Source organism: Felis catus, chromosome B3, assembly GCF_018350175.1.
Source record: "Felis catus isolate Fca126 chromosome B3, F.catus_Fca126_mat1.0, whole genome shotgun sequence".
Classification (NCBI taxonomy): Eukaryota; Metazoa; Chordata; class Mammalia; order Carnivora; family Felidae; genus Felis; species Felis catus.
The window spans coordinates 136,689,449-136,829,926 of NC_058373.1; the positions used below are offsets into that span (position 1 = coordinate 136,689,449).

Below are 140,478 nucleotides of genomic sequence, written 5' to 3' on the forward strand. Positions count from 1 at the left end.
AAAGTGACCAGTTTTCCCAAGTCGTCATACCAGTGACAAATCCCCATTCCTGTCAGCCATGTAGAAGAATCCCAGTTGCAGGGCACCTGGGTGGCTCAGTCGGTTAAGCGTCCGACTTCGGCTCGGGTCTTGATCTCGCGGTGCGTGAGTTCGAGCCCCGCGTCGGGCTGTGTGCTGACAGCTCGGAGCCTGGAGCCTGCTTCAGATTCCGTGTCTCCCTCTCTCTCTGCCCCTCCCCCACCCACACTCTATCTCTCTCTCAAAAATAAAAGGAATTCAAAAACAAGAATCCCAGGTGTGCTAGCTTTTCTCATATCAGCCATTCTGATAGGTTTCAGCGGTATCTTGTTTCAGTATTAATTGGCATGTCCCGGATGACAAACGACATCGAGTGTTGGAGAATCCCTGGCCTCAGTGATCTCTGAGGCCTCCACCTTTGTATAAGACCCCAGAGGTGGTCCTGTGGAACAGTCCTCCAGGGAGCATTTTCATGGAGACGTGGGTAACAGAGGGACCGATAGATGCTGAGGCAGAAAGCGAACAACTGGTCGACCTGCAGAGAGGCAGGAGGAAGGATGTGACCACCAAGGAAAAGCCCCAAGGCTCACACTTGGCACCAGGGAGGTTCTATTTTCTGATCCTAAATAGAACCTTCCCTCCCTCCCTCTCTAGTCCCTCATCCCGCTTCATTTTTCTCTATAACACTTATCACCCCCCTTACCAATTACGTATTTATGTCATTTGTTTATTGCCTACCTCTCCCACCTAGAACAGTCTTTCTGTTCCCTGCTGCGTGTCAGTGCCTACAACAGTGCCTGGGACGTAGTAAGTGCTCACTAAGTAACTGTTGAATGTATATGCTACCAGGCAAGCCACACAGCTCCCAGGTCGGAACTGGGGAGGTCTGAAGCCTTGTCTGTCAACCTCAGCCTGACCTTGGCCACCCGCCCACCCTCACACGCACACCCACACACACCACACCTGGCTTCTCCCTTCCAGATTCCCTTCTTGTTTATTTTAGTCTCAATTCCCATAATTAAACGTGTGTGTGTGTGTGTGTGCATGCGCGTATATGATGCAGGGGCAGTTCATAGAGCCCCACACCTAGCAGGGCCCAGAGAGGATGCCAAGAGCAGCACATTTTCCTAGGACAGCGATGCCTCTTCCAGGAAGGAGAGAAAGAGGCGGAGAGTGGAGGTAGGAAGAGCCAGCTAAGCGGAGAGGAGGGAGCTGGGATGTGGGTCAGTGCCGAGTCCTGAGAGGCTCTGACCCAGCACTGGAATATCACCCTCTAAAATAAGCACCCCTGCGGGCTTGGTGTCCTGGCCCCCGGCCCTGGCTGCCTCTTGATAGCAGTTTATTTTGGTTTCAAGAGATGAAGAACAGAGAAGAGTCTGATCCTTACCCTGGATGGGAGGTAGGGGGCGGACAGAGGGCACATGGTAGGGGGTTGAGGTGGCCAAGTCCTGAGAGGGAGGAAGACGCATCCATGGAAGGGAAGGAGGGGACTGAAGAGAAGACAGAGCCAAATCCCCTAATCTCTCCCTTTCTTTAAAATGGGCACTGTGTCCTCTGGCGTGCGGCCAACAGTACTTTCCTCTGGAACAATCTGGAACCCCTCAGCTCGGGGGTGGGGGCATGGCAAACTCCAGGGAGAGAAGACAGAAAATCTTCTCGTTTCTAGAGCACAGAGTCGGGGTATAGCCCTCACCCTTCAGACGGGACAAAGGGGCAGGACGGCTTCATGTTCTATCAATACCCTACATGTGGGGGCGACACCCACAAGGATGAGGGCCCCTAGGGACGGGCGAGGGGCTGTCTGGTCCAGCCCTGTTCTCTCCAATGCCAGCACATGTACGTAAGGGGACGAACCGTGGGCTCTTACAAGGGTTTCCATCAAAACGAGCAAATCTGGGGGCGCCCGGGTGGCTCAATCGGTTGAGTGTCCGACTTTGGCTCAGGTCACGATCTCGAGGTTCGTGAGTTCCAGCCCCGCATCGGGCTCTGTGCTGACAGCTCAGAGCCTGGAGCCTGCTTCCGATTCTGTGTCTCCCTCTCTCCACTCCTCCCCTGTTCATGCTCTCTCTCCCTGTCTCTCTCTCAAAGAAAAAACATTAAAAAAAATTTTTTTTTAAATAAGCAAAACTGAGGTACAAGCTCAATCGTGGGACGTGATGCTCTTGAAGCCGGTTGGGGCCTTCCAGAGCCGTAACTGACCCTTCAGACAAGAGTGGCCCGGGCAGACCAATAAGACAGAAAGAAACGGCAGAGCCACTAGCCACCCCGCTCCCCACAAACTGCTGACTGTCCTCGGCTGGCAGTGTGAGCTACCCCTGCCCAGGGGTACAGAGTGAGGCCATCTGGCGTCCCTCCTGGCTCTCGGCTGTTGGGGAAGGACCCATGTGCGGGAGAGATCCTGGTGTCCAGGCCCATCTGCCTGAGGTTCCGACTTTCTCCAGGGAACGTCTTGCCCCCGGAGGGTGTCCTGGGCCTGGTGGGGACCTGGCTGGGACATGCTTGGCTAGCCCTGTGCAGATGGTGTCTTCCTTGTTGGGAGATGCCACCCACATGCAATCCCAGTTGGCACCGTGTCGTCTTATTTCCAGCACGGGCTCCGGCGTCTGATAATCCCGGCCTGTTCCTCACTCGCAGCGGGACCCTGGCCGTCGCCCTGCACCTCACTGACTCTGTCTCATCTTCTGAGACATGAGCCATCTTCCCAGGGCTGCTAGGGGGTTAGATGGGATCCCAGGGCTGAAAGAGCCCACCCAGGGAGACACTCATCCTTGGGACTTCTTCCTCCCCACCCGGGAGGGAGGAAGGTGCATCTATAGAAAGGGAGGGAGGGGATCACCTGCCACCTGCAGGGAGGTGGCAGGAGGGAAAGGCATCTCCCAGGGGTCAGGCAAGCTCAGGTGGCCGGTGGGGCTTCGGCTGGTCCATCCTGGAGGCTGCTGACCCGATCAGCTGGTCAGGTCACTTGACTTACCATGCCTGGGTCACCCTTCAAAACTCAGAAACAAAGCTAAACCCAACTTAGCTGCTGGGAACATGTTTTCCATGCACATGAATGTGTCCATGGCAGGCCTGGGAGCTTTCTATTGCCTCTTGGCAGGAGAGAAAGGCCTCCCGCAACAAGACCACCATGTAGACCCTCCCACCCATCTTTCCTTCCCAGGGATGAGCCCCTGGTTGTGCCGGATGCTGGACAGCCTGCCGGGTGCAGCAGCTCCTGGCTGGCCCCTCACCATCTACGCAGAGCGAGGGCCACGTTGCGGCCCATCCCCCCATCACTGCGGTGACAAGGAGAAGGCAGATACCTCTCGCATGCACTCCCTGGTCCCGCCAGTGTGGACGCGGAGCTCACAGGGAGCGCGGTGGCTGCCCCAGGCGTGCAGCTGTTACCAATTTGGCAGGCGAAGGGCAGTGGACCGCTCCCAGGCTTCGGCTTTCACCTCGGCCTTGCTCCTTGGGGAATCCAAAGTGGCCGGTGAGGTGACATCACAGAGGTGTCGGCCAGCCCCGCCGCTCTGGGGTCGGCCCCGGGCTTGCCCTGATAAGGAGGGCCTGGGTTCTGGGTGTGATGGGGCAGGGCCGGGGGCAGACCTGGCATCCCGTTGCATGGTGAACTCCGCGACGGTGACACGTCCTCCCACTAGCCCGTGTCCCACGCAGAACTGAGAGAAAAGAATGTTGGAACTGGAAGGCCCTAGGAGTTCATCCGCCCCAGCACCCTTTTTCTGAGGGAAGGGAAACCGAGCTGGACAGCGAGAGGAGTTGTCAAGGCTTTGCAGAGGCCACAGCTTCCAGAAACTCCTTCCCTGCTTCTCTGCGGCTCCCTCCCAAGCTTACGGTGTGATCTTAGCGGTTGATCGTCACATCGTGCTGCAGACCCTACCACCCAAGTTGTTGGGCAAAGCGGCAGGAATCCCACCACACAGGAAGACGGGCTGGACTTCCTCGTGAGCACATTTACGATGCCTGTTACCCCTGCAGACTCCCAGAGATGCTCCGGTGGGGAGGATGTGGTTTACAATAGACCACAAGCCCCACTGAGCAGCCAGAGGCTTCAAGTATAAGCAGTTTTGGTGTCAATGTCAATGTCATTGTGCCTCATTGTTCCCCCTCCCGAAGGTCAGGTTGGGGCCACTTCCTACAGAGCCCAGTGGCTAAAAGTCCAGACTCTGGAGTCACCGGCCAGCTCCACCGCCACTTGCTAGCTGGGTGACCTTGGACAGCTCACTTTACCTCTCTGAGCCTTGGCTTCCTGCTATATAAAATTGAAAGAAAAATGATCGTACCCATAGCTCATAAGAAAATGTATTTATCTTCCTTAGAATAAAGCCTTATAAATGTTGGTGGTTTTTATTAGCTTAAACTTCCTGATAGAGACGGAGGGGATGGGGGGTGGCTGGAAACAGTGGTTCTTAACTGAGGACAATTTCCTCCCGGGGACGTTTGACAATTCCTGGAGACATTTTTGGTGGCCACAACTGAAGGGGGGTTGCTACTGGCATCTAGCGGGTAGAGGGCAGGGATGCTTCTAAACATCCTACAACGCACAGAACAGCCTCCCCAGTATGGAATTCACCGTCCAAATGTCCACAGTGCTGTGGGCCAGTGTGAATAGAATGAGGTCTGCACTGAGTGGATGAGGGGAAGGGGCAGGGGTCTCTCCTTTGCTCCTTGGGGGGCGGCTTTGGATTTCAGGAATAGCTGCCATCAGGAGGGCCGGGTGTTTGGATTTCAAATGCCCTTGACTATTATAGGCATGGCTCATTGAATGTGCTCGTAAACCAGCCCTGAAGGTCACTGCAGAGGGAAACGCCGTCAGGTTCGAGCAGGGAACAAAGAACGGCCTTGGTGATCATTATGCAGTTTGGGGTTTCTCCATTTAGCAGGAAAGGGGGGGGACCCTAGGTGGGTCTCAGCCCTGCCGCGGCCGGGCTCCTACTGGCGGCTGGTGCATGTGGACACGTGCACACAAGCACACTATGCACACGGAGCTCACACTCTTCAAGGGAAGACAAGAGGTGCATTTGATCCACAAGCTGGCGCGACAGCTGGCGAATGAGCTAGTCTTATAAAAATATTAAATCAGTGTTGAAGTCTCTTGTTTTTTAAAAATACGGCTCTCCGTGTCTTTCTCGGTGCGTGTGTGCGTGCACAGGTGGGGTGAAAGGCAGCTGACACATTGACAAGAGCTCGGACCTAGCCACCAGGGTGCTGGGTCTCGGCCCCTCTGGAAAGTTCTATGTGACTCTAGACAAATCGTTCCCCTCTCTGGGGCCCTAAATGGAGAAAGGGCAGTGTTCGGAATACAGGGCCCTCCGAACTCTGAGTGTGAAACCGGAACGAGCAGTTATAAGTCAGTGCGTCCGTGTGTCTTTGTTCTCTGGGATCAAGAATTCTACGCGTAAATCAGTAGGACTGGAATTCAAATCAAGCCTACCTACGTATTTTCAAAACAGAAATTAAAAAATGGGATACAGATGATTTTGGAAGAGTCTGTGAATCGTGGGATTGGGCCCCTCATCACACGTAATTTCAAAAATAATGGCTGCTGGCCAGAACTCAGTTAACGTGCACAAGACACTCTCTCTCACATGTGCACACCCACGGCCTTGTACGTGCCCCACGGGGGCTGGCCCCCCGGAAGCCCCCGGGGACCCCTGGCACGAGCCTGACACGGGGAAGAAGGGCGTGTGATGTCTCACACCATTCTGGGGGAAAGATGTGACCGTCTCCTTTTCACAGCTGAGGAAGTAGATCAGAGACTTTGAGATTCATGTCCAAGTTCAGTTAGTACAGGGTTCGGATTTTTAAGATTCCTTTCTCTTTCTCTGTTCTTCCTCTTTCTCCCTTACTTCCCAGTTTTCCGGGGGCCACAGCAGACAGCCAGCGGCAGCTGTAAACTGCACTGTCATAGCTCCTGGCCTGGTCCCCGAGGAGCATGTGACCCGGGCACGCACCCACGCCTGCCACAGCCAGAGTTCTGCTCAGGGGGTGGACGCCGGGCCCGCTGCAAGGTCCTGCCAGCCTCCGGGCTCCTGGGATGGGAGCCGACTTTTCTGTTGCCTCAGGGCCTGTTTTGTAGCCCCTTCTGGCTGGCCAGCTGGTCCCTCAGTCCTTGCCCTCCCCTCAGGGGCCCCGGGCCTATGTTGAACAGCAGCGCCTGGCCGACAGGATCAGGTGTCTGTTGTGCTACACGTCCCGGGAGAGAGAGGCTTGGGGCCTAAAGATCATCTGTGGGCTACAGTGCCCAGCGGCCTTTCTGACCCGGGGCAGTCGGTGCCTGTCTGGCTGAGGGCTGCTGCCTCCCCCGGGGCGGGGGGTAAACGGGGGGGGGGGGGGGAGGCAGATCCGGGGAGAATGTAAAGAGGCCGTGTGGCCCGGTGGTCTTGATGGGGCCTCTGAGGCCTCTGAGCCCAGCCCCGCACACCTTCCTCGCCCCCCTTCTCCCTCGGTGCCCCCACCCTCTCTGCACCTGTCCGCACAGGCGTGCCCTTGGACCCTCTTGCACTTGGAATTCCCATTCCCTCCTGCCGTCAGGCGGGTTCTGCGGAGCAGTGGTGTGGGGCTGAGTGGCTGGATCTCCGGTGGCCCGCTGAGTGCCCCCTCTCTGCGCAGGCCCTTCTCACCTGTCGGTCAGGAGTCATAACTGGCACCTTCCTCATGGGGCGGCTTGGGGTGACCCGAGTAACACGCCAAGACAGTCTGAGTCAGTGGCTGCCTGAGACAAGTGTTCAATAAATGTAACTATTACTATTTCTATCCTCAAGACAGAAATTAAATGCCAGGAGCCCTACTAAGAGCCAGAAGCAGTGTCAGCTGCTGAGATATACCAGAGCTACCTGTCAGGAGGCACAGCCTCAAAGAGAAGGAGGGAGATGGAGGGGGGGGGGCAAGGAAGGGGGAGGGGTGGGGACAAGGAGGAGGGGCAGGAGAAGGGCTGGAGCAGAGAGGGGAGGAGGAAGGAAGGGTGGATTCAGGGAGGAGGGGTGGGGCAGAGAGGGGGATAGAAGGAGGGTTGGGTGCAGGAGGAGGGGTGGAAGAAGGGATGGGGTTAGGAAGGAGGGATGGGTTCAGGGAGGAGGAGTGAGAGGAGAGGTGGGAGGGGTGGGGTGGAAGGAGGGGTGGGTACAGGGAGGAGGGGTAAGAGGAGGGTCTGGGCAGGGAGGAGGGGTGGGGCAGAGGGAGGGTGGAAAGAGGGGGGGCAGAGAGGGGTAGAAAGGGAGGAGGGGTGGGTCAGGGAGGAGGAGTAGGGGAGGGTTGGGCCAGGGAGGAGGAGTGGGGGCAAGGAGAAGGGCAGGGAGGAGCGGGTAGGGGAGGCCTTCCAACGAAGGAGATGCCTGCCACCCTGAGTCTTGGCAGACGAAGCTTGTCTGGTGCACAGGTGGGTGCAGGGCACCCTAGGCAGAGGGTACGGCACGAGCCAAAGTTTGCGGCTCGGAGGGCTGTGGCCAGCTTGGCAAGGCCAGGAGATGGGCGTGGTCAGAGTAGGCTCTGGGGAGGGGCAAACGTGCAGGGCTGGATCTGGAGAGCTTTGTAAGGCCTGCTAAGGGCTTGGACTGTATGGGGGGGTGAGACGAGGGGGGAGTGGTGGTTTGGGGGGGCTGGCCTACAAAGAACAGCCCTTAGGTGCCGGATCCATATATCAGGCCGAGGCGAACTTTCCAGGTTGTAGCCTTGCTTTTCAGTCAGTGCCCCCCGTGTTGCTTAAAGCCTGTGGCCGTGGCACCTTGTGTTTGTTGCCACGGGCTCCAGAGTTCTGGAGGCCGGGAAGACGGAGATCAAAGTGTCGGCTGACCCGGTGTCTGCGAGGGTCCCCCACCCCTGCCTTGTAGATGGCTGGCTTTGAGTTTTATCCTCCAGGGGCAAGAGCAGGGTAGAGAGGTTTTTAAGCAGTTCAGAATTCCTATCTTTTCTTTCATTTCTACAGCCTAGTGCAAGACACAGGGGATCAGGATGGATGGGGTGGGGGCGGGGGGGGTGACGAGGAAGGAGAGAGGGGGAGGGAGACAGAGAGAAAGAGAGCTGGGGGTGGGGGAGGGGGAGACAGCTCTTTGTCAGGAAATACTTGGATGAAAGTGTAGGGTGGACTTGACTCCCACCTCCTCAGGGAGACAGGGTGATGAATTTGGGCCAGGGAGGAGGGCAGAGGGAGCAGGGGGTGTGGAGGACAGGCCGGGCTCCTGGATGGTGGCTGCTATAGGCCCCAAGTCTGCCGGGGGAGGGGCAGGTCTGGGTGGAGACAGCAGGGGGCTCATGGGCCCCAGGAATCGGTAGAAATCTTAGGGGAGGGTTTGGATGCAAGAGTCCAGAGAACCTGATGAGCTTGGAGTCAGTCACAGCCATGCCGTGAGGGTGAGAGGCACCCCCACCCCCGTGGACATCTGGCCACCTGTGCGTGGCCTCCACTCTGAGCCTCTTGCTGGGCTCTTAACAGAGCTTCCTAAAGGAGGATTGGGGGCCCGGGTGTGGTATCTGTGACTGCCCCTGTCCGTCTTGGCAAGGAGTGTCCTCTTTTAAGTACCACCGAGGGGACAGAGCCCAAGGGAGATTAAGAAACCCTAGTTTCCTTTTCTGGACAGAGCTGGCTTCCTCATTTGCTGTCAGGTCCCCGCTCTGTCCTTCTGTGCCCAGCTCTGTGCCCGGCAGGCTGACGGAGCATTGTCCAAGCGTCCTTGCCTTGTGGCTTTTGACTGGGTCCACCAATGGGAGGTCAGGTGGGCAGGACAAGAGGAAAAGGAGGCTATTTATTTCTCTGGCTTCTCCTCTGCTTTCCACCAGGGCTCTGACAGGGTTCCATCCTCCAAGGCTGCAGCGCCTGTTGACAGGCTAGACTCCGGATGCCTCCCTCTGTCTTGGTGCCCTTGACCCTGCCCACACCTCTACCAATTCATTACTTCTCTTTATTATTTACTTTATGCGTGTGCCTGCTGCTGGGTTTTGCAGTTGGGGTCGTCAGATAAAACAGAAGGGGCCCAGTTCCATCTGAATTTCAGATAAGCAACGATACTCATAGTGTAAGTATGTCCTAAATATTGCATGGGACATACTTACCCTAAACAATTCCTTGCTTGTTTATCTGAAATTTATATTGAACTATATATACATTCTTTTTCTTTCCGAATCTGACAATTGTACTTGTAGGGTCCCTGACTAATACACTAACATGTCCCTAACGGGTCATGGGGCATTTCATGCCACGCAGAGACGGGACTAAGGGCTGCTTCCTTCTCAAGTTGGGACAGTGGGAGGCTGCCCTGGGGACCAGAATGGAGCCTAACGAGACTGGCCCAGACATCACCCCACTTGCTGGCAACGGCCCCTAAAATGCCCCCGGGACGATGGACAGAGGCATTCCGGCCCCTTTCTCCCATGAGCAGGTCCTGGCCATTAGCAGTGACGTGGCCAAATTCTCAGCAACTTTGAGGTCACAGAGCCTTGAGGGTGTTGGCAACCAGGACAAGGACATTTGGAGAGAGAGGGCATTAGAAAGATCTGGAGTCCTTCTGTGAGCTATAAACCGGGTTTGGGGTCAGATTGAATGCCCTTTCTATCACGACCCAATCCTGTGATTCTGGGCCTCAGTTTCCTCATCCATAGCATGGATTCCTATGGGACAGGCTGCAGGGAGATTAAGGACTGCTCAGGGCACTCAGACAGTAAGCAATCAGCACTCATTTGAGGCCTGCCCACCTCCTGAGGCCCAGCCTCTAGTCCTCTGAATTAGTAAATATTTGCTGCCTTAACAAATCCCAAAACATACAATGGCTCAAACACAATAGTGTATTCCTCACTCTTGAAAATCCCCACACAGCTGTCATTCTTCCTGGGCAAATGGCTCTCCACCCAGAGGTGATTCGGGGGCCCAGGCTGCATCTGTGGGTGGCTCCGCCATCGCCATCGGGGCCACCGGGGTCATGTGCGCTGAGGTGCAAGCACAAAGACCGTGAAAGATGACACATGGAACATTCTACCAGTCGGGCCCGCCAGTGGTAGACGCTCCTCACGTTATATTGGCCAGCGCTTGGTCCCCTGGCCGCTTGTCCCTTCACACAGGCTGGGAAATGTTTTCTGGCCCCGTTCCCGGGAAGAAGGGGAAACAGGTCCTGTGGCAGCCAGCAGCCCCGGCCACACTTCCTTGCCCCTGGAAACGACTTGAGTGACAACACCCGGGAGGGGTTGCGAGGAGGCCCCAGGAGAAGGTAGCTCCAAAGAAATGAGGCTGTGAGTCTTGGTGTGGGTTCCCCCGGGGAACAGGCAAGAATTTGAGTGAATGCAGGAAGGGATCCCACAAAACGTGGCGGGGGCAGGTAGGGAAGTGAAATAGAAGAGGGAAGTCAGCTAAGAGAGGGCGCGCTCTCGGGCCAGTGAGCCCTGTGGGCAGCCGAAGCTCAAAGCCGGCCGGGGACTGGAACGCCAGTGTGGGACGAGCCTCGGAGTCATCCTGTTACAGGAGGGGGACGTCAGTCAGTGGTTGAGGGCTGCTCCTGGGAGGCTGATGATTCCCTGGCACTTATGTGGCCTCTAATGCGGCAAAGGATGCTTGAGTGAGATATGCAGGTGCTACCAGGTGGAAGCCTGAAGGCGTGGACCAGGGGGTCCGGGCGGGGGGTCCCGGGCGGGGCATCCACAGTGTCTGCTACACGCAGCAAGTTTGCGAGGGACACTCGATTTCCTATCAAATGGCCCCTTGAAGCGACAGGGCAGGGGTCAGCTCCCAACCTGCAGTCAATGTCCATCACCTGCGCCCTGGTCCGACGGCTCCCAGAAGCGGGGTCAGAGAGCCTGGAGGCAGCTGTGTGGCCAAGGGGTGAGCACTTGACTCGGAGTCCACTGACCCAGTTTGGAGCCCAGGTCTGTCGCTTCCTGGCTCGAGACTTTGGGCAAGTATGTCATCTCTTCTAAGCCCGGTCCATGCTCTGTTCACTTAACGACACTCACTGGGGGCCCACTGAACATGTGGCCATGACCGTCCTGGGCCCTGAGGATACAGCCAAGAACACGGGCAGCCCAGCCCTCCGGGACTCACAGGCGCTTACAGCGCTGTGCCGTGGCCGTCCTCCAGGAAAACAGGCGGGGTGAGGGTCTGAAAAGCAGAGTACTCGCAATCCATTCTTGGAGGGCAAGTTCTGTTCTTTTGCAACAGTATTTACGAAGCGTCTCCCCAGACTCTTTGCCTGCTCCTGGAAGGTGTTCATTCCAGCCAGGTCCCTAGGCTGGAGGCGCCCACAGGGTCCACCTGTAAAATGGGTGTGCTCACTGCCCCTCTGCTGACATTCTGGAGAGGGGAGAGAGCAGAATGTGTGTGCATATTGCAGGGTCTGGTGCAAAATGAAAATGCAACGCCCTTGTTCAGAGATGGTCAAGAGTCTCAAGGCAGCAATGGCAGAGCATGAAACTAAGTATTTCTGAGTCTGGGACCCCATGTGCCTGCACCTCCGTGAAATCTTGCTGCAAACAAAAGATTTTCTAAAGTGGGAAGCCCGTAGGAAGGGTGGTGATTAACCGAGGACAGCAGGAGTCTGAATATGAGCACACGGGGAAAAGGCACCCACTCTGAGTCCAAGCCCCATCCTCTGGCCAGAGACACTGAGTCAGAGCGTCCGTCCTCACAAAGGGCCAACTGGTCCTCTGACCTTGGCCAAGGCCCAGCCACCCTGTTCCCAGGTCAGAGGGGTTGGCAGCCTCAGGACGCAGGACTGGAGGCACAGACTGTCCGAGAATTGCAGGCTGCGTTTGGTGATACACAAGGACACCCGGGACTGGGGAAGCCTGTCTGGGCCTAGGTACCAGCTGCCCGGCTCCACACCGCCCCTGCTCAGGGAAAATGCTGCTCGGAGTGTGGCACTCCTATGCATCCAGAAGCTATTGGTGCCCCCAGCGTGCTCAGCAGGGTTCACGGATGGCCCTCCTAGAAAGCCCTCATGATTTCACCTGGAAACACTCTCCTGGCTTTGGGATACTTAGAATGGCAAGGTCAAATGATGGCATTGAAACACACATTGACCTTGCTCCTCATCCCTGGGAGGTCCTTAAGACCCCCACAGTCTAGCCCCAGATTCTTAGCCTGTCTCTTAAGGTGTTTCCTGTTCCAGTCTAGACGCTCCGTAGTTCAGAAGTCTGGGTTCTCCGAGTCTCCGAAGGCTGAAATCAAGGCCCGGGATCTTCTCTGGAGCCTCTGAGGAAGAATCTGTTTTCAGACTTGTTCACGTTGCTGGTGGAGTCAGTTCCTTGCAGCCGCAGGACTGAGGTCCTCACTTTCTCGTTGCCTGTTGGCCGGGGACCCTTCTGGGCTCCCAGGTCTTTGCTCCATGATCCCTGCATCTCAGCCAGTGAGAACCTCCCTCGCTTTGAATCTCTCTCCCACGGCAAATCTCTCGGGACCGGGATGCACCTGCTGGACCGGCCAGAGAAGTTTTCCAGGGCTCCTGTGATTAGACCGGACCCTCCAGGGGTCTCAGGGCCACTGATCAGAGCCTTAGTTACATTTGCAAATTCTCAGGAGGGCCTGCCCATCCTAGTCACAGTCTCAGGCGCTGGGCTGTGGGGCCAGGGCAGATCTGGTTCCCCCTCCAGCCCTGCCCCCTCTCCCCCTGGCTTTCAGGATGCTGCACTGTTCTGGTCCTCCTCCTCCTCCCTTGCTGCTACTCCCCGGTTAGCGCCCCACTGTCACCGCTTTTATGACCATCAAGACTCCCTTTAAAAAACAATACTAAAAGGAGGGCTGGGTCCAGGCCACCCAGGGAGCTGGCAGAAGCCACCCCAGCTGGGGACACTCAGTACCCCCCCCCCCAGTACAAGGCAGTTTGTGTCCCAGAGGCTTAGGGCCTCGACCTCCAAGCTCAGCAAATGGAGTGACTGCCCAGGGTCAGGTAGTCCCCTGGGGGGGGGACGGGGGGCAGGGAGAGAGGTGCTTGGGAAAGTGCTGAGTCCACGGGGAGAGTCAGCTCTGACGGCTGCGTGTAAAGATGGGGTGGATGACCCAAACAGGCTGGCCCTTTTTCCAGCTCGGCTGGAGAGCGTTCAAGAGAGGGGCCTGGGCTTCACTGGAAATGGCTGTGGACCCGAAAGTTGCAGACGCTGGATCCGGGAGTGGCCAGGCACCAGGCAGGGTAATAGTAATCATAGTGGCTGGTTCCGGAGCACTTTCCCTGTGCCAGGTGCTAAGTCTAAGTGTTTAGCAGCTGACTTAGAGCCCATGAGTACTTAATGAGGTAGGTACTATTGCTGGCCCCATTTTACAGAGGAAGAAACTGAGGCTCAGTGAAGTTAAGGGACTCATTCGAGGCCAGACATCACATCCGCCTTTAGTGTTCCTGCTGTGCCGAAATAGGCTCAATCAATCAACGTGGTGGAATAGCAAGAGACTCCGGGGGCAGCGGGGCGGGGGGGGGGGGGGTGGTGTAACGTGGTTGAGCCAGGACCAAAGGAAGGACACCATGGGAGACATATTTGGGCAGATGTCAGCCGTGGTTCAGAGGTGGACAAGCCCACCTTGGGAGGGCATGAGCTGCCTGTCGTTGAATACATGCAAGCGAAGAGGCCATTCTCATTCTCTGAGGCTCTGCTAATAACAGACACTGTACTGAGCGCCTTATACTTACTTAGTCGTCTTTAGACCCTAGTAGCTGCATCGCGTAGGTACTGCTGTCCCCATTTGCAGATGAGGAAACTGAGGGTCAAAGACACTAAGAGACTCCTTGACGGTTCTGCAGAAGGTTAGTGGGGAGGTGTAGCTCAGACCCAAAGTTGTGTATCTCCAAAGCTCTGCTTGTACCCACACATCTCCTGAGCACCTGCTGCTCTATTCTGGACACTGAGACTCTAGCAGGGACAATTTCATACCAGTCCTGGCCTTCCTGGAGATCACACTCCAGGGAGATAGTCCAGAGTAATGAGAACACTAAAATAGAACGCAACAAGAGTGAGGCGAGACCAAAGGTAAGCGGGGTCTGGGCTGTTCGACATGGTCAGGGAAGGTCACTCTGAGATGGTGGCATCTGAGCTAGACCTGAAAGGCAAAAAGGAGAAGGCATTAGGAAGAACTAGGAGAACAAGGCTCTGAGCAGAGGGAACTATAGGTGCAAAGGCCCTGGGGTAGGTCAGGGGGGGAGAATAAGACCAATGTGGAAGGAATGGCCTGATTCCTGAAGGAAACTTCAGGACTTTTGCAAGCAGGGCAGTAACCCATTGGTAGCTGGAAATCAGCCACGGTGAGAATATACGCACCATGGAAATTGGCAAAGGCCACAAACCCTGGCTTTGCCTCCTGGGTGACGGGCCGTCAAACATTTACCTGCCTAAGCACCAGTTTTAGGCAGAGAGATGGGAGGTTAGGTTTGCTTTTGAAGGAGAGCCCTCTGCTGGGTGGAGATGGCCAGTGGGGAAGGCCGTGGTGTTGGGTTTGGACCAGGGTGGCCCCGTGGATGGATTCGGGCGATTTTGGAGGCGGGACCAAGAAGCCTTGCTGACGGGACCATCATTACTGAAGCTCAGAGCAAGGGAGATGACGTGGCCAATGTCACACCCACCAGGGACAGGGAGGAGGTGTGATCTGAGCCCAAGTCTGTGGGCCCCTACACCCATTCTGTCCCCTACCCTTCAGTGTTTTCCACTGAGTTGCCATGAAGTCTTGCTGGGGACCGAGAAGAGCTAGTTAATGACGTCCCTAGCTGCCATGCTTGCCTTGCTTGCACCCGCCCACCCCCTACACACACACCCAGGCCTCACCACACTCCACCCCTTCCCCGAAGCCACCTTTGACAGTCAGCCCCAGCAACAAGGCTGTTAGCTGTTAGGAAAGGGTCCTGTGCCAGGGATCACGACCATTGTCACCTGGAGGGAGTAGAAAGGGAGTGACAGGAATCAAAACTAAGGCTGACTGGGGCGCCTGGGTGGCTCAGTCACTTAAGCGTCCGACTTTGGCTCAGGTCATGATCTCACGGTTCGTGGGTTCGAGCCCCGTATCGGGCTCTGCGCTGACGATGCGGAGCCTGCTTGGAATTCTCTCTCTCTTCCTTTCTCTCTGCCCCTCCCCGAATCACACACACACACTCTCTCTCTCTCTCTCAAAATAAATAGATAACTTTCAAGACAAAATCTAAGTCTGATTGAACACCTACTATGTGCCAAGCACAGCGTTGCGTGCTGCTCTCAGAGTTATGATTGTGGAAGTTTCTCTGCATCTCTGCCCCTAAAGTAAGGCCTAAAAATATCATTCGTATCCTCCTAGACTCTCTCCTATGCGCACACACACAAACACATACACGCACACAGATTTTTTTTGACAAACATGAGATGATGCTCGGTGTGGATTATGGCACCTAGTTCTAGGTTTCCGGGTGATGGCGGGGGGGTCCGGAGCCGACGACCAAGAAGGAATCCTTGAAGATGTCTTTGGTGCAAAAAGGTGATTTTATTAAAGCACGGGGACAGGACCCCGTGGGCAGGAAGAGCTGCCCTGGGGTTGAAAGAGTGGCTCCTTATACTCTATGGAGTTGGGGAGGCAAAGTCAAATGCGAGGCCCCCCGGAGGGACTTGGATGTGCTAAAGAGGACTCCAAAAATACTCAAGATACTCGACCGAGGATCTGCTATTGTTTTCCCTCTCGCAAGGCCTTCACATTAGGAGGGTAGAGGGTTCCTGGAGAACGTTACACTCTGGATTCGCCTCAAGTATCTGTCAATGGGCTGCAGGTCAGGAGGAAATTTCATTTTACGGGCCATTTCCTTCTGCCTCCGTTCCCCACATCACTATGGAGGGGCGATGCTGCGAGTCTCTAGGTTTCTGGGGATTCGGCGATGGGTAACACAGCCATTTTCTTGTCATTCACTAAGATATTTGCAAACCGAGGGGGACCCATGTCCCGTAGGACTGTGATCTCTATCCGCTGGCCATGTGTTCCCTTTCCTTTCCTTTGTCCTTGAGGAGCCAGAAGTGCCTGAGGAATGTCACACGCAGCCCGCCTGGGGGGGGGTGGGGGCGGGGCCGCTTGCTGGCACTTTGTCCCCAGCTCGGCCCCGAGCTCCCTCATCACCGTTATCACCTCCACTTCACATTTCAAACCTGAGGCTCAGAGAGGTTGTGTACTTGCCCTGAGGTCACACAGGTGGTAGCCCTCCTGAGCACCGCCCAGCCCTGTGGCTGGGGAAGGGCTGGCCGTGGGGCTTGGGGACATTTGGGGCCACAGGGCAGGCAGGGCTGGAAATCTGGGCAGGAGGCCTGATCTGACCGTCCCTTTTGCTGTTCTGGGAGACTCAAGCCCTGGGGTCAAATTCCAGCCCCAGGAGCGCTTGTTAAGACTTCAACGGTGCGGTTCTATGGCCATTTAATTGTGTCTCTGCCCTTGAAACGCACCCCCTAGGCCCCAAGGTTCCCAGCTGTCTGTAACACACAGCCCGGTCTTGGATCTTCCTCCCCCACAGCCCAGGAGGTAGAGGAGGTCTAGGGGGTCTGGGACCTGGCCCCTCACCAGCTGTGTCCCCTTGATAGCTCCAGCCTTTCGTGGCCTTGGTCTCCTTTTCTCCTCTAAAGTTCCCCACAGCCCAGGATTCTTCCCCTACTCAGGGAAGGCTGGGGTCTGCAGCCTGCTGGGTGTGGGTAGGGATGGGAAGAGGAGAGAAAGAGCCAGAACCCAGAAGAGATTCTGAGGCAGGCATTTGGGAGCAGGAGGTTGGGAGGGGGAGGAGGGGAGGGAGCAGGGCAGGTGGAGTTTGGAAGGGAGTGGGGTAGAGTTAAATAATGGGTCCTGGGGCCACCCGGGCGGCTCAGTCGGTAAGCATCCGACTTCGGCTCAGGTCATGATCTCGCGGTCTGTGAGTTCGAGCCCCGCGTCGGGCTCTGTGCTGACAGCTCAGAGCCGGGAGCCTGCTTCAGATTCTGCGTCTCCCTCTCTCTGTGCCCCTCCCCGACTCATGCTCTGTCTCTCTCTGTCTCTCAAAAATAAATATACATTAAAAAAAATAATAATAATAATACTAGGTTCCGGAATCACTCTCTAGATGTGAGTCCAAATCCCTGCGCAGGACCTATGCCCGGGGCCTGCTCTCAGAAGAGCACATGGTTGGTTTTATGTTCTACCATTGCCGTCTTGAAAAAGTTCTTATTTATTTACTTATTTTGAAAATTTGTTTTCATATTTATTTTTGAGCAAGTGAGAGAGAGAGAGAGTGCCCGTGAGCCGGGGAGGGGCAGAGAGAGGGGGACGGAGAATCCGAAGCGGGCTCCGCGCTGGCAGCCGAGAGCCCGATGTGGGGCTCGAACTCGCGATCCTCGAGATCATTGACCTGAGCCGAACATAGATGCCGAACCAACGGAGCCACCAGGGCGCCCCCAAATTCTTAATTTGTTAAATAAGGGGCCCGGCATTTTCAGGTCGCACTGGGCTCCACGAGTTAAGCAGTCAGCCGTGCTGCCGGCTATTAGCTGTGCGCCTTGGCAAGTTCCTTTGCCTCATAAACCCTAAGTTTTCTCCTCTGCAAAACGGAACCATGCTTCCACTACCTCGGAGGGTCTTTTCGAGAAGTAGATGAGAGATTCCAGGCAAAGCGCCAGGCGGAGGTCAATCCATAAGAGTTGTCAATCCCTGGTAATTTCGGCAGCGTCGCTCTTTAGGGCCTCACAGGGAGACGTATTTCCAGAGCAGCCCGTCTGTCCCCCAGCCTTGTGTGGGTGCAGGACACTTGAGACCCAAACTAGAATCCTCTCTGGGAAGCAAACTGTTCCCCCGTCCCCACACCCCCCTGCCTGCGGCCATACTGGGTCAAGTGGTTCAGGGCCCCAAATGACCAAGAGATGGGATCCTAGGGTTTGGGAGATTGGAGAAAGATGAGGTCTAGGGAGGCCTGCTCCCGGATCTGCTGAAGCCCAGGAGAGGGGCAGTCGTCTGCCCTGCACGTGTGAAGGCCCCACGCCCACAGGCCTAACAGGGTCTCCCCCGGGAGCAGCCCTCCCTCACCCTATGACCCAGCTTGTGGCGTCCCCACTGGATCGGTTCCCAAGTCCCAGCAACTCAACCTCCGAGACTTTCTGAAGTCCCAGCTTCCTAGATTAACAGCTCAGCTCCTCAATTTCCCAACAGTGAGGCCTTGGGTGTGTGTCTCTCTCTGCCTCGGTTTCCCCCCAGCGAAAGGACAGCTCTGACCTCGTGGCGCGCCACGTGACGTTACGCCCTGCTTGGAAAGCGCTTAGAAGTGTCCTGACAAATGTTAGACGCTAGGACTGCCCGCCTCCCTGCCTCACCTCTGCTCTGAGCCCAAGAGCATGCTCCAAAATGCCAGTCTGACCATGCCACTCCTTCCGCTGGGTCCCTCCAGCTGCCTGTTGTCTTCGGGATAAAGCCCAGACTCGCCGGACTCCCCTGAGCCTCCGTGTGCTGAGCACCTGCTAAGCATCCATTTCCGGGTCTCCCGCCAAAGGCCTGGGATTTGCTCTGGGAAACTTCCAGCCCCCAGTGCAGTTCCTACGATGTGACTGTCAGTCAAGCCAAGGGGCGGGCACATGACCAGGCTTGGCCAATTGGGTGCCCTCTCTAAGGACCTGTTTCTTGGGGATCTTGGGAATCGAGGGGTAGGAGAGGGTCCATTTGGGGGGATGTCCCCCCTGAGCTCCTGCTGCCTGGATCTCCAGGGTTGCCATGGGCCCCCACACTCTCCGAGCCTGGGTTTTAGCTCTTCTGCTGATGTTGCGGCCTCCCTCGCACCTTCCACTGATGCCCCCTTTGCCCGAGCAGACTACTGGTTTATGTCGCAGGCAACAGAGAGCCTGGCACGGACACTCTGGCTCCTGCTGACGGCTCCTCCGGCCGCAGCCACACCGCTCTCACCCTGACCTTCGCCTTCTGCTTTTAAGGATCTGCCTCTAGTTCTCACAGACCTGGATGCTATTTCCTGCCTCTGAACCTTCGTCCCGGCTGTTCCTTCTGCCAAGAATATGTTCCCACCTTACTTTCCCTGGCTCGTCCTTATCCTCAAGAACCACCTCAGTCGACTCTGGGAGACTCCTCCAGCCCTGCTCCCCACCTCCACCCTCAGGCCGGCTCTGACTCTCTGAGCAACCTCAGACCCCAGACCCCAGACCTCTGAACGTCTGCACCTGGTGCAGACCTCTGAACCTGGTGCACAAGGCCAGCACCAGGCCCCGCTCTCCGTCTTTCCTTAGCCTGTGCTCCTCAGGTGTTTGAGGGGCTCTAGAACCATGGAGGTCAGACAGAGACAGCTCTCTTGAGTCCTGCTCAGGGACTCCTGGGCCGGCAGGGACTCAATCCACTGCCCTCTGATGTGTGGGCCCTTGCGTAGGCCCCACTTCCTGCCCCTGCCCCCTCACCAGAGGCCCCAGCCCCTGCCCCGGGCTCCCCCAGCCACCTTTCCCCTCACTGTGGTCCCTCCCTCTCCCCAGCACTCTCGCCAGGGCTATCCAGGCTGCCCTCCGTGAGACCCTGGCTCTGAGCAAATGGGGCTTTGCTGGGGAGGCCTGGACAGTTAGTAGGGCACCAGGCCCGGCTCCCCCAAATGCCACAGGCCCAGCAGCTTCAACAGCAGGCAGCAGGGCCAAGCCATAAGGCAGGGGCTGGTCCCAGGTTGAGGACCTGAGGCCCCCTCCAGCATGCCCCCTCCCCTATCCTGGGCCAGGTGTGGTTCTGAGCCAGGGGCAGGGCTGAGTCGTTATGGGTTGCTCAGTGCCCCAGCTGGGGAACTGCACAGCCTGCAGCCATGCAAAGTCAGGGAGAAGGAGGTAACAGGGAGAGTCCTGGGGCACGCCAGTGGGATCTGGGGAGCCCGCGGAGTGGGGACATTAAAAATGACCTCTACCTTGCCTATAGTCGACCAGCCTGAAAGGACAAAAACAGCCCAAGTCTCCCTGGGGTCACTGATGCCTCTCCCCCTTCTCCTTGGGACCTGAACCAGGGAGGCAGGGGTAAGGCCACGGAGAATGAAGCCTGCCACCCACGGGTGGATCCTGCAGTGGACATGTCATAAGGACAGAAGCCAACATTATGATGTCACAGCCCCGCTGTGGCTCTGTGCCCTTGGAGCTGTGAGTGAGTCAACCGGACCCCCTCCTCCTTCCCCAGGCTCACGTCTGATGCTCAGGGCTGGAAAGGCTGACCATGTAGCCCCTCACCTTCTCTCCCTGCTCCACGCACGTGCTGTGGCTGGTCCAGCAGATGGCCAATGAATGGCAGGCTTAGGGAGACTTCCTTCTCCTTTGGGTCATAACTGGGAACCGGGCTTAGGCAAATGGTCCGGGAGCTCTTTGCAAGGCTGTGTGGAAACTACCTGTTACCTAGGCCACCTCCCCAGCCTGACTACGGGCTCACTGATCTGTCCCAGCCCCCACTGTCCTTTGATAAGCTCCTATCCGCTCACAGTGATGTCACTGAATGCATAAAGGGGTGGAGGGTGGGTGGGCAGGGTAGGTGACAAAGGTGTCCCCTCCCCATGCGGGCTGCTTTCTGAACCAGCCCCCAGCCCTGACCCTGGAACTCTCTTGTTGGGAACCAGCACCTGTTGGAAGGCCCGGGTATCTTGGTGAATTTGGGACGTGACGATGATGGGACCGATCCCAGTTATGGGGTGGTAAGGCCAATAATGCCACTATAGAAAGGCAAACCTGGCCCTTCCAGGGCTGGGGGTGCAGCTCAAAGACCCCAAACATCGGCTTTAATGAGCTCAAGTCCATATCCAGTCCTGCCGTGTGTTCCTGGGCAGGTCACAGGCCCCCTCGGAGCCTCTGTCTCCTTTTCTAGGAAGCGGGAATGTACCCTGGCTTTTGAGGACCGTCGGGAAGGTCGGAGAGAAAGCTTCTGTCCTCCTTGTTGCCATTGCTGTCCATCCTCTTCCCACCTGGCCCACGTGGCCCTCGTCCTCTAGCACAGCCGGGGCAGCGAGGGGCAACGCTGGTGGCCAGGGACACAGGCCAGTGTGACTGTCGACAAGGACAGGGCCCTGCAGGTGCTGTTACAGTAACTCTGCCAGCCCCCGGCCAAGTACAAGTTGACCCAGGCCACGCTGGACCCCTGCCCCAGACCCAGCGCCACCCGTGGTGGGCTAAGTGGCCAGGACTGAGCGAACGTTGAAAGGGCCATCAGGGAAGGGACAAGGACACCTGGAAGAAAATGGGGAGGGGCGGCCCCAGTGAGGGCGGTGGGGGACCTTGGGCCATCCCACGCCCTCTGCAGGCTTTGTCTCCTGTCAGAGGCAGGGCTGTGGGTGGCCGTCCCCTGCACCTGTCAGCTCAACCCAAGTCAACTCGCAAGGCGACCCTGGGTCCTCTCCCCTCAGGCAGCCCTCCGGTTTCAGCCTGCCCTTAAAAGCCTGAATTAGATGCAAAAGGCTGTGTCTGTGAGCAATTTTATGGAGAAAAGGTCCAACCCTTCCATCAGATTCTAGAATGGCTTCCCGACCCCACTGCGGTTTAGCCCCATGGTGCGCAGGGCCCACATGGTGTTTGTGGGGAAAGACAGTTTTCCCTGCATTTTCCAGGACTGTATGGATGACAAGATGGGGCACGAGAGGCAGAGAGGCCTGCCTTGGGTCACTCAGCAATCACTCAGAGATCCTACCACAGCCCCTGGGGGCTCAGCCAGCTGACCGGAGAGGGGAGGGGGCCCGCTCTGCCTCTGCCCTTGACCCCTGACCTTGACGGGGCGCAGAGCAGGAGCCTTACTGGAGACCCATCTTGCTCAGGGGCTCGCCTAAGAGACAAGCGTGGTTGGGCAGCAGTAAGCGGTCATCTCCCCTCTCGGGGTGCTGGGGCCCCCGGCCTCGGACTAAGCGCTCGCCATGTGCTGGGCACCCCAGGCGTAATCCCAGGGAGGGGCTCTCACTACTGTCGCTACAGATGGGCTGTCCAAGCACAGAAGTGAAGCTCCTGGCCAGGTCACCAGCTGGTAGGGGGGGGCTCAGGCTACCTCTAGGAGAGGCTCTGTAGACCCCCCCACCCCCCACCAGACAGACTGGACTCCACTCTCCCCCGTGCCTGACCACGGCAGTTCTTTGAACCGTTGCGGCTCAGTTAGCTCATCAGGAAATGGGGTGGAGATGAGGGGTAGAGGGGGGGGACTGGCCAGGGCAAGTCTGAGCAGGAGATCCAGGGAAAGCCTTGCAAGAGGTCATGACCTGGGAGCCTCCAAACAAGGCCCTGGTGCCTGGCTCTTCCTGTCACTGAAATGTCCCTGCGGGCAGAGGAAGCTGATGAGCGAGGTGGAGACGCACAGACTTTTTTGAAGACTCTCTGACTGAGGTCCTTGAGAAGATCCCCAAGGGTTATGTATGGAGCTTCCCCTCCGAGGCCGCCTCCCAGCCTTGGGGCCAGGACACCGTGTGAGCCTTGAACTCCACCTGCAGCATGAGGACCCGCAAAGGTCGAGGCCACAGGGGTTCAAAAGGGCACAGGTGCCCAGCGAGCCTGCCTGGTGAACCCCGGTGAGGCCACTGTGGCCTGTGGCAAGTTCTCGAGGTCCTGGTTTCTTTATCTGTACAAGGGGAGCCGCACGGGTCACGCGAATGGAGGAAGTCACCCTTCAGAAGCCCCGGCATTCAGCTGACGCCTGGTAAATGTTAGCTATTATCGCTACTATTTCGTGGGTCTTTGGTTTTGTTTCATGTGTCGCTATGACCGACGACAACGACACAGACACCGGAAATGGGCTTTGCGTTTTGTTTCATCCTCATTCAACCCAGAGCCCACTGCCATCCGGGCCAGAAGCTTGTTAGGAAAGGGAAGGGGACACAAGCAGGTATTTTTCTCATCGTCATTATCTCAACATTACACCAATAAAAACAACTATTGCCGTTTATTAACTACTTACTCTGTGCCAAGCTCTTTAGTGAATCTTTTTTTACCCCTCTGCGTGAGCTTCTGTTACCCAGGCCCAGAGACGTTAAGGAACTTGCCCCAAATGCCCAGCCAGGAAATTCTGGGGCCGGGTCTCAGATTCTGGTCTGACTTCAGAGCCACTGCACTAAGCGCTGTGGAGCTGTGAGAGCCCCTCCCAAAACTCTGCCCCGGAGGTCAGGGCAGGCTTCGCGGAGGAGGTGGCCTCTCATTGGGCTCAAATGAGCTCAGCGAGGGGGAAGAGCATGGCAGGCAGGGGGAACAGCCGCAGCCCTGCATGACGGGTTTGGGGATGGTGAGTTCCAGTATGCTGGAGCACCAGGACCTGGTTCGGGGAGTTGCTGGGAGATGGCACCAGAAAGTTGAGCAGCACCAAAGAGCTTCGAGCACCAAGCCAAGGAGGGGTGAGCGCTCCAGGTCAGCATGGGGCTTGACCAGACCCGGCACCCAGAGCTGCTTCTAAAGCAGCCTCCTGGTTTGGAGTCTTCCTAACTCAGCAATTCAACCCTGCTCACCCCATCCGGCATGGGTTACCACCAAAGCCGGGGACCCTATCACTCAGGACAGCAACAATTCCTATCCCCTTCTTGTGGGCTCCCCCAGTCAGCACTTTTTCCTGGGGGACAGTCTCCTGTCTCACCGGGCAGTCTGGATCCGGAATCCGGGTTCGTGGCCGCTAGGCGGTCCTTCTAATGTTGCCGCTTCTCTTGAAGGGGCAGGAGGCGGGCGATGAGGCCGGACAGTTGCTGGGCCAGTCCTGCCATCTGGGAGTAAGCCCTGCGTGGCTTGTCTGGCACCTGTCAACTTTGGGACTTCAGCTGGGATTTCGGGACCTCGGCAGAAGTCCCATCTGCCTCATTAGCATCACCACTGCAGGGGGCAGGTGGGGGCTGGGCTCTCTGTGCCCACCCACCCCTCCGCGGCACCGTCTCCACAGGCCACAGTGAAGGGGAGGGGCCGGAGGAGGCCCTCGTGGAGACCGTGGTGGAGCACTACGGGAAGCTCTTCACCATCAACCAGGACATCCAGAAGCATCTGGAGGCCTTCTCCAAGAGGAACCAGGTCGTCCACCAGAGCCTGGGGTCTCTAGAGGAGAGTCATAGGGCTCTTACCCCGGTAACAGCTATCTGAAGCCTGGCCCTTTGCCTTTAGCCCATAAAACCGGGGCCATAGGGGTCTCCTCTGCACCTGCGAGGAAGTCTCGGAGCATTGGTGGGCTGCTGAGAGGGTCTGGGTGAGGCTGTCACTCCAGAGCCTTGTTCTGTCTCCCTTTCCGTCCCCTTTCTCCAGGCTGACCCCTGACAGTGCTTATGCTTAAACGTGTTCTTGGGGGTAGAAAAGCCACGAATTCTAGATTCAAACAGACTGGGTGCGGATCCCAGTTCAGTCTTTGACTAGCTGAGTAAGTGTGTACCTGTCTGAGCCTCAGTTTCTTTATCTGTCAGATGGCAATGCAAACTAGCTAGGAGGTTGTCCTGAGGCACGGGACACAGACGGTGCCCAAGTTCGTGCCCCAAGAAGTCACCTGTCTCTCCTTTCTGGTTCATCTTATAATAAATAGAACTTTTGCCAGGAGGGCCGGCCATTCCAGAAGAAACTGCGCCAGGCAAAGGCGTGGCATGATGAATTTGCATGCTGAAGCTGGGGCCTGGGGACTTGGAGGGGAAGGGGACACGGAGAGGAGGGCTGAGGGAGGGTTGGTTTGCAGCGAGCCTCTGCCCCCTAGTGGCAGCACTGAAAACCTACACCATTTGGCACCTTTTCGCCTCCAGAGAACCGGACCCTTTATGGGCAGCCTGGCAAGGTGAGGGCGCTTTACCTGCTGTATCTCATTTAAATCTCACCCCAGCGCCTGGAGGTAAGTGCTTTCATTCCTAGCGCTGAGACAAGGGGAGGTGAGTAAGGCTGAGCGTTCAAGTGCTGGGTTGGATCTCATCTTTCTTTAAAATGTTGTTCATCATGGATTAAAAAAATGTTTTTTAATGTTTATTTATTGTTAGGGGGGAGGGGCAGAGAGAGAGGGAGACACAGAATCCGAAGCAGGCTCCAGGCTCCGAGCTGGCAGCACAGAGCCCGATGCGGGGCTCGAACTGGTGGACTGTGAGGTCATGACCTGAGCCGAAGTCGGACACTTAACCGACTGGGCCACCCGGGCGCCCCTTCATTTTGATTTTTAAACAACAAGTGAATTAAAATGTTCTTCACTGTAATTTATCTTAATTAATTAAGCATAAGCTGAGTTTTTCGATGCCACCTTGAATTTTGCAACTTAGACCGAGGTGGGCTTTTCTTCCCACTTTCCAGAGGAGGAGAGGAAGACTCAGAGAAGTGAGGACACCTGTGTAGGTCCAGGGCCGAGCCCGCATCCCATGGGGCCTTGCGGGGGGGGGGGGGGTGTGTGGCCGGCACTACATCCACCAGAGCAGGCTGGGCTTCAGGAAGCTTTCGCCGGCCTTGCTCCACGGTGCCCTCCTAGCAGCCTCGGAGCCCAGAAGGGCACAGACTCTTGGGTCTGGTTATGGGAGGAAGCGAGCGTTAAGCCCCGGTCAGCCTGGATGTGCTCTTTTGGGCATTTCCTGGTACCTTGAACAGCCAGACCACCCAGGACTTCCCCTTCCTCCCTCCCTCCATCAGGCTCAGATCTCCCTGGGCAGTGAGCTCCTCCGGACCAGGCCCAGGGCAGATGCCCCAGGAGGGTTTGCGGCAGCCAGGTGACCCAGCCCCTCCCACCGCAGAGCCTCAAGATTCCGCTGTGTCAGCTGCAAAAGAGGTGTCGCTGCAAGCAGGAACAGTGGTGACAGTTGGAACACCATGTTGCCTACCAGAGAGACGTGGACAGCTGTGATGTGAGCCCACTCTGTGGGATGGGGGTGGGGGCAGGGCTGGGGGCTGCTGTCTCCTCAATAAGCATCACCCCCTCCCCAACACCGCCACACACACCCCTGCTTACCTCACCCTGGTGACTGTCCGCTTTCAAAGGGCTTCTCTAAGATGGGGCAGAGGTTACTTTACAGATGGGAAAACTGAGATCACAGATAGGTAAGGGCCAAGCTCTACCAAGAACCAGTACCCGGGCTTGGCATGGGCTGGGTGCTTACCTGATCCTCCGATAATGCTTGTAGGTAATAACAGAACGATGGCTTTTAAGTGAGATCGTCAGTAATTCCTAGGACTGTCTGATGGTAGGCAGGTAGTACTTGGCACAAGGCCTTGCCCGGGACAGGCCCTCCTAAATGCTGCTTGGTTCTTACCTCTATCAGTTTCACAGATGAGAAGAGTGATTATTCGGAAAGAGTAAGCCATGCCCGAAATCTGTGACCAGAGGCCAGGATTTCTGGACTTAAGTTCTCGAGCTCCTGCTTACTGGCCTTTGGAATGGGGACTGGTTACCCTCCGGCCCCTGGGTCCTCCCTAAAATCAGAGCCTGTACCCTTCCAGCCTCAGGGGCTGCTGGGAAGACACCAGGACCAAGGCCTGGGGCACACTGCACCTGGACTGAGTGTGGTCAGCGAATCCAGGGCCTTCTCGGGCCCCATGGGATCCCGGAAGACGCAATGGTTGGGATCTACAGGTGGCTGACCTCCAGCCAAGGGGCTTAGAGGGGGAGTGGACTGGCCACTGTTTACAGAGCCCCTTCTGGGTCTTTCTCTTCAAGGTGGGAAGCAAGGCTGTCACCGCTGACCACAGCCCCAGAGACCTGAAGCCCAGGACTCCGGGGCTGCCCAGAGTGAGGAGCTCTGGGTTCCTCCAGCCCCCTTCCCAGCCCCTGCTCCAGGTGTGGACCGTGGGGGTCTCTGGCCAGGAGGACCCTCTGGGAAGTTAGTTCAGTGTCTCTCATGGCAGGGGAGGACACTCGGGCCCTGCAGTGGGAGGGACTCATCCAAGGCCCTTTGGGAGTGGACCAGGGAGCACAGACCAGGATGAGAAGGTGGCTTCTCTGGTCTGAGTGAGCTGGGGAAGGGGAATGGTGGGAGAGGATTGGGACCTCTTCCTCCTCCTCCCCCTCCTTCTCCTTCTCCCCCTCCTTCTCCCCCTCCCTCTCCTCACCCCCTCCTTCTCCTCCTCCCCCTCCTTCTCCTTCTCCTCCTGCAGGAAGAGCTTCTCAACTACATGTATGTGGCCATCAACAACATGATCCAGCAGTGTTCGCCCTCCGCCCACAGCGTGCCCAAGAGCAGGGACCTCTTCTCCAAGCTCGACCTGATTCAGGTGAGACCTCCCTGCCACCCCAGGCAGGCAATCTCAGCCTGTTCAGGGCCTCCGCTCATGGTGCATTCACGTTTAGCCCCCGTGAGTCCGTCCCTCCGTGGCTACACGCGCTCCTGGGGCAGTAGGTCCTGGTGTCTCTATTGTCACTCAAGAAACTTGTGATGAGTTCCCGTTAGGTATAGGATCAGAGGCAGGTGCAAAGGAACTCCTGTCCTGCCCGGTCTTTCTCTGTGCATGTCACACACACACACACACACACACACACACACACACACTGTACACACTCACACATTCACACGTGCTCTCTACACACCTAACAATACACGTGAAATATACACAGACACGCCTGCAAACAAACACACCCAAGATGCACACAGGTGTGGCCACACATTTACACTCACGTGTGCACTCTGGGAGGGCGCATTTCAGTGACTGAGGGAGCCTCTGTGCAGGGTCTTCAGTTTCCACTTTGGACTCTCGGTCAGGACCCCCCTGAGCCTCCCCTTGTCACCGCCCCCCCCCAGGACCCCCCCCCCCACCATCTGTCATTCACTGAAGTTGCACTAGCCGGGAACATGTCAGACCGGCTTCTACTGACCACAGAGCGCGTCTTTTTCTTCTTTTTAATAATAGCTTCGTTGGGATATGATTCACATACCATAACATTTACCCTTTTAAAGCGCACCCTTCAGTGTTTCTAATTCAGCCAGAATTATGCAACCATCACTACTCTCCAGAACATTGCATCACCCCCACAAGATACATTTTGCATCTGGTTTCTCGCACTTGACGTTTTCAAGGTTGATCTACGTCATATAGTGTGAATCAAGACTTCGTTCCTTTTTAGGACTGGATAATATCCCATTGCGTGGGGACACACCACATTTTCTTTATCCATCAGTGATGGCCGTTTGGGTTGTTTCCGCTTTTTGGCCGTTGTGGCCAATACCGCTGTGGGCCTTCACGTACACGTGTTTGGGTGGACATACGTTTTCGGTTATCTTGGCGACATACCTAGGTGTGGAGTTGCTGAACCATATGGCAACTCTGTATTTAAATCTTGTGCAAATATTATCATCAGCTGCAAACTGTTTGCCCAAAGTGTCAGTGATTTTAGAATCCTGTGACCGATGTGTGTGTGAGGGTCCGTTTTCTCCGCATCCTGTCCACACCTGGAATTGTCTGTCTTTCGTAATGCAGCCATCCCGGTGGGTGTGAAGTCCTAGCTCGTCGTGGTTTTGCTCTGCGTTTCCCTGGTGACAGTAGCATTGAGCGTCTCTTTGGTGCTCATTGCTGATTCGTGTCTCTTCTTTGAAGAAATGTCTATTCAGATCCTTGGCCGATTTTTAAATCAGATTATTTGGGTGGTTTTTTTTTTTTTTTTTTTTTTTTTGCATTCTAAGATATATTCTAGATACAAGTCCCTTACCAAATATACAATTTTCAAATATTTCCTCTCATTCTGTGGGTTGTGTTTTTCATTGGATGGTGTGCTGTGACGCACAAAGGCTTTTAATTTTGATGAAATCCAAGTGAGCTACTTTTTCCCCCTTGGGTTACTTGCCTTTAGGCATCACATCTAAGAAACTATCACAAGGGGCGCCTGAGTGGCTCAGTCGGTCAAGCGTCCGACTTCAGCTCAGGTTGCGATCTTGCGGTCCGTGAGTTCGAGCCCCGCGTCGGGCTCTGGGCTGATGGCTCAGAGCTCAGAGCCTGGAGCCTGCTTCCGATTCTGTGTCTCCCTCTCTCTCTGCTCCTCCCCCGTTCATGCTCTGTCTCTCTCTCTCTCTGTCTCAAAAATAAATAAACATTAAAAAAAAAAAGAAACTATCACAAAAACTGTAATCCAAAGTCATGAAGATTTGTACCTAAATTTCCTTATAAGAAATTTATAGTTTTTGCTCTAATATGTAGGTTTATGATCCATTTTCAGTTAAAACGTTTGTATATGGTATAAGAGTCCAATTTCACTCTTTTGCATAAACATATTCAGTTGTCCTGATAACATTTGTTGGAAAAAAACCAAAACTACCCTCCCCTGTTGCATTGGCCTCTCCTCTCTCTTGTCAAAACTCTACTGACCGTGAACGTGAAGGTTAATTTCTGGACTCTCAATTCTATTCCGTTGGTCTAGATGTCTACCCAATGCCAATACCGCACTATCTTGATGACTATAGCTTTGTCGTCAGTCGTGAAATCGGGAGCTCTGAGTCCTCCAACTTTGTCCTTTTCTGAGGTGGTTTGATTCTTCCAGCAGGGCATGGTGGCGTCACGAGTGGAAGCTCAGTGGCCGGGTGGGTTTCAGGAATGGTGTGATCCGAGGCTCCCTGGCTCATCAAAGATTCATCCTTTCCACACACTGCTGGCTGCCGTCTTCAATACTGGCTTCATTCTAGGTCACAACTCGCTCTCCGTACTTGAGGCAGGCTCAGTGGAGACGTTCGAAACACAGGATGCTTGGTTCCTCTAGAACCCGGAATGCCCGCCCCGCCCCGCCCCAGGGTTGCCATAGCAACAGCCAACAGTCAGCAAGCCTGCGCCTCCGTTGAGAAGGACTCCTCACAAGCACTTCACACGTATCAGGGCTGCTCAGCGGCCCAGCTCCAGGGACACCATTCACCACGTTGGCTTCCCCTGGGGCAAAACTCATGTTATGCATATTCACATTGTGATATGAGCGATGTCGTTTTCAATAAGGGCACGTTTGTCTACATACTCACAGTACATTAATTTCATCTTCTTCCGAAGAAAAAGGAAGAAATTACACGGTGATGTCAAGGGGTCCCGTGGGTCTCCTGCAACAATCACTCAACCGAGACGTATTGAGTCGCCCACATGTGCTCAGCGTTGTGCTAAGAGTTGGAGGTAGAAGGTCCTTCAGGAACGAATGCCTCTAAGAGAGGGAGGCTGGGGGCAGTCAGGGTGGGCTTCTTGGAGGAAGCGGTGAAAAGAGGCAAGCGACCGCATCAGGAAGCCACACAAGTACTTGGACTCAGTCATCTAGCTTTGCTACCACTGGGCTGTGCAGCTTCAGGCAAGTCACTTAACCTCTCTGAGCCTCAGTTTGGTCATTTGCCAACCGTCACCTATAGCACATCCTTGGCAGGGCGCTTGTGAGAGTTAAAGGAAGTGTAGGTAACCTTTGATGGTGCTTTGGTCCCTGGGAAGTGGTGTCAAAGCACCTTCAGGCGACGGAGATTTCTTTTTCCTCCCAGGAATTTATGTTGGACAGTGAGATTTATATCACTGCGCGTGGAACCCGGAGTGTGCTGGTCAGCGGACAGTGACAAGAGTGAGGGCCTCAGAAGATACCCCAGGTCCTTCAGGAAATGCCCAAGGGACCGAGATTCGATCCCCCAAACGCCCTTTCCCAGCACCCAGACTTCAGCGCGCTCCAGCACGTACACACCAGGCCGGCGACCAAGCCAGCCCTGCCAGCATCAGGACCATTTCCTTAGCCCCTCGGCCTCCTTTTGTCACCACAGTGCCCCCAAGTGGGTGGGAGCCAGCCTGTTCCCCGCACTGGGGGATTGGCAGGCAACAAGGCTGCGGACCGGACCGGGGAAGAGAGAGAGGGAGTTCGCCGGGTGGGAGGCAGCGGGAGGTCAGGGGGGGACCTGCCAGGCTGGACTTGCACCTGGGAGCCAGGGCCGCACTGTCAAGGTCGTCGGTGGGTTTGTCTAAGAAGAGCTCTGGATAGGTGGCTAGCTTTTAGGAATATGCGCGTCACAGAAACTCCCGCAAAGAGCCCCTCAGGGCCTAGGAGGCGTGAGAGCTGCCTTGCCCACTGCAGACCGGGGAGCCCGGCAGGCTGGGGGTCCTGAATTTGTTCATCGGGGGCGTCAGTGCCCTCTGCGTTTCCCGAGGGTCCCGGAGCTGCCCGGAGTGGATGCTGCTCTCGGGGAGAGCTTGGCAAGGCAGAACCCCTCCCTCTCCAGCCTGCCTGGAAAGCTGGGTGAGAGGGCATCTAAGGGAGTCCCCCTCCCCCTCCCCAGCCGGATGTCCTTAGGCTGGGGGTGGAAGAGCTTGGTCTGGATGAAAGCACTGGTTTGACACCCTCCCGGTGACCGCCGCCTGGAAAGGATTCACGTCTGGAGGCCGGCCTGCCTCGGCTTTTTGGTGTGGATAAAAGTCGCAAGTTGAGAGCAACTGACCAGCTGCGAACCAGCGAGTTAACTGTCAAAGAAGACTTTCAGAAAAGATGCTGCTATTCGGTCCACAAACGCCGAGGGTCGTCATTTTCCAGGTGCTGTTGGGAGAGGGGCCAGGCGGCTCAGAGGGAGGGACGGTAGGAGCAGGAGTAGGACTTAGCTGCGGAATTAGCGAGAGGAGCTACGTACAGTGAGGCTGAGTGTGGTCTGGTCTTCTGAGCAGCTTGAAGGGGAACCAAGGGGAGACCATTGTTTCAAGTTCTGGTCTCACAGGCCTTTGGAGCAAAGAGGACGTCTCAGGCAGGCTGGAGTCAGATTCCAGAAGGCGGAGGTCATGGTGGGGGGCGGGGCTCAGAAAGTGAAGGGATCACGAGGGGAGGGGTCTCCAGTCTGGCTGGAGCCGGAAGAACCTGATGGGCGGTCTGAGAAGGTGGACTGCGGAACCATCGTGGGGTCCACAGGCCCAGCTACGAGGTTTGGACGTCGGTCCAGAGGCCGCACGTGGGGGTGGCTTGGTCTTGGGCGGCTACACCAGAAGACCACAGACTGGGGGCTTAAACAACGGACATTTATCTCTCGTACTTACGGAGACCGGAGGCCCCAGATCAAAGCACTGGTGGAATAGCAGTCTGGCGGGGGTCTGCGTCCTGCTTCATAGACGGCCCTCTTCTCGTTGTGTCCTCACAGGGTGAAAGGGGCAAAGCAGCTCTATGGGGGTCTCTCTCATAAGGGCACAAATCCCATTCCTGGGGGCGCCACCCTCATGATCTAACACCTCCTAACACACTGGAGACTGGAATGTGACCATGTGAATTTGGGGTGAGGGGACGCAAGCGTTCAGTCCCTTGAAGGGAGCCTCCCACATTCCTGCCTTCCTCTATTCTCCCTCTCCCCGCAACATCTGCTTTCCAGAGACACCTAGAGTATCCCGTCCATCTCCCTGTAACGTGGGCACATGCTGGGCCAACGATTCTTGGACGCGAACGTTTTGTCCGGAAGACATGTGACCACACAGAGTGTGTCCCCGCTCCCGGAGCTTCTGATTCAACAATCTGGGGTCTTAGAGGCCTTAGAATTTGCATTTTTTTTTTTTTACATTTATTTATTTTGAGAGAGAGAGGGAGGGAGAGAATCCCAAGCAGTCTCTGCACTGTCAGTGCAGAGCCCGACGTGGGGCTTGAACCCACGACTGTGAGATCATGACCTGAGCCGAAATCAAGAGTCAGATGCTTAACCGACTGAGCCACCCAGGCGCCCCTAGAATTTGCAGTTCTAGCATGTTCTCACGAGGTGCTGATGCTGGAGGTCCCAGGACCACACCTTGAGAACCGCTGCTTTAGAATTATGGCAAATCCTAACTGCCTAAGCTGGTTCTGCTCCTCCTTGAGCACAACCCCCTCCCCCCCCATGCCTGGGTCTCAGCATCCCGCCTGCGTGATGGGCCTGGACCTGGCAGCCTGGGAGGGCCGTCCCCACCCTGTCTAACCTCCCAGAAGGTACCGGACATACACTCGCTTCTAGGCCCGGGGCACGGTCCTGTGGCTTCCTGGCTTTGCCTGTGAGGGCTCTGAGGAGTGCTTCCTTCTTCCTGTCCCCTGCCATCCGCATGCTGTGCACCGGTTGTGACTGTGTAGGTCTGGTTCAGATGTTTTGTCACACGCCTCGGGGAGGAGGACGATCAGAGCAGATGCCTGGGGTGACAGTGGCCCGGCCATCAATCTACATTTGCAACGGGCAGCTGAGTCTTTTAGGAGCTCCCAGCCTCCACGGCGAGGGGCTTGGCTCATGAAAGAGACAGATGGGGCCCAGGGCTTAGCCGTGCTGCTGCGGGCATGTACCCGAACGCTGGGGTTCAGTCCTTTCTGGACTTTTATGTCCGACAGAAGCTCTCTCCGCCCAGACCCTGTCCCTTTAAGGTACGTTTTCTTGGGTTCCCTGTCAGCTGGAGAAAGGCCTTCAAGTGCATTTGGAGAAAAAAAAAAAAAAAAGCAGTAGTTCAGGTACCTTAGGAGATGTCACTTCATCTGACCTCCCATTCAGACCCCGAGACCCCAAGACACCAGTTGGTCCGGGGCTTGGACATTTTGTGAGACTGAGAGCTCATTACCTGTCAATGAATTCCAGCTTTAAGTAACTTCAAGTGTGAGAAGATTCTTCCCGCAGACCATCCTGGGAGAGCTGGATTGTTAGCAAGTGGCTGGTGCTGGGAAAAAAAAATGGTGGGAAAATCAAATTATGTCCTCTTTTTAGACCACAGACACCAAGGTATACCAGTTCCTTTGAGTGGTTGTTTTCCCACTCTCGTGTTCATTAAAACCACCGTGACATTTGCTAACCACGGAGACATCTAGAGATTGTTCTTGAAGATGCTGGTTCTGACGTGGGGCCCGGAAATCTGGATTTTTAACAAGCTCCTGGGTGGTTCAGATGAGATGGTTCTCCCATCGTAGGGAGAGAAATACTGGGTATCTAAATGCCAAAAAAAAGGAAATCTGGTCTGTGTTGACCTGCTCTTCAGCTGGGAAGCATGAAAGACACAGAAGTGATACCTGAAAATAACTTGATCACATAAAAATTAAAAACGCGGGGCGCCTGAGTGGTTGAGCGTCCGACTTCGGCTCAGGTCATGATCTCACACTCTGTGAGTTCGAGCCCCGCGTCCGGCTCTGTGCTGACAGCTCAGAGCCTGGAGCCTGCTTTGAGTTCTGTGTCTCCCTCTCTCTCTGCCCCTCCCCTGCTCATGCTCTGTGTCTCTCTGTCTCTCGATAATAAATGAACGTTAAAAAAAAAATTAAAACGCATCTACCTCAGGACGCATCCAAATATCTAAAGACAATAAACTAGAGGGAAATGATGACAAATTTGGAAAAGGATCAGTGTTTTAAAGAGCTCTCACAAAGTAGAACAGACAATTGTTCATATTCAGAAAAAAGCAAAATAAATAAAAATGGCTATACACATGAAAAATATTTCACCTTACAAAAAATAGAATTAAACAATGTAACTTCTGTCCATAAGAAGATTCAAACTAATAATACACTAACGCTTGTAAGACAGGCTGTCTAACAGTGTGATACTGTTTGCATATATTTTCTAGAGAGCAACTTGATTAGAGGTCTCAAGAGGCTTAAGAAAATGTTTACGTCCTTTGGCTCAATAATTCCAAGCCGAGAAATTAAGCTAAAAAAACCAGAGCTATTTGCTTCCAAAATGACAGCCCAACTCAACTTGGCTTCAGCCAAAAAGAGAATGCATTGGCTTATAAAAACGAGAAGGTCAGGGACAGCTTCGGGCAGAGCTTGATCAGGAGCTCAGTGTCAACCCAGTCTCTCTCTCTGGGCTTTGCTCTTCTGCATCTTGGCTTCGTTCTCCAGTTCCATGTAAACAACCTCAGCCCTGCATCCTCCAAAGCTGAAGTCAGAGCAAGAAAGAGAGAATGTCCCTTTGTGGTAAGTCTCAGGGTTCACTCTGATTGACTCACCTTGGGTCAGATGCCTCTCTTTAATCCCTGACTGGCCAAGCCTGGGTCAAATTTTTGAGTTTAGGAGAGGTGGAATATCTTTTATGGCTAGAGTCATTCCCCTGGAGCCAGTGGCGGATGCCACATGAACTACGTGGGCTGAAAGAAGGGGACGTGTGGTTCCCCCAAAGGGGAACCAGGCTACCGTTATCGCGGGGAGGCGGGACCTGATGCTGCTCCGGCAAACCCCAGAAGTGCCCGTCACAGATGCCAGCAGAGTGTTTAAGATGCCACCACATCGTTATTTAGAGTAGCCAAACTTCAAGCAACCTAAGTATCTCGGAGGAAGAGTTTAATAAATAATGCCCCAACTTTAGGATCTGATGATTCTGCAGCCATTAGATTACATGTTTTCAAAAACAGTGTTAGGAAAAATATAGGACGTAAAGTTAAGTGGAAAAAGGGATTCAAAAAATAGAATATAAGCCCCATTTGATAAAATTTATATATGCAAAAGAATGGAAGGATATACACTACATTAGTGCTTCTAAGTGGGAGGCCCCTGACCCTCAGGGTGTTAATTTCCACCTCGTGCAGCAGATTGAATTGGGTCGTGAAATAGATAGGGGTCCCAAAGTGTCCTCTCTCCCGGGGTTGTGTCTACTTCCTTGGGCTTGCCGGAGGCTCATGGTGGGCAGAACACTCCTCTCCACCTCTTGGCCGGGCGGGCCACGTGACTTGCTTTGGCCAATAGGATATTAGTGAACTGGGACACAATCAGAGGCTTAAAACATGATCGTGCCGTGGGGCTTGGGGTTTAGCACTGGTAAACTCTGCCATGGAGAGAGGTGTGCCTCTGGGAGCCCCTTGATTCCAGAGGGACGAGAGCCACGTGGAGCAGACATGGACCCAACATGCAGTTTGGATCCACGAAAATTGTCCAATCCTCAGCCAACCCTGACTGAGAAACAAATGTTTATAATTGCAAGCCAGTGAAGCTGAGGTCGTGGGTTACACAGTATTATAGTGGTGGCTGCTGGATACACACACTCCCTCAGATTCCCTACTGGCTCCAACCCAAGGATCCCCGGTGTGGGGGCGGCCGGTCTACCTGCTGGCCGTGAATTGGGCGCCTGAGGGACGCTGGGATGTACAGAGGTGGCTTAGAGCTCTGCTCTGCCACAGTAACCATGGTTAGCTTTGGATCGTAGGACTCTAATCTTCCATTTTCCTCTTTATACTTTTGTAGATTTTCCGGAGTTGCTGCAAAGAGCGTGGTTCACTTTTATAACCAGAAAAAGAAAGCTTTGCTGAAGAATTGGAGAGATTAATTGGAAACGAACTCCTCTTGGCATCTCACGAATCCTCCCTTCGGTGTCCCTGAGGAAGAGGCTCGCTGTCCACTCATTCACCTGCAGGACCATCTTCAAGATGGAGGACAGGGTTCTTGGCTTCTGAATATTGTTTTCCTTCAAGTTCGGTGACTCTGGCTCCACTCCGAATTGGTCCCCATCGGCCTCTAGCCTCAAAACGTGGTGTCTTAAGCCGAGTTCCCTTGTCCAGCTAAGGAAGTTGGCCAGACGGGGATGACAGGAGACACCTGGAAGAGGCTGCCTTGCCGTGGCCCCAGCTGCAAAGGCACAGGGCACTCCGGCCATCACTCCCAGCCCCTCACCTGAGGAGCCATGCCCTGCCCAGCCCCGCTCTTGGCCTGGAAACAGCCGGTCTACTTCGAGGCTTGTGCTCCAAGGCTGTAAGTGCCGGCCAAGCCACCTGGCCCCAGCATGTGCCCCAGTGTCATTACTAGGCGTCTCCAGAAGACACTGCGTTGTTTCCATGTCCCTTGGTGCTGAGGCTCGTTTGTCCCTGGCTGCCGGCTGCTTGGGTTCTCTGCACGGTTCAGTGCTGTGGGGGACGCTGCATTCAGAGTCCAGACAGTGTGAGCCCTGGGTCCCCAGCTGCCCTCCAGCACTGTGCAGGGGGGGGATATGAGGGCCCGAGCTGCGTCTCCTCGGCTCCTCCCCCTCCATGCCCAGGCGGGCCTGGTGCAAACCAGGTGTTCAGTGTTGCACAGGAGGGGGTGGGTGTGAATCCAGAGAGGCTCCTGATGGTCTCTGCACAGTGAGAACTTCCTGATGCGGCCCCAGAACTTACAGGCCACTGTACCTCACCCGAGTCACCCCTACAGCCCATGAGCTGGAAAGCATTGGTTTTCTGGGTCCATCTTACGGAAAGTTCGGGAGCTGTAGCTCTGTGGTTATGTGGCTCGCCCAAGGTCCACACAGCGCTTAGCGGTTGGAGCTGGGACGTTAGCTCTGGCCCTTCGGCTCCAGATGGAACGACTGTCATTTTGGAAACACAAAGAACACGAAGAACGAGAGCCAACACGCACCGGATGCTTGCTGTGCGCCAGGCACCTTGCTAAGCTCGTCGTAGCTCGCGCAGTCTTCCTACCAGCCCTGAGAGCGACAGTCCCCGTTGTCCAGGTGAGGAAACAGGCTCAGAGAGGCGAAAGGCTTGTCTGAAGTTGCACAGCCCAGGGGACAAGGCCCACGTCCGTCTCCTTTCAGAGCTGGTGCTCCGAGCTGAAGGGAGCATGGGGGGGGGGGGGGCGCGGATCACGTAGCAGAACGGGAGGCGGCCAAGTTCAAATCTGGAACAGCCCCCAGGTGGAATCAAGAGACAGGGTGCTACCGTAGACCCCTGCCACTCAGTGGGGTCCGGGCCCCGCGTCATCGTGGCATCACCTGGGATTTGCGAGAAAGGCAGAATCTGCATTTTAACGAGAACCCAGGGGATCCCGATGCACGGTAAAGTGCTGGTCTAATTTGCTCGGAGGGGAGCCTGGCACCACCCCCATGCGGGGATGTGACTCCGAGGCGGCACCAGCTCTCGGCCTCCGGGGGTTCCGTGCAGGGGCCGTGAACTGAGAGGAGCAGCACCTCCGGCCTGAGCCCCCACCGGACAGCCGCAGGTTCAAGCTGTGGGACCCCGGGGGGTAAGCTGCCTGCCATCCAGTGAATGCTCTGAGGGGCTTCCTTCTGCCCCCGCTGTCCTTACCCCGCCCCTCTCTGCCCCTGCCACCTCCAGCCTCACCTCCTCCACGAAGCCTCCCCAGCTGTCCCTGCCCTAGGCAGAGTGAGCAGAGCCCAACTCTGGGCTTCCAGCCTCTCCTACCAGGATCTCGAGAGCACCTGCCCACACCCCCCCCCCCGCCCCCGGAGGTGGCACTCAGTCATTTACACTTACGTCTCCCCCACTGGAAGGAGAAGTTCTCCAGACAAAAGGCTCATCTTTTTCATTGAGGCCTATGTGACATACAACATTATGTTAGTTTCAGGTGTCCCCGGAAGGGCTTCATCTTAATCAACTTAAGCCTGACACGGAAGAGGCCCTCAGCTAATATGTGCTGGGTGAATGCCTCCTCATATGCTCGGGGTAAATGATGAATGAATGAATGAATGAATGGATGGATGTCTTAAGCAAAGGAGTAAATCTCTAAGTGAAACTTTTAAGGAACGTGTAGGAGACAAAAGAGAGGGGTGCGCGAGGGGCAGAGGGATCTTGGCTTCCACTTGGCCCTCAGGGTTATCCGTGTCGTATTCCCAGGGCCATGCCACCTCCCAGGGCGAGCCCTAATAAACCAGGCCAGAGTTTTGGGGGTTCTCCAGGGGAATTACTTGGGGGGAAGACCTCCCTCTCCCCGCTCTCCACAGCATCATAAATCATGGGAATGCTGCCGCCAGGCACCCTGGGATGGTGCCACGGAACGAGGGGGAAGGGGACCTTGGGACAGCCAGCACCCCGCCCCCATCCCAGGCCAGGGATGGCGCCCACCTCTTGGGAGCCAGCAGAGCCTTGCTGTTGCTTGAGCCGCTCAGGCCTCCTTCACACGTGGAGTTGGGATGGATGAGGTAGAAGGCAACAGAAAAATGGGATCAGCCCCGTGTCAGGTCTACGCTGGGCATGAAGCCTGCTTAAAATTCCCCCTTCCTGGGGCGCCCGGCTGGCTCAGTCCATTAAGCACCTGACCTCGGCTCAGGTCGTGATCTCTGAGTTCGAGACCCGCGTCGGGCTCTGTGCTGACAGCTCAGAGCCTGGAGCCTGCTTTGAGTTCTGTGTCTCCCTGTCTCTCTGCCCCTCCCGTGCTCGAGCTCTGTCTCTCTCTCTCAAAAATAAACATTTAAACAAATTAAAAAAAAAAAAAAAGTTGGAGAGATGTCTTTGACTTAAAAAAAAAAAAGATTCTCCCTCTGCTCCTCTCTCTCTCTCTCTCTCTCTCGGTCTCCCTCTCTAAAAAGAAAAAAGATTTCAAAAAGGTGATCTAAGACCTTTATATGATTTGAATTTTACTATCGAGTCCTGCATAGGATATGGTGGGGGCGGGGGCCAGGCCACTCTTATTCCTATAATGGCTGCTTTTCATTTTTCTCTTTCCTGTGATCTCAGCTAAGAAATAATTTGGGGCAAGAGGCCGCCACCTAGAAGATGAACAAATTTTAATTCTCCTTCAGCAAGGGTGAGAAGGTGAGAATTGTGAGTCACACGGCCAGCCTGAGAGGACCATCTGCTCAAAGTCCTTCCGGGAGGGGCAGGGTTTCTCTAAGGCAGCCGAAACTGATACTTCAACTCAGAGAGGTACAGCAAGTCCCTCCGGGAGGCACAGCAAACAGGTGGCAGAGCCCAAGTCTGACTGACGGCAACGCGAGGGCACTTTTCCTAATTAAAGTTTCCAGAACTTTCCCCCAAATGCCTCTCGCAGCAGAGGAGAGTGAACCCCTTTTCGGGGGCCTGGTGCTCAGACCCGAGGGGAACTGAGTATCTTTGTGCTTTTGCATTTCATCTGAAAATTTTATAAAAGCCAATTTGCATTATGTTTCAGAATACATTGTTCTTATACAAAAAAAAAAAAAAAAAGATGTTTTCTCCCTGCCAAATATCTCCGAGGACAGCAGATGATCTGGGATGCCGCAGTGTTTATGCTGCACTTCAGGTTCTGCCTGGCAGAGCTCGGTGGCCCCCCGGGACCTGGGTGGACGAGCCCACACTTACCCCATAAACCTCCATTATCTGTAAACACAGGCTCTCCAGGGCCAAGCTTTCCTGAGCTTTGCTCTCTGGGGCCCTAGAGAGTTTCCAGGGATCACAGAGCCCTGAACCCTTCTGTTTATCATGTCCTGGGAGATGGTATTCACGCGATTCACCCAGGCACCGAGCCCCGCTCAGTCTCATTGAGGCTACGGGGTCTCCCCTCCCTTCCACACAAGGCTGAAGGCCTGGGTTACCGCCTTGCACCGCACCCTGTCCTCTCCCTTCCCAGAAGCACTTGCCATAGTCGGTGATGAGACGCTGGCTTGTGTGACGAGAGCAGCAGAGAGGACGGTGGGGTGGAACACCCACGATGCTAGGTGGGGGCGTGAGGAGGTGACGGGGGCGTCACCCCCACAGTTACCCAGACTTACAAGTTTCATTAACCCCGTTTCATAGAGGAGCAGACTGTGGCTGAGAGCAAGAGAGGCTGTATCAGTCATCTGATGCTGTGTAACAAGTCACCCCAAAACTTAGCTGAAAATAACGAACATCTATCTCATTATTCCTGGGGTCGGGCATCTGGGCAGGGCTGGGTCCTCTGGCTCAGGGTCTCACCGCGAGGCTTCAGTCCAGCCTGGGGTTTCACCTGAAGGCCCGACCGGGGGACAGTCAGCATCCAGGCTCACGCACGGCCTGCTGGCAGAGGAAGCTCCCCACGGGCTGTGGGACTGGGGGCCTCAGCTCCTCGCTGGCTGTCGGCTGAGGGTCTCCCTCAGCACCTTCCCTGTGGATCTTTACACAGGGCAGCTCACCAGGGGAGCAAGCAAGACAGAGGCCAGTCTGTGGGTATCCTGATCCCAGAGGTGACATTCGGTCACTTTTGTTGTCGTCTTCCTCACAAGCCAGTCACTGAGTCCAGCCCACGCTGGAGGGGAGAGGGTCACGCAGAGTGAGAGCACAGGAGGCAGGTTGTTGGGGGCCATTAGAGGCTGCCTGTCACAGAGGTCACGCACCCTGCCCCGGGTCTCATAACCAGGGCCCCTCAGGAGCTGGGCTCTCTGCCCCATCTCAGGATGGCCAGGACAGGGCTTGGGACTGGCAGCTCTCACCAAGCCCAGGCCCCCCACCCAGCACTGGCTGCAGCCTTCTGTAAACCACACCCAGTGCCTTCTCCTCCCTTGGAAGCCGAGAGTGCCTCCAGCCCAGCCCAGGAGGCTGCCGGGATATGACACTTCCTATGTTAGCTTTCAAACCCCAGACGTTGGGGGGGGGGGGGGAGGGGGGGCGCAGGTGGGCAATAGGTTGGAAAACTGGCCTATCTGGTCCTCTCCTGGGGCTGTAGGTCATGTTTCATCTGAAAAGTGAGCCAGAGACGTGGTGTAACCTAACCTTATAACATGATTTCTCTCCCCGATTTCCTTGTCTCACCTTTGGAAAGCCTGTCGTGGGACTGGCTCCCTGGAGCCCTTTCTGAGGGTTCTTCCAGAAAGACCACATTCCTTTTTGTTGGCCCTGCACTAAAGTTAACTCTGTGTGTCCCAGCTCCCGGGGCTGGTGGAAAAATGGAATCTCAAACATTTGTGGGGGTCCCTCCCCATCCTCTGTCCAGCCCTGTGGGGGCTGTGTGGTCCTGGGTCACCCACCGCAGAGGAACCGGCGGTGACGTCCCCATGAAAATGGAAGCCGAGTGAGGTGAGGGCAGCGATTTTTGTCAGTTTTGTGCACAGATGTGCACGGTCCGTGCCCGGCACGCATCTGCCCGTGGGATGTGCGGTGGATCTGTGCCCAGTGTTGAAAGAAGGGCCTTCCTGTAGCTGCACCTAACGTACACGGCACCTTGACGGGAGGGACCGAGGGATCTCCGCCGGCCAGGTCAGGGTCCTGTGTTCCCTTGGGCGACGTGAGAGGGAGCAGTGCCCCTGCTCTGGGCCACCCGCCTCCACCCCTTCCCAGATTCCAGAATGTTCTCCCTATTCAGCCAGACCTGCCTCTCCATTCTCCAGTCTTCCCACTTCCACCGTTTTTCCCGGAAATGCCTTTTCGCAAGAATGAAAGCCTCTTTCTCAACCCTGCTCCTGGGGGTCGACAGGCTGCCAGGGCCGCCCGCGGCCTCCAGGGGGGCGGCTTGGGGGAGGGGAAGGGGGCTAACTGGCTCTGCTTCCTCCTGATCATCCCCAGCGGGGAAACAACACACAGGTTTGTATCCCAGCAAGTTTTCCAGTTCGGAGTAGCAGGCTGTGCACGATGGGGCGGGGGCAGCGAGGAGGGGGCGCGGACCTCCTGCGTGGAAGGGCAAGCACTTTAAGCCCAGATCCCCCTGCCCTGCCGCACCAGGCCTGTGGTTAAGGGGCAGGGAAAGGGCGCCAGGAAGATGGGCCTACACTCTCACATCTCCCGCCACCCGAGCCCCAAGTTTGTCTCACTGATCAGGGAGACGGCAGACACCCCCCTCCCAGGCGCGCGGACACAAACCCCCTTGGGGCTCCTCCCCGCCAAACGCAAGCTCTTACCTTGTCCCCCCCGTAGGCTTCAAGGACGGACGAGACTCAGGCCCCAGTAACTACCATGCAAAGCCCACAAAGTTTGGGCACCAAGCAGAGTGTCAAGTGCTTTTCATGGCCATCTCATTTAGTCTTCCCGACTGACCTTTGAGATCAGGTACAAATATCCCCACTTTACGGACAAGGAAACTGAGGCCCAGGGAGGTGTGGCTTGCTCAAGAGCTATTACATGGGAATCGGGACACGAATATTTTTTTTAAGTTTATTTATTTTTGGGGGGGGGGAGGGGCAGAGACAGAGAGAGAGAGGAGACCCCCCCAAGCCGGCTCCACGCTGGTAGTGCAGAGCGCCACGAGGAACTCGGAGGCGCAACCGTGAGATCATGACCCGAACCAAAATCGAGAGTCGGACGCTTAACCGACCGAGCCACCCAGGCACGCCCGCACCGCCGGATTTTTCCATTTTTTTTTTTTTTTATGACACGAATATTCATGCCACTGCCCACACTTGTAATGACCCTGTCCTACCACCCCCGCCAAGTCACGGCCATGAGGCATGAGCACCACAGAAGGACAGGCACAGCGTGGTGGAAACTCAGAGGAATTCATGCCCAGCCCAGCAGTCTGGGAGGACTTCACACGGAGCCTGGGAAACGGGCCTCCAGGAGGAGCGAAGGCGGAGAGGTGAGCGAGCAGCACAGGGAAGGTTCTGGGCGCCGGAAGCCATCCTCTTAAGCTCACGTCTTGAGGAAGTGGGCCAAACAGGAAGCGAGGGGCTGAGAAAGGTGTGCCGGGGCCACGCTGTACATAGTGAAGCTGGGGGGCCCGGCCTGGAGCACTCTCTGGGCGTGAGCGGCCTGAGGAAGGCCAAAGTGGGAGTCACGTGGGCCACGGGGCAGGCCCCAAAAGGACGGTTCACATTTTCCACTCGGACCCGGCCCGAAAACCAGCAGTCGGTTGAGCGTCCGACTTCAGCTCAGGTCACGATCTCGCGGTCCGTGAGTTCAAGCCCCGCGTCAGGCTCTGGGCTGACGGCTCAGAGCCTGGAGCCTGGTTCCGATTCTGTGTCTCCCTCTCTCTCTGCCCCTCCCCCGTTCATGCTCTGTCTCTCTCTGTCCCCAAAATAAATAAACGTTGAAAAAAAAAATTAAAAAAAAAAAAGTCTCACTACTAAAAATATTTTTTAAGGATCTGTTTGTTTGTTTGTTTTTCCGAACTACTCAGATTGTCCGACGCTCTCAGTAAGTGAGGAATCAGAGGCCCAGAGAGGGCCTGGAAGTCATCTAAGGCCACACAGCAGTGAATGGCGGAGTCTAGAGCCAGTCTGGGGCCCAGCGTTCCTTGTGAGCTCCAGATGCCCCTTTCATACGTGGGTGCCAGCTTGGTTTGGACCTTCCATGGCCTGGAGAGAGGCAGGAGGTGGGCCAAGAGCTCCTAGAAGCCTCAGCTCACTCGGGATCCTCCTCCTTGAGGCCCTAAATGCCTCAGCTGTCGAATTTGACCAGGGCTAAGCCTGACACAGGGACCCAGACAATGCCCCCCGCGGGCCCTTCCCTCCCTTCCTCAGCAAAGACTCCTCACCTGCTCCCCGTGGAAGCACGCCTGGCTCCGTGACTCCTGCCCTGAGTGAAGCCTGACAGAGCTTGGAGCGAGCACTGGATGAGGAGTCAAAAGTCTGGGGAGTCCAGTCTTGCTGGGCCACTCTGTAGCTCAACGGTACTGGGCGCTTCTGTTACCTCTCCGACTCCCTGGGCCATAAAAAACAAAGACCAAAAGCAAATAGGGGTGTGGGAGTGCACATCCCCACGGCCACATGCATGGTTCCTCAGCAGAATGAATTTAAAACCAGCTCCAGAGTCAGGCTGCCTGGGACTGAATCCCACTGTGTGCTGAGTGGATTTGGGCAAGTACCTTACTGTCCCCGTGCCTCAGTTTCCTCATGTGGAAAACAGGGATCATAGAGATGACAGTAATAGGATCTTTCCCCATACACCAGTTGTGAGGAAATTAAGTAGGATCATATGGGTTGAGTTGAGGACAGTGCCCAGTATACAGTAAGTGCTCAATAAAAATTAGCCTCTGCTGTTATTGCTCCTTGAGCCATGATCAAACCCCCAAATTCCCCACCTACTAAATGATACGCACTTGTAAGACACAGATGTTTATCCAACAGCCGAGCCTGGTGCCTGGGGCAGGAGAGTGAGCGTGGGAATGGGGATGGCTTAATACACTCCTGGAAATATTAACACCTGTAAAATGGGTGCATGTAATACACTGGACCCTCCTTCCCCGGAAACCCTCCCTCCCCCACCCACAGCATCTCCTCCAGGGGTGGAGGGCCGGTGAATGAATCTTTGAATGATACATATTCCTGTGTTTGATGTTCAGTAATAACGAGCTTGTATACAGGCTGAGTCCTGAGTCACCAAACCTGATTCACGTCTATGCCGTACGTGTAGAGCCATGCAATTCCAGAGGCACAGAATCAACGATCCTGGAAATTCATTCATTCAACAACCATTAATTGAGTGCCTGGTAACCTACTGATTCATGAGTTGGGAGTGGGTAAAATATTATTTAGAAGCTACACAAGGGCAGGCAGGTAACTTAATGTTATTGGGCACGTGTTCCCTAAGCACCTGGCCTCTGATCTTGAGCAAACTATACTTAGGTGGCCTTGTTTCGGAATTAATGAGAGCCAACTAATCTTTCAGAAGACGTCAATTTGCAGTGTTGGTCAAAAGCCCTTCAGCCTTTACAAACTAAAACCTGTCTTTCTGGGTTGGGCGAACTCCTTTGCTAGTTAGAAGCCTTCGATGTCTTTAAAAGGGGGCGGTTCCCTGTCAAAGGGACCTTAAAGCATAGGCGGAAGGCGAGTGAAGTCCCACCCACTTTCTGTGACGTCCTGTGCTCCGACTTCTGATTGCCCGTCTCAGACGTCAATAACGGAGCGTGTGTCTTGCTGGGACACAGTGAAGGTCTAACCTGTGGTTTGCGGAGCGGTCGGGTGTATTCTCCGTTCGCCCCCACGCCCTCGAGGCCCCCGCCTCGACCTACTGGCGGAGCCCGCCAGTGGTTCCTGCGGCGCCCTCCCGCACCGGATCGCTCCTCGCTGGGGCGGGACCTGTCCCGACGGCTCCGGTCGCTATGGTCAGTGATCGTGGCGGGGGGGGGGGGGGGGGGGGGGGGGAGGAGTGGGAGAGGGGAAGCGGGGCGCGGTAGGCAGGCTCGCCACCCGGGCGCAGGTGCGCTCGCCGGACCCGGGACCGGGGACCAGCGCCAGATTCGGCCCCCAGCGCGGGTCCCGCAGTGTTCGGACCTCTGGGAATAGTGAGTCGGGATGGATGTTGGGGGCCCCCGTCTTTCTTGGAAAGGCCTTGCAGGGCCCGGCAAGGGCCTCGCCGTCCCCCGTGGGTGCCCAGGGAAGGGGACCCAGCCCGGCCTCAAGGGCCCCCAGTCCCCGGCTCTCACGTCCCCGGTGTCCCCGCGGGTGCGGCCTGAGGGCGCAAAGTTGGCGTCCTCCACGGGAGCCAGGAACTGGGAGGCTCCAGGGCTAAGGGTCGCCCCCTTTGTTAAGTAGCCCCTCGGTGGGCAGCTCACGGCCCCCCTCACCCAAGGTCTCTGCCATTGGAGACCTCCCCCTCCAAGCCCCACACGTGACCTAGGTGCTGCCGGAGCAGCTGGTCGCTGGACATCCTCCGCATCCCAGGGATCAACAGGTGGTGTTTGCAGTTAGGATCCACATGGAGAGGTTGCCTCAAGTTGTGAGGCACGTGAATTAGGGGTCCAGGCAAAGGAAAGACTGGAGGAACCCCCGATGCAGAGTACTGTTGGAGCAGAAATGGCCCCAGAGACACTCTGAGCCAGGCCAAACCTGGAACTTGGGTAGGTGGGGAGACTGAGGCCCAGAGAAGGAAGGGGGGCTGGGACTGATTGTCGAAGACCTGCGACTTGAACCCAAGCCTCTGGACTCCCAGTCCAGTGCTCTTTGTGTTACATTAGTCCACCTTCCCGGTCGCGGGTGGGGGCGATGAGGGGTCAGGCAGTCTGCAAGGGAGACTAGGTGTGTGACTCCCGGAAACCCCTTCCGTCTTGGGCCCCCTGCTCCAGGGAGCCTGTAGAGCGTAAGGGCTCTTAGGTGGCTTGGGGTCACACAGCCCTGAGTTCAGATGCCACCTCCGCCCCTTGGAAAGCCAGGAGGCTTTGATTGGTCTTTCCACCACTCCCCCCACCCCCACGCCCAGCACTGTTTTGCACATCCGTACAATGGGCCGCCCCGAGGACCCTGCCAGTTGCCGTGTGTGGAGAGCTTGGCCCAGCTAACTAGCTCTGTCGGTTTCTGTGACAAGAGTCCTGGAAGTGAATGTACACAGATGTCTGGGTCTTCTTGGCCTCCTTCCCTCCCTCCCATGTCTGCTCAGGGAAATGGTCACCCCTTCAGGATGCTGCTGGGCCGGGGCACGGGTCAAAGCCTGGTCATGGCCTGGCACATTCTGCGTCTGGCGTGGGCAGCCAGGTCACCTAAGGCGGGGCTGTCCTGACAAACCAGCCTGCTGCTGGGCGTGGTGGAGGGCCTCTGGGGCATCTAGAAGCATCCACTTCCTGCTTCTACCCGGTGCCCAAGGGTTGCCCTGGCCCGCCTGCGCCTGGAAGGGGCCAGATGCTTCTGTATCACCCACTAGGGAGTGGCAGGGGCTGGGGTAATGATGGGTTTAAAACGCCACCCTGGAGCTGGAGGCTGGCATGCCTTCTGGCCGCCATTGGGAAGCTGAGAGGGCAGGGAGGGTGGGGGCTGGGCCCTGAACTTTTGGGCCTTGTGCTACACGGGGAGGCCCCGACTCCACTTTCCCCCTGACCTGGATTCCCAAGACCGGAAGTAGGAGGGCAGTGGGGTCAAAAAGCACCAACCCTTCACCCCGTGATGGGGAGGGCTTGGGTGCCTCGGAGAGGGGTGAAGTGGTTAACGCACCGAATAGGATGCCTGCCTGGGAATCACGGGGTGGGGGAGGGCTGTGCAGGGTCTGTTCTCTTTTGCTTACCCAGCATTTATTGAGCACCTACTGTTAGCCATGCACCGTGCCATGTGGGCTGTGTGGTGGTGATGTTTCCACGTGGTGTGAATGGTGCTGGATGTGTGGGGAGCAGAGGAATGCCCTTGGGAAATAAAGCGTCTTCTTCCCTCTCCCGTTTCAAAGTCACTGGGCTAAGCTTGAGGAAGGGTCCCAGGGCCCCTTAGGAAGGCAGGGGCCCGGATGAAGTCCAGGCCTGGGGCTGCCGCTGGCAGGGGCCGTAGGTAGTGGGGGCTCACTCAAAACGCATTTAACATTTGGTGAATAAATGAGTGAGGGTCCGAGGCGAACAGGAAAACCACAGGGCCCTTCGATGCTTTGTTCTTTTATTTGTCAAATAAGCCCCCGGCAGGCACCCTAGTCAGGCCCCGTGATGGACAGAGATGAGTCGGGTTAGGGGCCTGACCTCTCGTAGGAACTCACTGCCTGTTGGTCAAGACAGAGCTGGACACAAGCAATTCCTGAGCTACTGGTCATGGCCTAAGAGGCCTGACCAAGGGCTTTGGGAGCACAGCAGGAAGCTGGTGCACTCGGAGGGTGCAGGGGATATCGGGGAAGGCTTCACAAGGGGGTCTTTTGCATGGGGTTTTGAAGCATATACAGGAGTGTTCAGGAAGGATTTGAGGAAGAGTACATTCCAGGCAGGGTGGGACAGCTTGCTTAAAGGCCTGGAAACTTGGCTAAGAATGGAATATTCTGGGAAAGGTCTGTGTGGATGCAGGGAGCTGAGAGGAAGGAAGAGAGAGGAGTCTAGACATGCAGGTCGAGTCAGAACATACTGAGAAAGGCTTCACAGGCTACGCTGCGGGATCTGGGTTTTATTCTGCCGGTGGGAGAGGGAGCGAGAACCGTAGCGTATTTCTGACAAGGAAAAAGGTGGTTGACTTGGGTGACGTCTCGGTCCACGCAAAGGATACGGGGTTGGAGGAAGCCAGGCCGGATGAGACCACCTGGGAGAATAAGGTCAGTGAGGCCGGATGTTGTAGGACCCGGGAGGTTGTCGGCGGGGCGGAGGGTTGAGTCTCTTCCGAAGTGAGGGAAGCCCCTGGAGGGAATTGAGGGAGGGAAGCTGTGCCCTCGGCCGGATTTCATGTTAAGCGGCCTGTGCTGGCTGCTGTGGAGGATGGTCGGGAAGGGGGGCCGGAGCAGAAGCTAGGAGGTCAACGGGGCGGATAGTGGCAGCTCGGACGGGGCCCAGAAGCAGAGCCGACGGGGAAGAGAGGGGTCCTGGGTTTGACGTGAGCTCTGGCCGGATGACGTGAGCTCTGGGCCTTTTGGGGAGCTGGAGCCCCCTGGCGGGGAGGCAGGTGTGGAGCGAGAGAACTCTTAGGGCTCGGTCATCGGGGGATGCCGGCCAAACATCCTGGTGGCTGGTGGCCGTTTGAAGCCGGAGCTTCAGGGAGAGGTCAGGGCCAGAGGTGAAGATCTGAGGGTCCTTTACGCGATGTTGTATGAGGGCCGGTGTCAAATGAGGGGTGGCTGGGGTCTGAGTTCGGGGTCTCTGCGAGGTTAGCCAACAACCGTGAGCCAAAGAGGGGCGGGAGCCCAGATGCAGGGCCTTCCCCGTTTCCTTAGCTGAACAGCCGAGAAGGCGCATGCGGGTGCTGGGCTGAGTAGCAGCCCCTGAAGATGTCCACACCAAATCTCCAGAACCTGGGGACGGGCTCCTTCACGTGGCAACAAGGGCATCACAGGTGTGATGAGGTTACGGGTGTTGAGATGGGCGAGTGCCCTGTATCACCCAGGTGGGTCCAATGATGTAATCACAAGGGTCCTTATAAGGCGGGGGGAGGGGGGAGAGCGATGTGAGGGAAGTGGGAGGGCCAGAGTGAGGAGTCGTGACAGTGGAAGGAGGGGATCATGAAGCCAAAGAATGCAGGTAGCTTCTAGAAAGGAGAAAAAAGGTAAGGAAATGGCTTTTCCCCCAGAGCCTTCAGAAATGCAAGATAATAAATCTGTGTGTGTTTTTTTTTTTAAGTTTATTTTTGAGACAGAGACAGAGCATGAACGGGGGAGGGGCAGAGAGAGAGGGAGACACAGAATCAGAAGCAGGCTCCAGGCTCTGAGCCATCAGCCCAGAGCCCGACGCGGGGCTCGAACTCCCGGACCGCGAGATCGTGACCTGAGCTGAAGTCGGACGCCCAACCGACTGAACCACCCAGGCACCCCTAAATCTGTGTGGTTTCTAAGTCACTGAGTTTGTGCTAGCTTGTCACGGCGGTGACAGGAAACCAGTTCAGGGCATTAGGTCTTTCCTAAATCTTTGGCCTCCAAACATTTTCATCACTCACCCGTTAAAAAATTGATCATTCTGTACGTTCACGTATTATATGTCATACCCTAATGTAGACGGTTCAAAGGGCGTTCCTTCCAGCTCCGGCAGCAGCCACGGTGGAGACCCCGGCCCCAGGCAGTCAAGACCAGGCCTGGAGCCCTCGGGGTGCCTCTGGAAGCAACGGGGACCTTCTGAGAGGAGGGGGGGGGATGGGCCAGGTTCTGAGCCCTGTTGGCAGGTGGCCCCGGAGGCTCTGGCCTCTACTGTGAAGGAGCTGGTGGCTTGAGGTCAGGCCACGCGGTGAGTTGGGGCTTCTGGGGTGCCGGGCCTGGTTAACGAGACTGAGTCAGCCCACGGTCAGCCTTGCTGGTGCAGTAGCCGTGGAGGGAGGTCCGGCTGGCTGAGGGCCGGCCTTGGCCGCCGGGGCCCAGGGTCGGCCTGTGAGAGCCCTCCTGGCACCTCAGAGCCTGGGCTAGGGGGAGTCCACAGATGCTCTAAAGGGTACGCTGATGGGGCAGTGGTGATAGAGGCGTGAGCCCGAGGCCTGACAGTTGAGGAGCTGGCGGGATGTGACAAGAGGGCACGTGTCAGGGCCAAGTAGCTTCTGTTCGTGGAGGATGAGAAGATGCAGAAAGGCAGCCGGGTCTGTTGAATACTTTTGATGTGCTGGGTGAGCTGCGTCCAAGTCCCTACCCGAGATCGCCGCGCTGTGTGACCTCAGGCAAATGGCTTGACCTCTCTGTGCCTCCGTTGCTGTTTGTAAAACAGACATTGCGAGGCTTAAATGAGATAATCCACAGCACCTGCCATAGTGAATGCCCAGCAGAGGTGGCTTCATTCATTCCCCAAGCTGTCACTGAGCACCTGCTGGGCACCAGCGGCTGTTCCAAGCACTTGGGGTCCACACACTCGTGAACCAAAGTGACCAAGGACCGTGATCTTTTGGGGTTTTATTCTCCTACTGTGTCGTTTCTCCTGAAAGCCCAGGGAGTCTGGATTCAGACCGTGAGCTGCACCTATTCCAGGAGGAGCCTACTGAGAGCTCATGGGAGGGCAGGGGTCTTGCTTGGGGTCACACGTCATGTCCTGAGACGAGCCTTTAGGGCTGGTTGGACAGAGCTGCCAGAGCCCCTCCATTTGGCTCCGCCCCTCCCTGTCCTGCAGCCCATGTCAGCCCATCCCATCATCTGCCGGGGGTACCTGGAGATCCTCGAACAGCACTGGGCACGTGGGGTCCCCATGGGCAGGGGTGCAGAGCTGTGGGATCAGACCTCCCCATCCCCGCTTGAAGGCATCTTCTCCAGAAGCTTTCAGGGCTTTGAACCAAAGTGGCTAGATGCGTGGATTGGGGTATAGGTGGAGGGCTGGTCTGAGGCTGCTGGAGGCAACTCTTGGGGCTACGTGGCCGGGTTTTCAGTCTATAGAGAGGCTTTGGAGAGAAGACCAGAGGAAAATGGGGAATCTGCCTTTCCCTGAGTTTGGAGGGGGTGTAGACTCGAGGCGGGATCTGCTCACCCGGGTAGGTGGTTTAATTTCCACCTGGGCTCTGAGGCTGCAGGTGAACACCAGGCCAGGGAGTCCGTGTCCAGGCTCCCAGTGTGGACTCAGACCTGGTCTGAATGCCAAACTCACATGCTAGCGGGGCTGGTTCCCAGGGCTGCTGGGTAAGAGCCAGTGATGGGAGAAATGTCCTTTTCTCGACTTAACCTGCTACATGCCATTTCCAAACAGAGTTGCCAACCGCCTGACTTATTTACCATCTATTTGCAAACCAGCAGTTAAGGGCTAAAACTGTAGCAGGTGGCCTGATTAGGTCGACGGGACATTGTCAGGCGTGGCCTGTCCTTTTTTCTGTAACATCCTGGAAGTTTTCAGCCACGATTAAAATAAAATTTTAAAAAAGCATCAATGAGAGTTAGCCAGTGTCAAACCCAGAGCATTCTACCTGATTTATGGGCCAGTACATTGAGGCTGTGCCTGGGTTCTCCCTGGAGTTTGAGACTAGTTTTTCCCCAGAGCTGTGACCAGGGCCATGCTGGTGGGGAGGTGACTCCAGCTGACTTGGGCCTTCTGGATGCCTGCCAGGCTGGGACTTGAAGGCGCCAAGGTAGAAACCCTCTTGCCCACCCCTCCCCCGCCCCGTAGCCCAATAAATACACCTGTGGCCACTAGGGGGCGCTGGAGCTAACCCGAGGCTCCATCACCCGCGGTAGAAAGAGGAAGACCACTGGGCAACCATTTGTCAGGAGGGCTAAATCTTAAATAGCACTGAGTGAAGAAAAATAAAAAGGCCACGATATCTGTAGAATAATATGTATACACATTTAAAACACATGCAAACATAAAATAATGTAAAAACAGGAAGGAGGACAAAACAGACCCTTAAATACAGAAAACAAACAGGGGTGCTGGAGGGGGGGGGATGGGCTAAATGGGGAAGGGGCACTAAGGAGGACACTTGTCGGGATGAGCACTGGGTGTTATACATTGGGGATGAATCACTAGATCTACTCTTGAAATCATCACACTCTATGCTAACTAACTTGGATGTAAATTAAAAAATAAAACGCATGCAAACAGAAAACAACTCCGTGGTTTGAAGAAAACCAATACATTCCACTTACATGAGGTCCCTAGGATGGGCAAATTCAGAGACCAAGAACAGAATGGTGGGTTCAGGGACTGGGATGGGGGCGTGGGGTGCAGGGAATGAGGAGTTGGTGTTTAATGGGTAGAGTTTCAGGTGGGGATAGAAGGTTCTGGAAAGGGATGGTGGAGATGGTCGCACAACAGTGTGAACATACTTAATGCCACCAAACTGTACGCTTAAAAGTGGCTATGGGGGGGGGGGCGCCTGGGTGGCGCAGTCGGTTAAGCGTCCGACTTCAGCCAGGTCACGATCTTGTGGTCCGTGAGTTCGAGCCCCGCGTTGGGCTCTGGGCTGATGGCTCGGAGCCTGGAGCCTGTTTCCGATTCTGTGTCTCCCTCTCTCTCTGCCCCTCCCCCGTTCATGCTCTGTCTCTCTCTGTCCCAAAAATAAATAAACGTTGAAAAAAAAATTAAAAAAAAAAAAGTGGCTATGGGGGTATATTTTATGTTGGGTATATTTTACTGCCTAAAAAGATGGGTACATATTGACCGACATACCACAGGGACCACCCATAGAAGATGGGGCTTGGCAACAGGAATGAAGGGGAAGCCAGTGTTGACCGCGGGTCTCTCTAACCCCAAGTGTGATGAGCTTGGCTCTCAGTGCCGAGAGCAACCCACCCCCCTAAAGTGCTATTTGACAGTTTCCCTTTAAATTAAGTAGCTTACGTAAATTTGCCCCAAATGCCAACTTTATTATTATTTTTAAATGTTTATCTTTGAGGGAAAGGGAGAATCCCGATCAGGCTCCCCACGGTCAGTGCAGAGCCCAGTGTGGTGCTTGATCCCACGAACCGTGACATCATGACCTGAGCCAAAATCCAAAGTCAGACACTTAACTGACTGAGCCACCCAGCTGCCCCCAAAAGGCCAAGTTTACCCTGGGGCAAGTAGAAACCCTGTATTGGCTTCCCTGGTACAAGACACATGTCCCTTTCCTTGATCTAGTGTTCATATTCCCATTTTTTACTTGTTGGCAGCTTTCTACCTCAAGTGCTTGTCCTTACGTATTTCAGATTAATTCCTTAAACTCCCTTCCACACGCCCATCACTCCCCGCTAACTCCATGTTCCCCCACCCCACCATTTGGTTGGGTTTTGTTTGGGGCAGGCCAGGCATCAAAGTAGGCATCAGATACTGGCTGTACTGCTTTTTAATCCATGTTTAGAAAGACCTGAGCCAACATTTTAAGTCTGCTGTCCGTAAAACCGGACTTCTGTTAGTGAGGTGGTTAATGGGACTCTGGAGTAAAATAAGACTGTGGGCGAGAGGGTGCTGCAGAGTCGGGGCACCTGCTGTGTTTAAACATACCTGGGTGCCACCTTACTTCTCCCCCAGGCAGCAAAGGTGGACTTCCTATTCTGAAACTTACGGGGTCCCATGGGTATTTGCTCCATTAGCGCACAGTAGGAGCGCAAAATCAACTGCTCGCCAGCAACTGTTGTCATGCCAGTAACGGAAATCTTCCGTGATTTAGAATAGATCAAATCATGTCAACTTTTAAAGATACACCAAGGAAGTTAATAAAGCTGGCTTGTTTCTTAAGTAAGCTCTGTGCCCAACGTAGGACTTGAATGCATGACCCAGACATCAAGAGTCACAGCTCCATGGACTGGGCCAGCCAGGTGCCCCCAAAGCTGGCTCGTGTTACATCTAAAAAGGATCGCAAATAAAAATGGAATACTTGGGGGCATCTGCCTGGCTCAGCTGGCAGAGTTGTGACTCTTGATCTCCAGGTCGTGAGCTCGAGTCCCACACTGGGCATCCAGCTTACTTAAAAAGAAAAAGAAAATGGAACACGTTTAGGCTCCCTGCTCACTGGTCAAAAGAGGCTAGTAGAGCATTAAAGGCATTAAAGGTATACTGGAAGCCAACTTGCTCCTTGGCGTGATTAGGTTGGAAGGGAATTGAATAGAGAATAACTTTCCCTCCAGATGCCTCAATGCCTTTTAACCCCGTGTGCGGACAACACCTGTAAACCGTCTCTTGTTCCCCCCGTGACGAGTGTCCTCGGCTTGGGGGATACTGCTGTGAGCTGGTAGAGAGCTATGCTGTCTGCCCAGCTGGGGCCACAGTCTAGCAGCCTTGATCCCTCAGGAGCTCTGTCTGCCCAGCAGTTTTGGCTTGGTAGAGCATCCATGGGTCTCAGTCAGATCTGCATTAAATCCCTTCCTGGCACGAGGGACCTGACCTTGTCAGTAGAGCGGGTAGGGTAATTGTTCTCAGGGGTTAAATGTGCTAACGGGGATATGTAAGGCTCTGTCCCAGACCATGGCACGTAGCGGGTATACGATCATGGCACCTCTCCTTTCCTACATCTTGGGCTTAGCATAGCAGCAGAACATCAAACCATTCTCTCTGTATTGGCTTTCAGCCTCACGGCCACAGGATGGCTGCTGTGATACAGACGTTGCATCTGCACTGCAGGCAGGAAGGAAGAGGAAGGGGTAGGACCTGTGAGCTTGGTTCCTTTTATCTAAAACTGAAAGTCATTTTCTACCACTCTGCCTGGAGTAAAACAGGAACCCTGTTAAGTAGGGAGGAAATGGGCGGTGACTGATGGAAAAGCAACCCCACAGCATCTGCCCCCAAATGGTTATTGGACTTCCGATGGTTTCCCTGCCCCTGTCATGTCAGAGCTGACGTGAGGAAGGAGCCCGAAGCTAAGTTAATTTTGCAACGAAGGATGGATATGGAATGGAAGCTTCCAGAAGGAAAACTCAGAATCCCTTCCTCCCACCCCCACCCAGGCATTTGCAGGGCCTGTTCCCTCCTTTAGAAACCCTGTTTCTCCTGTTCTTCTTGGGACAACACAATCCTCCTTCTCCACCCTTGAGTTTTTCTCTGGTTGGCCTGACCCCCCCACACACCCCAAATCCAGGAGAAGGCATGTTTGGGGTCACCAGAAAGGGAGAGAAGGAATATAGTGTGAGCTCAAGGGAGAGCCCAAGCCAGACTTGGATGGGGTGGGGCAGCCAGGGAGATTTCATGGAGGAGGTGGCTTTTATTCGTTTAACAAACCTCTCATCCCCTGCTCTGTTCCAGGCCCTGTGAGGGGCCCTGGGGAATCAGGTAGATGTTCTACACCAAGGGAGGCCTATGTGGCTTCGGAGACCTGGATGGCAGGGAGCATCCGGGCCCCGAGAAATGTCCCGAACCAGCCAAAGCGCTTCTCTGTCCTGGCTGCTGGGTACAGGAATCGGAGCCAAAGAAGCTCACTGTGAGACAGAAGCTTGAGTCCGTCCAGTGTGGAGACGGGTAGCCCTGCGAGTCCCTTCCACCTCATCGTATGATCTCGTGGCCCAGCTCCCTGCTTCCGGTGGTGAGCTTTGGAGAAATCTAATCATCAGAAACCCAGACGCCTTTCCAGGTGGAAAGGGGCTTGTGACCTCAAGGCTCCTCTGTGAGCCCTGTGGTGCGGAGCTGAGGTCACTGTCGAGTCCATGGGGAGGCAGAGAGGCTGCCCGGGGAAGGGCCTCCCGGTTGGAGGCGTAAAGTCAAAGTGGTGACGACTCTGTCGAAAATGACGGCAGCAAATTGATGGGAAACTGGATTTCCATTCCCAGAAATCCCCACACCTTTCACCTGTGTGCCGTGGCGTAACTTGTCTCCTTGGGTTGTTTGTGTGCAGGTACCGGGCCGCTCGTCTTAAATTCAACAACACTTGGCTGTAACACCAGTTCCTCTTCCGTTATTTTCGTGCTGAGATCAGAGCGGTTCTGGGGGGTGGGCTGGAGGCAGGGGTGCGTCTCCCACTTGTCTGGGCAGGAACAGCATGAGGCAGGGAGGAGGCTGGCAGGGAGTTGGCTATTGAAACGGAGAGGTCTCTTGCCCTTACCGCTCCCTGCAGATTTCTTCCCTGCAGAGCCCCGCCTCTGGGTTGGAGCGGACCGACCGACTCCTTCCGAGCTGCAGTGTGGACTGTGACCGGTAGGTGGCGCCTCTGCCGGAGGTTCTCACTTGTTTCTGGCTTGTCGGACAGCGCTCGGGGCAAGCTGGACGGTGGGGAATTGTTGGCAAACAAAAGAAAGAATGAATGAGGCAGGAAGGACAGGAGACGAGGGGACACCTCGTGCTCCAGCATGAAGGCTTACTAGGTTTGAGGGGTGATGCTCTAAAATGAACCCAGCCGGAAGTTATTTGATGGGGCGGACCCCGACTCCCTTGTCCAGGGAACAGGGCATCCAGGATGCTGGGAGCGTCCTCACGCGTGCCTTTTGTGGGAAGCTAACGTTCACTAGGTCACGTGACTAGCAGCTCGGAGGCTTCCTCCTTGGTGGAAGTCCATCAGTTGCTTTGAAATGGTCACAGCTTTGCTGCTTTTTCTTTCAGAGTGAAACATCTTTCGACCTAATATCAGAAAAATGTGACATTCTGTCAATTCTTCGGGATCATCCTGAAAACAGGATTTACCAGAGGAAAATCCAGGTGAGGCAGAGGTTCAGGAGGAGAGGATCTTGGATCAAAGGGGCTGGAGCTGGGACCAGAGGTGAAGGTGCCACTTTGAAGGCAGAAAGGCTGAGCACTGGGGCTGGGCTCCCAGGCAAATTAAAGGGCTCCCAGAATATTTCGATGTTGGGCATTTGCCTTAATGAGAAATCTTTTAGTTGCCAAAACAAACACACACAAAAAACATAGACAGTGATTTATTTTAAAGCTAGGCGCTGTCCTAAGTGCTTTACGTACTCACTGAGACCTCGTTACGATATTGCAGGGTCAGTACTTGTGGCATCCACGTTTGACGGCTGAGGAAACCGAGGCTCAGAAAGGAGATGGCAGGTCCACAGTCCCGCAGCTAGTGCGTGGACAAGCTGCGTTCGGACCAGGCAGCCTGGTCTCTCTGGCCAGCTGCATCCATAACCAGGGCGTTAGGGCATCTCTCGGCGGGGAAGGGCCACTCCAGCTGGGCTACGCAAATGGGGAGTTTGCTGGAAGGATGCAGGGACAGCTCACAGAACCAGGGCAGTAGGGGGAGCCTGGGCGCCGTCCGTCTCTGGGGGGCGGCAGAACTCTGCTTCTGTCCTGCGGCCGTGGGGAGCACCCCGGGGGCGGGGGCAGGGGCTGGGTGGCACAGACCCGTGTGCCCTGGCGCCCACTCAGGAGAGGAGGTGGGGTTCCCCAAGGAGTATGGTCTTCCTGCTGGCCTGCCTGGGATGGGCCCCGTCAGCTCCAAGCCGCCTCGTCGCTGTGGTGGGAGCAGGGACTCCCCGGCACCGTGAAGGCCGTGCCCTGCTGTCAAAACCCCGACTGTAGCCCCACGAGGCAGCAAAGGGGCCTCCGGGCCATTTCAGAGGGAAATGGGCAGCCAGGAGCAGAGCCGGAGGTGGGTGGCGTGGGGAGGGCACAGCTTTTGAGAAATGTGGGAAGGACTGGGCGGATGGCTTGGTTCTGTCTGCGGAGGCCTTTTCTACCGGCTCTGCAGACTCCTGGCCCTCCAGTCACACCCCACCCAAGGCCTCCGCTCACCCATGCCGCCCCCGCCACACACACCACTTCTCCTCCAGGAAGCCTTCCCAGACTTCCGAAGTCTGGTGTAGATGCCACTGCTCTGAGACGCCCCCGTGCTTCCCCTGTTCTGTCTGTCCGTCTCCCGCAGACTGTAGGCTGCCTGAGGGCGGGCCATGACTCCCACCCGCCACAAGGACGTGCTCAGCATCGTTTAACCTCTGTGATGAAGCCAGGAGACCGGGAAGGGGCGGCCGGTCTGAGAGGACCGGGGGACACGGGGGCCTGGGTCCCCACAGGACGTGACGCGAGGGTCAGCGGTGTTGCAGATGTCCCCATTGCCTTCTCTGCCCCACAGGAACTCAGCAAGAGGTTCACTGAGATCCGCAAGACCAAGGGGGACGGCAACTGCTTCTACCGGGCCTTGGGCTATTCCTACCTGGAGTCTCTGCTGGGGAAGAGCAGGGACATCCTCAGGTGAGTGGCCTCGAGGGAGCGCTGGGCCCCGAACCCCACCCCACCCCCGCCGGGAGGCTTTCCCGGGCACAGCCCGCCTCACCCGGGAGTGGGCAGCCGTGGCGAAGGTGGGGGCAGCCCGGTGGCCGGGGGTGGAACCAGTGAGCTCACGGGTGCCGCCAGCCCTCTGGCCCGAGTCCGCCTGGGTGGGTCGCGCCGGCTGCCTTCCTGAAGATTCCAGGAGAAAGCGAAGGCGCTCTGCCTGTTTGGCCGCCCGTTTCTGAGTGCGCGTAACCAGGCGTCTGGCTCGTCAGGCCTGGTTCTTGACGGGCTGCCGAGGAAGGCCTCTGTCCAGCAGCTGCCCCAGAGCGACCCTCTAGGCCTTTGTCTGGGCTTCGGTCAGGGCTTCTCTAGCGTCACCATTTGTTCAACCCGCCTGGATCCTGTCGGGTGTGGTTCTGATCCAGTCTGGGGCAAGGCCCGCGGTTCTGTTTCTCTTGAGCTCCCGGAGGCACCGCCGCTGCTGGGTCTCAGACCACACTTTGAGCAGCAAGGAGCTAAGAGACCTGCTTCTTGACCTTGGAGCTCTCACTGCCCTGAGAGTCTGATGGCCACTCTGCGACGCATACAGGACCAGAGCAGACACAGGTCACAGAGCACCTGGGTTGGATCCGTGGACCCTGGTGCCAGACCCACTTTGCCGTCTCCCCGCAGCCCTGAGGGTTGAGACGGTACAGTACAGGGATTTTCCCTGCCACCCGTGTCCCCCAGAGTTGTGCCACGCCGAGGCCCGGGGTCCTGAGGCCAGACCTCACTCTCTTGCTTACTTGCTGTGTGACTTTGGGCGAGTCACCCCGCCTCTCTGAGCCTCCGTTTCCACCATCTGTGGAAGGTGGATAATTTTGCACACTTAGGGTGTTGTTGGGAGGACCCGGCACGGTGATGCTGGCAAAGCCCGGCCCTTATGTGTCTGTACCAGCCCGGCATGCTGTTTACCTTCACCCTACACTCCTTCCAGGGCACCCTCTTCCCTCCCTGCAGTCATCACCCAGCAGGGCATCACAGAGACCCTGTTGCAGGCCCTGGGGATGCAGCAGAGAAGAGACAAAATTCCCTACCTGTGGAGCAGGCAGGCCAGCAGAAAACAGAGAACATGTGAGGTGCCAGATGCTGCTCAGTGTCGTAGGAAAAAAACTAGGCGGGGAAGGCGGCCCAGTTGTCTGGGGCTGGGGCGTTGCAGTTCTAAGTAGGGGTTGGAGGTGAGGGGTGGGGGGGCTCGTGGGCCTCTATAGAGACCTTGAGTCTCCGCTTGAAGGAGGTGGAGCCGCTGAGGGTTTGAGCAGAGGCTCGCCTGGCCTGCTACCCGCAGGACAGACTGGGAGGCTGCAGCAAGGAGAGGAGAGGAGAGGGAGAGGACGCTCAGGAGGATGCTCAGGGAGAGGAGAGGACGCTGGCTTTGTGAGCAGGTGGAAGGAATGGTCGGGTTCCAGGTTCCCGTGGGGGTGGCTGGTGGCTGTGGTGCCGGAGCGGAGGGGAGCCCAGGAGGGCTGCCGGGTGTCCGGCCTGAGCGTTCCCAGGATGGGAGAGCCGCTTGCCGCAGAGGGGACGAGGGAAGATGGGGAGCTCTGTTCTGGTGATGCGGGGTCTGAAATATCTGTGAGCCTTCCAGCGGGGGTACCCAGGGGGCAGTGGGATGTACGAGGTTCGTGTTACCCCGTTTTACAGCTGAGTACACGGAGCCTCAGGAAGGCTACAAGACTTGCCCAAGGTCACACGAAAGCTGCCTTACAGCCTAGAGAGCCTGTGTTCCACGTCCCAACGCTGTCCTCCTTGCCACACTCACCTCAAGGGGTGGGAGCCCCGGCTGGGGTGTTTGCCCACTTGGCTGGGCCCGTGTGCCGCTCCTCAGTGCTTGGTACGGGGGGTGGGGGGGTGTTCAGCAGTCAAGGCGAGGAATGAATGTGGGAGGGCGGCCGAGGTTCAGGGAACCCAGGGAGGGAAGGGGGCCCAAAGCCTAAGAGCAACTGCCAGCAGGGGTTCCCCACGCCTGCCCTGGCCACAGCAGGCCTTCACCTCCCGGTCTAGATGTCTCTGCTCCACACACACACCATCCTTCTTTCCTCACCACCCCCTCTCCCAAAATGAGGCACCTAAACGACCTCCTCATGCCATTAGTCCCTCGTGACACCCCCCGACCCGGGTCCCCCATGTCCCACTGGAGTCTGGCCTCCCTTCTCAGGGCTGCAGTTTGGCCGGTGCCAGCTGGTTCCCCAGAGGCGCCCCCCCCCCCACCTTGCGTGGGCCACTACCCTCCCTCCAGCCCAGTGACTTGTCACTCATCATCTCCGCTGCTAAACTGTGTCTGGGGGGCGTGGCAGCTGCTGGGCTCCTCACCACACCCCCACGAGTACCAGCACTGATCTCAGAAGGGGGCTGTGCCATTGGGGGCCCACGGTGGGAGCAGAGAGGGGGATCAAGGGCCTTTGGACGGGTCTGAAGGATTGTCAGTGCCGGCAAAGGTTTAATGGCCGCGGGGCACGAAGGCCCATTTTGTGGTATGAATACTCCTGTTGTGACTAGTTTTCAAGCTACTGTCATGGGGGGGGTGGAGAAACACAAGCTGCAGCATATGCCGTGCAGTCCACGACAGAAAGACAACCTCGAAAGCAGAGATAGTTAGGAAACTGAGTTTGGATATTTATCTGTGTGTCTCAGTAGAATTCATTTTATCGTTAAGTTTGATTTTTATCGTTAGATAAAATTCAGTAGAATTCATTATCTGTGTGTCTCAGTAGAATTCATTTTATCGTTAAGACCTTGATTTTTTTTTTTTTTTTTTTTGAGAGAGGGCACAAGTGAGCGAGGGGCAGAGAGAGACAGAAGCGGGGCTCGAGCCCAACTGGAACTCCTGAACCGTGAGATCATGACCTGAGCCAAAGTCAAATGCTTAATGACTAAGCCACCCAGGCAACCCCTACATACCTTGATTTATTTTTTTAAAGTATATTCAAATTAGAGAGAGACTGTGGGGCAGAGAAAGAGAATCCAAAGCAGGCTCTAAGCTCTGAGTTGTCTGCACAGAGCCTGATGCAGGGCTTCAACTCATGGACGACGAGATCACGACCTGAGCTGAAGTCGGCCACCCAATTGACTAAGCCACCCAGGTGCCCCACCTTGATTTTTAAATAGCGGCTGTTTAATAACTGGCTGCCAAATCTTGAAAATTGAACAGTTAGCTATTGGGAGTAGGTACAGGCCACTGGTTGAGGGGATCGGGTGCTACAGAGTGAAATGCGAATGGGAGTGGCTGGGGAGGGTGGGGGGAGGGAGGCTGAAAAGTGAAAAGGGAGGAGAGGTTGGGGAGCTAGGCAGGGCCCACCCCGCCAGACATTTGTGCTGAGGAGCTGTGTCCTGAGGGAGAGGGCTGTGCTAGGTGACTCCAGAGGTCCCTGTGAGGGGACCGGGAGCACAGGAAGGCTGGGAGTGGCCCAGGCCGCAGATGGTAAGGATACAGCAGGAACCATGGAGACGGGAAGGAGGGACAGAGTTCAACATGACTGGGAGTGGATGGTGATGACCCCAATCTCCTATTCTGTGAAATGGGTGTAATACCCCCTTTCCTGGGATCGTACACACTGGGGAGGACAGCAAAGTCCGTGTGGGATCCACAGGGAGGTGCTGTGAACGGTGGGCATTCAGCTGTTAGCGACACGCGCCTCCTCGGGTGTGTGAGGGGCAGCGGGTGAGAGCGGGAGGCACTGACCAGCACGGCTGTGCTCCAGAAGCGTTCCACGTGAGCCCCAATCCACCCCCTTCAGGTTCAAAGAGCGCGTCCTGCAGACCCCAAATGACCTTCTGGCTGCCGGTTTTGAAGAGCACAAGTTCCGAAACTTCTTTAATGCTGTGAGTCAACCTGGGCAGGACGGCTGAGGGACCAGGTTCTCCCACACTGGCCGAGCAGACAGCCGCCGGCATTGGCCAGAGCCCGTCACGGCCCACGGCTCTGTGGCTCTGCCCGTCTGGCTCCTCCCAGCTGGGGAGGGCCTGGCACTTGCTTCCTGCTTGTGGGGATGTGGGGGGACAGGGCCCTGCCCTCCTGGAGAGGAGGTACCTCCTTTGGGAGGTAGCTCTCAGGCTGGAAACTTCCCCCGGCCTCCTTCACGCACTCCCTCTCCACCCTACTCCCCTGACCCCCTCGTGAAGGGGGCAAGGGGGCGGGGTTGGAGGATTCAGTTCTGACTCTGTAAATAAGAATCCCAACCACCACAGTGATGGAAGGAGACCCCAACTGCTGTTCCCCAGATATGGCTCTGGGCTGAGGTGCTCACGGTGCTTCTTACTTTGGTCCCAGATCGATTTAGTTTGGTACCTCAACTTGAGGATTTAAGAACAGAACTCCACACGGAGGGGAGGATCCTGGGGACAGGGCCCCTCGGAGGAGGGCAGGTCTTGCCCGGGCCTCCCCTGACTGATAGCCCGTGGCGCAGTTTTACAGCGTGGTGGAACTCGTAGAGAAGGACGGCTCGGTGTCCAGCCTGCTGAAGGTGTTCAATGACCAGGGCACCTCAGACCGAATCGTGCAGTTTTTGCGCCTGCTCACCTCGGCCTTCATCAAGAACCGTGCAGACTTCTTCCGACACTTCATCGATGAGGAGATGGACATCGAGGACTTCTGCACTCACGTAGGTCCTCAGGGTCTCAGGCTTTGGGGACTTAGTTCCCAGGCCCGGGCTCTGCTGTTTAACACCCACCTCCTGGGATTGTACACACTGGGGAGGACAGACAAGTCCGTGTATGGACTGCAGGGAAGTGCTGGGCAGGGCCCTCTGCCCTCAAGAGACTTGAGCACCAGCATCCCTAGGCAGGGGACCTGAAGTCACGGCTGCATTTGCAATTGCAGAACAAGACGAGCAAGCCAGAAACAGACCCTACTTGAGCTGCCTGAACTGTGTGGCTCTGGGCCAGTACTGGCCCTGCCTGGGCCTCAGGTTCTCCATCTGAGAAATGATTGGACCGTTTACAGAACCGCGGAGTAGCAGCCCCAGAGTCACATTTGTCCTAAGATGGGTTTGGCCTATGATGCATTTATCTGAAAGCGTAGCCAACATTTAAACACTGGGCAGTTTTCAGGACGAAGGGGATTCCTCTCCAAGATCCAGCTCTCAGGGCCGTGTTCTTGCGTGGCAACAATCAGCAGGAGCCGAGGGGCAGGCACCTGCCCTAGTTATGGGGGACCCAGTCGCCAGCCTGCCACCATCTCTGCCTCTGTTGCCTCTTCAGCATCTGGACTCACTCGCCTGGCCTCTGTTAAATCCCTTCACACCAGTCCTCTTCTGCTCTGACGTTCTTTCGTTCTGTGCATTAAGAAGCCAAGCTTAAATATTCCTGTGCCCCCTTCCCGATTCCTCAAGGTAGTATAGGATGCTCTTCCCACACACACCTACACCCCAGAATCCAGATCTAGGTTCAGGCCTCGCAGTCCTAGCAGATTCCTGGCTGTTACCTCCTCCCTGATGAGTTGTCGTTAAGATGACCTCCCAGCACAGACGCTGTGACCCGGGGCCACCAAAGCCAGGGCTGGGTTTCTCCCTCGTCCTCCTTCCTAAACTGGGTTTTTGCATCTTGGCTTTTGCAGGAAGTGGAGCCCATGGCCATGGAGTGTGACCACATCCAGATCACAGCCCTGTCTCAGGCACTGAACATCGCCCTACAGGTGGAGTATGTGGACGAGATGGACACGGCCCTGAACCACCACGTGTTCCCCGAGGCTGCCACCCCTTCCGTTTACCTGCTCTATAAAACATCCCACTACAACATCCTTTATGCAGCCGATAAATGTGAATTACTTTTAGGACACGCAGTGGAGCCTGCCACCTAACGGGACTACATTCCAAATGGAACATTCTGACTTTTCACTTTTTTAAAGCAACTTAGACTACAGTTAGAAAACGTACAGCCTTTTGGGCCAAGTGGCCGGCAATGTGGCCCACCCGTCACGGACTGTGGTAACTTGGTGATATTCTTAGTATTTATTTTCATGGAGGATCAAATGCTTTCTAACTCAGGGCTACAAAGCCAGAATCCCTGGCTCTGCTCTCAGGTCCCTGAGACCCTGGGGAGGTCACCTCCCCTCTCTGGGCCTGTTTCTTCATCTGGACAAGGATGCTGCCAGTGCTGACATTCTGCATTCTTCTGAAAAGAGGGCCCTCTGGTGTCCTTGTCACCAGGGGTGGTACCTCTCTGTTGGGAGGAAAAGCTCAAGCTCGGCCGTCCTCGGTGACTTAACAGTTCCACAAAGAAGAATCCAGTCCAGTCAGCTGTTGGACTGGACTGTGGTGGATGGCCGACTGAAGCACTGGCCAGTTGAGGCCAACCTGGACGTAAGGACTTCAGCATGGTTCCAGACATTCACAATGGGCCTGTTCCCTCCCCCTAACTTGAGGGGAAAAAAAGACTTTATGCCAAAGTCTAGAAAGGGGCCTTCAGCATGAAGCTCAAGTTGTTGTGGCCCCTCTACCTCTCTCAGGTCCAGGACTGCCTGCCCCTGGGCAGGCCCTTCAGGATTCTGCAGCCAGCCCCACCTTAGCACAGGCTCAAGGAACACTGGGGTCTTGGACCCGGAAGTGGTCTCACCATCCCCATCACAGCCTGGAAGTAGAACCCAGATAATCCTCCAGGTGGAGACCCCACACGCAGCCACAGACTCCAGCTGGGCAGGGCAGACGAGTTTTGCAAGGCTGTCTGTGGCTTTTCTCTTTTCCCCTTCTTGGTTTGTGGGCTGGCGGGAAATCAGGTGGGAAAGAACGGAGACAAGACGAGGAAATGGGGAGTGGGGGAGATTTCTGTTGTGGAAACTGCCTGGAAGCCTAGAGCCCTGGCTGGCAGTTGCCTCCTTCATCCGCCTGGACCTGCCCCTTAACACCTCGTCACCTTGCTGCCCCAGGACCTCAAAGAGCCCTGGTTGATTTGGGGTACAGGTGGCGAGCTCTTACAGGAGGTACTTCCATGACCCAAGGACTTTGCTCACAGGTTCCATTCTGCAAGGATTCAGGAGAATCCACTGGTGCTACAGTGCATGTCTGTTGCCAGCCAGACCGTGCACAGAACTAGGCAGCAGACTGCTCCGAGGTGGGGCACACAGACTTCTGCCTTTGTGAAGACAGATGTGAGGGTGCTTTAATTCCAGGCAGGGACCCTGGTTCCCCTGTAGCCCTTAGCTCGCGTTTAAACCCAAGGGCTCACGCTCAGTGATTATGTCACCTTTCCACAGGAATGTAAAGCTGACCTTGATCTCTGAATTGGTTATGTGCCACCCTGCCAGGGTCTATGACCAATACACTGGAAGAAGGGGGATGGGAAGGAGGACATTACAGGACTTGTGACTATCAGGATCACCATATTCAAACTGAAGGGTATGAATACAGTACCGAGCTGAACGGCCCTGCTCCGAGGGGCTGCGAGATGGCCCGGGCCTCCAGCTGGGCTCTCGGGCACAGCATTAGTTGCACTGGCTGCCACTTCTCAGGATGTGTGGTGTCTTCACAAGAGCAGCTTTCTCTTTGGCAGACCGGCTGGAGAAATTCCCTCTCAGACTTCCTATTCTGTGCTTCCAGGTCTGAGAGTCCACCAGTGCTCCTATGGGACCCTCTTCCCAGGAGAGATCCTACTAGTTTAGAATCAGAACGTTAGAGAAAGGCAAATGATGCTCATGCTCTTACTCTGTGCTCTCCCCTTTTTTCCAAAAACCACTGGCCCAAGCCAAGCCATGGCTTTCTTCCTTCATGTCTGCACTCAGATCTTCTATGAAGGCAAAGCACCAGTGGAGAAAGGAAGTTGCAGAATTCAGTAACTTGTTAAAATCCAGTCATTCATGGAAATCACTTGGCCTGTCTGCAGCAGCCAGTCATGCTGGCATGACTTTTCTGGATAATTCTCCACCCCACCTCACAAAGCCATCTCTTTCCAAACTAAAATCAGGGAAGGAAGTTGCTTTGAGAGTCTGTCCTTGCAACTGCACATTTATTACTTTCTTTCCAAAGGGAACTTTATAAATGGGAATGTTTAACAACAAAAAGAACAAACTGTCCTTGCTTTTAACTAGGTTCCTATTTTAAGCACAAAGGGGCTCTGTACCCAGACTGCCTGGGTTCAAATCCCACCTTTTCACTTACGAGCTATTTGACCTCAGCCAAGTACTTCACCTCTCTGAGCTCCAGTTCTCACACTGGTGAAACAAACAATACCTACACATCACAGGATCACTGGTTAAAGTGGAACAAGACTGTGAGGAGAGCTTTGAGACCTGACACAGTGCTCTACAAGTAGGGGAGCGGCAGAACTCTTGCTGCAACGTGGAGAAATGCCACCTTAGGATGGAAACTGGCTTCCCAAAAGGGAAAGTGTCCGGAAACAGTAGACAAGGCTAAGAAACATTCTCACCCCGAGCAAAGTGGGGGCAGGAGCTGTGACTGAGTAGCTGCCCTGGGTGGGGGAGCCCAGGTCCTGTGGGGTATGGGCCAGGCCCGACAGCTTCTCCAGCACTTGGTGGAAACGTTTTCTTAGCATTAAAATGGTTTCCGTGACAACGTTTGTCCTAGTTTCCTGGTATTTGGTACCTGGCATGCAGTGAAGATCAGCTCTCCCACAGGGCTTCGGTGTATGAGTAAATCAGCAGGGGAGAGAGGCTCCTCCTCTAGTGGAAAGTCCAGATACTCAGGATGTTCTGCCCTTGAACTGGAGGTGCCAAAGAAACCACAGGACTCCCCAAAGCTTTACCTCAAGTCAGAACTGCTTGGGAGGCTAACCTTATCTTTTAAAACCTACCCCTTTAGGGACGCTCAGTCGGTTGAGCGTCCGATTTCACTCGGGTCATGGTCTCAGTTTGTGAGATCGAGCCTCTCGTTGGGCTCTGTGCTGACAGCTCGGAGCCTGGAGCCTGCTTCCAATTCTGTGTCTCCCTCTCTCTGCTCCTCCCCTGCTCACACGCTGTCTCTCTCTCAAAGATTAAAAACAAAAACCTACCCCTTTAACATATTACCCCACCAAAAAATGAAAAGAATCTCCTGTTAGGAGACAGGAACAGGATGTCAACAGACATCAGTGGATCTGTCTGTGATCCATTCACGACTCAGGTGCTGCTAAGATTCCTTAAACCTGTTTAAACCTCCCCTGTACTATTCAGATAATGGAGAGTCCCCTGCCTCTTCCAACAGCTGTCACTCAAGAACTGATCTGTCAGACTAGGACTGTTTTCTACTACAATCTCCTCTCCAGGTCACTGGTGACCCTGGGGAGACATTCCTTGGCAACACTGCTATCTGTCCTTTTAAGACTGAAGCAGTTTTCTGAACTTGCCCTGAGCCCGTAAGTTAATACTCACAGTTCTAACCCCAGGTCTGCCACCTGGCTGCTCTGCGATCCTGAGCACATCTTAAGTGCTCAGTATCCACCTTCTCAACTACAAAAAAGTACTGGGACTTGTATCTCAGGACCTTGTCACGTTAAATGATAAAATGGATGAAAGTGCCTACCAGCGTTTAGTACTTGGTCAACACTCAATGATCCCCGATCTTGAGTTCAGGCCAGCTGTCCCGTTGCAGTTACACAGCGGGGCTGAGAGAACACCACCGCCATCCTGCCAACCTTGTCAACCATGAAGCCGAGGAGACACCTGTTTAGAAGCCCAGGCTTAGCTGTGAAGAAATCTATGCTTCTCTGGCAATTGTGGCTATTTACCCAGACTAGGCCAGAGAAAGCTCGGGTGGCACCAAAAGGTCACCAGTTCCCTCAGCAGGTACTTACACGATGCCCTGACCTAAGCCCCAGGGCTGCAAGGGATCATAGAAACAGCCTATGCTGTCAAGGAGCTTGGCAGAGACAATACAATGTGCCACGTGCTAGGAAGAGGGTGAGCACGGCTACTGTGGGAGCCACAGGACACCATGTCCTCCTGGGGGCTCAGGGACCCAAAGTACACACCGCAGTGCTCAGGGATGGGAAAGGAAAGCAGGCGGAGGGACAAGCTTGTATAAAAGGCTCAGGATAAGGGAAGCGGCACGTGGGACCCACGGGCAACAATCCATTCAGTCACACGGAGGAGGGGAGCAAAAAGGCGGGAGAAACCGGCTAGCACCAGAGCCCGAGTGCCTCGCAATGCCAGACTCAGCACGCTGTCACTGGCCTCCCCACAAGTGGCTCTGACGTTAAGGAAGCCTGTATTCTCTTGGAACCCGAGGATGGCAGCCTCTTCCCTGCTCATCTTGCAGAGTGGCTCAGACAAGGCAAAAGCTGAGTGAGTGGCAGAGAGCTAAAGAGCCGTTGGGGGTCTGCTGTGGAGAAAAGCAGGAACACAAGCGAAGGCGTACTGCTCCATCCACACCGTCCGGTGGGATGACACACACCCCACATGCATCCTGCAGCCAAAGGATTAGCGTGGCTACATTCCAGCTAAAAACTCAGGATACCATGCTGGTTCTGACTACTGTTTTTAATTGAGAAAACCAAGCTGAACGTACAAGAAGCCTGTACACACTGGAATACAGAAATATATAAGCTGCTGCATAGAATTCTTACTCCAAAACAACACAAATGTGCACAAGGTCTCGCCTGCAGTGGGCGCTGGCAAGGAAGAGGGCGATTTCTATAACCGGGGTGGACAGTGGAGTGGAATGCAAAGTGGGCAGATTTTCCATACAACCAGAGAACACAGAAACAACGTGCCGTCACCCACAGACTCTGACCTGGAGCGTGGTTAATTTGCACTTGTACTTGGCTGCGGCTGTTCCTGCTGCTGCTCTTTCGGCTTCTTCTTCTTCTTCTTCTTCTTCTTCTTCTGTTTGGCCAGGCAGCTCAAAGCAGACTCACCATCTCTTGGGGCAGACGTGAGCGTGGGCAGCCTGCCAGACTGAGTTGGATACTTGGTTTTCAGGTCATCTTTGAACAACGGCTGGGAGAGTAAATGGCGCAGCTCCTTCTTTAAGACCTTCATCTGCTTTTGTCTCCTACGCTCTTCTTGCTGGTCAGTTTTTCTTCCTTAAAACACAATACAAAACATCATATTTATTGTGATTTGTAGCAGCATTTTGTCTCCCTCGATGGATACCTGTGATGAAAAATGTTTTAGGGGTGCATGGGTGGCTCAGTTGGTTATGCATCCAGCTTCGGCTCAGGTCATGATCTCACGGTTGGTGGGTTCGAGACCTGCGTCGGGCTCTGTGCTGACAACTCAGAGCCTGGGGCCTGGTTCGGATTCTGTGTCTCCCTCTCTCTCTGCCCCTCCCCTGCTCATGCTCTATCTGTCTCAAAAATAAATAAAACGTTAAATTTTTTTTTTTTTTTTAAGAAAAATGTTTTAGAACTCTTGGAGAACCAAGGCTCAAAACTTCTCTATGGAAGCTAGTGTTGGCTAACTTCCAACACCATTTAGGAGGGGGATACTCAGGGCCACCGTTGTCTTCACTCAAAAAAAAGTCTCTAAGACCAGAATCCTCTCCATTTTACAGTCAAGGTCACTTGCTGAAGGTCACAGAGCTAGCTAGCTAGCTGTCAAACTGAAATTAAAACCCAGGTTTCCTGACTTGAAGACCAATTTTCTTCCTATGACCATTGTGACTCAATAGGTACAAAGCCTCCAGGAGACTGTGAACACCGTCCGCAGCCCAGCTCTCCTGTACCTCACCACCAGCACTGACTGCACCTGTGGAGGCCGGCACAGTCAAGGCCTCCACACCAGCCTGTCCTCAGGAAGGGAAGCCAGGGCCTGACCTGTCAACAGCCCACGCTTGAGCTAACAGAAGGAACAGCTCCTTGTCACCAAGCCCGCTGGTTTGGTTCCCAGCTTCCATATTGAGCAGACAGCTTAAGTCAGCCTCCCAATCTGTTGGCTTTGGCACCGAGAAAGCCAACACCTCAGCTGAGCTGCCCACCTGTGGGATGGAAAGAACACTGGATCTAACTCTGGTGTCATCAGTTCTAGATTTGGTTCTACCACTTCTTAGACTCAAGAGCTTTCCTAGAGCAGGGACCACACAGAGTCATCCCTGGATCCTTAGGCTCTTGCCCACATTCAGAATAGGGGCTCAGGAAAGGCCCAGTAGTAGAGCTGTTTCCCTGTGCAAACTGCTCCTTTTCTGTGAGCCTCTAGTTTCCACATGTAAAAGGACAGTAATCCCTGCTGTTTATGTCCGGAGACGATGAAGGTCAGAGGAGATGATAAACAGTAACAATAATGATCATAAATACCTTAAAATGTACCAAATACTTTCTAGTTGCTAGGCACTGTGACAGGCACTTTACACTCATCAACTCAAGCCATCTTTGCAATAACCCCAGGAGGTAGGAACTTTAGGACCTGCGGCTTATACATGATGACAGCCTAGGTACAAAAGAGAGGTTAAGGAACTCAACCTGGTCACACAGCCAGTTAAGGGAATGGACCAGCACTGGCTGCCAGGCCACAGAGCCTACCCCTAATGTTGCTATACTCCACTGCCTTTCCACATGAAAGAGGCAGCCGAAGGCTCCAGACAAATAAGACAGAGGGAACAAAGGCCAAGGGCCGTAGGCTCATCTGGGACTGAAGCCTGTTACAAAGAAAGAAAAGGCATCTTGCTGATTTTAAAAGGACCCATGGTTGTGAGGAGGTTCCAACCAGACAAAAGTTGAAGGGAAAATGCTGAATGTATCCTTCAAATCCCACCCAGCCCACTCACCCTTATACATCTCTTCTTCCAGCTCAATCTCAAGGGCAGCTGCTGCCTGCTCGATCCAAGAGTTGTGCAGACATGCCTGGAAGTTCCGATATTCAGCTTTCTCAATCTGCCGAGCTAAATGTATTCGTTCCTGGGGGAAAGGAGTAGAGAGTGTTCATCTGACAGAAGGTTCAGCCTCTAGGAAGCAAAGGCTCATAGAAGTTGCGGTTTTCAAAAAAGCCCCTGAGATCAGCTCCCATCAAAATGAATCTGTTCTGGTTACTGACAAAAGCAGAGAGGGCAATCAGCGCACGAGTGGGCACAAACGAAATCACAAGAGCCAGCTTTCCAAATGACAAACCTGAACAGCACCCCCTGGTGGAAGCTCACCGCAGTTGGACTGCCAATCTCCAGGTGTCCAGAGGGAACTCTTTTCCCCAGACACCACCGACAGCTCCCAAGCTGAGCTGGGACCCTGAACCACCCCAATAGTCCTGAGTTAGGGCCCCACTGTGACTGATCACAGGGTCGACAAAGTCAGAGAACTGCCTTCTCTCTTCCACGTCGTCCTTTGCCAAAAACATTTCAACTCTCCTGCTTGTGGGTGTTGGGGCCAGGCTGCAATGACAGGAAACACGGGAAAAATGGAAGAGACCTTGTGGTGTGGGGGGAAAGGAGCCAGAGGAAGCCAGGGTGGCTCCCAACCTTCCTAACGGGAAATCCTCTGTCATCTCCATTCTTCCAAGCTCACCTCCCATTGTATTGACCCACACGGCTAACACTCCTTTCGAGCCAGAGGAACCAACAGTCCTTGAAATGTTTCATGCTTTTGCTCCCTCAATTCCTGGAATTCTGTCTGCTCTCTACCTCTCTACAGGCGAGAAGCTTGGAGGAAACCTCCTCTCCTACCAATATAACCATAATGCCCACCAGTGCCATGGTGTTCCATTTGTACCTAAACTTCAGCACGGGCTCAGCCTGCCTCACGAGCCAGTGGATCTCTATGGAAGAAAACCCACCCCACTTTGGTACCTGACACACGATGGCCCACAGTTAGCAGCACCTACTCAGCTGAATGCATACTGAGTTAAAATGTAAAACCCCAGGGCGCCTGGGTGGCTCAGTCGGTTGAGCGTGCGACTTCAGCTCAGGTCACGATCTCGCGGTCTGTGAGTTCGAACCCCGCGTCGAGCTCTGGGCTGATGGCTCAGAGCCTGGAGCCTGCTTCCATTCTGTGTCTCCCCCTCTCTCTGCCCCTCCCCCGTTCATGCTCTGTCTCTCTCTGTCTCAAAAATAAATAAAACGTTAAAAAAAATTAAAAAAAAAAAAAAAAGTAAAACCCCAAAGGTAGGAATTACTGGCATTTGCTTCAGGAATGTGACAAACCTTTAGTATGTGCCTCGGCGAGACAAGCTGACCTTACTTCCCTACAACCACCGGATGCAATGTCCAGGCAGCCACACTCACGGTCCTTGTCCAGTGGACAGGGAGTTGCAGAGGCTCCAGGGGCAGGCAGTGAAGAAAGGGCTCAAGAAGAAAATTCCCTAGGTTTTTGCACACTCATCAATTTCTCTCTCCCACCACATCCAGTGTCCCCATTCCTTTTTTTAACGAATCTGCCTGTTAGCTGTTGGCAGAATCATTACTTAGTTTCTAAAGTTTCTACTGCCAGAGCCTCCCAGCAAGGTGAGGCTGCGGCGTGATCCCTTCCCTCGTTAGCACTGGGTTTGTAACTTTTATCTCTACCTTGACTGCATCCATGTACTTTGTCTGCACAGGAAACAGTGGGATGTCCTCATCTTTCTTGAGGGTTTTATAAATCTTCTTAAAGTTGATCACATCCTCAGGCCCAATCAGCATAAGGCTGAGGCCTTCATTGGTGGCCCGAGCAGTTCGACCACTTCGGTGGACATAGATCTCCGAGGTGCGAGGAACCTGCCAAAGGCAGAACCGGGAAGTCAGCGTGTGGCCGTCACCCAACATGCTCTTCCCCTCAGGGCCACCAGCCCAATGCTGGACCTCCCTCCCTCCCAGTCAGGCAGCAGAAACCTCTCCGGCAATGTGGACCGATCCAGCCCTTCTCCCTTAGTCCTAATTCTTCAGCCCATTCACTGTGCAGGGTCTGCCTTCCCATGGCCCCTGTTCTGCCCGCCCCTGCTTCCAGACCCTCATGACCACCCAAAAGAACAATGACAGTCACTTCTTATTTCTTCTCTCGTCCTCCCCACTTTCCCTGACCCAACCCAAAACTGCCATTGTAATCTTCCTGAGCCAAAGCTCTGACCACAATTCCCACTCTAACTAAAGAAGCTCTGAGGGTTCTTCAGTACCTCTACATGAATGATTGAACATGGTAATCAGAACAAACATTTACTGAGTGGTTACAATGGGCCAGGCAATTTTAAGCATTTGCATGTATTATCTCACTTACTCCTCACAAACAGCAACACAAAATAGATGCTTTCGTGATTATCCGTATTACAGACCAGGAAACTGAAACACACAGATGTTAAGCAATACCCCCTAATAAACAGTGGAGCCACAATTTGAACCACAGCAGTCCAACTTCAAAGTCTATGCTGACCTCTGGGCTCCACTGCCTCCACTCTAATATATACTGGACATGTCACCCACAGGTGTGGATGGGCACTGACAATCCCTTCCCACTCCTGTGGCACACACCACTGATCAACAACAGCCTTCTCCACCGAGTCCAGATAACACGATCATTTCCAATGCAGCTCTCAGCGCCGCTATGAACTGTTCATAATGGTGCTAGAAATGAGGTCTACTGGCCATTCTTCACTTTGTTCTCCCAACATACACCCCAACTCATGGCCAACTGCCCACTTCCACCTCTACATACCCAGATCCTCCCCATTCTTAAATGCAAAGCATCTTTTACAAAGTTCTTTCCGACCTCCCAAACTGGAAGTTACTTTTCTCTCCCGTTGTATTTTACAACTTTCTAACACCTTCTGCCTTAAATTACGGCTATGGTCGTTTCATCTCCTCTAGTGGACTTGATACTTCTCTGGGGCCAGGATTATGCTTTGTTCATCTGGATATCTCCCACAAAGACTGACTCAGCCTCTTTCGCCCAAAAAAGGATGAAGATTTGCTAAACGGAATTGGCAGCCTGAAAGACTTTTTAAAGCATGAGGAATTAGAAAGGAGAAATAATAATGCCAGATAGCTACCATTTACTGGGTACTTAGCACTGTGGGAGGTGTTCATCAGCAGGAGCCCATTTAATTCTCATCATTACCCTAGGGTTTCAGCAGCATTATGACTCCCAGTTTACAAACAATGACACTGAACACCAGAGATGCCAAGTAACGTGCCCAAAGCTAACCAACTATGAAGCAGGCCACAAGCATTCAAACGCTCCAAGTGTGGTTTTGGAGCCCATATTCCTAACCACCACGCTATGCTAATATTCACCAGGTGCATGCATAATTAATGTCAGTATCAATAGCAGCTGACATTTAGTAAGTGCTTAGGATGTGCCTTGTGTTTTTCTAAGCTCTTCACACATAATAACTTAGTTCACTTTAATAAGAACTCAGAGGGGCGCCTGGGTGGCTCCGTCGGTTAATCATCCGACTTCAGCTCAGGTCATAATCTCAGTTTGTGAGTTCAAGCCCCACGTGGGGCTCTGTGCTGACTGCTCAGAGTCTGGAGCCTGCTTCGGATTCTGTGTCCCCTCTCTCTGACTGCCCCTCCCCTACTCATGCTCTGTCTCTCTCTCTCGAAAATAAACATTAAAATTAAAAAAAAACTTAGAAAAGTAGATACTATAATAACTTCCATTTAACAAATAAAAACATATGGTTTAAAGAGATTAAAATAGCTTGCGTAAAGTTACATGGCTGGGATTTAAGCCCAGGAAGGTCTTAAGCTACCACACTCTTCTATTTCTCTATACCAGGATAGCCAGTTTACATGCTACCATGCCCATTCCATGAAAGAAAACAAGACTCTAACCTGCCAGTAAGTATCAATTAGTTTATCCAAATCAGAGAAAAGGACGATGTGACATCAGAAATGCCAAGAGGTTTTTTAAGAATAAATCTCATGAGGGGCGCCAGGGTGGCTCAGTCGGTTAAGGGTCCGACTTCGGCTCAGGTCATGATCTCATGGTTCATGAGTTCGAGCCCCGAGTGGGGCTCTGTGTTGACAGCGTGGAACCTAGAGCCTGGTTCGGATTCTGTGCCTCACTTTCTGCCCCTTCCCCACTCCTGCGTGCACGTACTCTCTCTCTTAAAAATAAGCAAACATTAGAAAAAATTAAAAAAAAAAAAAAAAGAATAAATCTCACAAACTCTTGAATGCAGAGAACAACTGGAGAGTTGACTGGGCGGGCGGGGGTTGGGGGGGGGTGATGGGCACTGAGGAGGGCCCTTGTTGGGATGAGCACTGGGTATTGTATGTAAGCGATGAATCACGAGAATCTACCCCCAAAGCCAAGAGCACACTGTATACGCTGCATGTTAGCCAACTTGACAATAAATTATGTATTAAAAAAAAAAAAGAAATCTCACGAGTATTCTGAAAGTGACAGCAGTTAGTCGGTCACTAGACGCCAGTGGTACTCTGCTGCATGAGGCCCTGGGACCAACAATTCCTCCTCCCTCCTGCTCCCTCCCCAAACCTTCACCTAAAAAATTCCCCAGTTAGCACAACAAAGTCTCTACTGCCCTACCTGGTAATGGATGACATGCTGGACTTTAGGGATATCCAGACCCCGAGCTGCCACATCTGTTGCCAGGAGAACACAACTGTGGTGGAGAGACAAAGCTCATTAATAACAACTAACAGCTCTCATTAATCAAATTCTTACCACCTGCTGAATACACTAGATAAAGAAACTGAGGCTCAGACAGATTAACTCCCAAGGCATAAACACGGCCGTTCACTTGTGAAGCCAGGATCCAAAGTGGGGTCTCGCTGACCACAATCGACAAGCCACATCCTGCAATAAAAGGCTACCTTCAGTAACTTAAATGAGGTCAAGCCCATTCTAGGTCAGGGACCTCGTCTTCTATCACTGTCCCACTTACTTCCCTCACATACACTTTCCTCGCTTTCCTTCAAACATGCCAAACATGCTCTGGCCTCTAAGCCATTAAACTTGCTACACCTTAGGCCTTACAAGGTCTTCCTCAGACATTCCGGTTTCCTTGCTTTGTCCACACTCTGCTACAATCCCTCCTTCTTAGAGAAACCTCCCTGACCACACCCCACAGTCTGCACAACTCTGCTCCTCAGCACTCAGCAACACCTTACAAACTACAGACTTGCTTTTCAATTTATCATCTCCCTCCACTGGAACATAAACCTCGTAACAGTAAGGACTTTGCACTATTCACTGTTCTATTACCTAGAACAGTGCCCGGTTGGTAGTAAGCAGGACATAATTTCACTGGGTAATGTTTCTTAATGTGTGCGTACTTCAAAGAAAGTCAAAAGCACCTGAGGTGTGTATGTCTTCAAAACGTAAGATTCTGGGCTTTTCAGAATCCCCACTCCCTGTAGCTCTGATGTAGGGCACAAGAATGTGATGCAAATTAAAATTTATGAAACATTAAACCGCAGCTCTAAGTCAATGGCGGCAACTTTTTCTGTAAAGTGCCAGATGGTAAATCACTTTGGGCTTTGAAACTACTCAACTTTTGCTGTTCTCTATGCAAAAGCAGCCAGAAACAATAAATAAATGGGCCTTGCTGTGTTCCAATAACACTGTACTTATAAAAACAAGCAGTGAGCCAGATTTGGTCCATGGGCCATCGTTTCCTACTCTCTGATCAAGTAAACCACTAAATTCTATCTGGCAACATTCCAAGGGAGGTAAACCAGACACTTGTTCTGGAAACTAATCACTCTGTAACCGGACAAAACACTGTGCAGAAGTCAATCAAGACTCAACCTCAACCTTCACAGGCCCTTATCCTGATGACATGCACACTGCTGTCTGAGCATCAGTCTGGCCCAAAAAGAGATGCACAGTGACAGCACAGTAGGACACAGCATGCACTCTGGGCCTGACACGCTTGTCTGAGGCCCAGCTCTGTCACTTTCAGGATGAGAAACCTTGGGCAAGCTTTCCTAGATCTTACTGTTTTCAATCTATAAAATGAGAATAATGATAATAAATGATACGAAATAAGTATTAAAGCTAACGTTTAGCAAGTGCACACTATGGGCCAAGCATTGTTCTAAATGCTTTATATGTATAAATTAATTTAACCTATGCAACAACCTCTCAATTAGCTTCTATTATTATACTGTTATGCTAATTATGAGAGAAGTGAAACACAACTGAAGTAATTTGGTCAGCTAGAAGTGGCACAGCCAAGGTCTTGACCTCAAGCAATCTGATTCTCTCTTTTTAACCATGAATCTATTCTGCTCCTTCTCAAGGATGTTAGAATTCGATGAATGTGGTCATGTATTTAAAACGCCAGCAAATACTTACTGTATCATTAAGTGTTCAGTAACAGTTGGTATTATCGTCACCATTACTCATTATTTTTTGAGAGAGAGCAGGAGAGGAACAGAGAGAGAAGCAGAGAGAAAATCGTAAGCAAGCTCTGTGCTCGATCCTACAACTATGAGATTACCTAAGTCAAAATCAAGAGCTTAACCGACTGAGCCACCCAGGAGCCCCTACCATTACTCATTGTTAAGAAAGTTTCTGTTGGGCATTATTAGCAACTAAATGCATTAGTGAGAGTAAGCCTGCTTCATGATGTGCAAAAAAGGGCTACCTTCTACCGATAAGGCCTCCGTGTCAGAAGGTAGCTTCCCACCCTCTCCCACCGTCCTGGCAACCTTGATGTAATGGCCAGCGCCTGGGTTCTGGGTACAGGCCTGACTTACTCTTCCAGACGGGCAAACTGCTCCAGGTTTCTGAGCCTCTGCTTCTGGTGCATGCAGGCATGTAGGGTCAGTGGCATGATATCTAGGACTTTGAGGAGCCCAGAGAGGCGTTTGATGCAGGAGATGCTGTTGGCAAACACTAACGTGCGGCCTGGATACTGCATCAGGAAGTAGTACAGATAGAAGTCTTTCTCATCAGCCTCACAGTGAATCTTGGTCTCTGTCAGGGTCTCCACTGTGGCCTCATTTCTGGTGAGATCAATGACCTTGGGCTTGCCCCTCATACCAATCTTCTGCACGAGGAGATCAAGTTTGGCAGTTTTGTCGATTTTCTTCGTGTGCTTCTTATGAAGGATTCGAGCAGGAGCTTGATGTACCAGGGTCAGCGTGGCAGAAAAAATAAGGGTCTGTCTCTTTGGATTGTATTGGGAGTCACTGAGCATCTCTAGCAGCTGTGAGAGCTCAGCAAAGTGGCCTTTCTCAACCATCCGATCAGCCTCATCGACCACAAGGCACCTGCAGATCCAGACAGATCCACATAACCTGGTTAGTAGCAGGAGTCATTCACAGCACACTCGACTACCATCGCAGCTCTCAAAAGAGACACACACACGTGCCACCACCTCCAGGGCCTCAACTAACCTTCCTCATACACACTGGGTTTTCTAAAGGCCCAAGTCTGGCTGGCACCACACTGTGGCACACAGTGATAAGGAGAAGGTATTGCATATACTACCATGCCACCCCAGGTCCACTTCAGAAAGGGAGGGAAAGGGAAAGGAGAGGTACTGTCACTTACCTGAGCTGCTTAAGGTTGCTCAAATGAGGGTGCTTTTCTTTAATTAGCTCCCACAGCCGGCCCGGAGTGGCAATCACAATCTCGGGCTGGCGGTTCAGCATCCTCTGCTGTTTCTGCGTAGACATTCCACCAACCAAGATAGCAGTTTTAATTCCTATGGTACACAAAATATGAGAGACCCTGTTATTCAGTCTGGCTGCTTATTTTCTGCCATGGCTGACATAGGCGCTCCCAGATCAGCAGAGGCGATCAACCACCAGGACAGCTCCCGTCTCTTTTTGGATAGCGCTAAAAGAGTGGGCCTGGCCTAACCGTTGGTGTCACTCCTAGAAGGCACATCAAGTCTTCTATGATCTAGGCCTTGCCTGCTTCCCCAACCTCATTTCTTTCTACTCCCTCCCCTCTATCAACAACAGAAGACCTGGATTCAAACCCAGGCATATTTACATCCAAAGTTCCCGGAAAACTGAGCGGCAGTGCACAATGCTGGGAAAGATGTCACTCTGCAGCTATCACACACCTCCCTAGGAACCCTGCTATCCCCCTCGATTAGAATGACTCTGAACCTCCTCTAATAGCCTACTGTTCTGTTCTCTTCTCTCGCGGAGGACTTCTCAAGGTATCCAATGTGGAAAGAACACATAGGATCATGCAGGCGAAGTGCTTAGCAAAATGCCTGGCACACAGTAAGAGCTTGGTAAGTACTGCTGCTTTTAGTATAAAGTTAAAATCCACACTGTGCAGCCCATCCCAAAAGGAATTCCCTCAAAGAGTAAGTTCAACACCCCAAGCCAGAGGTTGGCAAACTTTTTCTGAAAGGGTCGATAGTAAACATTTTGGCCTAGTGAGCTAAATGGCCCCTACTTCATTCTGCCTTGATAGTGCAAAAGCAGCCACAGACACAATGTAAACAAATGGGTATGGCTGCACTTTCTTTACACTTTGCCCATCTCTGCCCTAAGCATCCACCATATGCAATAAATAACTAACTACCCACGCATCTAGAACGGCATTAGCTGTGTGCCATTCTTAGGAGAACTGACAAAGCATCAAACAATTTCTGCAAGGCTTAATTCTCTGGCAGGAGAGAAAGATTTCCCCTAAAGGGTAGGAGCCACAGTTCATTCACCTGTGCCACCCCGGCATCTAGGATCCTCTAGGATCCTCGGAAATATTTATTAAATGGAATTAAACAAACCTCACCTGTAAACTTGGCCACGGCATCAATATGTTGCTTAACCTGGACAGCGAGCTCCCTGGTAGGAGTCAGAACCAGTCCAAGTAAAGGGCGCTTCGGATGTGCTTTACAGGTGGCGGTTTTGCCACCCAGCTCTTGCTTTAACCCTCCAGTCTGCTCTTCATCCAGCTTTTCCTCTTTGCCTTCATCCTGCTTGGGGATGGCCCTCTCCCTGATCAGGGAAGAAGGTCCTTCACCAGCATCATCATCACAGAGGGGCAGCGCCCGGTCCGACACGGCAGCTCCAGTCTCGATCTTGCTGGGTGGCGCTCTCGCCTTCACTCCAGCTTCACTGGGCAGGGCTTCTCCCTCAGTTCCAATCTCATCAGGCAAAACTCCAGACTCAGTTCCGGCCTCGGTCCCGGCCTCGCTAGGTAATGCTCCTGGGTTCCCTAGAGTTGGAGTGGGCTTCTTTTTCACCTGCCACTGCAGTACTGCATGGATCATTGGAATGGCAAAGGCGAGGGTTTTTCCACTTCCTTAGAAGTAAAACAAAAACAAAAACGGTGTGAATCAACAAACGCACATACCTTTTCTCTGGGGCTCTTTCTTTTACACAGACTAAGGGATCCTGAAATAGCCAAGTGCCAGGCTGACCAACCCAAAGCTCCTCCACCCAGCACAGATTCCCCCACAGCACTGCAACCAGAGGCATCTGGAATTAAAAGCCGAAAAAAAGTCTGGCAGACTAGCCCTGAGGCCTAAGGTCACCCATGTGAACTACACACAAAGTCCACGCGCTGAAACTCTAAACAGATAGACAAGTTTTGTGTGTGCGTGTTGTCACTGTTGTGAAGAAACAACACCACGTTAGGGTGTGAGGAATGGACACCTGTGTATAGTTTTCCAAGACCTTAGATGGTGGGAGTAGAAGACAATTTTTTTAGTTTTTGAGACAACTTTAAATCAGCACACTTTTCTCTATGTTTGAACATTGTCAAATTGACCTTTGAATGTATATGACGCCCTAACTCACATCCTCTAGGTGGTTAATACAAACCAACAAGACACCGCAAGTTGAGAATTTAAAGTAGTTCCAAAGTTATAATGCCCCAAGCAAAAGCAAATAAATGATCTCTGGAGGAAGAAACCTTTATCATAAGCCTCAAAGAATTCTCTCTAGTAATTTTCAGAGGAAAATGAGCAGCTCTCAGTTAAAAAAATTAATAACCCACAAGAAAACAACGTATACTATGAGCAAGAACTGTAAGAGAGCAAAACAGACCCATTAACACTTCAGATAAAATGGCACTTTTCATCAGAAACCATCAAAGCTAGAAGACAGTACTACATCTTTATTTGAACACCTGAAAAAAAAAAATCTGACAACATAGAACTCTACACTTCGCAGAAATTCCTTTCAAAACAAATGTAAAACAAAGACATTTTGGCACACAGAAGCTGAATAGTTTATCATCAGCAGGACCTGGACTACAGAAAGTACTAAAGGGAGCATCTTCCGTGCAAAAGATGCTACTGGATGCGATTCTGGATCTGTACAAAGGAAGAGCACCAAAAATGGTGATGGTAACATGGGTAAACACGAAAGATGTCTTTTTCTTATTTAAACACATTTTTTAAGTTTAAACTTATTTAAACTTAAAATTACTATACATAAAAACGTATTTTGAATTTCTAAAGTATATAGCAAAAAGCACAAAGGAGAGGAGAAACAGAAATATATTTTTGTAGGGTTCTTGTACTATATATAAAATAGTATATTATTACTTGAAGGAAGAGCATAACATATTAAAGATATATACTATGAATCCAAAAGCAACCACTAAAAGGAAATAACAGAGTTACAGCTAATAGTAAAAGATATAAAATGTCATCACAAAAAATATTCAATCCCAAAGAAGAGGAAAAAGAGAATAGCAAATAGCAAAACAACATATTACAACCCAACCATTACCAATAATCAAATTAAATATAAATGACCTCAACAAATAAGACTGTCAGACTCAAGAGCAAGACCCAAGTATATGCTGTCTACAAGGATGCCATTTTGTTTTATTTTTTTCCCTACAAGTCTCAGTTTAACATAAAGCATATTTTATAAAGATGAAAAGCCAGTGAAGAGGTACATAGGGCAAGGTCTGGAAGGGTCCCAAGTGCAAGGGCTTCTGTCCCTGTGGAATGGGGGCACACCACCCTCCCAGCACACAGATATGTTCATCAACCTGGAAGCTCCAAGACACCCACTTTAAATACAAAGACATAAGTAGGTTAAAAGTACAAGTGTGGGGGCGCCGCGGTGGCTCAGTCGGTTGGGCGTCTGACTTCAGCTCAGGTCATGATCTCACAGTCTGTGAGTTCGAGCCCCGCATCGGGCTCTGTGTTGATGGCTCAGAGCCTGGAGCCTGTTTCAGATTCTGTGTCTTCCTCTCTCTCTGCCCCTCCCCTGCTCATGCTCTCTCTCTGTCTCAAAAATAAATAAAAACATTAAAAAAAAAAAAAAAAGTACAAGTATGAGGGAAGGCTGGCTGGCTCAGTTGGTAGAGCATGTGACTCATTCTCAGGGCTGCAAATTCAAGCCATACATTGGGTGTAAAGATTACTTTAAAATAAAATCTTTTTTAAAAAGCGCAAGTATGAAAAAAACCACACCATGCTAACATGAATCAAAATAAAGCTGGAAAAGGTACATTAATTTGAGAGAGAGAAGATTTTAGAAAAAAGAAGACTGGGGATAAAGAGGGCCATTTCATAATGGAAGGAATAAAGTCATTTAAAAGACGTAACAGTCCTAAACATGTAAACACAAGTAAAACAGCTTCACAACACAGGAAACAAAAACTAACAGAACTGCAAAGAAAATTATCACTCAAGGAAAAATAAGTAACATAAATATTCTAATATATTAAAGCAATTAAATTTGTAGTTAAAACCTATCCTACTATAAAACTGCAGGCACAGATTAATTCTACTAAATAAGGTAGAAAAAAAAACCAATTCTATACAAACTTTCAGAAAATTGAGAATACTCAAGTCATTCTGAGGCCTGAATGACTCTGTGACTCCAAAACCAAAGACATTATAAGAAAACAACAAACTAATATCTCATGAAAAGAAATTCAAAACTTATCAACAAAATTTAGCAAATCAAACCCAACAATATATAAATGGAATAACACACCGTGACCAAGTTTGGGTTATCCCAAGTATGTAAGTTTGGATTAGTATTTGAAAATCAGTGTACTTCACCATTATCAACAGACTCAAAATGAAAACCACTTATCTTTGTTTTTTAATGTTTATTTATTTTGAGGTAGAGTGCAAGCAGGGGAGGGGCAGGGGGAGAGAGAAAGTCTCAAGCAGGCTCCATGCTCAGAGCTCAATCCCACAACCTGTGAGATCATGACCTGAGCCGAAATCAAGTGCTGGACGCCCAACTGATTGAGCCACTCAGGTGCCCCAAAAAACCAGTTGTCTTAATAAATGTAGAAAGAGAATTTCAAAAAACCCAACAAGCATTCCTAATAAAAAAGTTCAGCAGGGGTGCCTGGGTGGCTCAGTCGGTTGGGCATCCGACTTCGGCTCAGGTCATGATCTCGCAGTCTGTGAGTTCGAGTCCCGTGTCGGGCTCTGTGCTGACAGCTCAGAGCCTGGAGGCTGCTTTGGAGTCTGTGTCTCTCTCTCTCTCTCTCTCTCCCCCTCCCCTGCTTGTGCTCTCTCTCTGTCAAAAATAAACAAACATTAAAAAAAAATTTAAAAAAGTTCAGCAAAGTAGGAGCTGAGGAGAATTTTCTCAATCTGATAAAAGGCAAGTAAAACCTGATACCATACTTAATGATGATACTTAACAATAGTGCTCACTATACCATTTCAATTCAAAATTGTACTGGAGATTTTAGTCAGTGCGATAAGACAAAAATAAAAGGCATCTAGGCTGGACGATAACATCATCTTTGTAGAAAATGTGCTGTAATCTTCAAGAAACTACTTGATGGTACCAACTTGGAGGGTGTAAGTCAACATACAAAGACATCATATTTCTATTTGTTAGCAACAACCTGAAATAGAAAATTTTAAGTTGCCATTTACAATGGCATCAGGGGCGCCGGGGTGGCTCAGTCGGTTGAGTGTCCGACTTCAGCTCAGGTCATTATCTCATGGGTCATGGGTTCGAGCCCCATGTTGGGCTCTGTGCAGACAGCTCAGAGCCTGGAGCCTGCTTCAGATTCTGTGGCTCCCTCCCTCTCTGCCCCTCCCCTGCTTGCACTCTCTTTCTCTCAGATAAACATTAAAAAAATTTTTTTTAATGGGCAGGAGAGGGGCGCCTGGGTGGCGCAGTCGGTTAAGCGTCCGACTTCAGCCAGGTCACGATCTCGCGGTCCGGGAGTTCGAGCCCCGCGTCGGGCTCTGGGCTGATGGCTCAGAGCCTGGAGCCTGTTTCCGATTCTGTGTCTCCCTCTCTCTCTGCCCCTCCCCCGTTCATGCTCTGTCTCTCTCTGTCCCAAAAATAAATAAACGTTGAAAAAAATAAATAAATAAATAAAATAAATAAATAAATGGGCAGGAGAACTGACAAGACGCCACCAAGGCATCACCAAGGAATCCACCAAGGAATATGGATGACAAACAGGCACTTGAAAAGATGCTCAAAAATTAGCCAGGGTTAAAGACTGTACATACCAAGTGTTGGCAAAAACATGGACCAATTCAAACTCTCATAACTTGGTGGGTATGTAAAATGGTATAATCAGTTTGGAAAACTCCTAAAAAGTTACACTTACCGTAAGACCTAGCCATTTCACAGGTATTTACCCAAAAGAAATGAAAGCATATACACATACAAGGACTAATACACCAATATCTATGATAGGTGTTTTTTTACTGTTTATTTTTGAGACAGAGAGCGCGCGCGTGCGCGCACACACAAGTTGTCTTAATAAATGTAGAAGGGCAGGGGCAGGGCAGGGCAGGGAGAGGAGGAGACAGAGGATCCAAAGTGGGCTCTGTGCTGACAGCAGAGAGCCCAATGCAAGGTTCAAACTCACAAACTGTGAGATCATGACCTAAGCCAAAATCAAGAGTCGGATACATAACCGATTAAGCCACCCGGGCGCCCCTCCAATAGTTTTATTTAGATAGCCAAAAACTACAAAGAACAAAAATACCCATCAATGGATAACCAAACTGCTTTATCCATGTCCTGCCTGGAATACTACTCATCAATAAAAAGCAATGAACTACTGGTACTTGTAATAACATGGTTGAATCTCAAACTATGCTGCAAGAGCCAAAACACCCACCTCCCCCGAAAGTCCATATTGTATGATTCCATTATATAAAAGTCTTGAAAACACAAACTAATCTCCAGTGCTAGAACGCATATCAGAAGTTGTCTGGGAATGAACAAGGAGCAGGACCCAGGAAAAGAGAGATTACAAAAAGGGCCCAAAGCATCTCGTCGGGGTGAGGGAAACATTCATCATCTGTGCGGGGAGCAGTTTGTTCATGGCCCCGTAGGTCTTTGTGAATCTTAGACCTGCAGAATCCCAGCATGCCACAGAGATAACCCGATAGGAGCTGAGGTACGAATCCAAATGTCAGGGTCTGGCAACAGTGTGCTGCACAACCTTGCCTCTGCTTCCAGAAACCCACTTCCAGGCCTCCGCACATACCAAGGCAGTAGAGCAGAATGCTCAAGAGCACACAGACCTCATCTAGAATCCAGGCACTACCACTTTTCAGCTGTGCAGTTTTAGGGACACGGCTGAGTTTCCTCACCAGTAAGACGAGAATAATGCAATCTATCTCAGGGTGGTCGTAAGAACTGAATTCATCAATGTAACGTACTTAACACAGTGCCTGATACATTTTATCTAAGAAAATGTTCTAAATCATAATTGTTACTTCCATTCCCCTGAGGCTTCCTTACTCTTCCATCTATGTGACTCTTATACAGGACCTCACCCTTAGTACCCTGACCACTCTTTCCAGAATTCCAAGGCACAAAGTGTCCAGATGGTCTAGTCCTATGCAAAAGAATAGCCACTAGCCATGTATGGCTATCGAGCACTTAAAATACGGTTACTCTGTAAGAGTTTTACTTTTTTTTTTTTTAAGTTTATTGATTTATTTTGAGAGACACAGCCATGAGCAGAGGAAGGGTAGAGAGAGAAAGGGAGAGACAATCGCAAGCAGGCTCCACACTGTCAGTGCAGAGCCCGATGTGGGGCTTGAACTCATGAACAGCAAGATCATGACCTGAGCCAAAACCAAGTGTCAGATCTTAACCAACTGAGCCACCCAGGCACCCCAAAACGTGATCACTCTACATTTGAGCTGCAAGCTCAAAATGTCAGATTTTGAAAACTTACTACAGAAATAAGAATATAAAACATCTCATAATTTTACAATGAATTACATTAACTGAAATATATTTTAAAGTTAATTTTTACCTGTTTTTTTACCTTTTCAAAATATGGCTCCTAGGAAATTTAAAATTACAGACGTGGCTCACGTTACACGTACGTTTCTCCTGGTTACCTCCGGTCTAGCCGGACTCAGCTCCAGGTAGTAGTACAAGCTCTGCCCTCCAGTCGGTAGTTTCATCGATTGAGGGCAAGTCAACCTGCCACTGCTTCACAAAGCCTTAGATGGCCCAGGGAATGAGGGAACTTTAAACAATGCCTAGACCCAACAGTACCTCATGCCAACATCTACCACACACCCAAATCTTTCCAAGGATGTGAACTCACCAACTCCCAAAGCAGCCCTTGTACCTTTGGACAACTCCTGTGAATCAGACCCTTATTCCTTACACTAATGAAGATCTACCTCTCGGGAGGGCTGAACTTAGCCCTACTTTACCCCTCTGAGCCATTTAGAAATGCTCGAGAACGGGAAACTACCATGTGCAGATCGCTCACAATACACCGTGTAAACTACTGTAACTTTGCATTTAACCCACAAAGCAAAAAAAGTAGGTACTGCTGGGAGCTATAGGGGTCAGAGAGAGAAAGTGACCTGTCCAAGGTACCAATTACAAAGCGGCAGTTTTCAGGGGTCCCTGGGGGGCTCAGTCGGTTGAGCGTCCGACTTCAGCTCAGGTCATGATCTCGCGGTCCATGAATTTGAGCCCCGCGTCGGGCTCTGTGCTGACAGCTCAGAGCCTGGAGCCTGTTTCAGATTGTGTCTCCCCCTCTCTCTGCCCATCCCCTGCTCGTGCTCTGTCTCTCTCCCTCTCCCTCTCCCTCTCAAAAATAAACAAACACTTAAAAAAAATTTTTTTTAAAGTGGCAGATTTCAACCCGGAGCTGGCTGACTTGTAAACACCTTCATTCAACACTGCTTTTGTGGTTACAACCCCAAATTCCCCTCTCCCACCTCCATCCAACCCGTTAGCAGCCACAAGTTCAACCCAGAAGCAATCTTGCCCTGGCCAGCTAAGGATGCCCCTACCTGTCTCAGCAGCCCCAAGGATGTCCAGTTTGTCCCGGATGGCAGGTGCCAAGGTCAGAGCTTGGATTGGCGTAGGTGCAGAGAAGCCTAGGAAGCTGAGGGCTCGGAGAACCGGCTTGGGTACAAAAAGATCTTTCCAGGCTGTTACATCTGCCTTCTGGTCATGCGTTTCAGGCACCCATGTCTTTGCCTTTTTGGGCACCTTTGGAATAGTACTCTGGGAAGACTCCAGCTTTTTTTTCCCTTTCTTTTTCTTCTTTTTTGGAACAGTCTGGGCTGAGCTTTCTGATACCATCGCCTCTACCTCTGGATCAGGACAAACTGTGCCATGTCCCTGGGGCTCTGGCGCAGCATCTCTGACCTCAGACTCTTTCTCGGCACTGGCCCCTCTAGTCTCCGTGTCTTTATTCTTCTTCAACTTCATCTTTTTCTTTGAGGAGCTAGACTCTCCTTCCTCATCTCCTGAAACAGCTTGTGCCTTTCTCTTCTTGGGCCCCTCCTTTGAGAAAAGACTGGAGGGGTTCTTGGCAGGGGAGACCAACTGGTAATCTGTCAGTTCCTCAAAGCACACCAAGTCATCCATCTGTCCGTCTGCAAACATATTTGGGTCAATCTTCACCTGCTTCCATTTCCCCACAACTTTGATTCCCTTCGTCTGAAATTTGCCATAGCTTGGCGGCTTTGGCCTTGATTTTGTCTCCTTCAACTTCATGGCTACTGAAAAGAAAAGGAAGGAAACGTTCCATTAAGTTGGCAACTGAGAAGCACAGGGTTCTGAGGCAACAAATATTTTCTAAGCGTATCAGGCCCTGCAAAGAAGTGAGGACACAGAGATAGAGAAGATCAAATTAGAGAAGAAACACAGCGACAGGGGCGCTGGGTGGCGCAGTCGGTTGGGCGTCCGACTTCAGCCAGGTCACCATCTCGCGGTCCGTGAGTTCGAGCCCCGCGTCGGGCTCTGGGCTGATGGCTCAGAGCCTGGAGCCTGTTTCCGATTCTGTGTCTCCCTCTCTCTCTGCCCCTCCCCCGTTCATGCTCTGTCTCTCTCTGTCCCTCTCTGTCCCAAAAATAAATAAACGCTGAAAAAAAAAATTAAAAAAAAAAAAGAAACACAGCGACAGATTAGGCAGCAGGGCCTGGAACAGAGGGGACACAGGAGATGGGCAGACACGCGCTGCATCTGGTTTGGATTCCAGATCCAATACTTAACTGCCCGTGTGCCACGGACACTTCCGCCTAATCCTCTCGGAACGTCAGTGTTCTCATCTTTTAAAAAGGGAGAGGCGCCTGCTAATATCTAAGTCACAAAAATGTTTTACGCAAATAAAGAAAATTACGTGGAGCCCGGAGAAAAAAGCCTTCCACAGCCAAGCCATTTTGAAGGCCGAATTAAGAAATGAGGAGGCTTGGAGGGAGGGGACAGGAGGCCAGCTTTAGGATCCGGGCACAGACCTTTCCTCCTCCTCACGCCTGGCTCCAAGAAGGCAAAACGCCTCTTCCACCATTCCGGCCTTTGCCCACCCAGCTTTGGCATTACATTTTAAGTCACTTAAAATACATTTCAACGGAGGCCGCTTGAGTGGAACTCGATCCATCTCCTCCCTTTCCAGAAAAGGCCAGGAAAAAGGACAGATCCTGGAAGGAAGGATAAAGGTGAAGCGTAGCTCAAATTTGGGCCCGTGGCGGACGTCTCACTCCCTGTGAGCCTCAGTGTCCTCGCCTGTAAAATGGGGATGACGAAGGGGTCTGTCTCAGGGGATCGGTACACCATTACCAGGTGGCGCACGTCAGCACCCGCTGGCCATGGCGGCTGAGCGCTCGGCACGTCAGCACGCAAGGAGGCTTCCCCCACCGCACCTGCGACGCCACGACCGCAAACCACCGGCTTCCACGATGACGGCGGTGGGAGTGCTCAGGCCCAGAGGGGCGAGCTGCTCGGCCCCGCCTCAGGCACGACAAGCGCACGAAGCGGACAGACCGAGGCCACCACCGAGCCAGGAGGCCCACTGCAGGGGCCCCCGGCGCGGGGCCGACGGCCGCCCTCTCGGGGCCCGAGAACCCAGCGGCTTAGACAGACCCGCAGCGGAAGCCCCGGGCCCGACCCCAGTCCCGGTACTGACCGCCTGGAGAAGCCGCCGCGGCTCCTTCGCACGCGCCGGCCGACCGCCTCGCACACCTCCACCGCTCTCCCTCAGCTGCAGCGTCGTCCGCAGTTCCGGGGCGGGGCCTGCACTCACGGACGCATGCGCCCTGCGGCAGGAAGTCCCGCCCCCATCTAGGCGCCGCTACGTGATTCGCTATGGCTGCATCGCGGACTCCTGCAGGGCGGGGGCGGGGGCGGGGGCGGGGGCGGGGGCGGGGGCGGGGGCGGGGGCGGGGGCGGGGGCGGGGGCGGGGGCGGGGGCGGGGACACGGGGCGCCTGGCGTTCCGAGAGGTGCGATTGCGTCTCGCACGCTGGGTAAGCGTCTCTGCCGTTCTGCGTCCAACGGGTTCAGTGTCGGCTCCTTCTCCGGAGCGCAAGTTTTCTTATATATTTTTTTAACGTTTATTTATTTTTGAACGTTTATTTATTTTTGAGACAGAGAGAGACAGAGCATGAACGGGGGCGGGTCAGAGAGAGAGGGAGACACAGAATCCGAAGCAGGCTCCAGGCTCCGAGCTGTCAGCACAGAGCCAGACGCGGGACTCAAACTCCCGAACTGCGAGATCATGACCTGAGACGAAGTCGGACACTCAACCGACTGAGCCACCCAGGCGCCCCTCTTGTATTCTTGGTCTAGCTTCGGTGCACTGGCTGTCCACGAATGAAGTACCTAGTGCGTGCCTGGAGCCTTTTGCAAACGTTTTAGCATCTAATTTGCAGCCCCAACCAGCCTGTATCGGAGGGGCTGTTTTGTCAAGTTTTTTCACGCCTCGCCCGTTGCTCACTGATGGTCAGGCTACGTTGCCCTGTCTCCAAAGCTCATGCTTTAATCACCAAGCTAGATTGACTCCTTTGTTATGTGCAGAGAAATCGGCTTCACGGTAGATGATGTTCCTTTCAATGTGGGCATCACCACACCACCTGGGAAACATTTCCCATATGGTGTCCCTGTCTGGTGATCTTGGAAAGTCCTAAAGGAATTCATAAAGTTTAGGTCAAGTGAGCCTCCCCACCCCATCTTGGAACCACCATGGGGCAGCACTTAATTCATTTCTTGAGGAAAATTGCCAGGGTCCCCAAGAGGCTGGATGGCATAAAGCCTGCGCCCAAGTGGTGTCTGAAGGAGTCTGATGCCTAGAGACTGAAGCTGTCTAGATGACTCTGTGACGAGGAAGGGTGCATGTCCCTACTACATGGCAGGACAAAGGGTCCTGTCCCCTCTGAGCTAGTTACACACATTGGAGGATTGCAGCATTGTCCTGAGAGAACCTTGCCTAACAGGGCTGTGTGGTGGGAAAAGAGTCCTCAACAGAAACAGGCTAGAAACAGAGCCCCTGGGGTGGGAGTTGGGGGACCTGTCGAGGGCTCAAAACGGGGCATATTGGAGATTCTCAATGGAGGCCTCTGAAAAACTGACAAAAGCATCTGTATTAGGGTTCTCCAGAGAAATAGTGGCAACAGGATATGTATATACAGAGAGAAATTTATTTTAAGAGAGTGGCTCACAGTGATTGTGGAGGTTTGACATATTCAAACTCAGATAAGGTAGGCCAGCCAAAGAGTCCAAAGGCAGCCAATGGGCAGAATCCTTTCTTACTGAGGGGATGCAGTCTTTGTTTTATTAAAGCCTTCAACTGGTTAGATGGGGCCCACCATCACTGTGGAAGGTAATCTGTGTTCCTCAAAATCCACAGATTTAAATGCTAATGTAATCCAAAAAGACACCTTCACAGAAACATCTAGAATAACGTCTGACGGAATATCCAGGCACAGTGGCCCATCCCAGTGGAGGCAGGAAATTAACCATCAGAGCATTCCAGGAGAGAAAAGGGTAGTTTTTGTTTGGACGTCTTCCATGGTGGAGGAGACAACTCTGTGGGACAGCCAAGACAGATGTGCAAGCACCAGCTAAGTTAAGGTAGTCTTTTGCCCCTTTATTCCTTGCAGCTTTGCTCAGTTGACCCTGAAGTCACCAAAAGCAGCTGCATGGGGAGGAAGTAAAAGAAAGAGAAGTGAGGAGCAGATTACTTCCCCTCTCCCCAGCTCTTTGGTTCAGAGCCTGGATCAGACCTAAGCCGGGGAAAAGAGAGAAGTTATAAATTTGCACGTGAGGTGGAAATTTTGACATCATGTTAGATCGCATTTTTGTGTCTTCTTTTTTTCACAAGACAACGGGGTGTTGTTCCCCCTGATTATTATGGAGGAGACATTAAAATGGCATTCTGTCTGAGTCCGTTTTAGTGAAGGCACAAATACTGAGAAGAAAATGGTAAGTGCCGAGTTTCCTTGCTTGGTTCCTTGGAGAGTGTTAGACCTAGCAAGGAAATTGTCTCGACATCAGTTTCATGACACTTAGCTCAAAGCCTGCTTCAAAGTACAAAAGGATCGAAATTGAAGAGGCTGGGAGAGAGAATGAATGTCTTTGCTGAACATTGCTTAAAACTTGTGGCCAAGGTTGAGTGAAGTATAATTCAGACTTACAATGATTTAGTTCAACAAGCATCTCTTTCTTTAGGATTCCCTGAGTGTTCTGTATAGAGTACTTTCAGCTCTGTATTTGATTGGGAGATTTACCTTCTTGTCTTACTTCTCTTAGATTACAAGTTCCCCAAGGAATTCCCCTCAGCTTTGTCTTGGTGTCCCCTAAAATATCTAGTCCGTGTCTGGCTGACTTAGGGGGTCATAGCTGTTTGTGGATGAATGAATGAGAAAACAGCTGACCTTAGCTTGAAGACAGGTTCCCCCTATCCACTTTTGCCATTGAACCCAGCACCAAAAGTGACAATGAGTACTGACCTCGTCAGATAGTATCTGTTCATAGTTCATAGCAGCTTTATTTGTTACAAAAACTAGAAACAACCAAAATGTCCTAAGATAGGTGAATGGTTAAAGTGTGGTATGTGGTAATCATTTTGTGATATCTACATATATTAAGCTGTTAGGTTGTACACCTTAAACTTATACAATGTTGTGTGTCAATTATATCTCAATAAAGCTGGGGGGGAGGAACCTATGGTACATCTATTCAACATTAGAAAGGAATGAACTGGTGGTACACACAACTTGGATGGATCTAAAGGGCATCATGTCGAGTGAAAAAAGCCCACGTCTAAAGGGCATATCGCAGGGGTGCCTGGGTGGCTCCGTCGGTTAAGCGTCTGACTCTTGGTTTCAGCTCAGCTCATGAACTCACGGTTCGTGAGTTCGAGCCCCACATGGGGCTCTGTGCTGACAGTCCAGAGCCTGCTTGGGATTCCCTCTCCCTCTCTCTCTGCCCCTCCCTTGCTCTCCCTCTCTCTCTCTCTCTCTCAAAATAAATAAACTTCAAAAAATTAAATAAAGGGCATATAACAGTCTTGAAAAGACAAAATTATAGGATGGAGAACAGATTAGCAGTTCCCAGAGATTAGGAAGGAGGACATGGTTAGAGGGCGAGTGTGACTCAAAAGGAGTACCACAAGGGAAATCTTGGCGGTGACGGGATAGTTCTGTGTCTTGATTGAAATTGTGGTTACACGTGTAATAAAATGACGGAACTCTACACACACCTTCTACCAATGCAAACCTCCTAGTTTTGATCTTGGATTAGCACTACAGGTGATGTAGTCACCGGAGGAAATTGGGTGAAGGGGGCGTAGAACCTCTCAGTACCAGCTTTGCAACTCCCTGTAATTCTACAATTACTTCAAAATTAAAAAGGTTTTGAAAAAAACTACATTGCTCACATTGTATTCTTACCAAAACCTGTTTAACCTGAATCTAATCACGAGGACACAGTCAGGCAGATCTAGATTGTGGAATATTCTATAAGACGACTGGCTTCTTCAACACAGTCAGGGAAAACGAGACAAATCTAGGGTACCACTTTTATTCAGCATAGTACTGGAAGTCCTAGGCATCCAAATTGGTAGGGAAGAAGTAAAACTTTAGTATTTGCAGATGACTTGATACTGTCTATAGAAAACCCTAAAGACACCACCAAAAAACTACCAGAACTGATCAATGAATTCACTAAAGTTGCAGGATACAAAGTTAATATACAGAAATCTGTTACATTTCTACATGGTAATAATGAAGCAGTAGAAAAAGAAATTAAGAAAATAATTTCATTTATACTTTGCACCAAAAATAATAAAATACTTAGGAATAAACTTAACCAAAGAGGCGAAAGACCTGTGCTCTGAGAACTATAAACATTGATGGAAGAAATCAAAGACAACACAAAGAAATGGAAAGACATCCCATGCTCATGGATTGGAAAGAGTGAATATTGTTAAAATGTCTGTACTACCCAAAGCAATCTACACACTTAATGCAATCCCTATCAAAATACCAACAGCATTCTTTACAGAACTAGAACAAGTAATCCTAAAATTTTTAGGGAACCACAAAAGACCCCAAGTAGCCAAAGCCGTCTCGGAAGAGAAAAACAAGACTGAAGGTATCATAATTCCAGACTTCAAGTTATATGACAAAACTGTAGTAATCAAAACAATATGGTACTGGCCCCAGAATAGACACATAGGTCAATGTGAAAGGAACAATCCAAATGACAGCCCTGCCTTAGTTTAAAGCTAGGTTCTCTTTTCTGCTTATTATGGATCTTTGATAAGAAATACAATTGCTGAGAAGTCTGTTTTGCTTGCTGTTTGCTACGAGCATTGTGAGGCCTTTCCTGAATGTAACCCACTGTGTAGTAGAATGGGTTGTAAACCTTCCTAAATGTAGTCTGATATGTAATGGAATGAGTGATTGTACATGAACTAACCGGCATTTCTCGCTTCTGTAAACCTGCTTGCTTAGCACATTCCTCACCTACCCTACCCCCTTCCCCCTTCCCCCCCTTTTTTTTTCCTCCCGCCACAAGTAACGGACAAAGCCTTCCCGCCAAAGGACAGACAAAGGACGCCCAATCAGAGAACAACAAATGTCCTTACTTTAAAATCAACTAATCAGGCCCCTCATAATTTGAAACCTCCCCTGTGCTATTTGTCTCTGTCTATAAAAACGCTGTACCAACCCTGATCGTGGCCTCTTGCGTCACCGGCGACGAGTGCGCAGAGGACCAGGTTCGAACCTGCAATAAACGACCCTTGCCGCTTGGCTTTGACTTACGACTCTGGTGGACTTTTGTGGGAGGTTTCGGAACTTCGGGCATTACAAATGGAACAGATGAGAAAACCCAGAAATAAACACACAATTATATGGTCAATTAATCTTCAACATAGGAGGAAAGAATATCCAACGGGAAAAAGACAGTCTAATTCAACAAAGAGAGCGCTGTCCACTTGGGAAAACTGGACAGCAACATGTAGAAGAATGAAAACTGGACCACTTTCTTACACCGTACACAAAAATAAACTCAAAATAGATTAAAGACCTAAATGTGAAACTTGAACCCATAAAAATCCTAGAAGAGTGCACAGGCAGTAATTTCTCTGACATAGGCAGTAGTAGTATCTTTCTAGAAATGTCTCCCGGGGCCAGGGAAATACAAGCAAAAATAAACTGGCGGGACTACATCAAAATAAAAAGCTTCTGTACAGCAAAGGACACAAAACTAAAAGGTAATCTGCTGACTGGGAGAATATATTTGCCAATGACATATCCAATAAAGGGTTAGTATCCAAAATATAGGAAGAACTGATACAACTCGGGGCACCGGGTGGCTCATTCTTTTAAGCTTCCAACTCTGGCTCAGGTCACGGTCTGGTGGTTCATGAGTTCAAGCCCTGCGTAAGGCTCTCTGCTGTCAGCACAGAGCCTGCTTCAGATTCTCGATCTCCCTCTCTCTCTGCCCCTCCCTTGCTCTCTCTCTCTCTCAAAAAATATATAAACTTAAAAAAAAAAAAAACTCAAAAAGAACTGATACAACTCAACACCCAAAAAACAAATAATCCAATTAAAAAAACGGGCAGAAGACGTGAACAGACATTTCTCCAAGGAAGACGTCCAGAGGGCCAACAAACACATGAAAAGATGCTCAGTATCACTCATCATCAGGAAAATACAGATCACTAGAATGAGCTATCACCTCACACCTATTAGAATGGCTAAACTCAAAAACACAATGAACAACAGGTGTGGGCGAGGATGTGGCGAAAAAGGAACCTTCATGTGCTCTTGGTGGGAAGGCAAACTGATGCAACCACAGTGGACAACAGTATGGAGTTGCCTCAAAAAGTTAAAAATAGAACTACCTTAGGATGCACTAATTACACTACTGTTTACCCAAAAAATACAAAAACATGAATCCAAAGAGATACACACAGCCTTATATTTATTGCAGCATTATTTACATTAGCCAAAATTTAGAAGCAACCTAAATGTCCAACAGACGAATGGACGAAGACGATGTGGTATATGTACACAATGGAATATTACTCAGCCATAAAAAAGACTGAAGTCTTGCCATTTGCAGCAATATGGATCGATCTGGAGGGTATTAGGCTAAGTAAAATAAATCCGTCAGAGGAAGACAAATACCATCTGATTTCACACATACGTGGAATTTAAGGAATAAATAGGCAAAACAAACAAGACCGTGAGAGGCAAACCAAGAAACAGACTTTTAACTATAGAGAACAAACTCATGGTTACCAGACGGTGGGGGGATGGGAGATGCATAAAACTGGTGATGGAGATTAAAGGGCACGCTTATCATAATGATCCAGGTTTTAGAGGCCTGAAGCTTACATAATTGGGGAGGGAGAGCTCTTTTAAAAAAATTATAGTTACAATGTCATCCAAAACCAGGGGAGTAGGGCTGAGGGAAGTCCGATTGGAAAGAGACAACCGTCTTAACCAATTACTTTTAGAATATCATACTTTTGCAAATAGTGAGGCTAGTGATGTGAGCACATGACCAGAATCGCTCTTGGGGTCTTAGAAGGAGCCAGCACAAGCAAGGGTCCCCGAGCTCAGATTTCTTTTTTCACTCCATGGCAAATCTGCCTTTGCTTCTATCATCAGTGGTGGCACAGAATTCTATTTTGTGGAGGCATGAAATTTTTACTCCATATTCCCTATTGTTTCAAACAATTGGCTTGCTGTCATCAGTAACACCATGATGACCATTCACGGGCTGATATTTCTGTGCGTGTGTCTGACTCTTTTCTTAAAATGAGTTCCAAGAAGCAAAATTTCTGAGTCAAATGGAATGGAAGCTTTTATTATCTGTCTCGTGTTGCTAGCCGGAAAGTATGCCTCAGAATACACATCACCCAGCACAGCAGGAGAGGGTTCGCCTCTCTTTGCCCAGGCAAACACTGCGTGTTTTCAGTTAATTACTACCTGCAGCAGATATTGAAGAGGTTCTCAATCATCTCTCTTTCATCCCCTGTTCTAAATTCTCCACGACGGAGAGCTAACGTCCATGTTCCCCAGACTCCCATGTAGCACCAGTTCTGTGCATAACCTGGATCGTGCCACATAGTCCCCCCTGTGCCAGAACTGGAAAGTGGGAGGGGGACAGGGCTTTAGCTGCCAATCACAGTAGTGGGACCTTGGTTTCCAGAAACAGCAGGATGCTTAAGACCTGAGCCCAAATCAAGAGTTGGATGCTTAACCGACTGAGCCACCCAGACACCCCTTGATGTCTCAGTTTCTTGATGCTGGTAGTGGTTGCTGCACCGTTGGTGGTCCAGGTCTTCAGCGTCATTCTGAGGATGGAATTTCAACCTTGAACCTCCTCCTCCAATCTTGAAACTATTTGAAGGCACCTAATTCCCTGTGTTAAAACCCATTGTGCTTAAGTGAGCTGGAGTGACTTCTGCTACTGTAGTTAAACCTTGACTAATAAACCAATAATAGATGCCACACACACACACACGCACGCACGCACACACACACAGTTATCTGCTTTAAAAAGCAATTTTACTATTAGTGAGATTGCACATCTTTTCATATATTTATTGGCCATATGTAATTCTCTCCTTGGAGACTACCTCTTCTTGTCTTCGGGTTTCTTTTTGGAGAAAGTTCTTTTCAAGGGCACCTGGGTGGCTCCATCAGTTAAGTGTCCGACTCTTGATCTCAGCTTGGGTCTTGATCTTAGGGTCACGAGTTCAAGCCTCATGTCAGACTCCATGCTGGTCATGGAGCCAACTTAAAAAAAGAATAAGGAAGAAAGAAAATAAATAGTTCCTTTCAAAAACTGATTCATAAAAACGCTTGACGATGCAGAGAGTAACAGTGCAAAGGTTTGGGTTGTTTTTCCCCCTTGGTAGATCACTTGCTCTCATCCTTGTTCATGGTGCTTTTAATGGCAGATGTCGTCTGATGGAACCACTTTTTCCTGTCCCACAGGTTGTCTTTCTAGTTGTCTTCTAGTGACAGGAAATTCAGAGAAACCACTTTGCCTGTTTCTCCCTGTGGGGAATGTCCTTGATGTCATGAATGCCGCCAGGAAGGCAGAGCCAATACCAACCCATCCAGAGACTTTTCCTGCAAGCTAGCTCTGCAAACCTCTCCCCCGCTTGTCCCAAGGACGGTGGTTATGCAGGATCTCAGTGAGACTGGAGCAGTTTTTGCCAAACTGTTCGGGTTGCTGTTCCAAAGCTAAAGAGGGCTGGGCCGGGCCCTGGGTCTGGCCACCTCATTTCCTTGTGTTGCATAAGAGGCAAAGCCTCATTGCTTAGGACAATCAAGGATGTCCTGCCCCCCGATTCTGCCATTTCTTTCATTTCCTGCCCCTCCTTTCCTCCTCAACCTCACACTGAGATTCTCGCTTTCCTCTCTCTCCTCCTTACTCATGCGCCCATTCAAAACCCACTTACAGAGCTCCTGAGTACTAACCCAAGAGAAAAAGACGGAAAATCTATACTTCCGTGGAACTTATTCCGCTAGAAACAGTAAATGGAATAATAGGTCTATTTTCTGAGTGTCCCTGTGTCACCACACTCAGGCACATCAAGACTAATGAACTGTTCCCAGGTCACAATTAGCAAGGATTCCAACCCAGGCCATTGGCTCAGAGATCATGCTGTTAACCACCAACCCATGCTTCCATATGGGATTAGGGCCGCGTTCCTTTCAGTCCTGAGCTCTGTTCTCTTTGCATTGAGCTCCCCCATCTAAGTGGCTTTCTAGTCCCAGGTCTGGCAGGTCATCTAGAGCTGGCAGACAATTCTATCTGGAACTTGAGTCTCTGGCTCTTGGTTCAGGTTGCAATTCCCCAGCTCTTTGGGATTCCTTTCCGGAGTTCCAGTCTGCAGTCCCCACTTCCTGGTCTGCTGGTTTCGTCCACAATGGAATTGCTGGTGGGGTGCACTACCTCTCTTGGCCCGTCACCTCTTGGTTACCGCTGGCGCACACGTTCGTGAACCTTATTTTATGTAGATAAAAGCTATTGCTAACAGGCGTCTCCAAAGCCGAAAAGCCACAAAAATTGGTGGGCACGGGTCAAGAACCTAAGAGCTATCAGAGCAATCACTCCCAAACCCAAAGACTCCTGCGTTAGGATAAGTGGGTCATGGCACAGGTTAAATTGACACTAGGTCACCGGCCAGCCTCGAGAAAATTTCCATGCGGCGAGGAACACTGTAAAACACTGTACAATCCTCAACCCAGCTGCACACCCCTTGCAGGGATTTGCTCAGCCCTGGGAAGCCCAAAGTCTTAGCCAAAAATATCCTTAAACTCTAAAGAGTCACGTGATCCATTTTCTGGCACACCTGCTTTTTTTTTTAACGTCTAAGAACTGTAGTCCCGGAAGCTAGAAGGATCTGCCAAAGTGGCAAAGTCTTTACTAAGCTTATTTTGTGTCCTGAGAAATTGTCTTGGTAACCATCAGGTTGGGCACCCCAAACTGTGGCTAGATAGAAACATGGATTGCACCCCTTTTTCGGCTAGGGTCCTAGCAAACTGCTGCTAGCCCTTGAGGAAAATTACAATGGCCACCACAAGGAACGTTCCAATTAGATAAGATCATTTAAGAAGTGCACTTAAAAGTCCTTAAATTAAAAAAAAAAAAAAAAAAGTCTCCAAATTAGGGGCACCTGGGTGGCTCAGTTGGTTAAACACCTGACTCTTGATTTCAGTTCAGGTCTTGATCTCACAGCTCAGGGGTTTGAGACCAGCATCAGGCTCTGTCCTGACAGCTCAGAGCCTGGAACCTGCTTTGGATTCTGTCTCCCTCTCTCTCTGCCCCTCCCCTGCTCGTTCTCTCTCAACAAAATAAATAAACATTAAAAAACAACAACAACAAAACCTTGTAAACGTTAAGAAAAAAAAACAAAAAAACAAAAAAACAAAAAACCTTGTCAAATTCTGGTAAATATAAGAGCAGCAGATTGGGCTAAAGGTGAAAATTGCTACCAGAGTCAGCTCTCTTGGATCTCTGCCTGCAGTACTTTGTAGAAAAAGAACACAAAGTATCTTTTGCACCTTCTCTGAGAGTGCCTCCGGAGTCCAAGGGTTTTTGTTTTTGTTTTTGTTTTTCAATATAAGACAGAGAAACTAGAGGGACCTCATGGAAAGAACCGGTTTTTTACTTACACCCCCATCTTACACACGCCTTATGGTTCAGATCATGAATGTCCTCCCTGTAAAGGTCAAGGAGTTAATGATTTCTTTGGGGTCTTCTAGCACAATCGATAACATCTAAGCAGTGACTGGGCCAGGTAGTCATTTGGATGTACATTTTCCAAGACCTCTGACTCCAGACACCTTGACCCCAGGACCCCTGGGTCCAGGGCATAAGTGACTTATGGAGGACACCCGAGCACTCATCCTTGTTTTGACCAGTTCCTGGATGCCTGAGAAGACATGTACGCTGGACCACATCCTCAGGAAAAACCCTAGACCCCAAGCAAAGGGGAATCTCCCTCTCTCTCTTTCCTTTCCCTTCTGAGTCTCCCAGACAGTCCATCTGTTATACTCTATCACTTACCCTATTCCATAAACTCTGCTCTCGCTTCTGCTCAGCCTGTGTTTGATTTCTACCCTGTGTGATGCCAAGGACCATCTTGGCTGATCCTTTGGGATCCTCTCTGGGTCCCCGGACCCAGTCAGCCTGCATCAAATCCTGCCAGAAATGTTTACTGTTTGTCTCAGCTTAAAAACAAACAAACAAAAACTACACAGTAGTGCTGCGGTCAGAAATTGGCCAAGTTGCAAAACATGCTACAAAAATTTTTTCAATGTTTATTTATTTTTGAGAGAGAGAGAGTGAGCAAGGTGGGGAGGGGGGCAGAGAGAGAAGGAGACACAGAATCCAAAGCAGCCTCCAGGCTCTGAGCTGTCAGCACAGAGCCCCATGCGGGGCTTGAACCTGTGAACTGCGAGAGCATGACCTGAGCGGAAGTTGGATGCTCAACAGACTGAGCCACCCACGTGTGCCTGTTAAAAAAATTTTTAACCTTCCTCCCCTAAGCTAAAATGAAACTAAGTACCCAGAAGGAAAGTAAAACCTTCCCAAGCCTTTGTAAAAGTATTTACTGAAACAGATAAAGTAGTTAGATGGGTGGACCAACCTGTGATATTTAAACTGCAACCTGGGGTGCCTGGGTGACTCAGTCGGGACAGCTCAGAGCCAGGAGCCTGCTTCGGATTCTGTGTCTCCCTCTCTCTCTGCCCCTCCCCAGCTCGTGCTCTGTCTGTCTCTGTCTCAAAAATAAATAAACATTTAAAAAAATGAAAAAAAAAAAAGTCAGGGACAAAAATGCTCGGCGGCTACCCAGTCGTGAGCCCTCTCACTCTTGAGTTGGGCTTTTTCTCAATAAATTCAGTTGCTTTGCTCACTCCCTGTTGTCTGCAAGATGCATTCTTGGACTCCGTGAGACAAGGACCAGCATCCTGTAACATTGGCAGACCTCTGGCTCCCGCTGGTTCTCAGTTCTAGATGGGTCATCAGCCGGTGCCGGTCTCGGTGACACCTGGTCTGCACTACAACACAGCTGACTGCTCACATCCCCGCCTAACATGAATGACTACTGCGTCTTGCTGTCTACATCCAGTTTGGCGCCCCCTCCCCATCCCCCCCCCCCAACACACAATGTCTATTGCCTGGCGAGCCCGAAAGCCGAACAGTTCTATTACAGTTTCGTTTTCCAGTAAAAACAAAACCTACCTCATTGGCTGTGCTTCAGTCAGAAGGGAGTCGTGTTATAAATATCCTGAGTCAGATCTTCTGGAAACACATCCAAGGTTTCAGGCTCAGACTTCTGGGTCCGAGACCCGTTTTGAGAAAATCTGCTTCTCTGGGTAATACAGGGAAGGGTGGGCAGGGGCTTTTTCCCCTGACCTCCGAGGGCAGGTGGGCGGGGGCTCCGTGAGTGGGAGGGAAGCTCTTGTGGATCCATTTGGTGAAGGTTCTTTGGTTCAGCATCACAGCAGTTGGGGTGGGGAGGGGAGGGACTCCAGCCCCAACCGCCCCTGGGCTCTGGGGCTCCGACACGATGAGCCTTGTTTGAGCCTGGGTGGCAATTGGCTAAGCAGGGGAAAAAGACAAGCGTCGGGAGGAACCAAATCGGAACCATTCCAAGCCCAGGCTTTGGAAGCAGCTGGACTTGGGGCAGATCACCTGCCAGCTCTGTGGCAGAGATGTGTCGTCATCTATAAAATGGGGATCGTAAGCTCTCTTTTCTCATCATCTTAAGTGAGGAGGTGACGCAAGAACAGAAGCCTAGAGCAACTTGACTACAATCTATGCCTTTAAGGCATAATTGGTTCTTATTTCCTAATTCTGGCATCTTTTAAACGGCTCTGTGGAACTTTAGGAAAGTCCTGGGAAGAGCTGAGAAGTTGGTGCTGGGGTTTTGGGGAGGAAGGAAGCAGCCTGGTTGGAGAAATTGTAAGGGTTAAATTGTAGTGTAGGGCTAATGCTTAGCTTGAAAAATAACAGCTTTGTGTTGACACTGAAGGTTAAGAGATAACAGCCTTGCTTTGCTCTGGTAAACTACGCCTCATACCCTTGTAAATTAGGCTTCACCAATTAAGGAAACAAAAGTTCAAAGAAAAGAGAGTCAGAGGCAGGGTCAAGGAGATCCACTGGTTGCAACTTAGAGGCAGAAAGTCTAAAGTAAACACCTCATTAGGCAACTGTTTCTAACTCATCTGGAACCTGTTTCTATGTTCTGTTCCCAGGTGATGATAAAACGATGTGATCGGTTGTAAAAACTCTGTACCCCGGCTGTTCGGGGCCACACTCTTATCAAGAGTGTTGGTCCCGATCGGTCGGCCTTGCCTCTCATTGTAATAAACTTTGTTGTGACTGTCACTGGTGCCCGTAGCATTCTGTTTCAGGAGTCGTGTGGATGCAATAAAATGAAGTCCACTCGCCAGCCTCCCTTAACCCTTTCCAGGCTGCTGCCTGGTGGAGTTTTGAAGGGATGAGGGGGTCCAGAACTGACGGCCAAGAAAGAATTCTTGAAGAAGTCTTTGGTCCAGAAAGGGTGATTTTAGGAAAGCACGGGGGGCAGGAGAACTGCCCTGGGGTTGTGCAGGTTAACTGGTTATATGCTATGGAGTTGGGGCCGATAAAGTCAAGATAAAGTTTCTTTAAAAAAAATTTTTTTTAATGTTTATTTATTTTTGAGAGAGAGTGAGGGAGGGGCAGAGAGAGAGAGGGAGACATAGAATCGGAAGCAGGTGAGCTGTCAGCCCAGAGCCTGACGTGGGGCTCAAACTGAAGGTGATGTCATGACCTGAGCCAAAGTCCGTGCTTAATGGACTGAGCCACCGAGGCACCCCACAAGAGGAAGTTTCTTAAAGAGAATTCCTCCTGCCAAAGAAGACTCACAGATTACCGGAGGCCTAGCTATTGTCAAACTAAAGTGGATTTTCCCTCTGGCAAGGCATTAGCATTAAGATAGTAGGGAGGTCCTGGAGATTAGCCAATAATAAGATGGCCCCTTTCTTGAAGTATTACTAAGATATTTGTAAACTAAAGGAGACTCTAATCAGTTTAACCTTTTGTTTTCTGACCTGTCCTTTGTTCTTGGGCTGCTGGGAGTGCCTGAGGAATATATTTCACTCAGATCCCACCTGGGAGTGGTTTGTGGGGTGTTAGCTTGCCTATGCTCCCTTATCACTGTCGTTAGAAGCTCAGAACAGCCCCTCGGGACCGCTTGAACCCCTGGAGTTTTCAAAGCTGTAGGCACACCCCCCAGTTCTGGTGTTCCCCTCCCCCCCCCCATCCAACTCCACCCTGTTAAAAAAGAAACAAACCCAGATTGGATTCATTGCCCCCCCCCCCCAACAGCGCACCAAGACTTAATTACAATTTCAACCTCTCCCAGGAATGTGACCTTTTAAGAGTCCATCTGTCCTTTCCTGATCAGCCCTAGTGAAAGTCATCTGCCAGGCACAAACCCTGACGTTCCCTTCTCCTGAAAAAGATGTGCCGGCCTGAAACAATCCTTTCTTTTCTTTTGCTAACGATGTCTTGCCTCACTCTCAGCTTCTCAGGGCGTCTCTCTACTTGCTAGATGGGCTGTTGCCCTGTAACTGGGGCGCGGGGGTTCAAGAGCACCTGGCTCTGGGGGTGGGGGCAGAGCCCAAACAGATCTGGCTTGGCCACTCACCACTGGCAACATCCAAAGGCAGAGAGATGAGCAGTGGGGAAACAAGAAAGGGATTTATTTCAGTGAGGCCACCATCAGGAAGACAGGGGACTACTGTCCCAAAGGCCGTCTCTAAAGTGCCAAAATACTTCAAGGTTTAGATATGGAAAACGCGGACAAAGTCCGTGAGTACTGCAGATGGTCAGTAAAGGTCAGGTCCTCACTGTCTTGGGGTCAGGCTTGGGGTCTTTATTGCTGGAGGGGATAGTTTCCGGTTCTCACAGCAGGATGCTTGGCCCACGGTCTCCAGCCTGAGTTGAAAGATAAGCTGTTGGGGCACCTGGGTGGCTCCGTGGGTTAAGTGTCCAACTTCAGCTCAGATCGTGATCGCAAGATCGCATGATCTCATGGTTCGTGAGTTCGAGCCCCGCATTGGGCTCTGTGCTGATAGCTCAGAGCCTGGAGCCTACTTCAGATTCTGTGTCTCCCTCTCTCTCTCTGCCCCTCCCCTGCTGCTTGCGCTTTGTCTCTCTCTCTCTCAAAAATAAACATTAGGGGCGCCTGGGTGGCGCAGTCGGTTAGGCATCTGACTTTGGCCAGGTCACGATCTCGCGGTCCATGAGTTCGAGCCCCGCATCGGGCTCTGGGTTGACGGCTCAGAGCCTGGAGCCTGTTTCCGATTCTGTGTCTCCCTCTCTCCCTGCCCCTCCCCCGTTCATGCTCTGTCTCTCTCTGTCCCAAAAATAAACGTTGAAAAAAAAATAATAATAAAATAAAATAAACATTAAAAAAAATTAAAAAAAAAAAAAGATAAGCTGTAAGGAGGAACCTAATCAATCAGAAAGGAAAAACTGAGGTCAGAATGGAGGTAATTGAAGTCCCTTCAGGCGGATACATGATTTGCTTAATAAAGCCAATTAGATCTTCAAATTTACTTGGGTTGAATTTTGTGGTTTAACAGCCTTTCAGCAGATTTGAATCTGGTGGGTGCCAGTCACTCTCTGCACCATGGAAGTCGTCCAGATAGCCACCTTAGCCTCTTCCCTGGCTTCTAAGATGGTGGCATCCAAGGTGATGGCAGTGAGCCTGGCCCAAGCCACCTCAGCAGCCTGTGGCAGTGCCCTCGCCGGACTTCCGTCCGCAGGTGAGTGTTCAGGGAGGAGCTGGTGTGGAGCGAGGAGGTAGACGGGGAGGGACAGAGTCCATTTCTGGCTTTACCTCCTTTAGGTTTTTACCTATGTGTCCAACCAGGCTTTCATAGCAGTTTGAGACCCCTGTGGGGTCTCAGATCCAGAGCATTGATTTTAACGAAATTCTTCAGTTTGGGCCTGTTTTCTTCATTAGTTTCTGGGAGCTCTGTCTCCCGTCTTAGCTATTTATTCTTGCTGCTTATTTTCCCTTTAGCCTCTGTTATATAACAAAAACTCAACCGAGTACCTTTTAACAGAATTTTTAAAAGTCTATTTATTTATTTTGAGAGTGCGCGCGCGCGTGCGCACACACACACACACACACACACACACACACACGTGGGGGAGGGGCAGAGAGAGAGAATCCCAAGCAGGCCCTTGCTGTCAGCGCAGATCCCAACTTGGGCTCAATCTCACAAACTCCTGAGATGATGACCTGAGCTGAAATCAAGGATCCAACGCTTAACTGCTTGACCACTGAGCCCCTCCGGCGCCCTCAACTGAGTACATTTTAAAGGTCTAGTTGGCTTTATTATGAGTCAGTTCATGAATCTGGCAACATCCCAACTAGCAGGTCTATGGAACACGAAAAGTTCTCAAAGGCAGAGAGAGAGAGAGAGAGCAGAAAAAAAATTATTAGCAGAGAATCCATTGTTTTAGGCAAGGTCACCCTCCTAAGGGGAAGGGAAGGGGTCCATCAGTAAATTTCCTAGTGCTCTCTGTGAAATTCCCATGTTGACCGGCTAAGGGTTATATTCCTGGGGCGCTGAAACTGCCTTCAGGTTAGGTGGGAAGTCTTGGTTTACACTTGGGGCTTTAACCTAAGTGATGCCATTTTGGGCCTGTGGTTTTCTTTTTAGCCCCCCTCCCCTGCCAATAACTACCCACCCCCAAGTCAACCTTTCTTATATGCTTAATGTGTTTCCGTTTTTCATACCATATTTATTTTTGCAAATGGGTGTTGGCTTTTGTTTGCAAGTTTAATTTATATGCAGAATAGTGCATTGCCAACCTTATTCTATTGCTTTTTCTGCACTGAGAACCACGTTTTTGAAATTGTCAGTGTCAGTAGGTGAGTGTCTAATACTTGCTTCCAGTTCTTGCAAAGTGCTCCTGTGTGCCACTTACCTTTCTGTCTCCTGGGGGGGACCCCTGGGGCCCTCCCACCTCCCCCAGCACAAGCAGCAGCTCAGGATGGAATGGGGAGGACCGGGCCCCTGACCACTGCCGACATCTGACCTCTGACACTGTGCATTCACCCTCTGTTCTTCCGCGGGAGTCACCCTGTCATCCACAGCTGCCCTGAGCCAGGCCACAGCTTCCCTGGGATCTCTGCTGGGGACACTGAGTGGCTCCTCCCTGGTGGAATCCCCTGCTGCGGCCTTGACCATCTCCCCACTTGGAGGTAACTGACTCTGGAGAACAAACCCCCCTTTTAGGGCCCCCACTCAGTGCTTGGAAGTGTGACAAGGAATAGGGCCTGGGCCACAGCCAGCAGCCCTCCCTGTTCGCTAGAAACATAAGGACTCCTGAGCTTGTGATAAGCAATCCATAAAATAATAAGAAAGCTAGATGTTATCAGACACTGTGCCCTCCTACTCTCTATGCTTAGCACTTAACATTTACCAATTGGTTTAATTATCATAACAATCACTGAGGAAGACTGTGGGGGGCTGGGCCCCGGTGCCAGGCTGAGACCCGGTGGAGCAATGTTCCCCGTTGACTCAAGCCAACCCGGTGGTTCCCCCTCCCATTCCCCCACTTTCAAGGGCATACGAAAGCCTTGTCAAGGCTGAAAAAGTTAATTCCTGAAGACTGTGGTCTGCAGGTGTTGGCAGTAATGCTACCTCCCTTTTTCTACCCCGAGTCAGATAGAAACAAACATGGGAATTGTGTTTTGCTAGCAATCTTATCAACAAGGTCTTGTGACCCACCTAGAAAATGCACAAGAAACACAGAAGTAAATGTTTTGGTGGGCAGCAATTATGTGAAACCTGTTTATTCTTAGAATGACCTAACCCATAAGAGTCTGGTTATAAAAGATTGTGTACAGCAACAATAAAGCCGTCACTTGGGCCATCAGCCCAGGGGACCCTCCTGTTCCCAAACTTTCTCTTCTCTCTTTTTTTCTTGCATTCCCCTACCCTCAGGACCCTGACCTCGGTGTTTGTCGCGCCGGCCGCGACAGAAGACAACACTGACCCTCATGTATGAATGAAGGAACGTTGGCCAAAAGCCCTGGACCAGGAGGTGGGGTTGCTCTCAAGCCTGGGATAGGAAGTAGAATCAAAATGCAAATCTGGTCTAGGGAGGAGGCCTCAGGGAGGGGCAGCTTCTGGAAGGACCTGGCCACCCTCTGCATGGGTGACGAGTGGGGGCGCCCAGCAGCGGGCTAACCAGGCGAACAGCACCCATTTCCCATGGGCCTTCTGTGTACGTAGGGGACCAGATAGGCCAAGCTCCCGGCCAGCCTGGCGTCACCTTTCCTGCCAAACAATAATGTCGAATAGCAAATACCTTCTAACTGGCTTTTTTGTTTTTTGTAAATATTTTTAAATAATTTTTTAAGTTTATTTATCTATTTTGAGAGAGACAGAGAGAGCACGAGTGGCAGGGAAGGGAAGAGAGAGAAGGAGAATCCCAAGCAGGCCCCACGTGGTCAGCCCAGAGCCCGACGCGGGGCTTGAACTCACGAAACCGTGAGAATGTGACCTGAGCCCAAATCAAGAGTCAGATGCTTAGCCCACTGAGCCACCGGATGCCCATCTATCCAGGCTTTTGATTCTTGAGTCTCTGACTCCTTACACCCCAGGTGGCCCCTCTGGTTTAACTTTTTTTTTTTTTTACCATCACCCCAAGTCTCTCTTCCTGGGGAGCTGGATGAGTTCGTTCCTGCACGTCTTTCTATCTTTTGCAGTCCTAGCCCCTACAGCTGCAGCAGACATCTGCGGGGGTTTGTTTGGTTTTGTTTGAAACAAACCAGCCTTAGAAGGCAGAGAGAAAGAAAAAGTTCTGATCTCCCCACAAACAGCCAACCGATCAATTCACAGACCAAAAACAAAACAAAACAAAAAAAAAACAAAACAACAACAACAAAAAACAAAACCAAACAAAAACCCACAAAGCAGAAACTGTATGTGATAATTGGGTTTTCTGAAACAAGGACTTTGAAGCCTGTCTCCAGATAACTTGAGGTCGAGGCATGCAAATCCCTTCAGGGCACGTCATTTACATCTGGAATCAGACTCCCCAGCAATCCTCACCAAGTTCAGGGCTGTGGGAGCCACCTTCCCAAGAAACCCCCCTTGTCCGAGTGAAGCAGGGAGGGAGGGGGACAGGTGCAGTCATTTCCTCCTGTCTCCCAAGCTGGGCAGCGCCCTCCCCATAGGTGGGCTGTAGGCTCAGGGAGCAAAGGGGAGGCCAGTATGGATCCACTCACAAAATGTTCTTTTGGTTTCTAGTCAAGGTTGGCGCAGCTGTGATGGGAGGAGGTGAGTCTCTGCAAGGAAGAGGTTCAAGTCCTTATCTGCCCCCCCAGCCCCAAGGACTTGGGGAGCAACCATCCTCGTCCAGGCCCAGGTTTGCCTCAGCCTCGTGTGGATTGGTAGAGATGGGCAGGAAGCAAGGAACTGGAAACAAGAAATGAAGGGGCCTCTGTAGTAGGATGATTGCTCAGCATGGTGCCCAGTGACCCTCACCCTTTTTAAAAAAAAATTTTGTTTTCATATTTATTTATTTTTGAGGTTGAGAGAGAGAGAGGGACACAGCGTGAGTGGGGAAGGGGCAGAGAGAGATGGAGACACAGAACTCAAAGCTGGCTCCAGGCTCTGAGCTGTCAGCACAGAACCTGATGCGGGGCTTGAACCCGTGAGATCTTGACCTGACCCGAAGTCAGATGCTCAACTGACTGAGTCACCTAGGCACCCTGACCCTCACCCTTCTATACTCCTCCCACCTTTGGAGTGCCGGGGGCGGGGAGGGGGGGGGTCATGTGAACATGGTAAGATACCACTCCCATAATCATGTTAAGTTATATGACAGAAGGGAGGCCAGGCGGATGTGTCTAATCTATTCACATGAGCCCTTTATTTTTTAATATTTTATTTTTTTGAAATATTTATTTAGTTTTGAGAGAGAGAGAATAAGCAGGGGAGGGCCAGAGAGAAACGGAGACACAGAATCCAAAGCAGGCTCCAGGCTCTGAGCTGTCAGCACAGAGCCCAACACCGAGCTCGAACTCACGAACTATGAGATCATGACCTGAGCCAAAGTTGGACGCCCAACTGACCGAGCCACCCAGGTGCCCAGTCACATGAACCCTTTAAAAGCAGAGAATGTTCTCTGCTCTTCACAGAGGAGGAATCAGAGATTGGATTGGAGGGGGATTTGAAGTTTCTTACCACGGGTTCCGAATGAGAGCCCAGTCTGGCTGAACACTTGATTTTGGTCTTGTAAAACCTAGACAGAGAACTCAGGCCCTCCTGGACTTTTGGCCTGCGCTAAAATGTAAGAACTGGGCATTATTTTAAGCGCTGACTTTGTGGTCATTTGTGAGGCAGGTTAGAAAAACAGCAGAGGCCTGCTATCGCCTTTCCCTTCACCAGGCCGAGGGGTGTTCCCTCGGGAGCTGAATGAACACGCTCAGGCAACCCCAGGATTCCTGAAATTCCTGGCTTCACTAGGTGCCCAACTCTGGGTCCTGCGCCTGTGAGATTCCAGGGGCCCCTGCCTGCCCGCAGGCGCCCCCGCTATCAGGGGAAGCCAGGCCCCTCCACGGCTAACCATCTTCCGGCACACGATGGCCGGCATGCTGCAGGGAGGAGCACAGGGAGGCACATTCTCACTGTGCGGGTCTAGGATGGCCTCCTGTCCAGATGGGCGTCTTCAGCAACACCGTAGAGGCTGCTGGGAGTTGCTCAATGTCTACTCCTTCCTTCTGGCTCACGTGATTTCTGGGCCTGATTTCCAGCTAGGTGCATGATCTCCAGGGGAAGGACTGCCATTTTCAGTCTCTCTTGCTGCTGGGTGTGCTCGCTCAGCGGGGTTCTTCTGGCCGGTGAAAGATGAGTAGAACGAAGTATACGATGCTCTGGGGATAAGCAGTTAAAGGGGAGCCGGTGGACCCGCCTTTGCCCCTCGTCCCCTTCCCGTGACTTCTGCTGCAGGCGGGGGAGTGGCCATCATGAGCCAGCGGATGACAGCAGCACCTTAAGGAAGGCAGAACAAGACTGCAGGAGACTGGGCCCCCAGGAGCAGAGCCACCCTCTCCCCCACACCCCAGCCGAGACTCATGACTGAGTAACAGAAAGAAACTTCCCTTGTTCGAGTCAAGAGGGTCTCTTTCACACCAAGCAGACATATATTCTAGTGAACACAGTTGGGTATCTTGATGACCATAGAGGAATCAGTCCAACAGAGGGTTGCATTTACCTGTTCCTTCTCCATACACCACTAAAATAACGGTAACAGACCAAAGATGCTTAGAACCACAAGGGCAAAGAGGACCGGGAAGGTGACAGTAACACTACATTAGGAGCTGGAAATCACACAGCCATGTGGTTCCCCACTTAGCAGTCCCGAGAAAGCTGAATCTTAAGTTGTCAGTGGAGGAGGGGAGAAAGAGGCAGCTCTGCCCGGGATGACCCCCCAGGGCTCAGCTTCTGGAAGGTGCCATTGCGGTGGGCCAGCACAAGTCTGTTGGATGTCTGTTATAGGAATGAGGCAGATCCCCAGAGATCCCCTCCAGCAGACCACTGGCACTTGATTTTTGGCAAGGCTGGGTCTCTGGGACAAGGGGCACCAGGTACTGCTGAGAGCAGGACCTTTGTACTAGAACTGAGTTCTCCTACAAGCGTTGAGACCCTCGACCTTCATCGATAGGTCCCCAGAATGCTGGTGGCCAGGTTACAACGCTCAGAATAAAGGGAGGAAGATTCTTCTCAGGAGTCTTACCAGCCCAGGAAAAGAAATGCTCACATTCTGACACGTGGGGAGAGGGGCACTCGTTGAAAGTCTCAGCCAGATGAACGTGTGGTCCCCGAGCGGATAAGAGCCACCCCTGCCCAGCAGGTCCAGCTCCAGCAGGTCCGGGGGTTCCCGAAGGATAAACGGCGTCGGCAAAAAAGTGAAAATAAAACAAAACAAAAATAAAAACAAAAAACTAAAATAAAAAGCTAAAATAAAAAACTAAACTAAACTAAAATAATAAAATAAAAACTAAAATAAAAACTAAAAAACTAAAATAAAATAAAAACTAAACTAAAATAAAAACTGAATAAAAATGGACACACAACAGCAGTGTGTTGAACTGACCGATTTATTGCAGTAAACGCAGCATTATATATGCGAATGATTTCCTTGTAACATACGTCATCTATGTTTTTCTAACATTGCCCAATTCTAAAATTGTCCCTTTGTATAATCACCCAATAAGGAATAACATGATTGCATTGTCATAACGTTCCCTCCTGCCCTTTGCTTATTGATTAATTTCTTTTATTGTTTTTATCATGTATCTATGTTTATAATGTGTAAAGTATTTGCTTTGCTGTTCTCACGAAAGGCCATTTATCTCTCAACACCTCAAGTGGAACAGTTACAGGGACATGACCTCTTAGTTGTTTCCCTGAACCCTTCGTGGTTTTGAAGAACAAAAGTGTTCGCCTGGGTCCGAGGTGCCAGGAGGGGGCCAAGAGGGCCTTAGAAACTCACGCCTTATACATTCTCAGAGAGACAATGCACCTAGGAACCAATGAACCATTCTGTACTTTAACCGACTAGGTTCAATCACCATCTGGAATGCCTCCGGGGGGCCAGGTGGGCCTAGGGGTCAGAGTGACCTGTGTCCATAGATACGCTCCTTAGTTACCGGAGTGGGGCTTTCGGATCCATATGTCTCTCCTTGGTTGGCCGCCTTTGCTGGCAAATGCATGAGGCTATCCTTCTTGCAAGTAGAGGAGTCTCCCTGGGGAATGGCAAGGGCTAAACGTAAGGCCGCACAATTTCTTGCGGAATCTTATTTTCTTCCCTAATGGTTTTTTTTTTCTTCCAGGGGGCCTGCCGAGGGCCATTCCCCAACAGACAATACCCCAGGTAGTTTTAAGGCCAAATTACCTAAAAGCGGGAGTACCAGAAGTTTCCCTGTCGGCGGGCCGCCCTGCAGTCACCAGTCCGTCCACAGCCCGGGCCCTGCCACTCAGGCTGGGTAGCTCGGCTTCCAGCACACCCCTGCAGGAGAGCCTGACACCAGACATCTAGGAAGGCTCAGACCGGAAAGAGAAGCAGTGTTTCTGGCCCTCTCTCTCCTTTCGCCCCGAGCCCTGAGACACTCACCTTGACCGAAATGCAGCTTCATCACCGGCTTCCCCACCTGAGAGGAGAGGGACCCACGGGGGAGCACAGTGGCTGGTCTGAGAGTGTGGAAAGCATTGGGCACAGAGAGGGATCCCGAGGTGAGGGGAATGCAGCTGGCCCAGGAAGGTTGCGGGTGGAGATGCTATGACTTGCATTAGCACCCAGTCTGGGCGAGAGAAGAAGGGGAGCCCTGCCACCGTCCTCCTGAGTCCCCACAGTGACTTCGGAGACACCTCTAAGGCACCCCGGATACTCACAGAGCAACTTAAAAGGGCTGGAACAGGAGGATCAAGACAAATAACATTAAAAACAGATCTACTATGGGGGGGCGCGTGGGTGGCTCAGTTGGTTGAGCGTCCGACTTCAGCTCAGGTCATGATCTCACAGTTTGTGGGTTTGAGCCCCGCGTTGGGCTCTGTGCCAACAGCTCAGAGCCTGGAGTCTGCTTCAGATTCCGTGTCTCCCTCTCTCTCTGCCCTTCCCCTGCTTGCTCTCTCTCTCATATTCTCTCTCAAAAATAAATAAATATTAAAAAATATTAAAGGGGCACCTGGGTGGCTCTGTCGGTTGAGCGTCCAACTTCAGCTCAGGTCATGATCTCACAGTTTGTGGGTTCGAGCCCCGCGTTGGGCTCTGTGCTGACAGCTCAGAGCCTGGAACCTGCTTCAGATTCCGTGTCTCCCTCTCTCTGCCCCTCTCCCACTTGTGCTCTGTCTCTCTCTGTCTCAAAAATAAATAAATAAATATAAAAAAAATTGGAAAAACAACAACCCAGATCTACTATGGGGTGCTTGAGTCGCTCAGTCGGTTGGTTAAGCATCCGACTTTTGGTTTTTGGCTCAGGTTATGATCTCTCAGTTTGAGTTGGAGCCCCTGCTTGGGATTCTCTCTCTCCCTCTCTCTCTGTCCCCCCCCCCCCCAAATAAGTAAATACACTTTTAAAAAATTAACAGATCTACTACGGTCAAGACATTGCTCACGACTCATCACATAAAATCTGCACCCCAAGATTTTTGCTGCCCCTATTTTATAGATCTTGTTAAAAGATCTTGCGAAGAAATGATCCAGAGTCCCTAACTCTTGCTGCTGTTGAAGATGGGCATCTTTCCACGGCTGAGAACGGCTGGCTTTGTGGCTTATTTCCAGATTGGGAGCCTTGAACTGGCTTCTTGCCCACCAGCTCTCTCCCAGCCGCCTCCTCCAGCAACCAGCCTGTATTCAGGGAGATAAAATTATTTACCTGATGAACCAAACCATTTCAAATTGCTGAAGAAGTTCAAGGTAGGGTGGGGGAGGTGGACGACTTCACCAGTTTCAGCCATCTTTGGGCCAGCCCCAGCCCAACTCTCTCGAGTGTCTTTGGTAACAGCGATTTTCTGGAGGAAAAGGTAATTGCAAAGCAACATTTGTCTTTTTTTTGAAAAATTTTAACAGATGTTTATTTATTTATTTTGAGAGATAGAGTGCGTGCGTGTGCGCATGAGCACGGGAGGGGCAGAGAGAGAGGCGCACCGAGCCCGATGCGGGGCTCAATGTCACGAACTGTGAGATCATGACCGGAGCCAAAATTGGGAGTCAGACAACGTAACAGACGGAGCCAGCCAGGTGCCCTGAGAAGGAACATTTTTCAAACTGAAATTGTGCCAGGCTTTTTTCCTGACAGTTGCAAAGACTGAGGGACCGTCCACTCGTTTGAGTGACCTATCCTACAATCCTTAACCAGCCTCAGAGCCTGAGCTGTGTTCTCTGCTGGAAAGCTGACAGATCTGGACCTGGTTGCGGTCCAGTCCGGACCGGGGGGGGGGGGGGGGGGCGGGGGGGAGGTCACTGTGAGACAGACTGTAGTGGCTCTTGTGTGAGCCTCATTCTGCTGCAAGGAGATGAATGAGGCCTGAACACAGCCAAGTTTCGGGAACAGTCTAATGGAGCACTGTGGCTGTTTTGGGTTCAGCCCTGGGGGCTCCCGAGTGGCCTGAAGAGAGGGAGGGGCGTTGTCTTGGGCTGAGGCTCCACCACGAAGACTCAAGTGCCAGCGGTGTGTTTGGGAGGTGACCCTAGGGGGCACCAAGAGGGGATGAAAGATGAGGTGGAGACCCGCGGCCATGAAAGGGTCCATTCATGAGTGAGTCTGCACTGTGGGCAACTGAGATTCGATTCTCCGGAGACCCTTGGGAGACCCCCGGGAGTCTAGGGCAGGCCTGAGTTGTCCCACCTGAAGGGTGTTCATCCCCAACCAAAACCCATCATTGGCTGAAGTCTCTTCTGCGGGAGCCGACACCCTGCTTCCAGCCTGTCTTGTCAGCCAGGTCTGGGGGCCTGGGAAGGGGTCATCGGCGCTGGCAGTAGAGGACAGCAAGGGGTAGAGGGTGAGTGCCAGGGGGTAAGGGGGCAAGGCTCCAACCGTCAGCTGCGCAAGCTCAGTGGAGACCAGGAAGTGAACAGTGTTTATGTCAGGAGACAAGTGCGCCTCTTCCCTTAGGAGTACCCGGGAGCTCCGTCTTACCGGAAGTTGCGCAGGGTGTGGATTTAGGTGTTGCTATGGCTACCACGGGACTAGCTTCACCTTGTGTTTCCTTTGGGAGCTGGTGTTTCTCAGCGTCTGCTCCATTCTCAGCTTTAGGCTTCCTTTTGGTGTGTGGTGTGTGCATTTCAGAGAGGGTCTCCCTGGACACCTGCTCCCCCCAACCGTGGAGATGTCTGTTGCTTGTTCCTTGCCAGGCTGGCGGCGGGGATAGTGGCATTCTCTGCGGTCCCATCGGGCCTCAGTCTGGGCAAGTCTGGGGAGAGGATTTTCTCAGTAGCTCTGTCCCTCCCCCGGTTGTGGGTGGGTTCGCTCTGCGCCCAGGAGGGTTTAGCACCCCGACCTTGGGGGTGGAGGTATTCTTCTTTTCTCCCCCTCCAACTACGGTGATTTTCACCTGTGTTCTGGGAGCTTAGGGGTTTACTGCCCGACCCCCAGCAGCATGAGGCTCTCGTCCCCCAGGGGAGCAGGGAGGTAAGACTGTAGCTCCCTCCACCCCCAGCCTCCTCTCCGCGAGGGAAGTGTTCTGTGGGTTTCTGCCTGCCCACAAGTCTTTCTTGCGAGCACCCAGCAGACCTGCCAGCTCTGAGGGGTTCAAGAAACGTTATTTACTTTTATTTTAAAGTTGATATACATTTTATAAAATTGCTTTCTGTAGGTCGTGGGGGAACGAGTTTAAGAATTCCCTGAGCCTGCACCGATGGGTTAACAGGGCGTAAAGAGTTAGAAAGCCACAGGATGAACACACCCAAGTTTGGGTAAACAAGATTGGGTCAACAGGGCAAAGGCCAGCCAGTATAGGACAAAGGTATAGGAATAGAAAAGCCTTGGGATGAAAGCATCAAAAATGAGGGAAACAAGATTAGGGATTCAGGGCGGAAATGTCCCCCAACTTAGCACAATCGCAGAAAGGTGCTTTCACAGGAAGGACAAAAACAGGAAAACAGGACTGTAGACCACAGCAGCCGGAGTTGCCCCGAAAGGAACTAACAGCAAAAGAAAGGTGCCTTGTTAACCGGGAGGTAGCATGCTCTTTCTTGTCCCCGAGGCCAGTTGAGGTAAACAGAGGTGGCGCCCCATGCCTGCTGTAAACAACCTTCCTCCCAGTGCCAGGATTTTGTTTTGTATTGACCCAAACCCCTAACACCCCATATCTTCAAAACCCCCTTTCCCTCACGCCCATGAGCTAATGTTCATGGTTTCATTGTCTCTCTTTGCACATCCATCACGCTTGTAAGCCTTCCGATCTTAATACTTATTTTTTATGTTTATTTATTTTGGGGACAGAGAGAGACAGAGTATGAACGGGGGAGGGGCAGAGAGAGAGGGAGACAGAATCTGAAACAGGCTCCAGGCTCCGAGCCATCAGCCCAGAGCCCGACGCGGGGCTCGAACTCACGGACCGTGAGATCATGACCTGGCTGAAGTCGGTCGCTTAACCGACTGCGCCACCCAGGCGCCCCCTTCCGATCTTAATAAAAACGGAGCAAAGACCCTTCTTCGGGGCTCTTGTCTCCTCCTGGACACTAGCCTCTCTCACATTGCAATCCTGCGTCCGCTCTCTTGAACTCCAGACCCAGAGTCTACCACAGTGGGTTGTCTGGATTTTTCGTGTTGTAGGTTGGGAGTGACACTCTCTCCAGCTTTCTACATCCTAAGTGGCCTCTCCTTTGGATACGTCCACAAGTGGGAGTCTACAAAATGCAGAGGGTGCCCCTAGAGGCCCCCAGACTATTTACTGGGGTGTAAGCAGAAGTTCTAGAATTTCTATTTCTATTTATGTTATATCTCATTCTTAAAAACAAACAAACAAACAAACAAACAGCAACTCCAGAGAAGAGACCTTTCTGGCAGGAAGTAAGCCCTCACTTTGGACTTGAGTGGAAACAGGGGATACCAATCGCACCTGTTGCCAGGGTAGGAATTGGAGGATTTTTCCAGACACGGCGTAGTGACCATTCGTGATTCAGTCTCCTTGCCTGGAAGCGCCCAGAGCCCCACTGTGACATTCAACATACTAAGTTGTCCTGGTGATTTGCTTGCCAGCCTCCCCATAGGACTTTGAGGTCAGGCAGGGAAAGGCCAGTGTCTTGTTCACATCCTGATATGAGCAAGACACTGGCTTTTCCCTGCCTGACCTCAAAGTCAGGATGTCTAGTGTCCATACATAAGGAAGGGCAAAGTGCTCTGTCGTCAGTGGCTCAATATGTATCCTGGCTACCCCTGACCCCAGCTGCCCAATGGGGACTTTTGTCAACCCCCATCACTAAATGAGGGGGGAAAGTGAGGCCCACAGAAGGCCAAAGAATGGTCCTGGGTGTATACAGCCTGAATGTAGCCATCGCTTGTGAGACTAGGATGAATCAAAGCCTCCTGCCAACTGATTCTGTGCTTAGCCTGCCTCTACCCCCTCCACAAGGCAGGTGGGGAGGATGGGGTGATTTGGGAAACTCCAGTCCCCCCCCCCCCCCCCAAACAGGGCTGCAAGGAGCAAAGACGTGGAGGTGCATCCACACATGATTTTTATTTCTCCTGTTTCTCTGAACTGAGCGGGGGGTTTGGAGGTTGAACTTGGGGTTCAGTTTCTCCTGGCTGTTCCCCTTCAGACCCGGATTCTGCTGGGGAAGAGGAAGAAGGTTCCTTTTTTGAGCCTCCCAGCAAGGCTCCAAAAGCTGACCCAATGGAGGCCAGGAGGATGTTGGATGATGTGGAGAGTCCAGCTGCCCCTGAGGAATAGAGAGAGGGTGAGTACTGGAACCTGCAATGGCCAGTGGCCCCGACCCCTCTGGATGTCTGAGGCCCAGAGACCTGGATCCCTCCACTAGGTTCTGAAACCCCCAGGGCTCCACTTTGGGGAGACGATGCTGGAGGTGGCAAAGACAGGAGAGGGGGTGAATCTATGGGAAGTTAGAGACAGAGGACAGTCAGCCAAAGATCCAGTGAGCGACCGGTCCCCTCACCTTACACAGGAGGCCACCGAGGCCCGGAGGGGAAAGGACCCACCTAGGCCACCCCCGTGTCAGATTTGGGTAGGGCTGTACCCAGAGCCCTGGGCTCCTTCCCTTCTTCTCCCTCTCAGAGCCCCTTACCCCTCCATTCTCACCAAACTTCACTCAGAAGGAGCCAGAAAGAGGACAGTGAGGGACAAAGGACCCGGGAGGATGAGAACCACGGAACTGGAGGGAGCTGAGCCCTCCCTCAGGCTTAGCCTCTGGGGTGAACGCCCTCCTCGCTCTGCTCCTCTGCCCACTATCCTGCCCTCCCCCACCCCTCCCCCGACCTGTCCACCGCCCACCCAACACTTACCCACCGACTGAAGCGTCGCCACCAGGCTGCCCGCGGCGACTCCACCCCCGTTGGCGACCGCGGCGGCGGACATCATCTTGGCCGCTAGGGACGAGGCGGCGATTCCCGCCCCGGTGAAGCCCATGGCGCCCAGCACCACGGGCACGGCCCCCACGGCCACGACTGCGGGGAACAGGTGCTGGGTCGGGGCGCGGGCCAGGGGAAGGGACCCCTCCCGAACTCCTTGGCAGTTTCAGGGGCCTGTCTGCTCTGAACATCGATGGGACACGGCAGCTCGGTGGGGGGGGGGGGTCCCAAAGCAAAGAGAAAGGGGGGGATGTGGAGTCAGGTGGGGGACAAAGAGGTCACGGGAGGCCCACCCAGGAAGTGGCAGTGAGATACCGGGGAAGTCACTGCCCGTCACTGTGTGTGCGTGTGTGTGTAAATATGGGAGGTGAAATATACCACTGCAGTTTGTATCAACACCCCCAGTCAAAGGAAATCTCTACGCGCTCGTTAGAAGGCCTAAGGGTGCAGCCAGGCCCCGGATCAGGCGTCCTCTTCCCGGGAGCACTGTGAGCGCGGCTCTCTGCTCCTAACAGTGACCCCGGCGGCCCTCCCAACCCGCATCTCCGCAGTCCCCTCTCCGGCGACGCAGGGGATCCAGGCGACTCACCTCCTCCCACTGCAGCGGCAGCCGCCCGTTCTTGGGACACGAAAAGGGAAGAGAGACGGAGAGTGAGTTAGCTAGTTAATAGGTGGAGGGAACGAAGGAAAACAGCGGGGCGTCTAGCCCGTCCTAGGTTGGGGGTCCGGGAGGCCTGCCCCCCACCCCAGCCCAGGCTGCCAGCTCCCTGCAAAGCTAGACTCACTCATCATGGTGCCGCCTTCCTTGTCCTCGCGGAGCTCTGGAAACGTCTAAGCACCAGCGGGGGTGATTTCATGATTTCCAATGGAAACTCGGCCTGCCCCTCGCGGGGCAGGCCCTTCGGCGCGGTCAGCCCCTAGCAAAACCCAGAGCCAGTCCTGCCCCGCCCTCCGCCCCGCCCCGCCCCGCCCCGCCCCACCGCAGCCTGCCCCGCCCCGCCCTCCGCCCCGCCCCAGCCCCCAAGCCCCGCCCCGCAGCCCCACTCCTCTGCTTCTCCGCTGGCCTGTCCCTCCAGCTGAGCGTCCCCCTCCTCCCCTGGCTCTTCTGCCCGCTGGTGGTTTCCCTCCTTCTTGGTGGCCCCGCCAAAGAGAAAAGCGTCCTAAAGCATCTGAACAACAGAGAAATGGTTTCCAGCAATAAAGAAACAAAGAAAGATAAAATAACAATGTGAAGAAAAAATACGGGTGACTCCTGAAAAACATGGATTTGAACAACATAAATCCACATATATGCGGATTTTTAATAGTACAGTGCTGTAAATACATTTTATCTTCTTGTGATTTTCTTAAAAATTTTTTTTAAATGTTTATTTATTTTAGAGAGAGAGACAGAGCAGGAGCAGGAGAGGGGAAGAGTGAGGGAGACACAGAATCTAAAGCAGGCTCCAGGCTCTGAGCTGTCAGCACAGAGCCCGACACGGGGCTCAAACCCACGAACTGCGAGATCGTGACCTGAGCTGAAGTTGGACGCTTAACTGACTGAGCCACTTAGGCGCCCCTCTTGTGAGTTTCTTTTCTCTAGCTTACTTTATTGTGAGAACGCAGTGTATAATGCATACAACACAAAATAGCTGCAAATTGACTGTTTAGCTGGTTGGGGAGGCTTCTGGTCAACAGTAGGCTATTACTAGTTAAGTTTTGAGGGAGTCAAAGTTATAGGCAGATTTCCCACTGTGTAAGGTGTTGGTGCCCCAACCCTCCCTCCCCCATGTTCAAGAGTCAACCACATTTAATTTCATTTCCAGAGGGAGACACGTTTTGGCACGTTTCCTTCCAGTCTACGTCACCAAGGTTGCCCAGTTTCTGTCACACTCGGAAAACGTAACCCCCTTACCAAGTTCCGATAACAATGTGCACACTACCTTGCGAACTCCCCATTTAATGGGTCATTTCAATTTCCCCAGGCTGCTTAATATTCTTCCACAGGATTTTCTTTATTTTTTTTTTCCTGATTTTTTTTTTAATTTTTTTTCAACGTTTTTTATTTATTTTTGGGACAGAGAGAGACAGAGCATGAACGGGGGAGGGGCAGAGAGAGAGGGAGACACAGAATCGGAAACAGGCTCCAGGCTCCGAGCCATCAGCCCAGAGCCTGATGCGGGGCTCGAACTCACGGACTGCGAGATCGTGACCTGGCTGAAGTCGGACGCTTAACCGACTGCGCCACCCAGGCGCCCCACAGGATTTTCTTTAAAGGCAAGTTTATTGAGATATAATTTACACACGGTAAAATTCAACCTTTCAGTGGACACATCTATGGGTTTGGGCAAACTTTTACAGTCGAGGAACCACCAGCTCAGACGTGAAGCATTTTCTTTCTTTTTTTTTTTCAAGTTTATTTTTATTTATTTTTTTTTGAGAGAGAGCTAGAGAGGTAGCGGAGGGGCAGAGAGAGAGGGAGACAGAATCCCAAGCAGGCCCAGGCTGTCAGCACAGTGCCTGATGCGGGGCTTGAACTCACCAACTATGAGATCATGACCTGAGCCGAAGTCAAAGTCAAGAGTCGAGCTTAACTGACTGAGCCACCCCAGGCGCCCCGGAGCATTTTCAACACCATCACCCTCTCCCCACACCTTGTCTCATTGCTCCTTTGTAGTCAGTCTTGCTGGACCCCAGCCCCTGGCGACCACTCATCTGTTTTTATGTCCCTACACGTTTGCCTTTTCTAGAACTTGTATGTGTTTTGTACTTATCATCAAACAGCTATCCTGTGAATGTGCTGTAGTTTAATGTATCAGCACCCCCACCCCCCAAGGGTTTAAATTCTTTCCAATTTTTGTTCTTATAAGTGCTGATAAGTGCTTATAAGTTCTTATGAGTTCTTGTAAGTGGCAGGAAGTGCTTAGGTCACCATGCACAAATAGTTTTTTGATAATATGTTCCTACAGGTAGAGTTGTTGGGTCGGACACTATGCATTTCTTATGGAACTTGATATTTATTGTTAGGATGCTCTCCAAAAATATTGTGTCAGTTTACCCATCTCTCAAAAGTATGTGAGAAGATCTATTTTTTTTTTCTATTCCTCACCAACAGTTACCTTTGTCAATAAAAAAAAAGAAAAGAAAAGATTTGCGGTGAAAGGTGGAAAATTGTGACTTATTTACATTTTTTTTTACCACTAATGAGGTGCGGAAATAAAAGGAAACCTCGCTAAAATGGAGTTGCGAGGCCAGCAGGGGGCGCTCTCACGCCCTACCGCTCCTCGTCAATTGCAGACCCCCAACCGGAAGAGACCTACTTTCCAAGTAGATACTACTTTGGTTACTGCTTTACTACCCCAGGAGGAGGAAGGTTTTCCGCCTGCTCTGGCAACAGCCCAGCCAAAAAGAGAGCCACACAACAGAGCCAATGAAGAGCCAGTCTGCTTTGAACTTCTAGTTGAGTCCAACGGACTTTTTGTTTATATAACAGCCCTCCCAACTTACCCATTCCCTTTTACCCAGTACCCAAAGAGCTTATATCTTTGTTCCCCAGGCTTGCCTATGGCTTTGCCATAGGTTCTGTGTCAGGGATTGTAATTCTCCGCTATTCCTGAATAGACCAATTTTTACTGATAAAATATGTGGCAGTTTTATTTTTAAAGTTAATAGAGGCTTTTTTTTTTAATGTGTATTTATTTTTGAGAGAGAGAGAAACAGAGCACTAGTGGGGGAGGGACAGAGAGAGAAGGAGACACAGAATCTGAAGCAGGCTCCAGGCTCTGAGCTGTCAGCACAGAGCCCGACGCGGGGCTCGAACTCACGGACTGTGAGATCGTGACCTGAGCCGAAGTCGGCCGCTCAACCAACTGAGCCACCCAGGCGCCCCAATAAGCTTTATTTTTAAAGGAAGTTTTAGATTTACAGAAAAATTGCAGATAGTACAGAAAGTACAAATATACCCCACACCCAGGTTCCTTATCATCGATATCCTATATTAACAGGGTAATTTGTTAGAATTCATGATCCAATGTTGGCACATTATTGTGAAGTAAAGCCCATCCTTTATTCAGGTTTCTTTCGTTTTGACCTAATGTTCTTATGTTCCAGGATCCCATCCAGGACATCACATTACATTTAGTCATTGTGTCTCCTTAAACTCCTCTTAGCTGTGACAGTGTTTCAGACTTTCCTTTTTTCTTTTTTTCTTTTGATGACCTTCACAGTGTTGAGGCGTACTGGTCAGGCGTTTTGGAGAATGTTCCTTCAGTAGGATTTGTCTGAATTCTCCCCCTCGTAATTAGATTAGAGTGATGGGTTTGGGGGAGGAAGACCACAGAGGTAGAGTGCCATTCTTGTCACATCGTGTCAAACGTACATGCTATCAACAGGACTTACCATGGTTGAGGGTGACTTGAGCACTTGGCTGAGTAAGGGAGTTTTTGCCAGTTTCCTCTGTGAAGTCGCTTTTACCCATTCCTTTCCCTACTGTTCTTTTGGGAAGGAAGAAACTGCAGCCCACACTTAGATTGGGGAATTACACCCCACCTGTTTGAGGGTGGAGTATCTTCATAACTTGTTTGTGATTCTCTGCACAGGAGATTGGTCACTTCTTCCCTTTTTCTTTATTTCATTAATTTAAATTTTTTAGAGAGAGGGCAGGGGAGAGGGGCAGAGGAGAGAAGGAGAGAAAGAGAGAGAGAGAGAGAGAGAGAGAGGGAGAGAGAATCTCAAGCAGGTTCCATGCCCAGCGTGGAGTCCGACTCAGGGCTCGATCCCACGACCCTGAGACCATGACCTAGGCTGAAATCAAGAGTCAGAAGCTCAAAAGACTGAGCCACCCAGGCGCCCCTGTCAGTATGGACGCATTGGTATTTATTTTATACTTTGTTGCATAATTCGATATTGCTTCAATTATTGTTTTGCTCAAGTTTTTCCAGCTTAGGCCACTGGCAGTCTTTCCGTTGGTGCCTGTGTCTCTTTGACATACGTCCATCGATGTGGGTGGGTGTGTGCACGTGTGTGTGTGTGTGTGTGTGTGTGTGTGTGTGTGTGTGTGAGTTTAGCACTTCATTGCTTTGTGGCACTACAAGCGGCTCCAGACTTATTTTGTATATTTCCCGTCCCGGTCCTAGTACTGGAGTCCCGGTTTCTTTTATTGGAGCACGTAATTAGCAATATGTGCAAGCTAGGTGTGCTCATTGCTACTGGGCTATCATTGCTTCTAAGACCCTCTTAGCTACAGAGCAAAGAGATATACGCGTGTATACTAACCCATATGGGTACACCTGTCTCTACTGTATTTTCATTTGTGACCGCTTGTATCAATGTTGAACTAAACATGAGCTCATACTGATACCTCAGACCCTAATGCATTACCACATGGATCATTCTTGCTTCCTCTCTTCTTCTTCCTTTTTTTTAATTTGGGGGGGGGGGGCGGGCAGCAGGAGAGGGACAGAGAGAGAGAGAAAAATCTTAAGCAGCCTCCATGTTCAGCGAGGAGGCTCCACGTTCATCCAGGAAACCGATGTGGGGCTCGATCCCATGACCCTGGAATCATGACCTGAGCCAAAATCAAGAGTCGGACGCTCAACCCACTGAGCATCCAAGCACCCTGCTTCCTCTTCTTTCTTATCTGTTAACTCCCACTCTAGTAGGGAAAAACACTACTCTTTCCTTCCATCATCCACTTACTTAATTTTTCAGTTCCACGATATAATAGCGGTATCAGAGTTGTTGGTCCATGACTATTTCTTTTTATGAAGTTTAAAGATACTTTGTAATGCTTTCCACTATCCTGAAATGAAATTCATAGATAATATCATCTAGCTACATGCAATATATCGCCCAAACTGCAATTCGAAAGAGAAATAAAAGGCAATTACTTATAATAAAATAACGCATATTTCAATATCTATGTGCTTAAGCACTATTATACCAGAAAAATATAATGAATAAGTTGCTTGTGTCTATTTAAGTTTTTCAAAATTTTTTTTAACATTTATTTATTTTTGAGAGACAGAGAGAGACAGAGCATTGAGCAGGAGAGAGAGAGGGAGGCACAGAATCCGAAGCAGGCTCCAGGCTCTGAGCTTGTCAGCACAAAACCCGATGCGGGGCTCGAACCCATGAACTGCGAGATCATCCCCTGAGCTGGTCAGATGCTTAACCGACTGAGCCACCCAGGCGCCCCATGGCTATTTAAGTTTTGATACAATATAATATTCATCTGAAAGTTCTTAACATTTTTTATGTTTGATAATTTGAAACAAATGCTTCAGAAACATATCTATATATCTTTATCCATTTATCTATATATAGTCACCATGGATGTGGCAGCTGCAAATACAGACTGATTCAAGTACCATGAATAACATTGCCACCAGCAACACGATTTTCCAAAATGGTATATAATTCTGGCACCAATTATAACGTGCGGGGAATTTTCCTCCACATCACCAAGTCATTCTCTGACACCAGCTGGGTGTCCTCCAATTCAACTCCGTCCTGACACATCTCTGGGGAGATAGGGTCACATCCCATAGGTTAAGAGCGCAGTCCCACAAGACAGTTCTCCACTTCAGATGCCAGTTACAAGTCCAGATTGTTACTTTGTGATATTGCCCAAGTGGCTATAAATCAGAGGTTTCCATGACCCCCTCCTTGGGTTTGGATTAATTTTCTAGAGCAGTTCACAGGACTCCGGGAACCGGTTTTCTCGCTAGATTGCCAGTTTGTTACAAAAGACAGTCAAGCTATGAATCAACAGCCAGATCAGGAGCTACGTAGGGCGACGTCCCCAGCAAAGAAGCTTCTGTCTTCATGGAGTTCGGGGCCTGGCCCGGTGGCAGGTGAAAGCATTCTGGGTCAGCAAAACCTGAAGCTCTCTGGACCCTCTCGTTGGGGGGGTTTATAAAGGCTTCATTACTTAGGCATGATTGAATCTATCATTGATCATCGGTGATTGCTTCAACTTCCAGTCCCTCACCGGTCCCTGGAAATGAGGGGGTGGGGCTGAAAGTTCCAGCCCTGTATTTCGTAGTTCATTGCTCTGGTCCCAGCGCGCCCCACCCCTTTAGATTTCCAAAAGGAGTTGCCACATTAACAAAAGCTTAGCAGTGTTTGAGGGGGTTGTTGTGAATAACAAGACAGACACTTCACCTTCATGGCCCTGAAGTGACTTCAGGAATTGAGGACAAGGACCAACTATTATGACAAAAGAAAGATTCTCCCGTTGCTCTTACGGCTCAGGAAATTCCAGGAATTCGAGGAAATGTGAGGCCGGGAACCTTGTTCTAAGTCCACAATATATATTTAGTATAAATGACAATATCACACATGGTGGTAAAGTTCAGTTGGTAAAGTTCAGACCAAACCAAAATACAATCTCCCTGATTTGCAAGAAAGTTGCAATTACTGAAAAATTCTATCTACGTTAAAACTACAAAAAAATACGTACAAGATACGGTAACGTTCTAGGCTCGGATAGTTATTAGTTTTTTGTTTACATGAAGGGACTTTTGAAATTTCTGCAGGATAACTTTTAGCTGTGAGAGATGGTCCTGCATCCCTGGTCCCTAAGTACATAGGTACTGGTAACATACGTCCGTCATTGTGCCTAATTGAACTAAATTAAACTAAGCTAAACTAAGCTAAACTAAACAATATAAAGTAAAGCAAAGCAGAGTAAAATAAAGTAAAATAAAGTAAAATAAAATAAAAAGTAAAATAAAATAAAATAAAATAAAATAAATAAAATGAAAATCTCCAAGATGTCCTCTAGGGGGCAGTAGCATCCTGTTAAAAACTATCCTCTTAGCCAGTAACTTAAAAAAACCTAGGGATCTTAGGGATGTTTATAATTATTGAAAGAAAACAGAAAATAAAATGAACCAATGAAAATCTTATTTGGGGCATTCATTTTAAGAACAATTTGTGCATATTGAGTATTTAACTTGTGTGTAAGAACTTGGTACGTGTGACAGAATTCAGTTTCCAATTTTAATGGTGTACTTCAGTCAGAGATTTAATCTTGTGATTATAAAGTTGAAAAAGATTCTATTTGTCAACCAACGTTGCAGATAAGTATTGTTTAAGAATACCTAAATTTAGGGGCCCCTGGGTGGCGCAGTCGGTTAAGCGTCTGACTTCAGCCAGGTCACGATCTTGTGCTCTGTGAGCTCGAGCCCCGCGTCGGGCTCTGGGCTGATGGCTCGGAGCCTGGAGCCTGTTTCAGATTCTGTGTCTCCCTCTCTCTCTGCCCCTCCCCCGTTCATTCTCTGTCCCAAATAAATAAATAAACGTTGAAAAAAAATTAAAAAAAAAAAAAGAATACCTAAATTTAAAAATGGTATGAGACTATTTTATTGGATTTACACGATTTACCACTGTTTATAGGAAGATTTTGCTCGTTAGAGACACAATTTCTTTAAAAGGGAAATGGACTATAAATGCTAAAAAGCAGACAACGGGCCTAAATAGAGTCACTTATGCTAAGCCCCACAGCACCAAAATGAGATTTAACTTAATGACAGTTTTGGCTCTCCCCGAAGTGGAATCTTTTTTTATTTTTTTTTTCTTTTTAAAAAAATGTTTATTTATTATTTGAGAGAGAGAGAATGAGAGAGTGACAGCATGAGTGGGGGAGGAGCAAAGAGAAAGAGGGAGACGCAGAAACTGAAGCAGGCTCCAGGCTCTGAGCTGTCAGCACGGAGCCTGACATGGGGCTCGAACCCACAAACCATGAGATCATGACCTGAGCTAAAGTCCAGCGACTTTAGCTGAGCCACCCAGGCGCCCCAAGGAAGCTTCCACGATCTTACAAAAGTTTTCTATGAAGAAAATCAGCAACAAATATAATTCTTTGTGCCAATATACTGAATATACTGAGTACATTCGTCTTCAGATTGGGAGGAGGTGGGGATGGACACTTTCACCGTTTCTATCCAGTGTCTGCAGAGGTCCCCCCCCCCGCCCCCCCACCCCACATAATGACAAAAGGGGAGTGCGTGGGGAGAAAGGCATGAAGGTCGGGAGGAAGCAGTAAAGCTTTCTTCGTGCATAACATGATTGTTTACGTTACAAAGTCCTAAGGACTCCCCGCCCCCAAAGCTGCTAAAACTAACAAGTGAACTCAACAAAATTGCCCAAATCGGTTGTATTTACAAAAACCAGCATAGCAGCAAAAGTCAAAGTGACACTTCAAAAGCTCAAAAGGTTTTCAAATGACACAACAGCATCGAAACTGGAAACCATTCGGGAATATACTATCAAAGGACGTGCAAGACATGTACATCGAACCCGAAAAATACTGCTGAGGGAAATCGAAGGGACCCTGCCCGAAAATGGAGAGATTACGCCATACTCACGGGTTGGAAGACAGAATTTTCAGGTGCCAGCGCTTTACATGCTGGCCTGTAGATTCGGTGCAACCCATCGACTCCACTCCAACGGTTCACTCAAGAGAAGTGAAGACATCTGGCCACCTTTGTAGACTTGCACATGACGTCCCAAACGGCTTTATTCAGGATAGTCCCCTGCTGACAAGAACCCCAGATTGGCATTACCGAGTGAATTATATAAGAATTCATGTTCATGAGAACATTTAGACATTCTAGATATGCCAAGTGGGGAAAAAAAAAAAATCAGAGCCCTTTGGCTTCCCACCACTAACCCCTGTTCACGTTTCCGATGCACGCTTTTCTCCCCATTTTGCCTGACTGCAGGGTAGTCCTCAGGCCTGCCTCTAGCTGAGGCCTCCTGCCTTTGCATTTCTGGAAATTACACTGCGGTGCGAGTCGATCATCCAACTCATAACAGAGCGAATGAATTTGCCTGGGATGTGTCATCCTTCAAGAGATTGTGGCAGCACTGGGCGCCGAGCCAAGATTCCTGAGCCCTTAGGTCCTACCCTCTTACCATTACCAGCAGCCACCCAATGGAGGGGATCTGGGGGAGAGTTAGAGCCCTGGGTTTGAGTGCCCCCTTGAGGCAGCACCTCAAACGGAAGCCTACTCGCATGTGGGCAGGAGATGCACTTACCACACCTGCTTGGCTGGGATGGAGATTTGTTCCGAGGGCTGGAAAAGGCTTGGCACGAATCTCAAGCTGAATGGGCTGCAAGGGTGGCTCCCTTCATTGGAGCAAACATTCTACTCCATTCTCCTACTGGGCGAGCAGAAATCTCACAGCGAAAGGGGTTTTCCAGTACCTTCTTTTTTAGGATGTCTCCCCTGCTCTCAGGCATGCCATTAAATGTTGTTTCCTCTCCATTCACAGGGCGGGCTCCTGGAATCCATGTTTGTGAACATGGCCTCACTTCCTGGACCACAGCGATGGGACCTGGGTGGGCACTTGGCAACTCGGGCCCCAGCGGGGTTCTTTCCCTGGAAATTTGGAAAGAGCAAAACAGAGAACTAACTGGACAGCCGGGTCTACAGTAACATGGGAAATGGGGCAGCTATTTATTTAGTTCTCTTTGATCTGGTCCCTGTGGGCCGAGTAAGAGAGGCTGCCGATAAGGGGGAGTGGGAGCAAATGTGCAGAAAGAAACCAGAGAGTGAGAGAAAGAGACAGCCCTTTCTGTATTCTCCTTTCTTTTAAAAAATTTTTTTTTAAATGTTTTTATTTATTTTTGCAACAGAAAGAGACAGAACATGAGCAGGGGAGGGCCAGAGAGAGAGGGAGACACAGAATCGGAAGCAGACTCCAGGCTCTGAGCTGTCAGCACAGAGCCCAATGCGGGGCTCGAACCCACAGACTGTGAGATCATGACCTGAGCCGAAGTCGGCGCTCAACCGACGAGCCACCCAGGCGCCCCTGTATTCTCCTTTCTAGAAGCCCCTGAGGCCTGGCTGCATCCCGATCTTGGGCTCTGAGCTACTTGTAGGACCTACTGTGTGCACTTCCCTAGGTCTTAAGCTACCAGAAGTCCTGCCAACGTCTGGCCTTGGTGCCTGTCTCTGGTGCTGCTCATTCGTTTATTCGTTCAGCAGATAATTATTGGCCGTGTCTACGTACCAGAAAGTACTGCCACAGACACTGGAGAAAGAGCAGTGAACAACAAAAAAAGTTTTTACTGTCATGTAGGGGAGATGAAAATTAGAAAGACAAACACGTAAGTACCTGACACGTCAGATTGTGTTGAGGCAATGAAAAGTGAAGTGGAGTAAGAGGAACAGTGAATGTAGACAGAGGAGCCTGTAAAGGCATCTCTGCTTAAGTGGGACTTGAGCAAAGAAGACCTAAAGGAACTGGAGAAGCAGAGGGAGCCGTGTAGCAGTTTGGGGAAGAGCATTGTACAGTGAGAACAGTAAGTGCAAAGGGCCTGGGGCAGCAGGTGTTTGAAGAACACCAAGGCAGTGAATGTGACTAATGGAACGAGTGAGGGCTGAAGACGAGGTCAGAGGGGTGGAAGGGGGGAGGTGAGGGTGAGGCTGTGTGGGTGTTGGGGGTGGGTGGCACAGGGCCTTGTGGGACTTTGGCTCTTGCTCTCGGTTAGATAGGGAACGATTGGAGGGTTTTCGGTACATGTTATGATCCTCCTACGTTTTAAAAAAAATGTGATAATCAGACATGGGTGTTTATTTCGGGAACCTGGGAGATCCATTGGAGAGTATGGAATTGCAAAAGCACCCTTAGAGCTGGGGGTTAACACTCCTGGAAAGTGCAGGTCTGGGTCCTTGGGAGCAACTGGGATGTATTTATAGGAAGAATAAAGACCCCCCCCCTCCCCCCAATGCACTGGGTTTGGGTGTTAGCCACTTGGTATCTCTTGGCTTTTGTCCATTCGATTTCTTCTCTTTTAGGGGCTTTTATCTTTCTTCTTCCAGGAGACAGAGCTGGAAGGTGGGCCAGGTCTGCTCTCCTCTTGCTTGGGAGGAGACACCCCCTCACCCTGCCCAGCCCTCCCTCACTGGCCAAGGGGGACTGAGGGGCTGCGGGGAGGGGTGTCTGCAGTGCGCCCAGACCCGGGGCTCACCGAGCAGGGGACTGCCCAGGCCTTTGCATTCTAAACAATCCGGAACCTTCCTCCTGTTCACGATACAAGTCCTCTCTCTCATTTTATTGACACGTAGTGTCCTCACAGTGCATCTTTCATTGTCCCAGTTTTCATGGACGTTTGTATTGAGAAATCGTATTTTCATATAAGAAACAAATATAAAAAATATGAGAATATAAATTTGCCGTCCAAATGCCATGGTAAATGGCAACAGAGGCTGGGTGGGGGAGGGGATTGGGGCAACCCAGAGAGATCCCGTCCGGTGTCAGGGAGGGGTCGGATCTGAGATGCTAACCTGCCGGATGTGGGCCCGGTAGGGCCAGCTCTTCCGAATTTTGGAGACAAGCGAAGTCTCTGGACAACCTTGCGTGAAGACGGCATCAGTATCCATAGCAACAACCACACCACACCCTGGTGGGGGCTCCAGGCTTCCAGGAGAAAGGCTTTCTTCCGCCTGCAGTCTTCCCCTTCGATGCCCCCGGGAGCTAGGCTGGTGTCCTCCTGGAATGGCCTTTGCGTGGAGGGGACCAGCTTATTTTATGGTTCCCTTGGTCTGTTCCTTGCCGTCCTGGGGAGTTGGGAAAAGCACCTACTGGTCTGTGGAATGAAGCCTCCTGGCCCCAAAGTGGGGTTAGTGGAGCCCGTGTTAAAGTGGAGTTCATTGATTTATTCAGCACATACTTATTTAGATATTCTACAGGCCAAATACGCTCTGTCTAGTTACTAGACTTCTTCCCGCTCTCTCGGGCTCCTCCCTCCTAAACCCTGGTACCTGCCTTGTTCCCGCCACAGGAGATGGGCTCAGTCCTGGCTCTCCCTTGCTGCCTTGGCCATGTCCAGCCTTCCAAAGCTGTGCCAGTGTCTCAGTGAGGGGTAGCTTCTCATCCCTGATCTTCTCTCTCCTCCAGCGCAGATCTGGTCCTCCCGGACCCTTGTGGTCCTGCTTGCTCCCGGTCCTCCATTTCCTTTCCTGCATCCCTGAGACTCCCCTCCTTCTGGGCTTGGTTTGACCTTGGTTCTCAGGATCCCGAGCGGGCTATGTGACACCAGGGTCCGTCATCACGATGTGTGCCTGTAGCTGAGAACACCCCACGGGGCCGTGCCAGTCTTTAGCTGCGGTGAGTGCACACGGGACACCTCTTCTCTCGGTCCTGTTCTCTTCTCTCTCCCTATTTCTTTCCCCCCCATTCTATTTTTCATTTCTATCACAGGGTGTATGGGGTTGCTACAGCCTCAAGAATGCTGCATAATCAGCTATCCCCAACTACAGGGGCTGAAAACAACAATCATTTCTCCCCCCTTGTGGCCCTGTAGGCAGACTGGGGCAGTCCTGATGATTCAGGCTTTGGCTGGGCCGGGTGACTCTGCTTCAAGAGTCACACGGCACCAGCAGCAGCTTTGTTTTTCACTGACAGGTTTCACTGCAGGTTGGGAGGGGCGGCTCTGATCCACGTGTGTTTCTTCCGGAGTCCAGCTTGATGGGGCAGCAGCTACCCAAAGGGAGTTCTTTTTGGGGTGATGGCAGAAGCACGCGAGGCCCCTAAAGACCCGTGCTTGGAACTGTCTTGCTGTCACTCGCTTCCATCTTCTTCCATTGGCCAAAGCAAGTCACGCGGTCAAGCCCCAAATCAAGGAGTATGGAATTACTCTGCCCCAAATGAGGCCATGGCGAGGACGCGGGTACAGGGCGGGGTGCGGAATTGGGGCCGGTCATTTAATCTCTCACACGTGGTCCGCGCTCGATACATACTGTTTATCCCACGTTGACTCGTGTATATCTTCTAGGTCTTGAATGCGTCCCCAGGAGCATTTAAAACCACTGTCTGCGAGGACTTTAACTTGATTTCCTCAAGGGACAGCCTTTGGCTGCAGAAAGCAGAGGGCCGAGCTGCCCGTGGTGCTTGAAAAAATAGAAGAGCTCTTTCTGGAAAAAAAACAAAAACAAAAAACCCCCCAAACAACTAAAAAGCTCCACCCGCCGTGACTCGGGGCTTTTAAGATCTGGGTCCGGGGCTCCGTCCCTGTGGATCAGCGACATCCATTAGCACAGCCATTAGAATGCAGCTGCCGGGGCTGAGGCCAAGGACGAGGCCTCTGGGCCAGAGCGAAGCTTTCGACTCCTCTGCAAGACTGCAGGGAAAAGACTCATAAGAAGCCCGTGCCAAGAGCAGCGCTCACGTTATCTCATTTAATGCCTGCCGCAGCCCTGGAAAGGGGTATTTTTAAACCCACGAAATGGAGCACTTACATCTGTGCAATTATAATGCCTCTCCCTGGGTAATGACTTGAATGGAATTTTGTCGAATGTGATGCAGTCCATTTCCCAGCATTGCCGGAAAATTTTGAAACACGGGTCAAGTACCCTCACCTTCAAGTGATGTCAGGAAGCTTGCTTAATAGAAAATCCAGGGCAATAAGAATATCACCCATTAAGGGACAGGCAAGGTCTCTGAGACAGCCCTCAGGACCTCGTCATCTGCCCCCTCTGCCATCTGGATGCGGCTGCTTTCTGCTGCCCCCATGCACTTGCCGATGTCGGTCTGGGGTCTCTAGGTACTCCGCCTGCTATGCGCCTTGGTCTGGAAGCAGGCTGAGACGGCCCCAGCCCTCCTGGAGGAACGGGAGACCCTCACCGCCCCCGGCCTTGGGACATCTCTTTCCACCTGTGTTGGTTGTCCCCTTTGGTCTCTTGCAAGCGAAGCGGGAGCTGTCCGCTCGCTCTTCGGTGGCCTTTGGTCAACAGCTGACTTGAGAGCTCACGTCAAGAGGCTTCGGTGGCTGGGGGGCAGAGATGGGGCGGAGGTGACCCAGGGCAGGCAGAAGGGAGCACGGAGCGATTTCCTACTCTTCTCTCTCGTTTTGTCTTGTTCTCTGTGTCCCATTCTCCGAGTCCCTCCCTGACTCCTTATGTTCCTGTCACTGCACCCGCTAAGGGCCTCCTGCCATCCTGCCCTTTGTTCGCAATGGGATTCTGGAGAGGGGCCTGCATTTCTTACAAGCTTCCAGGTGATGCCCATGCTGCTGGTCCAGGGATCACACTTTGAGGAGCCAGAGGATAGTTTTCTACAAAGAACTTCTACGTATGTTATTCCTCCCAGTCTCTGCCACGACCCAGACGGGCTGGCAGGCCCGGAGCCCGTGCACTTATATTTTACAGGCGAGGTTCGACTCTGCAGCGGCTACGAAGCGTCCATGTGGTTGACGGCCCTGCCTCTGAGGGCAGCCTTGAAATTGGGGTGACCGTCCTATTATTCCGAGGTCCCATCGTTCCTGGCCTGGGGAGGTGCCCCGGTAAGATGAAAGGTTCCGGAAAAGTGGTGCGTGGCCGTAGGCGGAGAGCGCACACGTCTCGGAGGGCAGAGCTCCCGGTTTCCCCGTGCGAGATCAGGTGTCCCTGGCAGTGGAAATGGGCCGTATAAATTATACATACAAGTAATAGAGGCTGCTGCAATCTGCCAGAAGTTCTTGCGACGGCCTGGATGATGGATCGCCTTGCCGGGGCTTGGGGGGCTGCGCCGAGGGCACCGAGACAGAACTCGAAAAGGGAGGGGAGGCTGAAGCCAGGCGTCCAACTCCTGCACTTCCTGTCAGCAGGGACATGTGCTTTTCTGGCCGGCCAAAGCTTGCTGGCCTTTGGCAAAGGACCTACCTACGCAGAGTTGCAGGTCGTGGGCAGGAAAAGAAGGACGAAAAGGGTCCCATCAACGAGTGATGATTTTGGTCCGTCCCGGCGAGTCTGAGGATTCTGGTAGGAGGTAGGAGGTGAGAGAGGCTGAGAGCCCCCCCCCCCCCCGCCACGGCACAGCCGGGGAAACGGAGGCCCTGTGACGGGGACACCTGCCTGAGGCCACCCGGCTTATCGAGGGCAGCGCTGGGGCCAGGGTGCTGGGTTCCCAATTGTGGCCTCAAGTGTCGCCCCCACTTCGTCTCTCTGCTTTGTCATGGACCAGCTCTTGTCTGACTTTTCCGAAGCGGGACAAAGCGCTGTGGGTTCAAAACAGGTGGCAGTGGGGAGCGGACTGTATGGTCTTGGGGAGAAGGACTCGTTCGGGGGGTGCACGTGGAAGAAGCAAAATTCTGGCATCAGGGAAAGACACCAATTTGCCAGGTCATCGCCCCTTTTGATCTCTCTTCTCGGGCCACCGTTCAGCTGGCATTTCAACATGTCTCGCTTTGGAGTATGTCATTTATTCCTCGGCCCCTCAGTAAATGCCATCAGTCAACAGATGAGCTGTGTGCTCAGGCCTGTCTCCCTTCAGCTCTTCGTTTTTGCCCGGAGAAGCCTGACCTGACGTCTCCTCTCTGCCAGCCAGTCCCGCACCTGCGCTGGCCACCCGGAGATCAGTGCCACCGTCTCTGCCCTCGGCGACCGCTGTTGCAATGCGCTCCTGTAAAGAACGCGAATGTAGGGGCGCCTGGGTGGCGCAGTCGGTTAAGCGTCCGACTTCAGCCAGGTCACGATCTCGCGGTCCGTGGATTCGAGCCCCGCGTCGGGCTCTGGGCTGATGGCTCAGAGCCTGGAGCCTGTTTCCGATTCTGTGTCTCCCTCTCTCTCTGCCCCTCCCCCGTTCATGCTCTGTCTCTCTCTGTCCCAAAAATAAATAAAAACGTTGAAAAAAAATTAAAAAAAAAAAAAAAGAACGCGAATGTGACCGCAGCCCACGCTTTCTAGAGTGGTGCTACTCGGCTGCCTGTCGGCTTCCACAAAAAGAGCTTGCATCACGTCACTGGTAAAGTCTTACTATGAGCGGGAGAAGAAGTCACCTTAGCAAAATAGCTGATGTACCTTCTAGTGTGAGGCTCTGTCTCCCCAGAGGCCAAATGATAATCGTAGGCTGCTGGGCTGCGGAGCACGTGGTGAGGAGCCTTTTCTAATTTTTTTTTTCAACGTTTATTTATTTTTGGGACAGAGAGAGACAGAGCATGAACGGGGGAGGGGCAGAGAGAGAGGGAGACACAGAATCGGAAACAGGCTCCAGGCTCCGAGCCATCAGCCCAGAGCCCGACGCGGGGCTCGAACTCCCGGACCGCGAGATCGTGACCTGGCTGAAGTCGGACGCTTCACCGACCGCGCCACCCAGGCGCCCCTCGAGGAGCCTTTTCTAGAGCATGTCCTGTCCATCAGGCACACGCTAACCACTGTGTGTATTCACGGAGTGCATAAACACGCATGTATCCACATAGACATATACATGTGTGTGCATTAATTTCATTCTTTAAATTATGCCGTAAAAGTAACTTTTTCTCCCTTTCCGTGTATAGTTCCGTGAGTTTGAACACTTGTACAAGGGCGTGTAACCCCCCACCCTAATCAAGATACAGAACGGATCCATCACTCCCGTCAACTCCCTCCTCCTAGGCCTTTGCAGGTGACTTCACCCCATCGGGACCCCCTGGCCACCACTGGAAGGCGGACGTAAGAGGGGGAGCCAACTCGGACCCCTCAGAGGAAGTCACTGTCCTAGGGAAAGAAGGAGCATAGACGCCTGTGACTCCATAGAGCAGAGCTCAGTGACGGTAAACTCCTATGATCATGTCCCTTTCCTTGAGGGCGGGACCTCCAAACTCTGCTCACATCGAACTGCAAAGGATCCGCGGAACAGGTCCTTTGTCCTGGATGGCCATCGTCTCCAGTCTCTCCTACAAACTAGGAGGGGGTGACTGCTATAGTCTCTGCCACAACCATGAAGTTCAAGAAATGTCTCGTTTATTTTTTTGAAACAAATGAAATGTGGGGCTCCCTCCAGCGCACCCCGGCTCTGCTCTCCAGAGCAACGTGGGGAGACAGACCCTTGGAGTTTTGCATTGTTCGCTCGCTGCTCAGCGCCGCTGACCTGGGTGGCTCTTCGCCTTCTAGGGGACACTGTGGCTCTGGGGCTCCGAGGAGGGGACAGAAGGTACTCCTTCCTGAAGGGACTCTGCCCTGCTGTGAAGGCCATGGCCTTCACAGACTGGCCTGTTCGGCACCCTCGTCCAGGACCATTGCTTTAGGGCCCTACCTGGCATTCTTGAGGAATACTCCAAATCCCAGGGGTTCCTGACATAGTCTCAGGAGCCTCGAGGTTAAATATTTAACACTGGTATGAATTTGGGGCACCTGAGTGGCTCGGTCGGTTAAGTGTCCCTTCGGCTCAGGTCATGATCTCACAGCTGGTGAGTTCAGCCCCGTGTCGGGCTCTGTGCTGACAGCTCGGAGCCTGAAGCCTGCTTTGGATTCCGTGTCTCCTTCTCTCTCTGCCCCTCTCCCACTTGTGCCTTGTCTCTCTCTGTCTCCCTCTCTCTCTCTCAAATATAAACACCAAAAAAAAAAAATTAAGATCAGCATGAATTTTTAAGTTCACACTAATAGTGATCTTTAAATATACACGTGTACATACAATGGTCCTTATTTTTAAAATTTATTTAAAAAATTTCTTGGGGCGCCTCGGTGGCTCCGTCGGTTAAGCGTCCGACTTCGGCTCAGGTCATGATCTCACAGTCCGTGAGTTTGAGCCCCGCGTCGGGCTCTGTGAGCCTGCTTCCGATTCTGTGTCTCCCTCTCTCTCTGACCCTCCCCCGTTCATGCTCTGTCTCTCTCTGTCTCAAAAATAAATAAACATTAAAAAAAAATTAAAAAAAAATTTCTTAGTGTGTATTTTTGAAAGAGAGACAGAACACGAGTGGGGGAGGGGCAGAGAGAGAAGGAGACACAAATGGACAATTTATCTGAGAAGCCAACAAAGGTGAGTGGCGTTTCACATGTGGCAGGAGGGAGAGGAGGAGGGAAGGGGGGAGGGGTTCGCATGTTCAGACAGGACTGGGATCGGGAAGGAGTCTGCCTTCCTGCCCCTCCTGCGGCCAGCCAGTTCTCATCAATCATGTCCTTTGAGAAAGGCCAGAAGAAGGAGGCCTCCAAGGTCATCAATGTCAATGGCCACCATTCTTTTTTTTTTTTTATGTTTTATTAATTTTTGAGACAGAGACAGAGCGTGAGCAGGGGAGGGGCAGAGAGAGAGAGAGCGAGACCCAGCATCCAAAGCAGGCTCCGGGCTCTGAGCTGTCAGCACAGAGCCCGACGCGGGGTTCCAACTCACGAACCGCGAGATCGTGACCTGAGGTGAAGTCGGACGCTTAACCGACTGCGCCACCCAGGCGCCCCAATGGCCACCATTCTTAAGCTCCCTGCTTGACAGGCATGTTAAGGCCCATTATCTCGGGTAATCGCCACAATCCTGCAAAGTAGGTGTTATTACCCTTTTTTTTATAGATGAGAAAACGGAGTCCAGAGAGGTTAAGTAACTTGCCCAAGGTCACACAGCTGACAGCTGGTAGAGCTGAGGCTCAATGCCAAACCCACGAGCTTCCTGCTCCGTGTTGCCTTCCACGTCCATAACAGAGACACAAAACACAGGGAGTGTAGAAGACTGGAACGGACCACGCGCATCCATAATGGGGAGACCCGGACTAGAGTGGGGAGGAGCATTAATGTGATCCGAGATCGTTCCAGGAGGAAAGCGTAAATTGAACTTTGAAGGGCAAGGCAAATTGCTATCAGAGGAGCAAAGGGAAAAACATTCATGGCCGGGGAACAGCATAACTGAGGGTACAGAGGCAGGGATGAGCACGTATCCAGCACAAGCAGAGGCAACGATCCTGGTGAGAGCAGGAGGCTCAGCTGGGAGGGAATTGCAATAAAAAAATATGGGGGCCGGGACGGTGGACTGGTGTCCACGGAACTTAGGCATCAGCTCACGTTCTTCCCAGAAACGCAAAGGGACGGAAGCGGTGATTCAGGAAGATTAAAATCCGAGGTACAGAGCTGACCCCCCTACAGAGGAGACTCTGGAGAGCGCACGTGCTACAGCTCTATAAGTTAGGTATTCCTTTTTTTAAAAATTTTTTTTAAATGTTTATTTATTTTTGAGAGAGAGAGACAGAGCGTGAGCGTGGGAGGGGGAGAGAGAGAGGGAGACACAGAATCTGAAGCAGGCTCCGGGCTCCGAGCAGTCAGCACAGAGCCCGACGCGGGGCTTGAACTCACGAGCTGTGAGATCCTGACCTGAGCCGAAATCAGCCGCCCAACCGACTGAGACACCCAGGCGCTAAATTAGGTATTCCTAACAAGTGACTTCGAAACCCCATCATCGTCCGTTTTGCTTCTAGCATCAGGTATATTTTAAAAAAGGTTGTCATTCAAATCGTAGCTAACACATACAGTAGGTGTTTTTCCCTTTTTCTGACTTAATGAGTTCCAATGACACTTACATTGCTTTTCTGGAAAACTACTGCCCCCCCCCCCCAAACCCCGCCATAAAACCTACAAGCGTGTACACGCCCACACAGCTGTGAGAGGCGCCTTGTTGCTTTGACAATGGACATAGTGAGCACCTGTAGCTAGCACCCCGCCATCTGCACTCCCCCTACCCCCCACTGGCCAGAACCCCCACCAGGTGCTAAAAAGGAGGGCTTGGTCTGAGGAGCCTCAGGACACTGATGCCCAGACTGCCCCCCCCCCCCCCCCCCCGCCAGGGTGCCAGGCTCTGCTTAGGCCCGCAGTGGAAGCCTGGAAGGTGGCTTTCATTTGGTTTTTATAAAATCGTCCAATCAAAGTTCAACAAGCATAAACAAGCCTCCCCCAGGGCTCTAGAAATGAGCAGGCTGGAGAGAGGTGAAGCAGTGGCTGAGACAGTGAGGGGTCGGCTGAGATGCCTGAGTGGGTGCTAGTCCGAGGCCGTGGGAGTTCGTGTCCACCAAGTAGGAGGCTCTGGGCTAGGCAGAGGGTGGGTGCAACGGTCAGAGGTCAAGTGTGCTCTCGAGTGGGGAAGCCACAGTTTGAGCCCTTCGGTGTCACCTCCTCAAGGACCCTTTCTCCGACACAGACACACCGGTCCCCTTCAGGAATAGGTGCCTTTTCTGGGGGCCCCCCAGCCCCATGTGTTACATCGAGCATGTTGTTCATCACACTGAATTGTCGTTTGCTAACTTACCTGTCTCTCATGCTCTCTCCAGGGCTAGTGTGCCATTGCCTGGATCGATGTTTTAAACAACTGACGGTGAAATGGGGTCAGGGAATTCAAAGCCAGCAGCGGGCATGAACAAATAATGTTGAGTTATCCTAAGACCACTTGCTTTCTTAAGAGAAGTGATTTGGGACATATCCTTCAGAAACGCAGAAAGAAAGCATCTCGTGGGCGTTTGGGGGCTCAGGGGGATTGTGGATTTCTGGGAAACTAGAGCCACTGACAGGCTAATGGATGCCCAGCCACCTGGGACAAGCTGGATGGTGGGGCAGAGCTACCAGCGGGAAACACTGATCACCTCTGACCCTCTCACTCCTGGGGAGGAGAATGCAGCCATGTGCCCATTAGGAGAGGGGAGTGGCGGGGCGCCTGGGTGGCTCAGTGCGCTAAGCGTCCGACTCGGGCTCAGGTCATGAGTTCGAACCCCGCGTCGGGCTCCGTGCTGACAGCTCAGAGCCTGGAGCCTGCTTCGGATACTGTGTCTCCTCTCTCTCTGCCTCTCCCCCACTCATGTACGTGCTCTCTCTCTCTCTCTCTCAAAAATAAAAATCAACATCAAAAAAAAAAAAAAAAGGAGAGGGGAGTGGCTTAGGGCAGCATGAGCACAGCCATGGGAATGTTGCCCCTCACTCTCCCGGTCTACGGATGTAATGTAAGTGTCCGTGCTTGACCAACATGAGAGCCACTACTTGAAGGGGAAAGAGAACAGCAGATGATTTGCTGTCACCCAGTTGGTAGGCTTTTGTGGATTGTCATGTCAAGAATCCTTCGCCGTTCCTCCACGTGATCTCGATTCTTCCTTGACCTCTCTGTTCTTTCCCCTCGTTCTGGAAAAATATTTTTTAGGCCTTGGGACAATAATAGACTAACTGTATGGGTGATGAAAATGCATTGCCACATTCCCTTCTCCGGGGTTAAGTTCACTCCAATTATGTGGCCATAATGAGTTGACACAAGACACAGAGTGGTCATACGCTCATACCAGGCAGTCACGGTTTCTTAGCAACAAACTAGAAACTGTTAAGTAGGCCTTGTTTGTGTCTGGGCTCATGTGTATTGGTAGTGTAGTCACTGCTGAATGCGGATGGACAATTTGTGCGCGCGTTGATTTCTTCTCTGGGCGCCATTGCAACGTACCCGCCGAATATAGAGTTTGAAAGGTTATAGTATTCCTGAAATTGTTTCATGGGTTCGGAACTAATTTGAAGAGAAGCTAATCTTATGTGCTTATGCTTACCATTTAATGCATGCTGTGCTCTGAGTAATAACAATTTTCATGGAGTAGGATAGATTGCCTGT

General features: G+C 51.8%; 4 protein-coding genes and 1 long non-coding RNA gene across 9 annotated transcripts; 3 read left to right on the forward strand and 2 right to left on the reverse strand.

Annotated features, from left to right (window-relative positions):
* Positions 1–20,446: 20,446 nt before the first annotated feature.
* Positions 20,447–32,272, forward strand: CCDC197 (coiled-coil domain containing 197). The gene is given in 8 exon segments (XM_045060467.1): positions 20,447–22,232; positions 22,234–22,276; positions 23,786–23,964; positions 25,584–25,694; positions 26,504–26,623; positions 26,941–27,057; positions 30,273–30,286; positions 30,288–32,272. Coding segments are annotated over 8 exon segments (1,218 nt in total). The 5' UTR covers positions 20,447–22,052; the 3' UTR covers positions 30,742–32,272.
* Positions 32,273–45,138: 12,866 nt separating this feature from the next.
* On the forward strand, positions 45,139–66,675 carry OTUB2 (OTU deubiquitinase, ubiquitin aldehyde binding 2). Its single transcript, XM_011283467.4, has 6 exons — positions 45,139–45,349; positions 56,525–56,620; positions 57,996–58,114; positions 61,912–61,996; positions 62,581–62,775; positions 63,729–66,675. The coding sequence occupies exons 1-6, from the start codon at positions 45,347–45,349 to the stop codon at positions 63,969–63,971; spliced, it is 741 nt and encodes a 246-aa protein (XP_011281769.1). The 5' UTR covers positions 45,139–45,346; the 3' UTR covers positions 63,972–66,675.
* Positions 66,676–68,561: 1,886 nt separating this feature from the next.
* On the reverse strand, positions 68,562–101,463 carry DDX24 (DEAD-box helicase 24). Of its 3 annotated transcripts, none has more exons than XM_006933075.5 (9): positions 101,328–101,463; positions 87,114–87,830; positions 79,667–80,179; positions 78,464–78,617; positions 77,665–78,180; positions 75,488–75,563; positions 72,529–72,717; positions 70,804–70,933; positions 68,562–69,124 (listed from the first exon to the last, which is right to left on the reverse strand). In XM_006933075.5, exons 2-9 carry the CDS (start codon positions 87,823–87,825, stop codon positions 68,844–68,846), a joined length of 2,571 nt encoding a protein of 856 aa, XP_006933137.1. In that variant the 5' UTR covers positions 87,826–87,830; positions 101,328–101,463; the 3' UTR covers positions 68,562–68,843. The 3 variants fall into 3 exon arrangements, with proteins under 3 accessions (XP_006933137.1, XP_023111756.1, XP_023111757.1); XM_023255988.2 differs by lacking the exon at positions 101,328–101,463 and adding an exon at positions 89,234–89,384; XM_023255989.2 differs by lacking the exon at positions 101,328–101,463 and adding an exon at positions 89,234–89,364 and having other exon boundaries at positions 87,114–87,827.
* LOC123386190 lies at positions 101,340–108,764 on the forward strand. Of its 3 annotated transcripts, XR_006599948.1 has the most exons (5): positions 101,592–101,828; positions 104,723–104,905; positions 106,128–106,356; positions 107,102–107,201; positions 108,413–108,761. It is a non-coding gene; the product is annotated as an uncharacterized LOC123386190 (long non-coding RNA). The 3 variants fall into 3 exon arrangements; XR_006599949.1 differs by lacking the exon at positions 101,592–101,828 and adding an exon at positions 101,340–101,461 and having other exon boundaries at positions 104,723–106,356; positions 108,413–108,764; XR_006599947.1 differs by having other exon boundaries at positions 104,723–106,356; positions 108,413–108,764.
* An 8,566-nt stretch (positions 108,765–117,330) lies between these two features.
* LOC101088417 (interferon alpha-inducible protein 27-like protein 2) lies at positions 117,331–119,131 on the reverse strand. The gene is made up of 4 exons (XM_011283468.4): positions 118,983–119,131; positions 118,787–118,816; positions 118,132–118,293; positions 117,331–117,551 (listed from the first exon to the last, which is right to left on the reverse strand). The coding sequence occupies exons 1-4, from the start codon at positions 118,987–118,989 to the stop codon at positions 117,349–117,351; spliced, it is 402 nt and encodes a 133-aa protein (XP_011281770.2). The 5' UTR covers positions 118,990–119,131; the 3' UTR covers positions 117,331–117,348.
* Positions 119,132–140,478: the final 21,347 nt, after the last annotated feature.

Coding starts and splice junctions, on each gene's coding strand:
- LOC101088417 (XM_011283468.4), bottom strand. Junction 118,294..118,786: donor TGCCGCTGCAGTGGGAGGAG/GTGAGTCGCCTG, acceptor TGTTCCCCGCAG/TCGTGGCCGTGGGGGCCGTG. Junction 117,552..118,131: donor GGCGACGCTTCAGTCGGTGG/GTAAGTGTTGGG, acceptor TCTATTCCTCAG/GGGCAGCTGGACTCTCCACA.
- OTUB2 (XM_011283467.4), top strand. Junction 58,115..61,911: donor AAGAGCAGGGACATCCTCAG/GTGAGTGGCCTC, acceptor CACCCCCTTCAG/GTTCAAAGAGCGCGTCCTGC. Junction 62,776..63,728: donor TCGAGGACTTCTGCACTCAC/GTAGGTCCTCAG, acceptor TGGCTTTTGCAG/GAAGTGGAGCCCATGGCCAT.
- DDX24 (XM_006933075.5), bottom strand. CDS start 87,825: ATGAAGTTGAAGGAGACAAAATCAAGGCCAAAGCCGCCAAGCTATGGC. Junction 75,564..77,664: donor CAGTTTGCCCGTCTGGAAGA/GTAAGTCAGGCC, acceptor TCTCCACCACAG/TTGTGTTCTCCTGGCAACAG. Junction 72,718..75,487: donor AGCATGTCATCCATTACCAG/GTAGGGCAGTAG, acceptor TGCCTTTGGCAG/GTTCCTCGCACCTCGGAGAT.